The 144,179-nt window shown below is 40.7% G+C and overlaps 2 protein-coding genes across 2 annotated transcripts in view; both read left to right on the forward strand.

Moving 5' to 3' along the window:
- Positions 1 to 40,594: 40,594 nt before the first annotated feature.
- On the forward strand, positions 40,595 to 91,706 carry SLC27A6 (solute carrier family 27 member 6; the record flags this gene model as incomplete). Its single annotated transcript, XM_080920047.1, has 10 exons — positions 40,595 to 41,075; positions 55,202 to 55,405; positions 62,242 to 62,400; positions 64,640 to 64,764; positions 75,733 to 75,927; positions 81,192 to 81,282; positions 84,060 to 84,258; positions 86,790 to 86,887; positions 87,767 to 87,897; positions 91,108 to 91,706. The coding sequence occupies 10 exons, from the start codon at positions 40,595 to 40,597 to the stop codon at positions 91,282 to 91,284; spliced, it is 1,860 nt and encodes a 619-aa protein (XP_080776173.1). The 3' UTR covers positions 91,285 to 91,706.
- A 32,448-nt stretch (positions 91,707 to 124,154) lies between these two features.
- Positions 124,155 to 144,179, forward strand: part of ISOC1 (isochorismatase domain containing 1) — a 20,491-nt gene continuing 466 nt past the window's right edge. The window contains exons 1-5 of the mRNA XM_080919721.1: positions 124,155 to 124,470; positions 135,720 to 135,839; positions 135,963 to 136,166; positions 138,176 to 138,292; positions 142,154 to 144,179. The exon at positions 142,154 to 144,179 is cut by the window's right edge and continues 466 nt beyond it. Of these exons, the coding sequence (XP_080775847.1) occupies positions 124,165 to 124,470; positions 135,720 to 135,839; positions 135,963 to 136,166; positions 138,176 to 138,292; positions 142,154 to 142,300 (894 nt within the window). The 5' untranslated portion in view covers positions 124,155 to 124,164 and the 3' untranslated portion in view covers positions 142,301 to 144,179. The remainder of the gene's footprint in view (positions 124,471 to 135,719; positions 135,840 to 135,962; positions 136,167 to 138,175; positions 138,293 to 142,153) is intronic.

A 144,179-nucleotide genomic window follows, 5' to 3' on the forward strand; every position in this document is an offset into this window, starting at 1 on the left:
AGTGGGTTTTTGTGTTCTCTTTCATCTGAGCTGAGGTGGAGCAGCACTTGTAGCGAAGCCTTGGCTGAGCCATGGTGCAGCTCTGGTTCCTTAAGTCATGTGACTCAGGAGACAGCAGTAGTTTAACTGTGGAGAAGATGTCGTGACACACTCTATGATTAGACTCCAAAATTCACAACTGATATTGCACTCACTTGACTTCTTTAAAGCTATGCCTTATCTAATTGATACATCAGGAGTCCCCTGACTATGTACACTGTCTGGTGAAGCTGGATACTGAACGGTAAGGTATAAGACACTCGGTGTCTTTTCTAAAACACCTCTGGAAGGAATATCTCAGCCTTCTGCTCAATGTTGTGGGCTAGAATTTTGTCATCGGTTATACCACGAGTCCAGGAAGTCACTGTTTATCCTGGTTGTCAGACCATTAGTGAGGATGGTTTTTCCTCTTAGTGGATGCCACATACCCACTAGACATCTGTCATAAACAGTGAGACCGTTAAAATACAACATCACGGATCCACAACCGAGGAGTTGCTGTTTAGAGTTAAGGAAAAACATCATGCATTCTAACATAGTAGAAATACCTAAAAATAGGGGTAAGTCGTGTGGACACGTTGCTTCCTGAGCAGGTGTGAGAGGAGGCTGTGGGTGTTCTCTGTGTTGCGCTATGGTAAGCTGTTGTGAGTTGGAAAGGCTGTCTCTGCAGGACACTCACGATATCATGGAGTCTCATACATTCTCAACATTATAGGCCTCTTTCAGACAGAAAAAAAAAAAAAGTTGACTCTTTGGTGTCCCAAAAGCATGATCTATCACACCTGTTCTCAGAAAAAAATAAGTTAAAATAGTCTACCCTGGTGGAAGTCGTGTTTTTGACTCTCTGGATGGCAGGGTAACTCTTAAGGATGGATTGATGCTCCCCTTCAGACAACTTCCCCACAGGAAGCCAGTTCCTAATCACCCGGCTGTTCAAGTTACAGCTAAGCTGTGCAAAACCTATGAACCGGGGAAGAATGAAAATTACCCTTATATTAACAAATGTGGAGAGTAACTACTCACGGACTGTGAGGTGAGACCTGCATCAGTGTAGCAAGAGATCGCATTGGAGCTTATAGAACAATGAGTGTGTCTGGAAATTGAGTGTGTGGTGTGTTGTGCAAAGTAAAAAACAAAACAAAAACAAAACAAAACAAAAACTCTTGCTTAGTATCAAGTGTACACACACACACACACACACACACACACACAAACTTCTTACACGATTATATTAAAGTCTTGATTCTCCTTTAACTAGTTTTATACAGTAGTAGCTGCATTTAAAGGCATTGATCTTGACTGTTCAGTTAATTAGGAAATGGGCTTTTCTGACACAGGACAAACATTTGCTTGTCTTAGGGAACCCGCGTTACTAGTTAACATTTTCCATAGGCGCCACTAGGTGGCAGCCCAGGCAAGGAGGCTTATTAACCGAGTAGCCTTTCCTTTGAATTAGAAAAATTAAAAACCAGTGATTCAAAGGCAAAACTTTCATATCTAGCGTAGAAGAGATTAGTAATTGTTTCTAAATCCAAGAGTAAAAGATATTTTTACTCTATAATATCAAGTTTTTTCACAAATTAAGCCGATTTAGAAAACATAAACAAACAAAAAAACTGATCCTTTTAAAGTCAATCAGAAAAATAGCTTATTAAAATCTTGTGTGGCTTCTCTGAGACACCACTAAACACATTCATATGATATTGCTAAGGTATCCTAAATCTTAGCTCAGATTTAGCATTGGCTGTCAGCATTTTGATAGGTCTCTGAATTCCTGTATTCCATGACAACTCTGCTTAAAAACAAAGAAATAATATCTAACTTTTCATCTCTCACATTTTCTTTCTAACAATGTTTAGAAGTCGATCCTCTGTACAAATTGATTTTATCCCATAGTAGCAAATACCTCCACACTGCAGGATTAATTCAAAGCAGTCCTAGGAGCTCGGAAGTATTTTCTCTGTAAAAGGGAACACCTGGGGAACTGGGCTCCTTTCCAGGGGTGATAGGAAACTTCACCTGCTGACTAGACCAGTGGGCTGACTCTTGAAGCTTTGGTACTGAGGTGTGTGGGCAGGCGTTGTCGTGGTGAAACTGGACCCTTTTTGTTGTTTGATCTTAGCTGCAGACAGTGTAATTTCTGGTACAGCTGATGAATTTTCTGATCATGCATCTCAGATCAAATAGAGTTACCAGAATTCTAAAGCCATGGTGGTGAAGACTGAACACCAAATGCTAACCATAACATTTACTTTGGTGCAAATTTGGCTTTAGGACATGTGTTGGAAGTTCTTTCCCATACATCAGCTGACAATGTAGGTTGTCCTTACGCTGGCTTCTACACTCCACTTCTTGCTCAAGTTGAGATCTCAGGAAGAAAGGAATTGTCCTTGTTGCGTAGTAGGACAAGGTGACAGTTCTAAATTATTTTTTTATAATTTAGATTTTTAAAAAAATTTTTAGTCATCTCACAAGGCTCTTACTTAGTTTTATTACCTCCACAACTTGATGAAAATACCAATTGACAGTTGAAAGGTCCCCAGTGAATTCTTTAGTGACTTCTCAGGTAGTGAGAAGACAATCTGCTTCCATGACTGCTTTTCACTGGTTGCTGTCACTTTCAACAATCCGTCTGCATGCTCCACCTCCGCGAGGTCCTCGTCTTATTTACAAACGTCTTCCGTTTTAATTTTTAGTTGGATAATGTATTTATTGTGTGTTTGTGTGGGTGTGGGTCAGCTGTAGGATTGCCATTGTGTGGAGGTCAAAGGGCAGCGTCTGGAGGTGGTTGCCCCCCCACCCCCCTTCAGGCAGTATTGTTGGCTTGCAGGTCTTCCAGAGGACTTTTCTGTCTCTGTCTTTTTCAACACAGGAGTCCAGACCTCCTGGCTGTTTGCCACCATAGCTCTTTTCTTGCCTTCTGGGAATTTAACTGGGATTGCCCTCCCTGAGCCTGGCCTCCCCTTTGCAGACATCTTGACCCAGCTGTGTGCAGCGTGTTTACTAACAAAATGTCTTGTTAATGTCTCTAACACTTAAAAACCCATTTTGGATTTGAAAAGATAATCGCTTGAAATTTTCTATCTGTCTAACACTGACTCTATATCATAAAATAAATGTGAAACCAACAGCAGGTGAGACCACATTGGGTTAAAAACTACAAAGTAAAAATTTCACGTGCAAACAATGGGAACCATATTTGTTTTGGAAATGTGTTCCAACATCAAACAGTAGATTTCAACAGTACCAAAACTACAATCACTCTTGCATCAACCTAGCAGTTAATAATTTGTATTGTAGTTCTGTCCCACCCAGATGAAAGGCCACAGGAAAAGCTCTGTCAGATTTCTTCATTGTTGTATGTCTGGTTTTTGCAACAGTCCTTGGATATAGTGGTCGTTCACTGAGCATGTCCTGGTTGTATTGATGTGGAAGCTAGGATGACTACCCCTAGTGAGGTGGTGCTGTATTTAATCAGGACAAGTGGTTCAGAAGGAAAGGCAGAGGGGGTGACATTGCTGCTACCCTTCCCTGCTGAGGACCCCTGCTGCAAATAAGTTTTTGGGGTTCCACTTAGTCCATGTGTGTAATAAGATGGTTTTGCTCATATCTTTGTCTTTATTATGAATCTTTGGTTAGACAAAGTAGACCAAGTTTTAATCATCTGAGCTCACACGGAAGAAAAGTAGCCCCTTCACACCACTGCTGAAGGGTTCACTAAAATCTTCCCCAGAAACTGTTTTAATGAGCGGTCCTCGGGTCCTCCTTCTGTATGGATTTTCCTGAGCTCACTGGTGGTAGGAGGTAGACTGGAGACAATGGAGCAAATGTGGACAGAGGAAAGGGTGACCCAGGGACAAAAATCCCACTGTTTTCCGCCTATGTTATTTATGTAACTGTGGTAGGGAAATACACATTTTGTTGTACTGAGTTGTCACACATTGACTATGTGGCAGTAGGCTTCGGAAGGACATTTTGTTCAAGTGTATGCTGTCCTTGGGCATGATCCCCATCGCATCCTGATCCTTCCCTGTCCCACCCTATACTCCCCTTCCTTCCTACACACGTTTACTTCTGCCTTCATGTCATATAAACACGCATGACTTCATTTCTCCCCATAAAATCCGATGTCCACAAACAAGCGATAGCAACACTTATCTTTCTTACCTTAGTTTGTTTTCATTGGTTACCTCCAGCTGAATCCAGTTTCTCGAAGATGATGTCATTTTGGACTGAAAACTTCCCTTGTCTATACGTTCACTACACGCTCTTATGCAGTCTTCTGTTGATGGATACCTAGCTCGCCTCTTTAACTACGCTATTGTGCAGAGCAAAACAATGAACATTTACATGCGAGCACCTCTGTCTATTTGACTTGTTGGTTTTGCTTACTTTCTTCCATTTCTTTTCTTTTTTCCTTTTTGGGGGGGTTTGGGGGTGGGATGGCACACAGTGCTAAGAGTTGAACTCGCAACCTCACACAGTGCTAAGCAAGCACTCTAGACCAAGCTTATACTCTTTCTTTACAGTCTGCTTCCTTCCTTATGGTAGGTTGTGACCCCCTTGGGGGATCAAGAGACCCTTTTACAAGGGTTGTATATCAGATATTTACACTGAGATTCATAACAGTAGGAAAATAACAGTATGAAGTAGCAATGAAAATAACTTTATGGTTGAGAGTCACCATAACATGAGGGAATGTATTAAAAGGTCACAGCATTAGGGAGGTTGAGAGTCACTGCACTGGTAGAACCTAAAATCCATAAAGGCAAAGTGCTACTTTTGTTTTCTTTTTAAAAATATGAAAGTTGTATTCCAAAGCTTAGATTCACATCTATCAGATCCAATTATTATGGTGTTCCTGAGAGTCAACAGAAGTTGGCTCCCCCACAGAGCTTATGTATATAAGGTATTTAATAATTTGAAAAACACTATTCCTAGGAGCAAACACATTTAATTAATTATATAGCATATACTTGAAAGTAATGTAAATATATGTACAATTAATTATATAATATGATTATATATGGGCTAAATTAATGTAGATATACATGCAATTAATTATATAAAGTATACTTTAAATTAATATAAATATATGTACAATTAATTTTATAATATGGTTTTTCAAGTGTGTGTGGGGGGGTGAAATTTCCCCATAGCCTTGTGTATTTGAACACGTGGTCCCCAAGTAGTGACACTCTTCAAGAAGGTTTCAGAACTTTTATAGGGGGTGGGTCTTGCTGTAGAAAGTAGGTCACTGGGGTTCAGGACTTTTCTAGTGTCTGGGCTGCTGCTGTCATGTGCCTGTAGTCCCTGCCCTGTGGTTTCCCTTTGGGATAGGAGGTATGCCCTGGATTTGTAAACAGAACAAACCCTGCTGCCTTAGATTGGGTTATACAGGCAGTTCATCTCAGCAAGGAGAAAAGGAACTACTTCAGATAGTATGTCTAAGGACTCCTCTACAGAAGTAACCACTGCCGATACATATGTCTAAGGACTTGTCTACAAAAGTAATTACTACAAATAGCATGGCAAAGGACTCCTCTATAGGATTTACATATATTAAAATGTGTCTAATGAAATCACAGCACAAGGGACAAAGAGGAAAACAGAAAGAATGTTCAAAACAGCAAGGAGGTTGGCTGCTGCTGCTGATTTCAGCTCTACTGGGCAGCTTTTTCTCAAAGCTTTGTGTCATATCTTACCGTTGCCATCCACCTTCCTTCCTTGTGGTGGCTTTTGTTCTGTTTTATTTCCTTTTATTTTGTTGTTTTGTTCTGCAGTGCAGCAATAACCTCAGTGAGAGTTGGCTTTCTTGAAACTGTACTATGGCCTGTAAAAAGGTTGATACTCATCTGTGGAGGATAATCACAAATAAAATACTAAGAAATCCTACCTGTGACTGCACTTAACCCATTCAACTTAATTGTAAAATCGCAAATGTGTGTCCTCTGACTAGAGATGAGCGGCCTGCAGTGTCTTATCTGCTGGAAGGTGTTCTTCAGTAAACATTTTAGCTGAAGGACACACTTAAAATAAAATGCATTCATAGCACTTTAGACAATAATCATGATACTTACAAAACTAGGAGAACACAGAGCCTTTGGGGACATGCTAAGGATCGAACCCAGGGCTTCATACACGGTAAGTACATGCTCACCTCTGAGTCACATCTCCAACTCTAAGGGAATTTTATTTATTTTTTGTTGTTTTGGTCTTGATTTGTTTCTCTGCACTTCCAAATCTGTACTGTTTTGTCGTATGATTTATTATGTGAATGATCTCCAATGGGTATCCTTTTCTGAAACCCAGACATGAATTATCTTACAGTGAACATTGTTATTCTAAGGAGGCATAGCTGTGGAGAGGACTGAGAACTCTCCCTGCTGATGTAGGCAGAGGCTGGAGGTAAGCAGAGGTTACCTTCCCAGGAGGATGCAGGTAACCTCTCTGGGAAGGCTTTTCTCGAAGACAGGTGACTGTGGCTGATCTTAAAGTGAGGAAAATGTCAGAGTGTTGTTTTTGCCCCTGAAACATCAAAGAGTTTCTTTTAAAGAAAGAATTTGCTTTTGCGATCCACTAAGACAAATTCAACTTATAATTGCATACAGTGATACTCCCTTTGAAATGCGTACATTTTATTGAGACTGTGTCTGATACTGAGTTCTCGAAAGATCAAATGCTGTTAATTACATTATGGTAACTAAGTTCAAGCTAATATATGTTTAATAGGCAATTAATGTGGCTCATAAGTCACCATGCACAGCTACACACCCTTTGGGGAAAAAAATGACCCAGATTGATAAACATTTCTCGTTCTCTGTGTTGGAAGCAAAACAAAGCATTTCAATTCAGCCAAGGGCTGATTTTTTTTTAATTCCATGTTATCTATTTGGCTTCCCATAATTATCCTGATGTAGAACACTGTATCTGCAAGTATTTTATTTATCACCATATCAAACTTATCTGTGACGAGTATGCATATCAAGATTAAAACTGAACTTTAAAATTAGGACTTTAGAGTTAAAAAGTAGTTTCGATTTTGTGCAACTGCAATGATAAGTATTAATTATTTTTCAGGAATGGGAATTATTATAATTATCGTTAGAGCAGTTACTAAAAATAGCATAGATGGCAATTCAATAAGAACTACTGTGATTAAAAATTATCCTTTCCTGGAAATATTTTTTATAAAATTAATAGCGCTTTAGTTTTTCCCTGAGTTAATACCCACAAGAATGGATGTTACTAATGACCCAGTGTGGTACCCTCTCCGCCTTTTTCACTGTGGATATGAGCTCTGAATGCAAACCATAGATAAAATCAAAGTGGGAATGGAAGTCAGCTGAAGATTTTAATGAATTTAATTTTCCTAAAACTTGGTCAGTGAAAGAGTAATGCCAACCAATGAAATAGACTGTGGACGTTTTATAATCATCCACAGACCTGATGGGCGGTTTGCAGTCTTTTGTTCTACTTAGCTTAGCTCTACCTTCTCTGCTTCTGCTGTTCCCTGCTCCGCCTGCTTCTCTCTCGTATTACTCAGCTGCTTTTCCCTCAACTGTGCAGTTCTCGGCCAGCAGCCTTGGCCCTTCTATAGCCCCATCCACTGACTGGATGTGCCATGTCTGCTGCTTCTTCACCCCTCATCACAAAAGAAGGAATAGAAAAACAAAAGAACATGAACACCACAGAGAGACCATTTACAGGACCTGATATTGCTTACCAGGAAAGACATCCTAGGAGTGGCTCTAACTGACTTACTAAGTCATCCTCAACCGCCTGCTTATGTGGCCAGGGAAGATGTTTTTGTTCTGATAATATATCATATGCAAATGAAGGTTTGTGTTTGGAGCAATCTTAGGAACCCTTTTCCTAAGCCACCATGACAGGTGCTCCCCTATGGCCTACATAGAAAAGCTTGCAGGGTCATCTAGAGTTCAGTGAGAATTGTAATGGTCAAATAGCTGATAAAAACTGTTTGAAACAGCTTGCCTTAGGGAGGTGAAACAATCGGATGTGATTGTACTTGTTGCATAGTTTCCTGTAGGCTCTGGCAGCATCAGAACACCCTGGTGGACTGTTCAACTGATAGATTCCCCTTTGGCTTCAAGGCAGCTAAGGCAGCAGGGAGATCCCAACAGCTGTTAATTAAGGATGCTAGTTGCTCCGGCCCACACCATCTTTACTTATACAGAGGGAATGCACATCAGGAGGCCTTATAACAAGGCTTAATAACTTCTCATTAACACTAGTGATGATTTTAACAGTGTTTCAATGATGCTATGTAGCTGCATATCACAGAGCCCCTTCCTTAGTTTCAACATCACATCCCTAAAATCTTTGCCCACTAAGATACTATTACAATTATGACCTGCCCTCTGGTATCCTAGATGAACAGATACAATAATTATGCCTGTTGCTTGGCCTTTTACACAGGTAAAACTTCTTTTTAAAATTATCAAGTACATGAAAAGTACCTCCAACCTTCACATTACAGGAATTTCATATGGTATTACCTTATGACCAGAAAAACTAAAACAAACAAACAAAAAAAACCCAGCAATATTAACCTGTGTGTCTTATTTTAGCATTTTGTCCATTTTTATATAATACTGTTGTGCACGAATGAACGTAGCCTTTAAGAAACAAGTGTTCAGCTGGTCGGTGATGGTATGAACCTTTGATCCCAGTAACTTGGGAGGCAGACATAGATGGATCACTATGAGGCTAAGGCCAGCCTGGTCTACAGAGTGAGTTCTATGAATGCCAGGGCTACACAGAGAAGCCCTGTCTCAAAACAAATAGACAAAAACCCCAAGACAAAACAATAAAACAATAAACGAAAGCAAATGTGTTCACACCAAAGTAGTGGCTATAGAAAAGTCACCTTGGATCCATGTAACCAGACATGTCGAGAGCAAGCAAGTTCCAGTTCCTCCTAGACAGGAACTCTAACCTAAGTAGACTTTCACAGTCTTGTACTTTTTAAACATGGGCTACATTCTGAGAAATATGTCACCAGGTGATGACTTTTGCACGACCATCACAAAACTTAATCGGCCCAGTTTTACTGGTCTAGATTAATGGCTGTACCTGGTCCCACATATGACTCAGAAATGCAGTTTACATAGTTGTCTGCGGTTGCTGCTGGCACTGGGACGTTCTGTTCTGGGACAAACCCTATAACTAGTAAGAGTATTCTCTAACTAAAGGAAAGACCTTTAGGTAAGACTAGCAGACTCTTGAACAATACCCTGCTGTTCTTGTGCAGAGGCCAATGTGCCTGGATTTTTTTCAGTTGCACAGGATACCAATGAGCCTCAGTTTGCTCAAAGGTCAACTGTAGCAACGGTATAAGCTTGGCATATAGTCATTTGTTGCCTTTATCTAGTTTGCTGTAGTGTACATGATTATATTTGATATACTTTTGCAAGTAGTAAATTTGTTTACATCAGCTTCAGAAAGTCCATGTGCATGTTTTGTTTCACTGTTAAAATAACCATGAAGTCACTGGGCGACAGGAACTTCTTCAGAGAGCACCATGCTGTATGCAGTGAGGGGTAACTGAAACCTCAGAGGAGGTGATAAAACTTTCCCCTCTTGCTTTAACATTTTTAGCTTCCTAGTAACTGTATGAGTGAATTAACTTTCGAGGTGCCTATGTTTGGTTATGTGGACTGTGTGGCCCTGGCTGCTTCTTCCTAGTAGAAAGCTCTGTTAGCCGTGATAATGAAGAGACATTTGAGATTTCCTTACAACACTCTGGCTATGGATGCCTTCGAGTTAGCTGTTCTCTGACCTTGTAATGAGACTTTCTATGACAAGGACAAGGGGCCCGAGGATAGCATGCATCATTCTGCATATCCTGTGGAGTAACTGATCAAACTCCCTCTGATATTTCGTAGAAAGGCATGCCCAAATCTTTTACAACATGTTATTCAATGCATTTTTGCAAACATTTCATGTATAGTTATTGTACCAACTTCTAGTTGACTGATAAAAATAAGAATACAATGTTGCTTTGATTTTGTAGCCTAACGCCTTAACAGAATGGCGATGTATTATGGGGGAGTGAGTGTTGCTGAGTTTCAAACTGAAATTAACTAGAAGGAGCTCTTAATGGTCAGGGCCTTGGAAAATCTCCATTTGTATTTTAGATTGGTTTTCTAAGTTGAATACATTATTAGGAACATTCTAATATTTTACTAAGCTCTGTGCTTCATTTTTTCTTGCGTTTATACTGGCAATTTGCATTAATTCATTTCCAAAGGTAAGTACAGATGTAATTCATGGTGTAAAAGAAGATACTGTGTTTTAAAATTAGTTTCTATATTTACATGTAACATTAGTTCAGCAGAGTCGTCCCCTTCCTGATGAGGCATGGCTACATGTTAATTGCCTAAATAGCCCCAGCCATGCTCACATAGGCGACCCTAACTAAACTTAATATGTCACAGAAAGAAAACAAACAGACAAACAACAACAAAAATAACTTTTGCAATAATGGAAGCAAAACCTAATTTTATAGTTGAGTAAACTACTGTAATATTTGATTTCTGTGTAAACCGCTTAGATTTTTTTTTTTATTTTTTTATTTTTTTTTTGGTAAATCTCTACAGTGAACAAAAAGATTTCAAATTTATCCTCTTGGTGACATTTAACACGTTTGCTTAGGTTGGGCATCCGTGGGTATTTTCAGTGTCTAAGTTTGGTTCTTTCTGACTGACTTACTGCCTATGTTTCTACTTCCTGACCAATTCCTAATACACCAAATAACAGATATTTTCAAAAACTTGTGTTTCTGTGTCATCCATTTAGTTCATTTCACAATGATTCTTTACATCATTCTATCCTTCAATGCCCCTGAACCTGCTGCAGTGAGTTTTGGTTATTGTCACATCCCATTACCCTCTCCACTTCTATAGAAACTATTCTTTCCAACGTGTCTCCCTCCTACTATAATGGCCACTGAACTGTAGTTACACCTTCTTGTGGAAGTACTCTTAAGAAACTTTAAGTGCTAAAACTATCTTGGGTAAACTGGCCTCTAATCACATGGGCCAGCCAGAAACTCACTGGCCACAGAGAACAACCATAAATTTGTCTACAATATGTCCCTGACCTCCAGGTTATGAGAATGGTCTGACCACTTAAGTCACTGCTATCTGTCTGTATCTGTAAATAGCACTTTACACTTTGCCACAGAAGTCCAGGGCCACCTTTCTGTATGCATCACAAGTGCAGTATTTTTGCCTTTTAAAACCTGAATAGATTGAGGGTCATGGGAGCTTCCTGTCACTCTGCCTGGGACAGCCCTACTGGCAGTGAATAAATGTCTATATAACTTGACTTGTTCAGGTCTCTTGGTGATTTCTTTTCCTCAGAGACCCCCATAACACTACTACCATCAATATTTAGGTGTTATCCCACAGAATCAGGAATCAAGTTTGCTTTGTTTTATTTGAGTTGCTTCAAATGTCATGCATATGGTAGATTCTTAATGAATTTTAATCATATTCATTGTTTTCCATTATACTTACTTGTTTCTCTGTGTTTGTCTGTTACTACAGTGCTTGTGTTCAGGTCAGAGTGTGACTTCCATAAACTGATGTTTTCCTCCCACTGTGTGGATTCCAAGGATAGAACTCAGATAGTCAGATTGAAAGTATCTTTTGCTCCTGAGCCTGAATCACATTAAATGGAACAGTCCAGCACTCTTAAAATATTCTTGCTTACTTAATTTTATGTCAAACTATAAACACAAATTAACTAGTCTATAAATGCCTTAGCCCATACCACTTCCATTATGAATCTGCTTGTTTTAAAAAGGAGAACTCTTAGAATATAATATCTTAACTTTCCCAGAATTTTGTTTTGTTTTGTTTTGTTTTGAGATGGGGTTTTTTTGTATAGCTCTGGCTGTCCTGTTACTGCTCTGTAGACCTCATTGGCCTGGAACTCACAGAAATCTGCCTGGCTGAGAGCTAGGATTAAAGACCACACCCCAGCTTCTTTCTAAGTTTAAGGAAAAGAGGAAGAAAAGCATACCTCTGATGATCTGGGTAATGCTCTGATCATAAACATGAAACATTCCCCAGCAACTTCTACTATCTAATCTATGCAGCCATATGTATGTGTATATGATGTGCACATCATATCTTAATGTGTCTTTAAGTAGAACTCAACTGTGGGACTTAAATGAAAATGTTTTGAGCCCCATGAAAAGCATGATTATACCTAAATCCATAACTTGGTAGTTAGAAGTGAGAAAGTATCAAATCATACATACAATGAATTACTTCTTTTAATCTTAGCAGTAGTCAGCAGGAGTTATTTTTATTTTTATCTTTTATTAAAAATAGTTTTTTCTCTTATGGTGTATCCAGATTATTATGGTTTCCCCTCCCTCTACACCTTCCAGTTCCTCCCGACCTCTCCCCCTGTCTAGATCCACTCCCTTTCTGTCCCTAGTTAGAAAAAAAGCCAGGTGGGGCTGGAAAGATGGCTCAGCAGTTAAGAGCACTAGCTGCTTCTCTGCAGGACCTAGGTTCATTTTCTAGCACTCACATGACAACTCACAATAGTCACTCAAGTTCCAGGGTATCTAACACCCTCACACAGATATACCTGTAGGTAAGACACCAGTGCACATAAACTAAAAATAAATTAATTATTTGTAAAAGGAGAAAATAAAACAAACAGGCTTCTAAGGGATGATAATAAAATAAAACAAGATGTGCTCCAGGCAGGGCTAAGGCAAGGTATTGGCTTGGGTTTCAGGTGAAGTTGATACTGCAAAGAGGTTTTATTGAGTCTTATTGGAGCTATTGGAGGAAGGCTCTTGTCAGGCCCATAGACAGCACAGCACCGTAATGCAGGCTGAGAGCCTTGAGTGGTTTAGTTTGGCAGGAATCAGTATGAACTAATGGAAAGAGAAGTTGGGGGAGAGTGGGAAGTCATGACCCTTATGGTTGATTTAATCTTCCTTGCAGAGTAAGTGGCTGGTGTCTCCTGAGTACCCATTCATTTCAATCTTCACCGTACATTCTAGCAGCTAAAGAGCTTCTTTAATTTCTAGAAAACGTTTTAGTTATCTCTTGAGGATGCACCAATAACTCCATTATCATTGAATTTCATCCCTTGAGATGAGCAGACATAAATCTGTTTAATATAAAGTAGTAAAATTTTAACTGCAAGTAGTCTTAAAATGTTCATAACTTATAAATAATGCACCACTTGGCTTCCATAACTACTAGAAATGGATTGAGTGACAAAGAAAAAGAAGAATTAGATGTTACAATTGTCAGTTAATATGGTCTCTGCTTTCTGTTTCAAGAGTTGATTCTGTGGGTGTTCACAGAGATGAGGGAGGGTAGCTGACTCAGAACTGTGGACACAGCAGAAAGATGGGAAAGAAAATTCTATATTTTATCCTGTATTTGACAATGACTCAAATTATCCTATTGAGCTATTAGGGCTCGTACAACAGTGTTATCATGTATACATCATATATATCGAGCCCTGAAGCTTCAATAGGATAATGCCCCAGAGAGGAAACCCATGAAAGAATAAAGTAACGATTGTGCTGAAGTTCAATTTAGTGAGCCAGTGAAACGTGTTGGATTGCTAACAGGAGTGTGAGTGAGCACTTAGTGTGAGCACTTACACAAAGGGACATCGATAACTCGGAAAGCAGCTGTATTACCTGGAAGCACATTCTGAAGGGGGCAATGACTCTTGTAAGCTGCAAGCAGGAAACTCTGCAGATAGTTTGACTCGTCTTTGCCAGTAATATCTCTGAGAGATGGCTAGTTTCTAGAACATACAAAGAACTCAAAAAAACTAAGCATGATAGATAAATATTAATAATGAAATAAACATAAATAAATGGGGTATAAAACTAGAAAGAGTGCTCTCAAAAGATGACTCAGAAAAGACTGAGAAACACTTAAAAATGTTCAGCATCCTTAGCCATCAGTAAGGAGCTTTCACTCACATCAGAAGAGATTGAACAAAGGATAGCCTATGCTGGCAAGGATGGGGAGAAAGAGGAACATTTGTTCCTCTTATTTATTTATTACTTGGTGGGAGTAGAAGCTACTATATCCACTATGACATCAATTTGAAGTTTCCTCAGGAAGGTGAGAAGATCTCGGTAGTGGCATTTCCCCTAACTGATTAGATAATAAAGACAACAAGAAACCAGTCATTGGGCAAGGAGGAGGCAGGACATCTGAGTCAGGGAGAGGAAGAGGGAAAGCAGGAGAAAGGAACTTGCTTTTGGAAGGCAGGAGCAAGGCAACCGACATGTATGCTGGGGCTGTTAGTTCTGGTGGCAGATACCCTCGGATCCATCACAAGACTTCTTCTTTTTTTTTTAAACAACTTTATTTTACAAAACAAAGATAAATGTACAGATTTTAAACATTTTTTGCTTAAAATTATACATTTTTGTCAGTACTGTTTTTTCAGATTTTAAAATAATTTTTACATAAAACTATATGAATATATTTTTTAGTCAGTACTTGATTTTTTCAAAGGCTTGACAGTATGCATTGAAAACCTAATAGTTACAATGAGCGTAAAGTACATGCAAAACAAAACACAACATGGAAATAGTCAAAGTCTTCTTGTTTTGTAAATATTTTTTTTTTGTTTTGTTTTCTTTATTTCTTGGACTTCATACAGTCTGTGAGTTGTTTCTGGGGGAGTGCAAGCCTCTGGGGTTAGCATCCCAATATCAGTAACTGCATATTATGTCTGTTCTTTTGTGACTGGGTTATCTCACTCAGGATGATATTCTCTAGATGCAGCCATTTTCTTAAGAATTTTGGTCACAAGATTTCTAACTTAGAATAGCTGGGAAAATTAGGATGTGCCCAGTGATTGTTATCTGTTGATGTTAACTAGGATTGTCTACTGTTCTCTTTCTTGCGGCGATTCAACTGAGATCCAGGAGAAGGTAACCTCGACAAAGCAGGGCATGGGGTTTGCAAGAAGTGCTCTCCAGCTGTCCGAGGGAATTTGGGAATGCTAAGCGCGTTCAGGGGCACCCAGCTGCAGAGAGGAAGGAGCTATTTCAGAGCTCTGGAGAGGCAGAGACAGCCTTGGTGGGACAGGTTTTGGCAAAAGGGAAAAAAATGTGGTCTTGGCCTATGTGCCTGGCTAAGAACAGACTGAAACCTACTGCCAGTGCCTAGCTAGCATTTTCGTGCATTGATTTTTTAATATTTCGCACTACAGATATCTACCACAAGATCTAGGTATATCATTCTCTGAGCATAGGCCCAAAAAACTCTGTACCTTGCTACAGAGATACTTGAGCATTTATGTTTATTGCAACTCTGTTCACAATAGGCAGAGATTAGAAACAGCCTAGATGCCCAACAACTGCTGATTGGGTAATGGAAATAAGGAATATTTACACAACAAAGTATTATTTAGATGTTACAAAAAAGACTATTGTAAAATTTGCAGGTAAATGGATGGAGCTGGAAACAATCTCTCAGAGAAAACCCAGACCCAGAAAGAGAAACATTGTTATGTTTTATTTTATATGTGGATATTAACTTGTGGTCCTTGGGTACATGTGTTTCATTCAGAATATCCACAGTAGCTAGGTAGTTGCTAAAGGACTAAGGAGTGGGAGGAGGGAAATGTAGGGTTCCAAAGGAACCCAGGAAATTAGAACAGGAGGATTAATTGGGAGGAAGAGTAAAGGGGGTGTGTAAAATAGAAAATGTAGGGAGAGCAACAAACACTAAAGCCCCTTAAAAAGCCACATGGAAGCCTACTACTGTAGAAACTTCCAAAAAAAAATTCATATTTAAAAGAGTTTAAATGGAGCCTCCTTATAACAAGAGAAACAATGCTCCAACTAGACATCCTGTGTCCCCAAATAAAAACCCCAGTGCCAGAAAAGGGGCTACCTATTTTGAGTTATTGGTCAAAGAGGTTCAATAATAAACCTTTCAGACATTCCTGACTATTGCCAATGCTTACCTGAGGATAAGATTCTATCGTTGGAGATATCACTTAATGTACATACATCATTGAACATGGAGACACTGTGCTGGTGCCCAGAAAGAAGGCTTCCCCTTACTGAGTAGCATCCACAGTGTGGGAAAGTATTGTGTACACTACTGAAGGAGAAAACTAATCATCAACAATACCCAGATACAAACTCTGAGAACTACAATAGTGACCTGCCTAAAAAATACGTCCACTGGTACAATACTGGCACAAATGTTATGGGGGTAAACAACCACTTTTTTTGAATTAGATTTGAGGCTTGCTCCATTAGACTGATCCCTGACAGTGTCAGTGAGAACCTTAAGTCTCTGCTCAAAGTTCAGTGTTGTACTCATCCTTGCAAATATATCATTAGGGGTCATTTTATAGCTAGGCTCATGTAACCGGCCTATTCTGTTGAGTACAAGCCTCAACTTTCAACAGAAAAGTTTTTCTTGCAGTGTGGTATCATTAGAGATAACCCCAACTGGGTAGTGGGCAGAGAATGAGAATGTTTGGAATGTCTAACACTATGTGAAATGTCCTTATCGCACCCCTTCTTGCAAGGCCTGGGAATCTATGTTGAAGAGGAAAGGGGGAAAGAGGTAAGGTCAGGAGGCGGTGAAAGATTCCAAAGAAACAATGTTTTGGACACAGCAGGTATTATGTGGAAAAAAATTAAACTTCATTTTTTTAAATATTCCAAGTTTTCACTGCCAGTCAGGTGGACTTTGGTTTGTCTCCTGAGCCTTCCCCTGTGGAAACTGCTGTGTACAAAGGCCCTGCGCATACTGAGACACACTTCACAGTTGTAGACAATTGCTGAGGGAGAGGGAATCCTTTGATTGAGGACCAGAAGCTGGTACATTTCCCATTCTCCAATGGATGGCCCGTATCCATGTGCAGCTCTAAATGGACTTATTGGCTTATTTTTGAAGGCATAAAGTTGAGAAAGGTCATGTTTTGGGAAATATGAAGAAAGTTGGAGAGGAGAATTCTGGGGTAGCCATGTTCATATTTCACTGTATATCTGTATGAAATTCTCAGAAATAAGGGGAAATTTTAAAACAACAAACTAGTATTAGTTATAGGCTCTCAAATAGTATAATTTGTTGAGTAACCTTGTTTTTGATATTTCAGAATGCGTTTTAATATATATTAGTATGTACTTCTTTTATCGCTGCTTTACAAAACAGTGTTTGAAAATAATTTTCAATTTACATGTTTATTGAAAACTTACTTATTGTAATACTATTCCTGTTACCACACAGATCCTAAAGAAGTTTGAGAGTCTCTTCCTGCAGTGGTGTGAGCATCAGTTTTGAAGGGCGAGGAAAGGGTGTAACGTGCTAAAAAATAAATAATAAAAACCTATAATCAGAGTCCTGTGAAGCCAGCTGTGTAACTAAAGAAAAGATTTCATGTCATATGTCATAATAAAATAATCTTTTAGTTTATGTAAACATGTGTTATTCAGTATTATAGTCCACAACCTAAAACATCCAAATCTTCCAGCCCTAGAGGCTTTCACAAGAGAGATATAGGACAATATTCTATTAAATTGGACTTTAGACATCCTCTGGTGACTCATATATCAAAGATTCACCCCTCAGAGATGCTCTACATGGGAGTGGCTGAACCTTGAAGATATGAAGTATGTTGGGAGGTCTTAAGTCACAGGGCAAACTCTCCCTTTTCTTCACATCCAAGCCATGAGGTGACCAGTTTTATCTGGCTTTGAGGCCTCCCAACAGACCCAAAGCAACAGGACTGAAAGATCATTGAGCCAAATGGACCCTGTCTCTCTGCATGTTTATTATCTCAATAATAGAAAGCTGACTGACACAGGGTCATGTACAGTTCACCTTTATTCGTGCTCTGATAATTATTTCCATGACACTCCCTTGCTTTCCCTTTTTCCCAATGATACTTAACTAGCAAGAAATGGAAGGAGGCCCTGCAGCCAAGTCACTGGTGTGAATTCTCAGCTGCCTCCAAACTGTGAGAAATAAGTCTTTATCTTTTCTGTTAGCAAAATCTAGCTGTTCAAAAAAAAAAAAAAAAAAAAAAAACAAAAACAAAAACAAACAAACAAAACAAAACAAAAAAAAACCTACAGAATTTGTGTGATGATTAAAAACTTGGTAAATGATCAAGGGGAAAGTAGCTACCAATTCAGGAGTTTCTGATTAAGCTCTGTCTTGGACACAATGTTTTTTAAAAAGTACATTCTTTACCCTCAGGAAATCTGCAATTTGTTTTTCTGAATGAGGACATGCCTATGAATTTTGGTTAAAGATTTTATAGTAATTCTTTTTTGCTCTGTGAATTATACCAAACAGCAGGATCCCAAGTAACAGAATGACACTTAATTAGTAGATGAATTACAGAATTTAGTAAATTCTTCAACGGTACAAAGAAAAGTCCTAGTGTTGTGTGTTGGAAGATGCTTTGTAAGACATGTTCACCACTGTGAACCAAGATCAGCCTGGCTCTCAAGACCTTCAAATCAATGACACTCAATTATTGAGAGGCTGAGGGATGAGGAGCTGAGACAAAGGGATGATGTCCATCTTTGCTGTGGTCTATAAAACGCTGACTTAACTTTTGGAAGTCCTTTAAAAGACTTTCATTTTTGTTTAGAGAACAAAGGATGAAGCAATCTCTGGATGTCTCTCTACTGCTACTCCATATGTTTATACTTGAGATGTTTCCCCTAGTGCCCATGTGACTTTTCTCCACCCCAGCTTCAGTTTAAGATTATTTGAGGAAGTTGCAAAATTATTGTGAATCAGTTGTTTTGAAACATGTTATGTGTGCAGCCCATTTAACAGTGCTAACATATCAGCCATGACTGTAGATCTTATCAAGGCATGTAAGTTCTTTCTAGAGAAGTTCATAATGAATTCTAATTTGAGATAGTGTCCCACTACCCCATAACTGTACCACTAACCCAGTTGCTTACTTTGATTACTCAAGACTGTTCCTTCTTCTGCTTAGGGAAACAAAAATGGGCAGGAAAACTGCAGTGGGCAACTATGTCATCTGAAGATACCTCTACCAATCAGGAAAAGCAAGCAAAGGAGTGTTGTAAAGGATGTTGGAGGAAAGAGACTTTCCCCTGGCAGGAGTGTACATTAGTAAAATCATTATGAACAGCAGCATGGCAGGTCCTGAAAGTATGAAACCACACAGCTAGCCACTTGTTAAAATAGATGCATACCCTAGGGTTTCTGTATTGCATTTATTTCTGTTTCTGTGATTGGGTGCAGAAATCTGAAAGCAGTAATCTAGTGGAGAAAGGGTTTATTGAACTTACAATTCCAGTTCATAGTCTATCACGGTGCGAAAGTCAAGACTGGAACTTGAAGCAGTTCATCATGTCTGCAGACAAGAGCAGAAAGTGCTTCTGCTTCTACTGTTCATCTTACTGCCTCCACTCTAATACAGTCCAGCGCCCTAACCCAGAGTGCTGGTCACATTAATGGTAGTTTTCATGAGCCCACATTACTGTCCCATGGACATGCCCTCAGGTCAGAGTAATCTAGACAGTATATTGAGGTTCTCTCCTTGGGAGAATCTACATTGTGGAAAGTGGACAATTAGAACTGTTATCACAAAAGGCATGAACTCAGCCTTTGAAAGAGTTAGTTGTGTTCCCCATTTATTGCGCTAGAACTCAGAATGGCAGCTAAGACATGACATCACCCCGCTGCTCATGATATATGGATAAAGAGAATGATTTATGTACACAATATAGAATTCAATCATAAGGAAATATACTATTGTTTGCAGCAAAATGGGTTGAATCAGAAGACATCACTTTATTTTAAGTGAAATATGCCAGACACAGAATGACCAACACCACATACTCTCTTTCATATGTAGAAACTTTTTAAAAAGATGTTGACCTGAAAATACAATAGAAATTACTAGAACCAGTAAGAATGTGAGGACCAGAGAGAACAGAGTAGAAGGGACAAATGCATACTGCATGCATGTATGAAAATGCACATGGATATTGTCAATGTGTAACTAACATGTTAGTAGAAACAGGAGTTAAGTCCCAGCCTTCAGCCTTGGGGAAATGATACCAGGGCTAAAGACTCTTTGGAGGGTTCTCTATCCCATCCTACTTAGATTTCTTACAGAGCCCTGAAAGTAGCTCAGATATGTTCAGTTTTGGTCCCAAGTCAGCTTATTTGTCATCTTGCTCTGTTCCTTCTCCCTGCTATTGCCCTGTGTCAAAGCTGTTCTCTAGACACTAAGCATACGGTTGTCAGCAATAGTAGTGTTTGTTGTTTTACTGTGATTATTAGCAACAAAAGCATTTGCTGTCATACTTAATGAATATTTCTCTCCACATTGATACACTGAAACAACTGTTTGAAATGTACATCGTCTTTGACAATTTTACTTTATTCTACTAAAACCCCACTAATTATAGCTTACTAAACTGATTCTATGTCTGATATATTGTTTCTATACCATACTTTACTGAAACTATGCTCTGTTGGGGCTGAAGAGATGATTCAGTAGTTATGAGCACTTGCAGATCATTAGAGACCCAAAATTTGATCCCCTACCCATGTGCCTAGCTCATAACCACGTACAACTCCAGCACCAGGAGATTTGATTTGATCTTCTGACCTCTGAAGACATGCATTCAAGTAGAGTACACACACACACACACACACACACACACACACACAAACAAACACACCACAAAAATAAAGTAAGTCTTTTAAAGAATATCACAAAGGGTATTTTGTCTTTTATATTGTAAAAAATATGGTAAATATATATTTTAAAAGTAAAACAAAAAATTTTCAAGTCATCCTCTAAATGATCAAAGTGGTTGCTACTATTGAATACTTAGTTTAGTGAATATTGAAGCTTTTTTCTTTTCCTTTTGTTTCTGGTTTTGAGAGGGCAGCTACCTCTATAGCCCTAGCTTTCCCACAAATAAGTGATTCTCCTGTTCTACCTTCCTAAAAGCTGGGATTACAGATGTCTGCCTCTTAGCACGGGAGTATTTTGGCTTTATAAGTCCTTCCCATGAGAACGAAACTTGGAGGAACATGTGCTCTTCAGCCACCAAAGATTTCCACAGTCCACACCCTTTTTCTCTTGTCCCCAGAATAAAGAAGAAACAAAACCCTTTGAAGCTTCTGGCCTGGAATAACAAATCCTTCTGGCAACATAAGGCACTAATGGGTTGTATTGAGAAAGATGCCTAATGTGTGCTGCACACTGCCAAATAAGCTTGAGCTCCAGATGCTGTGCCCTACCTAGCATGCAGGGCGGTAAGGTTTGCATGGAGCAGTTGTAGTGCTGTGGAGTCCACTAGCCTCATCTTGTCCCACCATTCTCATCTTGCCTGGGTCTGAATCTCCAAACTTTGTGATAATCTGCATTGGTTTCTCTTTTTGTAATCAATTGTAATCATTCCCCCTGCCTCAAAAGGAAGGCGAGAGAGCCTGAGAAGTACAAAGTTTGGGGGGTTAATGTGCATTGCTGATAAGACTGGAAGTAAAAGAATCCTTGTTTTTTTTTTCCAGTTTCCTTCTGTTTTTAAAAATTAACTTCTTCATTAATTCAGCTTCTGTCATCAAAATCTCACATTGGGAGAATTGAAACACTGATTTGAATGAGGAGAAAGGGAAGGAGACATTGACAAAGGGAAACGTCACATGATGTGAGCCCTCAGGGAGAGCAGCATTGAAACACGTTCCCTTCTCCTGTTCAATGCTAGCCCAGGGTGGTTTTGCCTGGAGCAGCATTTGCAGTCCTATGAGGCCAGTGAAACCTGTATCTTACCATACATACCAGTAGAATGGAAAATGAGGTCTGGTTGAATTCTTCATCAGCAGATGTGTGTGCAGTTGTAGCCTCCAGGCTGAACTACCCGAGGGTACCTCCGCTCTTCCATCCTTTCTGATGAACAGGATTGGAACAAGGAGAATTTCAAACCAAAAGGTGCAGATTGGAGCCGCCTGATGCCTTTGTCTCTGCAATTCTGTTTTTATATTCAGAACATCAGCTTTGCATAGGATGTTTCAGACCAAATATAAACTCAATGAAGGCATGTTCAAAACTAGCCCTGGAGCAGAACACCACCAGCTTACCAAATCTGCAGTGAATTAACACACATGTGTCAGTGTTGTGACTTCTCAGGCATACCAGGAAGCCAAGTCAGGATAAATGTCTCCAGCAAATAAGCACGTGGGAAACATTTGTTGAAATAAACAGAAAGCACAATAAAATAAGAAAACAAAACAAACAAAAGCCTTGGGCAAGGAGGATGATTTGATGGTTAACGGTGTTTCTTGTGCATCCCTGAGGACCGCTATTTGAATGCAAGGGACCCTTTCTCAAGAAGATATATATGGGTTCCTGCAGATTTATGTTAAGGCAATACATGATTGGACAGGAGAGAGGTAGGTGGGACAAGGTCAAGGAGAGGAGATTCCAGGAGGGCCAAGATGGAGCTGGAGAAGGAGGATCTAGATCCAAGGGGTTGTAATTGGCAATTGGTAAATATAAATATTTTAAGGGTTTCTGTAGGTCATTTTATTTCATATAGAAGGGCAGTTTGTGTCTTTGTGTCATCTTATTGTGTAGAGGGTTTGTAGATTGAGAATTTAATATATAAGCCTGCTTGAAAAGCTACTAGGCTTTGGAGTCATGTTTGTGCTGGGTGGTGGAGAAAAGAAACATGCTGGGGAGGGGTAGTCGTGTCCACCTGGAACAGAAGCAACAGGGTGGGCTGAGTGAATAGCCTGGCCTGGGAAGGGACCCTATGGAGAGGGCGGCTTGCAGACCATGTGACAGAATCTGTGGGCTCGACTCCACACTAGAGCAGCATCCTCAGTGTGAGACTGAGAGGGGGAGTGAGGTGGGCAATAAAAGGTTAAGCCAATTCCTTTTAATATTTACTGCACCAGGTTCCCAATACCCTTCTTTAGCTTCTATACATATATACAGACATGGATGCCTACATAACCTTTACACACACACTCTCACATACACACATATACACACCACACACACACACACACACACACACACACACAACACATCATGCATACACTTAAATTAAAAACAATAAAATACAGAAATTTAGAAACTTTTAAAAATTGCACATGTGTGTTTGCATGTGTATCTAAGTCAGAGGACAGCTTGCAGGAGTCAGTTTTCTCCATCTACCATGTACATTCTACGGTTTTAGCCCAGGTTATCTCACTCTAGTTATTGCATCTAACCTCTATCAACCCCTGTGTTGTCTGGAGGTAGGCATACGGCTTGCCAAGCCCAAGAAACTTCTCTAAGAAATTTGTCCTTTTTGTCAACTTTATTACAATCACAAGAAGCCAGTACAGATCACAGATATTGTTCATATGGTTGTGATGTAGTGGAGATTTCCAGAATATCAGTTAAGAATTCATAGTCATTGCCTGTAGTTTTAGAAGTAAATATGGTCAGGATCGATGTCATAGTGTATCCATTGCTTTGATAAAAAATACCATGACCAAAAGTAACTTGGGGGAACAAGGGTTTGTTTCCTCTTACAGAAGTAGTTCATCATTTAGGGAAGTCAAGGCTGTGATTCAAGGTAGGAACTTGCAAGCAGGAGCAGAGGACATGGAGGTGTACTGCTCACTGGCTTACTCCCCATGGCTTTTTCAGCCTGCTTTCTTATAGCCATAAGGATCACCAGCCTAGAGGCAGTATTGTCTAAGGTGAGCTGGATTGCCCACCCATTCATCAATTAAGAAAATGCCAGACAGTGTGCCTATAGGCCAATCTGATGGAGGCATTTTTTTAACTGAGATTTTTCTATTCCCAAATGACTCTAGCTTGTGTCAAGTAGATGTAAAATGAGCATGCACAGCCAGTGCATCTGAGCTTCCTTTCGGGCTGCGAAAGGGGCAGTGTGAAGAGGAAGCATGGTTTACTAACTTCTGTAGAGCTGGAATCTTAGGGTTTGGAAAGAGCAGTTCTTGTTCATGAATCAAGTATTAACATTAGCACCCATAAACTGAGAACTTGGAAAAAAACTAGAACAGACAGTTTTAATCTTTGATCCAAGTAATGAAAAGAGAATTAAAGTTATGCATGAAAGCACATGCCTATAATCCCAGAATTTGGGAGCCAGATGTGAAAAAGCAAGAGATTCAGGCCAACTGTGACTACATAGTGACACTATTTCTCAAACAAAAATAGCAAATTTGAAGGTTTAGCACACACAACATGAAGGTTTGGAAGTCTTTCTTCTCTAATCAAAAATCCTAAAGTACTTCCCTGGTTAGAAATAGTTACCCCAGGGAATAAGCATGTTTAGACCACAGTGTTGTTTAGACAACAGCTGAGTTAAGATCAGTCTCCATACAGGATGAACCTACATCTGACAACAGTCAACCCAAAGAATGAGAGGGAGCAACAGTCCATACTCACACAACACCTGAAATACTTTTGCTCCTATCCTAGCATTCAGAGTAGAATCCCCAACACTCACAGGATATTGTGTCCATGGCCAGAGAGGTTCTACCTAAGTACTGCAAATTCCATACCAAGCAGCATTGTGGTTTTCTCATTGAAGCTAAAAAATCAGTCTCAAGACAGCTGAAGAGATTGTTTAGCAACATAAAATTTTAAAATTCATGAAGCAAAAAGAAATAAAACAATGAAAGGAAATGTACAGCTATAGTTAAGGATCTTAACAATTCTCCTTCAATTAAATGTATAAAATGTAGCATATTATTATATTATATTTTGTAGGGCAATTAGTCTGAAATGCTTTAATAACACTATTAGGCATATTGACCTAACAGATTTTTATAACTCTCAACCCATTCATAGAGGACCTATTGTTCTTAATGTCCTTGGAACATTTGTTGACCTTAGTTTGGGTCACAAGATGAGTCTTGATGACTTTTAAGTGATTCCGATTATCAAACGTGTATAATTCTATCACAGGGAAACTAAATTAGATATTATTTGAAAAGCTAACATAAAGGAAACTCAGCACATTTGTAGGCCTCAGCAACACTTTAGTAAATAAACCAGGGGTCAAAGGTGCAATCAACAGAGGGTTTTAGAGAATTTTGCATTACAATTTCAAAAGATAAAATTACAAAACACACAGAATAGAATTAAAATATTTTCTGAGGAGAAATTTAAGCAGCTGGAGTTCCTCTTCAAAGAAAAGCCAGGAATAAAGGAGCAAATTAGACCTGACCACAGCTCCCTGTTGTGAGTTCTTCTCCTCATTAGTAACAGAATTAAGAAACTTGGGAGGAATCCTGAGGACAATTCTATTAAGGTTGTGAATGCTTTAGATCATTCTGTATATGCATATTGACTTAAAAAAACCAAAGAGCTTCTCCCTCTCTCCAAGATATGGTCTCACTTTACAGCACAGGCTGGCCTTGGACTTACTAGCTAGGGTGGTCTCAAACTCATGCCTGCCTTGCCTCAGCTTCTCAAATATTAGGATTACTGTGTGCACTGCTATACCCAGAAGAGTATTTTGATCCCAGTTGTTATAAGCAGGAATGAATCTCGTGAAAAGAAATCTTCATAGTTGAAATCTTTATGAGAATCAGTTTGTGATAACCTACAAGAAAATCATCCAGGATGGTCCAAATGAGACAAGCAGCTGCTGTCGCACGCAGAATACATGTCCATAAGTAGCAGCTTCAGCTTGGCATTTTAAAGAAAACCGGAATCAGGGCACTGGAACTAACTCGATGCATTTTCAGTTTATAATCTATCTTCTAAACCACACTGAACTCATCTTCTAAACTCCAAATACATTATAAGTACGTAAGAGGTTCTGAGGAGACCCCTCTGGAGGCTCATCAGTTCGCTCCTCATCCTTCACTAGAGTTTCAGTACACTGTCAGTAACAGCATCCCTCCAACCCCTGCCCACCCCTTGCTGGCCTTTTTTCTCACTTTTGTTTTAATATGTATATTAAATACATAATATACACACACACATACATACATACATATAAAACCTTTGTTGGTGCAAGAATGAGATACCAAATTTGTAATTCCATTCATGACATTGCTACATTGAAAAAAGTTTAGAGCCCTTTGAGAGGCTCTCTGAGTTCAGAAGTTAATTCTGGAAACCAGCAGGTTTGCTCTGGTGTCAAGCATCAAATATCTGCTGCTGCAACTCTATATTTTCATCTGCTGTTATGCTACACAGCTCATATGCATCAACGACTTATTGAGCCAAACTTTCTACATGCCTTCTGTAGCAGATCAGAGACACACTCCCTCTTATAATAGTTCAAAGAACAATACCGCTTTGAAGTATGTAGCCTAGATTTTTAGGTCATGTTACTGCAATATCGCATTTCTGTAACATTAGTTTGTTTACTTTAAGTTTTGTTTTAAATTTGTCTAATTTGGTATAGGAAATTTAGCACTGTGAAAAGAATAAAACATATGGATTTAAATCATGCAATTTCAGGCAAACTAACATTTTTGTTGTATAGTGGAAAACATTTTAGTAATATTATCAGAATCAAACCCTTTGTGTGTATGTGTGCATGTATAACATATTACAATGAATATATATGTATATATAATTAACTTGCACATACATACATATATGTAGGAGATATAATGGATTTGGGTTCAGACTGCTGTAATAAATGCACAATTGGAGTGAAGTGACTCACAGGATTTTTTGTGGTTTCCAATTTAATATAAAAAATTTAAAATTGATTATACTGTTAACTACTGTATAACTATTTTAGTAAAAAACAAACATATCCTAATTAAAATAATTTATTGCTAAACATGCTTAAGTTGTGATGACTGTGGGAGAGAAAGACAGATGTGGTTTTGTTAATCGTTGAGAGAGAGACAGCAATGAAGTTGGCAGCAGTCATTAACTTTTCTTTTCATGGAAAACTTTGCTGTCACAAACAAGCTAGTCAACAGTATTTTCATCATTTCAGAAGCTTAACAATGAACTCAATCCCCTTAGACTCTGATGCTTCACAAACTAAAGCTTATATAATAATGTGACACTTGCCATTTCATCAGCATCTACAACATTGCTGCTTGAAGAAGAACTAATAAAAACAGTGTACATGAGTATGTCTCTCTGTGTGTATGTGTTTGTGTGTCTATATGTGTGTGGTGTCTATTTCTGTTTGTGTGCCTCTGTGTCTGTGTGTATGTGTGTATGTGTCTGTGTTTGTGTGTCTCTGTGTGTATCTGTGTGTATGTGTCTATGTGTTGGTCTGTGCTTGTGTGCATCTGTGTGTGTCTCTATGTCTGTATCTGTGTGTGTGTGTCTGTGTCTCTCTGCGTGTGTTTGTGTGTCGATCTGTGCATGTGTGCATCTTTGTGTGTGTGTCTCTATGTCTGTATCTGTTTGTGTGCATGCATGTACCTGTGTGTGTGTGTGCATGTGTGTGTGTGTCTGTGTCTGTGTTGACAAGAAGCAACTCTTTAGCGCTGGGACTTTGGGCTTTGCAGCATGGCAGAGTGCCAGAAGCCCCACACAAAGATCTCTGGTAGGAGAAGGGAGTGGCTTCTGTTGCCTCATTGCTGGGTCTTGCTGGGCACGTGGGTTCAGAAGAGGGGAAGCCCCGAACAGAGAAGGGAAAACTGATTCCACCACTTTTGCTGCTGAGTCCGGCCTGTTCCTGTTTCTGCTGCTGCTACAAGGTGTGAGGCCCGGCTAAACCAAGCTAGCAGGAGGCTCTGGTGCAGGGTGCAATAAGCTTTGGGAGATGAAATCTCTCTCCAAACATCAGTGTTAACAGCTCTTATGACAGAAGCTCTCAGACAGCAGAGTGTGTGATTCTTGAACAACATTACTCTTGAGCAAATACCATACACACACACACACACACACACACACACACACACACACACACACACACACACAGTTTTTTAAATAGTTCAGAGTCTGACAATAGGCTTTTCCTATTGGCTTGGCCTGGGGGCTTGGAAAGACCTTGTCTACATATTTGGGGGCAGTCTTGCTTCTGCCTGGAGCTTACATGACCTGTATCCATGTCTTCACCTGCACAAGAGGGACTTGGGCATGACAGATGCCACTTTACTGGGGGTGGGCAGTGCAGAGCTTATGGTGGCATAAAAGGGCCTGAGTTTTTGGGAAACCAAGAAGCTTCCTATTGTCCCTTAGGTTCCTCCAGAGCTTTTCAACTGTGAACCAGGGCACTCTTTACCACCTTGGAGCTGCACAAGTAATTCCAGTTTTTCTGTCATTGGGCCACAAGCAGAGTAAATTCTTAAAATGAAGTCATGAGACTTCTCAAGGTTGTTCATAATGTTAAGCCACTTTCATCAAAATTTCTTTTAATATTGATATTTTAACTTCAAGGAGTACTGGATGCTCTTTATGGGACTTGCAAAGGGAGTCTCACTCTGAAAGTTTTCAACTTACTTTTCCAGATCAGTCAAGTGAATCATTGCCCAAAACCTTACAAAATGTAATTCTTAAAGACTTTAAAGTCCATAAAATAGCCTATAAAATGGAAGGTTTGTTAATGGACATCCTTATATTTACAGAAACAAACACCAAAAATATCAGTTAAAAACATGTGCATGTGTTAAGTGTAATGGGTAGAAGGAGTAAGATTAGAGGTAAAATTTTTGAGTATATTTTCTAATTTTAAGGCTGAATAATTTATGAATATAAAGATGTAATATGTAGTTTAGGATTTCTCAATATAACTTGAAAATGGACTACCTTATGACTCAGCTCTACAAAATCCCAGCCATATTTCAAAAGCACTTTAAGTCTTACTATAGAGATGCTTTCCCTGTTCATTACTGCTCTATTGACAATAGCTAGGAAATGGAATCAACTTAGATGTCTATCAGCTGATGAGTGCATAAGGCAACTGTGGTATATGCATGTACTGACTAGTTTTGTGTCAACTTGACACAGCTGGAGTTATCACATCGAAAAAGCTTCAGTTGAAATGCCTCCATAAGATTCAGCTGTAAGGCATTTTCTCAACTAGTGATCAAGGGGAGAGGGCCCAGCCCATTGTGGATGGTGCCATACCTGGGCTGGTAGACCTGGGTTCTATAATAAGCATGCTGAGCAAGCCAGGGGGAAGCAAGCCCATAAGTAACATCCCTCCAGAGCTCTTGCTTCCTGATCTGCCTGGGTTTCAGTCCTGACTTCTTTTGGTGATAAATAGCAACATGGAAGTGTAAGCTGAATAAACCCTTTTCTCTCTAACTTGCTTCTTGGTCATGATGTTTGTGCAGGAATAGAAACCCTGACTAAGACAATGTATAAATGAAATATTATACAGCTGTATAAAAAGTAAAATTATTAATTTTTAGGGTAAAATGGATGGAACTAAAAAAATTATACTGATTTATATTACCCAGGTCAAGAAGGACAAATATTTGTCCCTCTTTCTCTCATATATAGATCTTGGCTTTGGATTAAATGGTTTGTATGATGACTACATGTAGAAGCCAGGAAGTTAGAAACACACCATTATGGATGAATAGATTAAGGTGCTTGAAACAGTAAAGTGTGCATAAAATGAAAGTAGAAATAGCAGATTCTGGGAGGAAAGAGGTTCAAGCATAGAGTGGGATGAAGAGATGGAGATAAAGGAGAATGGAGGGGGGTATTAATCAAAATGTGCAAAAAAAAAAAGCCATATGGAAACCTACTATCTTACAATCTCATTTAAAATCAAGGGGATGAGAGCAACTATGCTCCTCACAGAAAACAATATGAGTTATCAATGAAAAATCTCAGTGTCACTGATAGGATATCTGTCTGTGAGTTATTGGACGTCCCAGGGGCTCCCAAAGATAAATGCAAGACTATTGCTATTGCTCCTGGTTGCCCACTGTAACTAGCTATTAAGATCCTGTTTCTGAAGACACCACTCACTCAGGACGCATGACGTAGGAAGCTCAATCTTGAACTCAGTAAGAAACTCTCTGCCTTCTGCCTAGCCCTCATGGTATTGGACTGCAATATGTAAAGTGTTCTGGGGGATAAATGACATCAGTGATCTCTCAGGGCTGGATCGTGCAAACTATAATAGCATCTGCTAGACAAGATGTGCCAGCTGGAAGAATGGCATGATGGGTATACTGGTAATCTATCAGGTTCTGATTGGATTTGAGGCCTACTCCACAGTGATCAGAACAGGCTCTGATAGCAACTGAGATTTTCCCTCCACCCTACTGATAGTGCCAGATGATTAAAAGGGAGAGGAGGGAGAAGCCAGTGCTGATGGCACCAGCATGGAAGCCTCTACTGGTGGTAGCAGGGGACTGGAGAAATAAAAAGAGGAAGAGACCAGTGCTGGTGGCAACTGGCTTAAGTGCTACTGATAGTAGCCAAACAAAGCTGGGCTGTCACTGATGGTGGTCTGTGATTAGAGGAAAGAAAAAAAGAGAGAAAAATCACACACGAGTTTATGCACACATGCAAACACACACACACACACACACACACACACACACACACAAAGACACACACACTCATACCACTGGATGAAACAAAGCAAACTCCAATCATCTTACCCATGCACATATATATATATATATATATATATATATATATATATATATATATATATATATACATATATACATTTGGTGGATAGAGTAAAACTCTGAAGAGCAAGCTCTAACCATTTCACATATTACATCTATATATAGACACACAGTTGGTGGGTGGAGAAAAACTCCAAAAGCCTTATTTTCCCTTTCGTCTTTTTCTATCCCCTAAGACAAGGTTCTCTATGTAAGCATAAGAATTACCTCACAGATAAAATGTTGTGCAGCAGGGAGCTGCAACAGGATTGTAGATTATAAGCTCAAATCAGTAGTTTTTCGATCTTTCGCTACCTAAGCTCATTGTAAGTTCAAAGCAATAGTATTTTATGTTCATGGCACACGTCTGTGGTCTCATTCCCAAGCCTGACCTAGAATGAAGGCTTTGCTTGGCCATTAATTTGTTTTTCTTCCTAGTGAAATTTATGTGCTTATGGTTTGTGAAAGATCATTGTTCTTCCTCTCACGCAGTCTTTCTTATTTCGTCAGAGGAGGCATGTTCATCTTTTTATTCTAACCTGAAACTTTCTACCAACTATCCTAACTTCTTAAAATTATTTAAATCAAATCAGGAATCCTATAAAATCATTAATTCATCTAAGTAGCATTGTTGTGTGAAAGTTCATCTTCATGTTGATTTATAGGAAATTTGCCCAATAGGGTAGGATAATACCCAAGTATCAATCATAACAGAGTACAGACAAAATGGGCCTTTCTTTGCCCAACCACACCATGTCAGAAAAAATGAGGAATGCAACAATGACAAACATGAGAAGGCACTTCAGCAGCAAGAAGCAATCCTGGAACAATGCTCCTGGGGCTGTGTGCCTGCGAGTACACCTGTGTCTGGGGAGGTTGCACACACTAGAAAGAACCTATTGGTGATGTTATCTTAATAGCCATGTTTTCAAAATGTCCTCTAAATATTTATGTTTATAAACTTAGATTTATGCTGCTTTCAACCTTGGTCAGAGAAGCCATTTTTCATACATGGTAGTGATTAATTCAGAGACTGACAACTGGCCACTGTGCTGAAAACAAATGAATTTAGGTTTTCAGCCATAAAGGACTAGTCTGATTGACCTCCTCCCACCCAAGGACATTATATAAGAACAGCCTCTGGAATACCAAGAGAAGCTGAAAGACAGGAAGCTCAGCTCTGAGAAAGTCTTCTGGATACAACTTGGATATTGAGCAACTCAAAATCTTAGAGTGGATTTGGAAGAGGTTCTTGAGGCCCCAGGCCTAGGATGAGAGCTGTTGGCAGTCAATGAATGCCAAGGCCAGCAAGGCCACTCTTCCTTCAGATGTGGCAACTGGTTGAATGCCATTACCTGGATGATGACCTCATATCCATGTGCATGTGGACATGACTGGTTTGACTCAGTGGGTTATCCTTGATTTTCAAAGAGGAATAAACTGAAAGAGACACTCACTGGTGGGGGCATTGGTGAAGCTTGAGGAAGGTGGTAGGAGATATATATATATATATATAATGGCACATAGCTTTATACAAATGTATGCAATATTCTAAATTTATTTAAACATTATTTTTAAAAGTAATGCACAATTCAAAACAATATATCTATGTTTGACAATAATGAAATTCATTGTTGCATACCTTTCTTTCATCAGCTAGTTACTACAGATAAGGAATTAAGCATTCATCAAACTGTCTTATACAAGCATTCAAAATAGTCATAAAGCCTTCATTATTTTAAAAACTGTTAGCTAACAATGTAGGTGGAATTATAGTTAAGGGCAAGTATTCATTTAGGGAAAGTATCTGCTAATTGGTGATTTAAAAAAAAAGATGTTGGGTGCTTAATGGAAAATTGGACGTCGTCAGAGAAACAAAGGCCACTTGCTAATGTCACTTGAAGTGACACATCACAAAGGGAAGACAAATCAGATATCATCACCTAAAAGCATTAGTCGGTATTGTCATTGCCAATAGTGATTGCTGACTGACTCGCAGTATCCGAATAACTATTGTTGTGATATAATATAAAGTGTATAGTATCACCTATGAAGTATTCTTAATTTATTTTATGTATACCAGTGTTTTGCATGCATGCATATCTGTATGACAGAATCAGGTCTCCTGGATCTGGGGTTATAGATAGCTATAAATATGGATGTACCATTGTCTCTAGTAGAATGTAGTTATTATATGCCCCAGTGTGATGTAACTGGAAGTTCTACTTTTAATTCTTGAGAAATAGTCACATTGATTTCCATATGGCTGTATTAGTCATACTCCCAGCAGCAACAAATAGAAAGTTTTAAATTTTCATTCCTTCTTTATTGCAAGTATTTGTTGTCCTCTTTCTTGATGGTAGCCATTCTGCTGTGTGATATGAAATATCAAAAAAGTTCATCTTTGTGATGGCTTAAGATGCTGGACCCTAAAAATCCTTTTTAGTAACTCTTATATTTTCTTTTGATTGCTTTCTGTTCAACTAATGGCCTCAATTATTGATTGGCAGACTTTGAATAGTATTTTATTTTAGCAGTCATTTATGTTCTAGATATTAACCCTCTAAATGATGTAGCCAATGTAACTGTAATTGGAAAAATGCTACAGGAGATATCACAATACCTGACTTCAAATTATGCTATAGAGCCATAGTGACAAAGTCAACATGATATTGGCATAAAAACATTAATGTTGACCAGTAAACAGAATATGAAGAAACAACACAGCTAAAGCCATCTGACTTTTTATCAGGATGTGTCAAAAACTATACTGGAAATAAAAAGCAGCTTATTAAACAAATGGTGCTGACAAAACTGGATATAATGTAAAAAATGAATCTAGATTTATCTTTCTCATGCTACTGAGAAATTAAAGTGGATCAAAGACTTTCACCTAAAAGCTGAAATCCTGGAACTACTAGAAGAAAATTACTAGAAGAAAATATATATCAAGATGTGTGTATGCAAAAACTTCCTGAACAATGTTCCAACAGCTCAGAGATATCTTCAAGAAATAGCAAATGGCCAAAATTAAATTTAAAAATTTTTACACAGCAAAGTAAATTGTCAGATGCTTCAATAGATAGTCTCCTTAATGAGAGAACATCTTAAACTATTCTTTTTTAAAAAAAATAAATCTTGGGAAAAGTCAAAAGAGGTTGTGACAGGGACTATATAGATTAAATTTTTTTGTAAGCTAGGGCTGATTTTAATTTCTCTAAAGCAACAACAACTACTAAACTGGTTTTAAAGGTATTACATATGGAACATTAGACAAAGCACCAATTTTTAAATTTTTACTAGATGTGATTAATATTGTCAGTGGAAGAATTTAGTAAATAACATTTTACTATTTATTTGTTTATTGTTTGTATTTGCTTAATTTTTAGATGAGTTTCACACTGTAGCCCTGGCTTATCGTAACTAATCTTATTGTCACAGCCTTCCAAGTACCTAATTTATAATTGTGAGCAATTACTCACTGCCACAATTTATCTACTAGTGCCTAGTGTCCATGATAGTGAAATGCTACCGGAGGAGAAAGGAAAACACCAGCACAGCTACAGACGCTTTGGTCTGCAGTGGTTTCCGGCTTGCAAGATATGCTGGTACAACAGAGGCACAAAGGTTGTGAGAACAATCAATAAATACATGACTAGATTTAATGTCCTCTATATGAAATGGAACCCATGCTCAACTCTGTTTGGGTGGCCAAGGACCTGGAACTAGATGGGCCATGAATCTAGGGAAAAACCATATACTTGTGCTCTGCTAAAGGAACATAATAATACAATGACTCCTGGTGGTATCTGCTGGTCTCAGATTCGGTGGTTTCCCCAGTCATCATCAGAGAAGCCCCACCCCCTCTTCTGTGGTAGATGGAAACTAAAACAGAGACCTGAAACTGAGCAATGTGGGGAGAGAGAGAGAGAGAGAGAGAGAGAGAGAGAGAGAGAGAGAGAGAGAGAGAGAGATCTTGGAAGATGTCTCCATCAAATCCTTCCCCTCTGGGATCAGAGAACTCTGCAGAAGAAACAGAAAGACTCTAAGAGCCACAGGGATGGGGGACATCAAGAAAGCAGGCCTTCTAAGCACACTAGGGCTGATCCACACGAAACAGAGGCTATAGCAGCATGCACAGGACCTGCACAGGTCTCAGGCCAGTGTGGTCCAAGTGCTAAGAGAAGAGGACAAAGCTCTCCGATCCTTACCCAAGGACTCTCCAGATTGGCAGCTGTTTGAAAAGGGAAAAAGAGTTTGCCAGTGAACTTTCACTGGGTATAAAAACCACACTTAAAAGGGCAGCTCAAATGTAGTTGGCTAGCACACAGTAAACTCAGTGGTATTTTTCTAGACTTTTTTCCTCACAATGCTTTATCTGGTTTTTTTTTTAACCTTACAGGTTTTTTGCTTATATATTATAATTTTCAATTTTGAGTTTCTATGAAATTTTTATGTATGTAAATGTGTGTTTCTCTACATCACTATGTGTTCCTTGAGCTTTTTTTTTCACTATTTTTTCTGTTTGTTTTGTCCTAATCTAGTTTTATATTTAATTTAATTTTATTTTTAGATGCTTACTTATTTTCTAATGGGGGGCAAGAAGAGGTATGGGTTTGAGTTGGTGGGTAGGAAGAGAGTTAGAGGAGAAGAAGGAGTTAGGGGGAAAGAAGCCACACTCAGAATATATTATATGAGAAAATCAATTTTCGATTTTTTAAAAGGAAGAAACTCTACTTCAACACTTAAGAAAATATATTTTTAAGTTGTAATTATTGAGTTAATGTGTTATTCATTGAATTATTATAAATTACTCCTGAAATTAGTGTTATACAGAACAGGTAAGTGAAACAAATTGAGCATAACCTAGGTTATTAATAGGACAGCGTTTTATATTATTTCTACCATTTTGCATATTTGCTGTTTCTGAAGTAATAAAATCCTAGAAATTTAACACTGAAACTGATAAACTTTAACTGGCATGACTTTTCTTAGTTATTCCCCTTTTCTGATACTCATGAGGATGACACCTGGAGCCCAGAATCTGTGAGTATCTGTGAATGGGAAGTCAGCACAAGCTGACATCGGCAGACTCAAGCCAACCGTGGCCTACTGAATTACCCATGGGAAAACTGCTGTTTCGTAATTAGAAAAACTTTAAAAAGAGCTGTAAAATTCAAAGAGTGGATGAAATGGAACATGCACATTAGATTTTAGAAGTCTCTGATTCTTCTGTACATTAGAAACTATGTCATAGCCCTTATGATACACTTAAAAACAAGGGCCCAGGAAACAACCTCTGTGACATTTGGAAAATTGTTGATGCCTCGTAGAACTTGCCAGAGAGACTCTCTGACTTGCTTTAGTGGGGATCAAAAGACCTACATCTACACAGGCGGCTTATAAACTAGAAGTGAAGCTCCTATGAATTCTCAGTCTGTAATACAACTTTACATAAATATCTTTCCCAGAAAGTCAACTTCACGAATAGCTAGGAAGGAAAAAACATTTATAACCAGCAGTATCTGACTCTAAAAAAATGTCATGCATAAAACACGTGTGTAAAGTATCTTGTGAAATATCTTATTAGGACTTTAATTCACATAAATTTCTAGTTACATTTTCAATTAGTGGTAAAGTGATATTTAAATATTTAATTTGTTTAAGAGTTGCTCTCAGACTATCATTATGGCATGGTTTAGTTGGTACTATTAAGCTTTTTATGTTTTAAGATGTGTTTGATGTGTCTAAGACATGTAGCAACAATAATAGCCCCTAACTCCAATAGCACTCCCTGTCTTTAATACTGTCTCATGAGGCCTTGTGTGTGAGTGGTGGGGGCTGTTCCAGACATCACTTATTCATTAATGCAAATAAACATTAAATTACAGGAAAATTAAACCTTCCACCAAACCCCCACTTGGCATCACACCTTAAAGGCAGTCATTACAAAGTATAAAGGGCTGCTGCTTCTGGAGGGAATGACGAAGTGGGTGAATTCTGCAATCAGAATTTCAGCTCTATTCTTCTCCCCTTTGGAACATCTTCATGAGGGAAGAGATTACCTGTGTCTCCTGCTTCTGTAGAAGGATTGTGAAGACGGAAGACAAGTTACTAGTTAGCCAACATAACTAGCCTTTCCCCTCTGCCTTCCTCAGTAATGGACCTACCATCGCATTCCCCTCACTCAGTCATAGGGGTCTACAAGAAAATGAGACCACGGCTGAAACCTAGCTAGAAAAATTGGTCAGTTAGCCATCATGACTGAAGAGAGATCAGGTGAGCCGAGCAGAACATTGTCATGGTTCCACAGTCCTTAAAGTTTCCTTCTCCAGACATCAGTCAAGATACTCCATCCATGATCAGCCAAGAGCTACAGCTTCTGTAGGACTGCTTTCAGGGGGAGAAACTGAGAAGGTGTAGCCATTCAATGAGAGAGGCATAGATAGCCCTCATATACATGACGCCATCTGTCTTCCCATTTCCTGGTGGTATAAAGTACCCATCCCGTTGGTTCACTGAGAGCATCCATTGCGAAACATTTCGTCAGGCTCTACCCTACGAAATCATTCTCAGTCTCTTGTGTTTTGTCCCAACCTCCCTCAGTCCTGCTGCTGACTTGCTGGAGAGCTGCACTAGAAAGCACGGGAGGGAGATGGACATTGTAGTGGCCGTGTTCTGAGGAAGTGAGCTGCTGCCTGTCCTATAATGCCGTTTGTTCAGGACAACGTTGATCACTTGCTTCAGTTCATCCTCAACAGAACTGAGAGTGCAGAAGGGACTGGAGGGAGGGTAGAAGTGTAGAGAAGAACGTCAAATCAGAAGTGAGGAAAGGGTTAACAAGAGCATATGTGGAAACTGGAAAGACCCTTCTCTTCCTGTGAGGACTTGTATTTAATCATACTGTTTTTTACTTTCAAAAAAAATACATAATATTGATATATATCCCAAAAGGAACCTGCGCAGTATTGCAGTGTGCCTGGTCAAAAGAGGTCACGAGACAGGTGTCTAAATAATTTTCAGAATCTTGTTTCTCTTTCTTTTACTTAAATCATAGATCTGTCCACTTGTAGCTATTGCTGTCTGAAGCCACTGTACAATAACTTCGCGTTGTGGCTTAAGTTATAACCGTCTTTGGCGATTCTGTCTTTGGCAATACTGAAAGTGGATACAAACCGTAGGGATGAGATAACCAATTGACATGCTTATACAGGAACGCACATGCCTCTTAAATGCTGCACGATGTTTACAGTCCCTCTTCCGTGGGGAGGGAGCACATTGGAAATATGCGAATTATTTTAACAACCTGAGCTTCAAGATTTGAATATGTTAGAGTCTAATATCAACAGTCTAACAGAATGCCTCACACTGACAACCCTGAATGTTTCTCTCGTCTTATTTATATTGGCCACTGATGAAAACTAAGTTCTGCCGTTGAAATGCTGTTAGAAGTTCATAAGAAAAAACATCATGTTTCTGTGTGGGAGGAGAGTATGTTCATCAGTGAGCCAACCACCCGAGACACTAACTTCTCTGTGTTCATTTTGTGGTTCCAAGGTGTTCTCCAGGATGTAACTGCGCCACCCAGCCAGGAGAGCAAGCAACGACATTTCAGACATGCTCATCTAAGATGCTCGCTGCTACAGCCTTTCCCTCCTACCCTCGAAGCTCTTTCTGAATTGAAAAGATGAGAGCTTGCATATAAAGTTAGAAAATGTTCTCTTTATCTACCTGGAGGGATCGAAGAGTCTGTGACTTCAAGGATTTTTACTGTGACTTCAAACTACCCAGGGTGACTACAACCTGCATTTGGTTTCATCATCAAGGGTTTTGTTGTCCTTTCCTTTTGTTTTGGGTGGTGTAGAAGCCAACTGACGGAAGAAAAGCCAGACATAACGATAACGAGGCACTGATCATTATTAAAATATACTACTTAAAATCAAAGAGCTGGGCTGATGGTGTCTGCTAGGAAAGACTTTATTAGTAAGAGCTAGGGAGATGAGTTAGCACCTGCCCCGCCAGTGTGAGCAGCAAAGTTTGGATCCTCTGCATTGATGTTGAATGATACCTTAGGTAGCATGAGCCTGCAGTCTCACTGTTGGAGAACCAAAGACCAGAAGGCACTGCAGGCTTGTTGGCCAGCCAATCTTGCCCATTCCACTAGGTTCAATGAGAGATCCTGTATCATCATCATCATCATCATCATCATCATCATCATCAAAAACAGTAACATGGAAAGTGGTTGGAGAGCCTGCCTTATATCAACCTCTGACCTCCATACCAAGTATACAAACCAGTGTGCACACTGACCTGCAAGTGTGCATGCATGAACACGTACATGCTTGGAGATGATTGCTGTGTATGTAAATATGCAAAACCACATCATTTAGCGTGTGTAATGAAATGCTCCTTTGTGTTTTATTTTTAGTAGAATGCTCTTTGTGCACAAAAACCTTATTCTTTTAACGTAGCTGCTACCTAAAGACTTCAAGCCTAACTATGAAATCCTTTGAATTTTGGCAATTTTTTTAATTGGCTGAACTGAAAAAGAACATAATTTTTATTAGGTGATTTCTTGGATGATTTCTCACGTGTATTTAGAGCATTCTGATGACTGCGACCCCACCTGCTCTTGTGCTTTCCCGTCCCTGTTACCCACTCCATCCTTACAAGTTCCTGTTCCAAAATCTCCAGATAGGCATGCTACATTTCATACATTAAAAAAATATGGGCGTGACTTAAAATATTAAATCAATATTTTAAAAAACTGGCACTCTCAGAATACTGTCACAATAGACAAGCTGACACTAATTTAACCACACACTTTCAAAAATGCCTTTTGTAAAAAGAAGAAAATGTAAGTTTTCACGAGCTGGTGCAAACATTCCTCTTTATGGCAGAAAATAATCCTTCCGGGACCTAATTAATTCATAACTGTATGTTCTCTTCCCTTTCTCGGCTGATTTCCCCCATGCTAACTCTATCAAAAACGCCCTGGGACACCATTCATTGACCTCACAAACCTCTCCTAAGGCTCCTCATTACCCCTGATCCAGCGCCAGTAGTTGGTTGCCCCACACCGTGTTTTTCAGCCTCGGGATGTCCAGCCTGAGGTCAGGTTAGAAGTGTGAACTGGCTACTACACTCCCATGAGGAAGGGGAGGATCATTTGCCCAGCAAGAAGCCTGACAGGGAGCCCAAGCAACCACTGTCACACTCGCTCCAGGCTGGGGGTGGCGAGGCGGGAGGTAGGAGGCGACTCTCCCAGCTCCAAGGACACTGGGAGGAAGATCACTGGCCTCGGGTGCCCAGACCGAGCTTGTGTAGGAGAGAAAGGCCGAGCCTTGTCCTGGGCGGGGCGGGGCTGATGGGAGAGGGTGGCGCTGGCTGCATCTGGGGGCTGTGAGGCGTGGCCGACCCGGAGGGAGACAGCAGGAAACCGTGGGTTTCTCTCTGCCCTCCCAGATTCAAAGCAGATCCCAGGTCCTGATCCTCTAAGGAGTCCAACTGAGCAGGGTTCTCAGAGGGAGCAAGGAGTGCCAAAAACATCCCCAGCTTAAAGCCCAGCGGCTCCTGCAAGAAGCCTGTTGGACATCGCTGGAGGGTGGCCGCACTGAGAAGCAGTAGGCTCATTTCCAGCCCTGTGAGTGCAGCGAGTACAAACGCCACCACCCCCTTTTCTTTTGCTTTTTTTTTTTTTTTTTTTTTTTAAATCAAAGAAGACTCGGGGCTCTGCTCCACAGCTGCCTCACCCCTGGCCTTAGCAGCAGCATTCTGTAACTTTCGGGGTGAAAAATCTGATTTCTTTTCACGGGATACACAAAGGAATCCCGAGCCAGAACTGCAGGTGCCAGCCCCTGAGTTTCCAGGACGGGAGTCTCCAGGGCAAAAGAGGCGAAGCTCTTGGGAAGGATAAGAGACACTGGTCGGACCCATCGGGTCAGCTGGAGTTCTGGGCGCCCATGCTTCTGTCGTGGCTCACAGGATTTGGGGCTGGTCTGCTCTCCCTGCACTTCGTGCAGAAACTTCTCTTCCCGTACTTCTGGGATGATTTGTGGTTCTTGCTGAAGGTGGCGCGCTATGGAATTCAGATGAAGATGTTCAGACTGAGGGGGGAGCTGGTCACCGTGCTGGATAAGTTCCTGAGGCACGCCAGGAGGCAACCGCAGAAAGCCTTCATCATCTATGAGGGGGACGTCTATACCTATGAGGACGTGGACAAGAGGAGCAACAGAGTAGCCCATGCCTTCCTGAGCCACTCCTCGCTGAAAAGGGGGGACGTTGTGGCTTTGTTGATGAGCAACGAGCCGGACTTCGTTCATGTGTGGTTTGGCCTGGCTAAGCTGGGCTGCGTGGTGGCCTTCCTCAACTCCAACCTTCGCTTGGATTCCCTCCTACACTGCATCCGCACCTGTGAACCCGCTGCCGTGGTGGTGGGCGGAGGTAGAGTATGCGCTGTGATCTGCTATGCACAAAGCGAACCAACCTATCTTCCTGCCTTCCTCTTTCTAACCGTACTTCCTGTCTAATACTTTGAGGTGGGTGATAAGGTGTGTAAGTTATGCGTATGCAATAATAGTTCCATCCCCATAGCCAGTGGCTTAGCTTCTCCCACACCTTCTCAAATCACTTTGCTGTACATGAGCAAATAAATAGCAATACAACCAAAGAATATATATATATATATGCCATTTGGGGGAAGGGGCAACTGGTACCTTCACTCCCTGCAAGAATTCAAGAGAGATACAGTTGAGTCCATTATTTTATCAGCCATGACAAAATGTCTCATGAACAAAAAAGCTATCGATTTTTTAAGTGGCCCTTACCCCAGAGTAGCTTTATGGAAAATGAGTGCTTTTGGATGACAGAACATTTAAACGTGAGAGTCACACATTCTTTTTTTTTTTTTTTTTTTTTTCTTGGATATTTTATATATTTACATTTCAAATGTTATCCCCTTCCCGGCTCCCCGCCTCTGCCTGCTTCTATGAGGATGCTTTCCCTCCCACCCACCCATTCCCAACTCACAGCCATGGCATTCCTGCACACTGGGGAACTGAGCCTTCACAGGACCAAGGGCTTCTTCTCCTATTGACGCCAGACAATGCCATCCTCTGCTACATGTGCAGCTGGAGCGCTGGGTTGCTCCATGTGTACTTTCGTTTGGTGGTTTAGTCTCTGGGAGCTCTGGGTGGGGGTTGTCTTATATCCATCCCTGCACTTAAACTTTATACTCTGCAGGCTAGGATTTGACAGAGCAAGGCTGGGCTGTCCCTGTCAGTCAGGGGCAGGCTGTTTGCAGACAATAGTTCTTTCCCTTGTTTTACTCCCCCCCATGCTTGACAATAAATATTTTCTGACATGATTAAACCATGAGATAGGCTGGCAGGACACAGAGACATAGGAGTTGAAAACCAATCTTTAGGTGTCCAAAGCCATGTGTGGATATGTGAGAAAAGCAAACTGGAAAGGTCTACATTTTTAGTCATTGATGAAGTGGGTTGACATACAAGAAGTATGGAACTTAAAAGTCATGAGGCTGTCCCTGGTAAGGAGCTTGGTAAAAATACTTCAGTGTTTTAGATTAATTGATACATACCAATTCTTTATATAAGATTTCAGAATCCCATAAAAGTATGGAACATAATCTACCCCCCCCCCATTCGTTTTCTTTCAGATGAATTCTTCTTTCCCCAGTGTGAGTTGAACATGTCAAGCTTGGGTTTCAGCTAGTTTAGGGCCATAGGAATAGAAAAGCCAAAGTGTCCCTTGTGTGCTGTCTGGTGATTCCTTCAGTTCTGTGTCCCATTTCACTTTGTTCATGCACTGAGGTTTTAGGGACCTATGGTTAAGGAGTAGAATCTATAAACATGCAGAATTTTGACAGTGTGGACAAACAGTATTTACCAATTACAACAGCTATGAATGCAGCAGAAAAATAAGCCATATTTATTGTCTGTGGACATACTCTGACATTTTATTCATAGCTTACATCACTACATATCATGTAGCAACTGCAAACTCCAACTCATGTTAGAAAATGTTACCTCCTTCAGAAGAGCAAAGAAGGGTTACAGTGTGAGAAGATCTTTGTGGCCAAGATACTGAAGTGAATGTAAGAAGTTCCTCTAGAGAGAAACGTTAAGGAGTTCTCCTAAGGGATACGGGACAGATCACCTCTCAGGTTGGCACACAGACCTGGCTGTAGCATGAGGTGTTGTTTAATGTTCAGTTAATGGTGTAGTTCATGTGTTCTAGCTTTTACTCAGTTCTCCAGTAATTAATACATCTCAGCATCCTCCCTTGCTTTTTAGTTCATATAAGCTGTGGAGACTGGAGACGTAGCTAAGTCCAACAAAGTACCACCCAAACACAAAGATCTAAGGTTGAGCTCCAGAACCTAAATTTAAAAATAAACAAGTAAGTATGTATGTAAAGCTGTGGGTGGTAACCTCAGAGCTTTGGGACAGAGGTAGGTGGCTCTCTAGTATTCAACTGGCCATTTACATAGCCTATGTGTTGAGCTCCAAGCCAATGAGAGACTATCTCAAAAATTGGGAAGGCAGAACTCATGGAAGAACATTCAAGACTGACTTCTAACCTCCACACAAGCTCATACACATGTACTTTCACATACACACACACACACACACTCATACACAGTCATATGCAAAAATGTACACATACACATGAACACGAATATGTATTCACATATTCACACACACTCATACACAAATAATACATGCACACATGCACACAAGCATGCACACACACACACACACACACACAAACATGCACACAACAGAATACAACTTTGGGCTGCTGGGATTTTAAGTCAATGCTATGCAGTAGATTTTTTTCAGCAAAATAGTTAACTAGAGGAATTAAGCTTAGGTCACATTAACCATTCATCTTAACATATCTCAAAACACAAATGACGTGAATTTTAAAGACTTTATACTTCTGTTTTATTAGTTGCAAGAACAGCCTAGGTCTCAGTGAATAGTGTGCACTTAAAATTTTTACCATGAAATACTGTATTTTAAGCAGCATTTTCAACTGCACTAGTGAACAACATACTCACATCAGTTGGATTTTTAAATTTCAGAATCTGAAAATTCTGACCAGCTGTTCCTAGTGGAGATTCATATAATCCTAGAGCAAGTGTACCGACGTGGAGAGATGAGTGGTCTAGATAGAGGAGCCAGGCAGACCTGAAGTTCAGATATAGTTAACTGCTTAGTAGCTGATGAAATCTGTCCTGAATGTCACTTTACTAAGCTATAAGATGGTGATGATGCCAATGATTTCACCACTCAGTTCTGAGGATTATATTGCTGGCTTTTATGACGTAGGCACGTGCCTCATAGGTAGTAGCTAGATGCTTAGTGATTGAAACTAATTTATGCTGTGCTCATCAAACATCCTACACCCAAAAGTGCAGTTTATTTGAAATGGTATTTTAGAAGAATTACACTTCTAAGTTATGTACAGATTTTAAGGTGTGTGTGTGTGTTTGTATTGTGTAAGAGTGCACTCTCAAGTGTGCATGTGTGTGAATGTATGCATGTATGTGCCTGTGGAGACCATAAGACAACTTGTAGGGCTTATCTTCAGTTGCCATTCATGTTCCTTTTGAGTGTCTCTCACTGGCTGGACCTCATCAAATAGACTAACCTAGCCAGCCAGGAAACACCAGGGTTCTGCCTGTGTCTCTGTCTTCCCAGGGCTAAGACTAGATACGTGAACTAAGACACCGAACTTGTAAGTTAGGATACTAGGTACCAAACTCAGGCTATGTGCTTACTTTACCAAATGAGATGTCTGTAGCTCCCGAAGTTATATACAACTATAGACAATTTTCATGGGTTGGGTCAGATAATGTCCTTGGTGGTAGATATAAATTCTACTTGGCTTAGCTTTCTGACCATCTTCAGGGGGAAGCCAAAGGAAAGGTATCAAATAAACATCATCAAACTTTATTCAGTAACTATGGCACCATTTCTGAAGGCTGGTTCCTGTAAGGTATTCCCAGTGACCCTGAGAGCCTCCTTTGATGTTAGGCACAGAAATGAAGTAATTCAGTTGAGAAACTCACTTTAGTAGGTTGCAGAACCAGGATTCAAATCCCAGCTTCTGGTGTGGGGTTTTGATTTAGTCATAATCCAGCTGTGTGTGGACTGCCAGTTACATCGCATACAGTTATAAAATATATGTATGGCCAGGCTCTGTGAAAACATTACAGAATGGCAACATCAAGATACCAGGCTTTTAATATATGGTAATTAGAAAAATGTGTAGGATATTATTCCAACAGAGCCTGAAGACTCACATGTACTTGGAAAGGTGTCTCTATGTTACAGTCTAGGGTCTGGATCAGGTTTGTGTTCTCTGCTAGCCAATGAATGAGAAGAAAGGAAACATCTCAGGCAGGACAGGTGACAGCCAACAGAAGCTGCTGTTAAAAAGGGTTCATTCCGGAAGAGGAAACACTACTCTTACATTAAGGAAGGCTCAGCATCTGCCAGGAGTCCACAGTGTCCTTGTTACTGAAATGTGTGTGTATGTGTGTGTGTGTGTGTGTGTGTTTGCTTTCTCAGTACACTGCCCTGTAAATCACTACAAACAGGTAACTTCAAAAATTCTCATGTTACCCGGGTCTCCTCTACTTCAAAGATAAGAGTACTTAGTGTGTGAGTTTATTTTTAAAAGGCTTGAGATTTCTCTTCATAGGAAGTAACTACTTCCTTCATTCACAGTAGAGGAGCTAAAGGTTACTTCCCTGCCCTGTTTTTATGAGTAATTATCCCTGGGCTGTATGGAGGAAATGCTCAGGTTAGCAACTGAGCTGTTGCTAACCTGCAATTACCCTTTGGCCATAAAGGCAATTCTTAAAGAACAACAGGAGGAGAGGGGAAAAGTTCCTTTAACTTTTGTAGAAAATGGTTTGTATAGAGGAACAAAAACTAGGGAATCCTTTATTCTGTATTACCTACCTTGTGTTTCATAATAACCTCTCACAGGATACCTGTACTTTTTTTTTTCAGGACGTTGCTAAATTTTCTTGCATTTATTAGAATGTCTGTTACCACATTTTTTTTTTCTCATCTTGGATTTAGCAGGGTCAAGAAAGTTACCTTCCTACAAAAGAAATTAATTTTATTAATTTAAGTGTATAGTGTAATTTTAAAAAGAGAAAAACCTAGACAGAGAACTGAATGAAACAGGATGACTCAGTCCCATCCCTTTTCAGGGGCAGGGGTTGGGGGAAGTGACTTAACACATCATGTGGAGACTACTAAACCAAAAATCATTATAATGAATAGGAAGGTGGGTGGGGGGATGAGGTGGGGGTGGGAGTGAGGAGAATGGGGGGTGAGGTGGGCATGGCAGGTGGGGGTGACTGGGGGAGTTGGAGTGGGGGTGGGGAGAGTGGGGGTTAGACGGGGGTGGGGAGTGGGATAACTATTGAAGTTCAGTACTCCTGGATTAAAGCAAGCGCACTAGCTGGGGCAGCCTATCTCCTTCTAGACTTTCAGTTGCCCTCAGATTCCTTCCATTTCTAAGAAAGAAAACAGCACTCACCGCTGGAGTGTTCTATGATTTATAATAAACTATTCGTGAAAGTATGCATAAATAGCTAATAGATTATACATAAGCAGCATATATATGCATGAAAAGCACACACTTCCTAAGAGTTCTGTGATTTATAATAAACAGTGTTTATAAAAGGAGTCGGCCACTATTTATGCCAGGGTCAGTTTCTGGGCCTCACATAAAACACTGTTATCAGAATATCTGCATAGAACTTTAGGACATGGCTTACTTCAGAATTATTTTCTTAAAAACCAGAGCCTAACCACACCTCTATAACAAGGCTCTTGGGCTGCTCTATACAGGACAGTGAAAAGGTCTATAGTTTCACGCTGACTTCTTTATGAACATTGTTTTGCCCTCTAAAGAGAGCACATCACCTGTTTAGAGTTGATTTTCATGTTGGGTTTATTGATGTAATGTTTTTGGTGCTGGAAATCAAACCATGGACCTTACCATATATGTGTGTGTGTGTGTGTGTGTGTGTGTGTGTGTGTGTGTGTGTGTATTTTACCTTTGCATTTTTATTTTCTAAAAGATTTTATTTATATAAAATACCAATACAATAATTGTTTGTATTAATTTTATATATGTATACATAATCAATTGACACCCTTTTCTCACATCTGACTGTATATATCTGTTAAAGGTAGAACAGGAGAACATCAAAAGGTTTCACAACATTCAAAGCACAGTTCTCATGGCAAGTTGGAGGGACATGTGGGATTTTTGTTATTGACGTTACAGGCTCAGAAATGTGACTAAGAGGTGTAATAATGACGTAAGAAGAAGAAATCCCTTTGTGTTCAGGGTCCTGAAGGCTCACAACCAGGTGTGTCACTTACTCATGCTTTCACTTGGGGTTCTCCCTGATGCTGTGCCTTGAACGTGGGAGACAATTGTGCATGCTTCTTGAAAGAACCTGCTGCAAAAACAATCGAACAAACAAACAAAACCAACTAGCCAAACAAACCAAATGCATTGACCCTTCTGCACTGGACATTATTAAAATCACAGGAGACCTAGCTAAAGGATGTTCTCATATACTTCACTATCGAGTTCTGCATCCAGTGTAGTTTCCTAAGCTTCTTTAACAGATCCCAGCTCCTTTAACTAGAAATCTATGCAGAGCATATGGTGTGTCTGGCAGATGCAGTGAGCAGCAGGCATAGGCATTGATCACTTTGTTAAGGCATCTTCAGTACATCAGGCATCAGTGGCTTGTACAATATATTTAAACAAGGTTATTCTAGAGGCTGCTTGAACGGGTAGGGCTGCTCTTCCAGAGGACTCAAGTTTGATTTCCAGCACATGTATGGACTTGGCACTCAGCCTTGTCTGTAACCCCAGCTCCAGTGGATCTGAAAAGAAGATACTCTTTTGGCCTCCGCAGTCACCAAAGGTGTACATAGTGCAAAGGCATACATGCAGGAAAAGCAGCCATGAAATAAACGTAATTAAACAGCATTATTTTAAGTCATATCAGTGTTCTCAACTTCCTTTCAAAGTCAAGAAAGCTTCTTTCATGTTAAAGTTGATAGGGATTAATAACTAACTTTTTACTTAAAGGTGGGGGTTGGTAAACCCCAAGTGTATGTGGTTGCCCTCAGAGGCCAGAAAGAGGGTTTCAGACATCTTGGAGCTGCAGATGCCAAATGGGTACTGAGTTCTGAATTCTGGTCCTCTTGACCATACCCATAGGAAATCTGTTAACACAGATCCACCCTCCAGTCCCTCTTTCTCTTCACAGGAGGATGCTTCAAACTTTCATTACAATGCCTATTATCATTTTAACCACCATTGAAAGAATTGTACTTGAGAATTCTGCCTCAGCTGAGTCAGCTGAGTTTTTAAGGATGTGAAATCATGTTGCCTCTGAATTTTGCTCACTTCCTTTATTCTTGAAAACATGACTACTCTTTGTAAACCCTCACTATTCCCTAGACTCTAGTCTCAACCAAGATTTAGTTCCCAACCATACTGAAACTCCGTACTTACATCCTAGCTCATTAAGAAGTCACAAATGTTTTGTTGTTGGCTTCTAATTCCAGATGGTCTGATTTGGAATTATGATGACTACAATAAGTAGCTGAAAGAGTCAATAAGTTCAAAATGCCAGAAAAATATAATTTAAACAAAATCTAGAACGATTGTCTTAATAAGCTAGTTGCTTTGTGCAGTCTTTCTGTTTCTGTCTTGTCTCTCCTTCCATCCATCCTTGTGAGTTTTCTCTCCTTGTCAAAAGCAGTCTGCACACAGCAGCGTACGGCATAACTGTGTGCACTAACCAGGACTGAGAATTCTCCTTGGATTCTTATCTCTTGCTTTATTAGAATTCATGATAGAAATAAAGATTAACAAGACACTTTAAGACCTAACCCCCAGCTCCCTGGTGACATGACGCCCTGTAATTTATCTATTTGTTTTGAGTTTCTTACAGATTCAATTTATGAGTTATTTAGTGCCATTTGACTCATTAAGTTTTATTAATTAATTTCATTGAAAAAAATTTTTATAGAATATATTTTGTTCATGTTTTTCTCCCTACCTTGGATTCTCCTGATCTCCCTAACTTTATGTTCCTCATTTTCTCTTTCTCAGAGAACAACAACAAAGAAAACCACAACACACACACACACACACACACACACACACACACACACACACACACACACACACGAGCGGTTGCCAAACACAAAAACGAAAATCAAAACAAACAAGCAAAAGACAAAAGAGGGAAGGAGAGAGAAAAGGCAAAAGGAAAAATTTAAATATCCACAAAATACTATTGAGGTATTTTCTGATGGCCAATCACGCCTGGTTGTGAGGCTCACCATGAAGTGTGGTTGTCACACAACATGAGACTTCATTGGGAAAAAAAGGTCTTCTCTTTGCCTGCAAACATCAACTGGAGGTAGCTTGCTAGTTAGACCTAAGACCCTGCAGCTACTTCCTTGCCTCAGTTCTAGAACCCCTTCTTAGCCGAACCTGTACTAGGTCATGAGAATGCTGTCACTCTATCTGTACGTTCATATGTGCGTCAGTCCTGTTGTGCCTGGAAGACACATTTTGCCTGGAGTCACCCATCACCTCTGGCTTTTATAATCCTTCTACCTCCTCCTCCATATAGATCCCTGGGAGTTGAGGGGAAGGTTGTGAGGAAGACATTTCAGTTAGGATTGAGGGCTCCAAGGTGTTTCACTCTGAACTTTGTGCTGTTGTGGGTCTCTGAGTTAACTCCCACCTACTGTAAGATGCTTCTCTAATGTGGGCTGAGCAAGACACTCATCTAGAAGCACAGAAGAATGTTGTTAAAAGAGTCATTTCATTCTTTTAGCAGAATAATAGTATTAGGTTTTCCCCTATGTCCAAGACCTATCTAGCTTCAGATTTCTGGCTACTTTAGCAATGACAGGTTCTATCTTATGGAGAAGGCCTTAAATTCAATTTAAAAGTGGTTGTTATTCCAATAACAGTTGTACCAGAAATGCACCAGTATATCTTGTAGCCCAGTCACTGTTGTAGGTCATAAGTTTTATAGCTGGATGTTACTGGTGTACCTTTCTCTTTTAGTGGTATTCAGAGTATCTTCCAGTACCACAAATGCTGGTTACTAGGGGTGCAGCTTCTAATTAGGCAGTAGCTTGATGTTTGTGTGTTTTTGACATAAGTATCAATAAGGTTTGACCATCCAATTGTGGATGTCAAACAACAACGTATCAATAGCCTGTGATATTTGGGGATTTGCTCCTATGTACAATGACTCAAATGGGCTTAACAATTCCTGCCACTAGAGGTTTCATCTTGTGCATAAGCTATTAGATGGGGCTTTGGCAACACTTCTCTCTCTCTCTCTCTCTCTCTCTCTCTCTCTCTGTGTGTGTGTGTGTGTGTGTGTGTGTGTGTGTGTGTGTGTGTGTGTGATTCATATATTTCTATCTATATAGATTTCATACTATATATATGAATATATATGTTATATAGATTTCACATTCATATGTACCTATACATATGGAAGCTTCTACAGCAGTAGATTTTCAAAGGGATTTTAGTTTTATTTGCTCCTCCCCATATTCATTTACCCTTCACTCCCATATTCTTTTTTAGTTTTCCTATTCTAATTTCTTCTTGTCTCTTCATAACACTAATTTTATTTTTCCTTCCATGGGAGATTCTCTCCTCTCCTCTGGTTCCTGACTAGCTACCTAACCTCTGTGATTATTTGGTTTAAAATCACACATTTTGAAAGCTTAAAAACTATACATAAAACTTAAAAAATATACACATAAAAGAGAAAAGATAGAATATTTGTTATTTGGGCTCTGGGTTACCTCATTCAGGATAATTTTCCCCCTAGTTTCATCCATTTAAAGATGAATTTTATAATTTTATTTTTTGTGAATAATTTTTTACTGTGTAAATACACCACATTCTTATTAACTATTCATCAGCTGATGGACATCTAGGCCCTTTCCAAGTTTGGGCTGTTAGCAGTAGGCCAGTAATGAACATGGTTGAGCAAGTGTCTCTGTAGTAAGGATATAGAGTTCTTTGGGTATATGCTCAAGGGCGGTATAGCTGGGTCTTGAGGTAAGTCTATCCCCAGCTCCTTAAGAAACTGTGACATGAATTTCCACAGTGGTTACACAAGTTGTCACTACCACTAGCAGTGACTGTTTCCAGCATTTTCACCCGTATGAGCTGCCGCTTGTTTTCTTGATCTTGGCCATTCTGACTAGGATAAGAGTTTTAATCTGCATTTTCCTGATGGCTGAGGATGTTGACTGTTTCCCAAAGGGTTTCTCAGCCATTCATGTTTCGTGTTTTCAGAACTCTCATCTCAGATCTACACTACATTTTAAAATTGTCTTATCTATTTTTGTGATGTTCAAGATGATTTGCTTAAAGTTCTTTATATATTCTAAATACTAACCTTATTGTATGTATAATCGATAAAAAAAAAAAAAAAAAAAAAAAAAAAAAAAAAAAAAAAAAAAAAAAAAAAAACTTTTCCCTTTCTGAAGTCTGCTACTTTGATGGAATGATACTGTTCTTTGCCTGAGCTGGATGAGGTTGTGGTGCTGGTGTTCTGCACTGTCAGTATCCTGATTACAAAATTTCTTCTTGTACCAGCGAGTTCAACCCTATTTTTCACTTTCTCTTTTATCAGGTTCAGGGTATCTGGGTCTATGTGGGAAGTCTTGATTCATTTAGAGTTGATTAGAGTGATAGACATCATTAGAGTGATAGACATGAGTCGGTTTTAGAATTTCTACATGCAGTCCTTCAGTCTGAACAGAATCATTTGTGGAAGATTCTGTCTTTCCCCCACTGTATTTTCATCTTCTTTGAAAAAAAATCGGAAGCCCATAGATTTGGACTTATGCCTGGGTCTTCAGTTCTATTTAGTTGATCAATGTGTCTGTTTCTATGCCAGTGTCATTCTGGTTTTGTTACTACAGCTCTGTAGTACAGCTTGAAATCTAGGCTGGTGATTTCTCCAGGCCTTCCTATATTATTCAGCATTGTTTTAGCTCTTCTGGGTCTTTTGTGTTTCCACATGATGTTGAAGATTGTTTTCTCAATATCCATGAAGAAGTATGTTGCAATTATGTTTTTCTTATGCAAGTTTTTTAATCACTTGATTTATTGCAGGCTAGTACTTTTTTATTTTTATTGAGGCTATTGTGAAAATTACTGTTTCTATGATTTCTTTCTCACTCTGTTATTTGTAATAGAAAGTCTACTGGTTTTGAAGCATTAATTTTGTGTCCTGGTTATTTTTATAAAATTGTTTATCAGTTGTTTGAGGGGTTTCTCGGTATAGATAACTGTTCTAGTATTTATTGGGTGGGTGATCCACTCTTTGGTTGCTGTTCCCCATTCTGGATCCTAGGCATGTGTGGTAAGTGAGGGGTCCCTGGTCAAGAATAAATTTGTTGGTTGGTGAGTGGCATAAAAAATGGAAATGGGCTAGGAGAGAAGGATGAAGTTTGTTGGAATAAGAAGGTTTGTTGGAAAGAACTAAGGAGGTCCTGGGTCAGCACTGATGGGCAAGGTCTCCAGAAAGTGGAGGGAGGCAGGAGAAAAGACTCCTCTGGGCAGGTTACAATAAGACTAAGAGAAAATATGGAGAATCAGAAGTGGAATTTTACTCATTTTTGCTCTAGCTTCTTTATGATTAAAATAAATTATAGAAATCTAACCAGTAGTATTTCCAGACAGGTTACCGTGTGATAAAACTGACCAGAGACTGGCAGCTGTCACCAGATAATTATCCGTGCTCTACATTCTCATTCATGAAAATGGGTCACATAGAACTATGGATTCAGATTCCAAACAAGATGTAGTCTGTGATATGTTTCAAGTTTAATTTTAAGAATCAAATAACATAGTTGTTTTTTTATTTACAGACCAAAAAAGTCATATATTCTAGAGCATCTGACCAGGGTCTATGGTATATCTAATTAGGAGCTAGATCACAGGGCATTGGGAACCTCCTGATGTGGGTGCTAGAAACTGAATGCAGGAACAGTACATACACTTCCCCTCTGAGCCCAGTCTCTATAGCCCAAGTCATTGGTTTATTTATGATGCATGTATAATCTTAAAAGCATTCAATTGCAGTTTAATTACCTGTTGCCCTGGGAATCAAAGATACTGTGATACAGTATCCTTAACTGGGAGTTTAAAATAAGAAAAATGTATTCAGCCCAAATTTAGAGGCTAACAGTCCAAAGCAAAGGAGTTTTCAGGGTCATATTCACAAAAAAAATAAAGAAAGAATATTTCCTCACCTCATCTAGCTCTGGTTGCATCCACTGCAAAAGGCCATAGGTATCACCACATAGCACCACCAAAGACATTGTGGTAGACATTAAATTAAAATAAATACAGCAATAAGGAGCCTCCTACACCTCAGAAAAGAATACCATATCATAGAAATATTGAAAAAAACAATTAAAAATGTAAAACGTCTACTCTTAGAGATCCATGTTAAACTATGATAGAAATACAACAAAAATATTAAAAAATAGTTCTCTCTTTTTTCTCTGGAAAAAAATGGTTTTTAGGAATGAAAAATTTTGTTTCTTTTGTGTACCGTTGGGTCCTGGCTACCTTAATATCGAATGAAATGGTTCCTCATGAGGTGCTCTCTGCCACCTCATCTTTCCTCTCTAGAGGATGACTCTTCATCTTTAACAGCTAAATGAAAGACTTAAAGAACTTAGTTCCTTCTCACTCCAGCCATTGCTTTTTGTAGAAAAAAAAAAGTTATAAGAAAAGAGTTTCTTAAAAACAGTATACTGGTTCCTTTCCAGTCCCCTAACACTCAGACCCTTGGACTCACTGCTCTTCAAAGCTTTCCAGATGTGGAGACGTGAGCTCTCAGGGTCATTTGTTCTTCTGTCCCTTTGACTCTGGTTCTGTCTTTGGCTTTAAACCTTAGGCTGCCGCTGGAGTTTCCGGTCATCACTACACTCCCAGCTATCACATTGTTTCCTGCATGGAGGACCTTGCTCCTTTTTTGGAAGCTAGCCTTTCTCACTCCACCTCCCCCCCCCCACCCAACCCCCTGCTTTAGGGATTTGCAACTTTACTTATCAGTGGTGCCCAGAAGCAGCCTCTTTCTAAATTCACTTAACCTTTGGCTTGAAACTGGCCTTAAAACCACAATGATCTTATGACTTCCAGAGAAGCCAAGGGATTTACCCAAATGGGTTTTTATTAAGTTGAGCAATTAAGCACCCAGATGTACTCCCTGAACAATTAACTACCAAGTTGTATTTAAAAGGAAATGTCTAGGGCAGTATCCTAAATTTAGATTTGAGGAGATTCTGGAATGTAGGATTCATCGAACTGGGTGAGAGTTAGACCACTACCACAATTTGGAGACAAATTTGAAGCAAGTTTAATTAAATACTAGCCAGAATGTTGGACTCTGGACAGATCAATTTCTGGGTTTCCAGAAAATGGCAAAGAGTAATGTTTTATTTAGACTTAAAAAGCAAAACCGTAGGGCCACTGTATTTCTCATCTGATTGTACCAGGGGCAACCATGTATCCTGACCTATTTCTTCCTGCTTACATCCAATCAAGACTAAGCACGTACCCAGATGTGTTTTCTACCCTCTTACCCCGCACCTACACGTAGTGAAGTATATCTGGCTTGCTTGGGTCAGACTAGTTTAGGGAACAAGAGCATGGGCTTGTTATCTCCCTCAAACAGTAGTCTCCAGTATTTCAGGAAGTAACTGTCTTTGGGCAAGTGGAGCTTAGCTTACAGGTTAACTCTGACCCTTACAGTAGTTTTATTTTAAAACTGGAAAATTTATAATTTTAGTAATAAGTCTCTTAGACTGTTTAAGGCAGCTGTAAAATACAGTAGGAAGGAAGAAAGCAAGGCTTGTTCTGACTTGAGGGAGGCAATGTTTTCTCATGATAAAAGGCACTTGTGCAGATAGTCAAAATATCTACAGAAGATAGAATCTGGCTCCTTGTGAGGACAGAAACTACTACCACACCATAGTCCCTCTCTTGCAAATCCGATTGGCCTGGCCAAAGGAACCTGGGAAGTATAATCTTTTAGCAGAAAAACCTATCAAAATGGCCAATATTTATGTGAATTTTCTTTGTGTAGTTCAATCAGATAGTGACCAAATTTTTTTTGTGGTTACTCCTATTGGGATAGAGCCACTAGGCCTGAGGTAGTGGCTCATTCTTATAATCACTGGGTTTTGCAAACTGGGATAGGAGATTGCAAAAATCAAGGACAGACTAGACAGGGGACATGTCACAAACCAAGACAAAATTTCTCAAACCAAATATAAAACAAAATAGCCTTGATGTCACTCAGTCATACAGAGGAGATACTTTGCTTCTACTTTATTCTGTCCTAAACACAGGAAGGGAACCCAACATGAAACATTTGAGATTCTAGTTTGTTGACCTATTTCTAATCTTTTGCTTCTCAGATTTGATTGGAAGCATGGAAGAAATCCTTCCCAGCCTTCCAAAACATGTCAGGGTTTGGGGGATGAAGGATTCTGTTCCAGAAGGTATAGTTTCACTGGAAGAAAAGCTGAGTCTTGCCTCTGATGAGCCATTACCACCAAGCCATCATGTCACCTCAAACCTCCAGTCAACTTGCCTCTACATTTTCACCTCTGGAACAACAGGTATGCTCCCCCCATCTCGTTTTTGTGTTGTGTTGCATGTATGGATGTTTGTGCTAGTGCATACATGTAGAGGCCAGAATAGGATGTTATGTGACCTCCATTGTTCTCTGCCCTGTTGCCTTTAAGTAGGTCTATCATTAGACCATTCTGGCTAGATTTACTGGCTAGCTAGCTTTTGGGTCCACCTGGTAGGTGTGTACATCTGTGTGTGTCCAATGTTCATGTTACAGGCACTCCCTGGACAGGATGCACATACAAATAATTAAAAGCAATAAAATCTTAGATCTAATGTGTTCGATCTCAAGCTCAGGAGAGATGACTAACTGAGGAGCCTATTGAATGCACCAAAATAGACATGCCTGCCAGGTTCTCCCAACATCTCTGAGTACCTACTACAGAGTCATCTGTGAAGTGACTCTGGCAGAACTGAATGTGACAAACATAACTTCGGTAGACCTTGCCCTTTCTCTATCTTCCCTCCCCCACTGAAAACTACTAGATTACATTCCTAAAGCTAGCTACCAAGATCTATTCCATTATTTAGCCACTCCTCCTGAGGCTGACTACCAAGGTCGGCTATCAAAGTATTGAAGTCCAGCAATCAAAAGTCCCTTTTGGCTACCTTATTAACCTGTCCAATCTAAATTAAACACTTCACTCTAACTCAGGGTTCCCCCTTTTGTTTTTATAAACTGCCATTCACTTATGGACCACCCCTGTCTCCTCCCTATCTTGAGGCAGTCCTTTGTCCCTCCCTGGGAAAATATTCCTTCTCACTTCTCACCTTTATTTCTTTCTCCTTCTCCTCAATCTCCTTTCTTTTTCTCTTATTTCCTGCCCTCTCATTCTCTGGGGCAAATAAATCCCCTTTGTGCTGAGAACTTGGTCTTGGGAGTCTTATGCTGGATTCTTTCAATCCTCAACAGCACACCCTGCCCCTTACCCTAAACTCTCCAGCAAAGAAACTGAGTTAGGCCTCTCCCCCAAGCTTCTCTTCCCTGTATAACACAAACACTTGGACTATGCCACTCTCTAGTCTTCCGCTTCTCCTCTCTCTCTCATCTCATCCTATCTTGCCTCCACCCCAATCTAGTCCTGGCAATTCCAGATGCCTCTGGTTATGCTTTCCCTGATTTGTACAATAAACCCCTACATACCTAAAAGCACCATATCTTTCTTTTTATGATTTTATTCATGATATAGTGTATGCCTTTGATGCTAAAACTTGGGAGATGAAGGCAGGCTGCACTCTGTTATCTCAAGGCTAGCCTAGTCTACACAAGAGTTCTAGGCCAAACAGGAAAACAGAATGAAATGCTGTCACAATAACAACATATTTTTCAGCCATATATAACAAATTAACATCTGACAAAACGTGTGCAAGAAGGCCTGAAGTTCTCTTGTCCAGGCACTTTCAAATGCAGATGGAGAAGTTCATTGCTTTGACTTTATAAGGCCAGTTGTTTCCATTTTGGCAAATCCCCATTCTTGTTGGCCTTAATCTCATCTGAGACTTCCTTAGTGTGTAAAATCAAAGGACACTAAAATTTCTGAAAACTTTGACCCAGCCCCAGAACTCTGCCAGTTAAGTCTTGAAGGCCCTCTCTTATCATTGTCTGGAAGCCAAGGTGGTTAACCACAAGAGATTGTCCACTGGAGGGAGGTTTGCTTGTGTGTGGAAGATGAGGCACAGCAAAGGAGGAAAGCAAGAGATAAGAAAAAGAATGAGTTACACATGGGTCTCAGAGAGGTGAGGGCTGCCAACAGGCCAAGGGGCAGCAAGAAAACGTAGCTCAAGTGTTATATGAGACACTTAGGGCAATGGGGCTCTATCCCTTAGATTATGAAGATCAAATATGAACTAGATTATACTCATAAAGAATGGAATTTATGTGTCTCTGGTGTTGATTGTTAGGTTTCTCCTGGTCAATACCTACAGATTGCAAGGGTTTGGCTCAGTGAGATGAGGGACACGTTGGTTACTATAGCACACTGTCTCATAATGATAGAAAGTTCTCCGAAGCTGAAAGGAACATCTGGGTTCCCAACAACATGAATTCTGAGAGAATATTTATAGTGAACTAATTTGTGATACCCCCTCTTCATCAACAAGGACACATAGCTGTAAACATCCTGATCAGGAGTACATAGAAGGGAATACTTTTACAAATTCTTATATATCCCAAAACATCTTTTATTCTATCCTTGCAGATGGAAGACTGTTTGTATAACTGTAAGTTGGAATTTATATGTATTCAAGGTTTTGATTTTGGATTTCTTGCATGATTGAACTAGGCAGCAGGTTTCAACAGCATCACATCATACACGTGGTCTCACGTGGTAGGTTTATTAAGAGGAAGAGGTACAGAGGCTGCTTCTGGTGAGAAGAAAGGGAAGATGGGAGAGGGAAATTAGGCCTTTTATCAGTTTATGGCACATGTATAAGAGAATATGCAAGAGGAGCAGCAGTGTGTTATTTCTGGGCAGCTAGTGATGATGTGTGTTGTTTTCTCTGGGTCCCTGGGAGCTGGCTGTGAAGATGCCTGATTTCTCACATTGTCCCAGAGTCTTTTCTGGTTGTCCCTGGAGGCACCTGATTGCTAACACTGTGTACATGTTGATAAGTCTTTTATCTTTGTGTTCTGTGTCCTTGAATCTCCAAGAGTTCATAGCATCCTGATGATAATATGCAGGAGTGGTTTTGTATTGCCATTTTCTGAGAAGCTAATAACTATTTTTACTATAGAAATTAATGTCTTTCAACTCTATTTTTTTAATTTAAAAATACATTCATTTCTCCTCTTTGTTTCTGTTCCTCCTCTCCTCTCCTTCTCCTATTCTTCCAGGTGCTTTGTTCATTCCTCCATCTTTGAAGCATTTCCATATCTACAGATTGAGCCTCTTGGACTAAGTCATAAATTTCCTATTTTTTTCTATATTCCTTCTCTCTTTTTATTTGTTTTTTGAGAGATTTATTTCCCCATTCTGTGTTTTTTGAATATTCTGTGAGAAACCTACTCTTCCTTGTACTCTTGATAATTTATTATGCCATATCTTTCAAATGTCTTTATCTTGCCTGGTTTGCCCATGACTTTATGTTTTAGTTTATATTGCATTGTTTTATGCTATTGAATTTCCTTAAATATTAGGTTTTTTTTTATTGCCAGTTCATACCAGTTCATACTTAAAAATTTAGGTAATAAAGCCCAAAACTAAGTCTTGAGTAGAAGCCCAGCATGCCCCAGTAGGATTTACTTACTAATTGTTATCCTTGCCTAGGCTTTGGTGTGTGTGTGTGTGTGTGTGTGTGTGTGTGTGTGTGTGTGTGTGTGTGTGTGTTGAGGAGGGTACCCCTAGCTACTTGTTTTTACTTGTGAGCCATCCAAAAAATAATCTCCAACAATAACCAAAATGAATATCAAGTGTTAAAGGGGAAATGAGAAGTTAGGAATGTTTGAACACTTCCTCTTATCTCCCTGTTTTAGCCTCTATTTTTCTTGACATTTCCAGAACTTTTTGTTTGTTTGTTTATTTCCAGGGGAGGGGGGAAAGCCTTAGCTCTCTACAGGGTTGTTGGGACAGCCCATGACTAGAATTGTTTCACAAACAGAACTTCCCACACAGTAGCTTATGGATGCTTATTCCTCTATTGCCTACTCTTTAAGGGGGCTAACTTCCTAATTCATGATCCTTTCTGGGGTTCTACAGAGACAAAATTTCTATTGGCCTCCCCTTATGTTTGGCTTTGTTGAGTAGGTCCTGTGTCTGAGCACAGTCTCATCTCTCTATTGGAACTCTGGGGCTGTTATCTTCTGTCTGTCTCCTTTCTGCTTTGGGTCTCCAGAAGTGTTCAGACTTATCCTTTCATTACAAGTTGCATTTGAAGAAGCTGGATCGGGATTCTCTACAAAGGCCATCTCAGCATAAATAGGGCAACTATATATTCAAATATTTCTGTAACTCTTGGGAAGAAACCAAGTCTTAGCTTGGTTTCTGTGTCTGAAGCCAATTGTCATCACCACAGAAAGAGTTCCCCTTTTACACCTTTTTACACTTATCCTAATTTCCCACTTTCTTCTCAGACCAATGATCTTTTCAACTCAAACAACACTTAAGGAGCTCCGGTGTCAGGTGTTATAAAGGTTTACAAGTGTCAAGAATGTGAACGCCCACATAAGGTCACCTTTCTCAAGAAAATGTTCACTAGGAAAGATGCAAAGAAGGGCTTTTGGACTGTATTGGTTTTAAAAATACCACTGATGTATTTTCTAAAGTTCCTATTCTCCTTAACATATTAAGCTCTTTGGCTTTTTGTTTTCCTTCCTTTCTTCCCTCCCTCCCTTCTTCCCTCCCTCCCTTTCTCTCTCTCTCTCACTCACTCACTTTTTTTCTTTCTTTCTTCCTTTCTTCCTTTCTTTATTTCTTTGTTTCCTTCAAGTCAGGGCTTCTCTGTGTAGCCCTGGCTGTCCTAAAACTCACTATGTAGACCAGGTTGGCCTCAAGCTCAGAGATTCTCCTGCCTCTGCGTCTTGAGTGCTGGGGATGGGGTGGGGCATGTGTTCTCAAGCACAGTGTGTTAACATTTTACTAAGATCCCTAATCTCTATTTGGCTTATTCTTCTTCTCGTCTTCTTCATTCAAACCTAAACCCCATCAACTTTTGACCATTTTCTAAGAAGTTCCTAGCCCTTGCCTTTTTTATAAAACAAATTTTACCATGTACTTTCTGTTGTTTTGGGTAAGTTTATAAGTGTAATGCACATGGAAAAATAACTAAACTATTGACGGGTCAAGAAATTCACTAGAGTGGTTTGAAAGGTGGCAGGAGCATTGGATGTAGTGTTGCTACTTTTGGACTGGCTTCAACCTGAAGTTCATTTAATTTAATTTCTGGTTTGCCTTGAGTTTCAGGACACAGGATGGAGTGGAAGATGTGGTTACTAAGGCATAGAGCTTCTCTGAAACAGAAAACGCATGACTATTTGCTCTCCTGGATGAGGAATAAAACCTATTCTTTACAACCATTGCTAGAGCTAGTCTCACTTGGTCTATTTACATGTAGTTTTGAGGAGGAAATTTGGAGACATTTTCAGTATAGGATGTAAAAGACCAAGCTAATGGGAGTAGATACAAAGATATCTTTTGAAAAAGAACATGCTTTTAAGATAGCGGCAAATATTATCTCAACTTCATAAATAAGGTCAAGTATGATCCCATTAATGAAGGAGAGCATAAAGTCTGTCAGGAATTTCAGAGCTGGTACAGAACAAGGCAGACTTGAAAGTTCCTGGAGGGCATTTGAGGTCTCCATGTACTGAGACTGTCCTTTGACGCTTTCTGTGGTTTCTTAGGCTTGGCTTCCCTGCCTGACTCCAGAAATACTCGCTCCCTGGCCTTGTCCCCTTAACATTACATGAGGCCAAAGAGTTTATTAATGATATAACTTGTTAGTTTTTGTGACTCTGGAGATTGGATTCAGGGCAGCATGTTCATGAATGCTAACAAAGGGAGCTTTCCCACTGAGCCACATTTCGAGCCACATTTCAAGCCACAATGTGGTAGAAGTTAGATAGATTCAAAATGGAAGCCTGTGCAGGAAATCATTTGAGAAACAAAAACACTTTAAATGCCAAGAAGAGTAGGATACAGTCAAATCCAATGAATTACTTAAAGTGATGATATTTATCAACAGAAAGACAAGTTCTGAGTCATGATAGCACATACAGCTTGAAACACATAAAAGTGCTAATGTTCAAACACATTGCAGTATCATATGTGTTAACCTTTCAGATTTTTAGATGGATGAATTTCTCACACTCACATATTCAAACACAGTGACAACAAATTCAAAATTTTCTGGTCTCAGAGCAATCTCTGAGACCACAATAAAGAAAATACCACTCTGTAGATGCCAGTACTTAAAGCACTATGAAAATGCAAACATTTTGGATATTATGTTAAACTATACATTTTCATGAGAAACATTATATGTGGAAGAAGGCTAGAGAGAGGAGAAAACTCCATTTGGCTCATGAAATGTATGGAAGGGTTCTAACATATTTCATGAACCATGAATTTTTAAAGGATCATATGACAATACATGTTCAAACATGACAAAATGAATGGTCCATACTGAGAGTCCTACTTGGAGAAATTGGTCTCTGGAAAACTTCTGCTTTATAACATTCAGATCTTATCATGACCCCTCTCATTTGAGGGCACATGCTTTCAGACGTTAGCCTATTTCTTTCATTATTTTAGCAGATTCTACAAATTTCTGAAATATTCTATAGAATGTGCTATTCTAGATTCTAGAATAATTTGGTGTATTTTTAGCTCAATCTTTTGTGTAGTTTGTATCAGGATAACCTTTCTTTCATAGATTTATATATAATCTTTCTTTCATATTTATTTACATAAAATAACAGCTCCACTTAAAAGAATGAGAAATAGTTTATTCTGAACACAATAAGAGAGACCACTTTCCTACATAACAGATCCAAGGAATTTTTTTTCAATATACTTCAGATATTATTTTAAATCATTCTTAGTTATAGTTTGAGGGAGGCTAGAAGGCTGCTAAACTTAACAATGTTTTCTAAAGGGTTTACCCAATGATCATGAGAAAATAAGCTCATATACAAAGGAAAACACAAATAGCTATTTTCTAAAGCATATAAGCTAGCCAAGATAATTTTTTCTTCCATGCCTACCTTCCATCGTTCCATAATTATGATAATTTACTTTGCTGAGGTCAATTTGCGTGATCTTTAACCTGGATGACAATCCCTCAGAGAATGTATAGGCTAATGACTCTTTTTTTCCTTCTTTCCCAGGTCTACCCAAAGCAGCTGTGATTAGCCAGTTGCAAGTGTTGAAGGGATCTGTTGGGCTATGGGCATTTGGCTGCACAGCAGATGACATCATTTATATAACCCTCCCTTTGTACCATAGCTCAGGGGCTCTCCTTGGAATTGGTGGATGTGTTGAGTTGGGTAAGTGTTTTTTGATAAGTCATCATAGTGTTTAATCAGTGATTATGTTCATTATAACTTGTAAGTATTCATAAAATTTGAAGGGACTGTATACATATTGCACAATTACAATGTACTATTTGTGGAAAGAACACATTTTCAGAATGTACTATATTCTTAAACTGCAAAAAAAAAAAAAAAAAAAAAAAAAAAAAATGTCCTGGGCATTTGACCTTGTGGTATAAACTCTTTTTCCTTGTGGTTGCCTTGGGAACTAGTCCCTTGATTCCCAGACAGTCAGTCACAGTGAGTACATGTGTCAGCTACACAACAGCTTAGAGCAATCTCTGAAACCACAAAGATTACCTTAACAGCATTCTTCTGAGCAAAACAAGTCAAAGTGTACACAAGAGTCTATATATGAACATTGGGAAAATAGACTCCACCTTTTTCAAGAAAAACAAGCTGTATTACACAGATGAGTTGTAAATCGAGTTTCTTTTCTCCCCAGTCTGTCCCAGAAGCCGTGTGATAAAGTTTATGATTCAATAGATTCCATTTGCAGACACACAAGATGATGTTTCATTTGCTAGCTCCAAAATAATAGATCTAGCATTAATGACTGCTAGTGTATGCCTGACTTAAAATTACAAATCAGATTGTAATTGGCATTCACACAAAATAAGTATCAATTGTTCAAAGTATATATAAGAATGTATAGAGATATACATTGCTGGCAAAATTGGGTTGTTCAAGTAAGTGTAGGGCCATGGTCACTTCTCCACAGACACAGCAAAATGATTATCCATTCCTTTACAGATAAATCACTTTGTGAGAGTTAAGGAAACTGGATGACAGACCAGAGCATCTGAATTTAGTATAACAGAAAGAAAGAGGGAGGGAGGAAGGGAGAGAGGGAGAGATGGATGGGGAGGGGATAGAGAGAGGGGGGAAAGAAGGAGGGAGGAAGACAGAGAGAAAAAGAGGGAGGGAGAAAGAGATATATCCATTATGAAAGAAAGGCATTTGATCTAGGTCTGATATTGGAGCCTAGTGCCAGAACTGTGTGGTGAAATCCACTGCAGTTCCAAGAACCCCACTGCCACACCATACCTGTTATGGACAAGAGCTCTGAAATGCCTTTGTCTGGTTTACTAACTGCCCCTAGAATTCCTTTTTGAACAATCAGGGACAGAGCTGGGAGACAGACTTTATCCACTGGGAAGCAGGGCATAAAAACAAGTGTGGATAGCCATTTTAGAACTTGGAAGCAGTAAAACATGGGGTAGTCATAAGACCAAGTGATTCTACTCATGGATACATGTGCAAGAAAACTGAAAACATGAAGTCACACTTGGCTGTGGGTGTGCCTATTATTGGTGATGGCCAAGAGAAGAAGCATCCCAAAGGCACACTACTGATGTGTTAACAAAGAAGATACTCATAGCCATGGATGTATCCAGTCATGAAGAGGATGAAGTATTGATACATGCTACAAGATAAACACACCCAAACCACATTTTGTAGTAAATGAAAAGACCAGACACAAGAAGTCACACTAGTCCAGAGCAGGAAAGTTTAGATGTGGATGTTCATTAATGATCACCAAGGGTAAGGGAGTTGGGTAGAGGGGGTTGTGAATTGGAATGACTGCTAAGGTCATGACGGTCCTTTTGGGGCAATAAAAGCAAATATCCTAGAATTAGATGACGATGACGATGGCACTTTTGTGACTCTGTTAAAAAAGTTAAAATACTTTAAATTGTGAATTACATTCTAATTAAAAATGGACACCATTTTAAAGTATTATTAAAACTAAATTCCATACCCATTTTTGTGTATGGGACTTTAGCACGGCTTATTAAATGTTGACTTCAGGGTAAAATGAAGCTGCTTTAGTCTTCACAGTTAACTGCATGTTTTGTGCAAGGATAGAGAGAGATGAAAGATGGATGACTTCCCAGTGTCCATGACATGTGCTTCCAGTGATGTAGGCATATGCCTGTGCATTCAAATCTGTAGCCGTAAGCATGTAATGACTGACTTTGATTTCCATTCCACAAATCGCAACAAGTACATTTGCCATCAATGTCAAGGAATGACACCAAGACATGGATCTTAAAGGGTCATGTTTCCAAGTGAGTTTACCAGTGACAGGGGATGGGGCATGCAAGCCCGGGAAGTGAGCAGATCTGTTAGGACATCCCTATCAGTTGGGTGTCATGGTAACTTCATACCTGCTTTCGATCCCTTCTCACAGGTGCCACGTGTGTGCTAAAGAAGAAGTTCTCTGCAAGCCAGTTTTGGGATGATTGCAGGAGGTACCATGTGACTGTCTTTCAGTACATTGGAGAACTTTGTCGTTATCTGTGTAAACAACCTCAGGTGAGAGTGTCGCCTGGGATGCTAGGGTCTTCGGACCGAGTTTGCTTTCTCTGCTTTCACTGCACAGTCCTCTAGAAAAGAACTTATCAAACACAACACGGGTGCTTATAGTAGACAAGACAAAAGAAATATAAAAGTCCACGGAAATAAGAGGAGGGGCCACACAAAGAAGTGCGAATAATACGCTTTGTCCTGTACCAGGACCAAGCTGACCCACAATCTAAAGCACATCAGGCTCAGGCTGGAATCATTCCAGTTTGGGTAATTAGATGCATAGATTTACAGAAAAATAATTCCAAGCTGAAAGTAGATAATGCTTAAAAATTCCTAGTTTTCTTTTGAATACATGGTTACACTGGGTATGTTTGGGTATATTACTGTTCCTTTCTTTTAATGTTGAAAGGAAACTTTATTCTGTACTCTTCCTTTGCTCCCTACCCCCACCCCACACCGAGCACTCAAGCTGACATTCTTTTGACAGAGCCTGGGGTCTTTGGGTTTTATTTGATTTTTCTGCCCTTGGCTTTGTTCTGGCCTCATTTATCTTCAGAAATGCTTAAAAAAAAAAAAAAAAATGTAAAACAAACCAACTTTCTGACTTTCTAAATGCTCTTGAAAACTGAGGTGTGTGTGTGTCTGTGTGTGTGTGTGTGTGTGTGTGTGTGTGTGTGCTTCTTTAATCAGATCAATATGAAGAGCTATAGAGCATGCTACCCTTTTCGAGAAGGGGTGGCAGAGCCATGGCTGTGAGCTACATCTCCTGGCCCGAGTTCCCTTTCTCAGCATGTTTGCCAAGTACTGGGTGGATGGTGGACTGGGACAGCTCTTCTCTTTTTCCTGGTGAAAATATTAACACTGCTGTTTCCACTCATTATGTAAAGTCCAGATGAAACTAGACTTGGAGCCCTAAATAAAAATTTAATAAATATGTGGGATTGCACAGGACAAACGGACACAGGAAAGAGTGACTATGGAGAGCCTCGTCTTCATAAGGCTTTTGTTCATGAGCTCGGAGTTCATCGTTAGGAGACTTGCTGTCCACTGGTCTCCTTTTGTCAGAAGCCAACTGTATTTTAATTCTTATCAGCGAAGCTGTATCTATTTAAAGACCATGTGGTTTCATTAACCTTTCTTATCATACATATGCACACATACACACACACACACACACACACACACACACACAAACACTCGGTTTTGCTCCCACACTACCTAACTTGCTGTTTGTATGTCTCAGTACATTACTGCAGTGTTTGCAAGAAGAGCCCACTGTTGGAACACATGGTTTTTCTTAAAGAGGCATAGATGTGTGCTGGGGACATGCATGCATGTTATTGATGGGCTTCAGGACCAAGAGATCTTACTTAGAAGCAGAGTGAAAGGGTCAAAATCCCTACCATCTGCTGCTTATGCTTGTAGATGATGCTTGTGTTCTGCAGTAAGGAGCTCTGCACACTGGGCTGTAGGAAAAAAAAAAAAAAGGTTTTGTTTTCTGAGTGTCTTGCTTCTGTCTCTGTATGTAGCAACAAACATTCTCAGTTCCTCAAAACTTCAAGTTATGCAGAACTCTCTGCATTTCAAGAGAAACTCCGTAGGCGTCTAAAGAGGGTCTTCAGCCCAGTGGTATCAGGGTTTCTGAGTTGGAGGGGCATCTGCGTTCTGGAAGAAGGAGACTGTTTCTGGGAAGGAATTGCTGACCTGGTAGGAGGTAACTGCCCTCCAGTCCTGCTGCACCAGATAGCAGTTTAACAAAGAGGGTTTTGTCTTTTCTGTTTTCGTTGTTTTAAGCAGAAAGAATCAAATTTGTTTAAACACAACATCTACTAAACCTGCCAGATACTATGTCTTCTTACGAAATGTTGTTTTAAGTGAAAATCCTTAGCTTTACTCTGTTAAAGTGGTGGTCAGCTCACATACCATCATAGACAGTAATTTAGTAACAGAGCATTAAAATATTTACCACTGATCTCCTCCAGAAATTTATCTTCATGGAATAGATAACACATGTCATTACGATTATGTTTGTGGTCATTGTGGTTTACGTTTCGCACGGGGGCTCACATTGTAGTCCACATTGGCCTTGGACTATTAAGTAATAGCTTCAGAGTCTTAGCAACCCTCCTGTCTCAGATCCACCCTCTGAGATGTATCCATTCCTGGGATGGCAGGTGTGAAGATCAGTTTAGTAGTATTAATGATGGGGAAGATTTGAAAATAATGTGGTAATCAGAAAATAAATAAGAAATAAATTATGGCATAATTATCTGGTAGTTGTATAATCGTGGGAATGACAGATGACATCTGTCATAGTTGGGGTTAATGGATAATACGGTAGCATCTGGAATCACCCGAGACAGTCACACCTGTGAGGGATTGTCATAACAAGGCCAGAAGTGGGGTCCTGTGAGGAGAATATTGAGTGCTTATGAGAAAATTCTGAGAAAACAAGAAAAGAGTCTTGTGACCTCAGTTTCTTTAAATACATAGAATTGTTCTTGGTTTGGGTTTTTTTGTTCCTTCCAGGCGTAGCAGGCAGGAGTGGGTTTACTTCAGGTTATTCATTACAACTAACTACTGTTATCTGTTTATATGCCCCCATGTGGCTTGTCCTTGTGATTACAAACAAGAATTCATGAGAATTTACTCAGGTGACCTTTTTGAATCCTCTGAGTATGAATTTCCTGTTGCTCAGAATAGAGTTGTCTATTGCATTAGAGTTTAGTCTGCCTCATTTCTAGGTGCGACTCTCTCAGGTCTAGCTGCCCATTGGAGCAGTAAAAAAAAAAAAAAAAAAAAAAAAAGAAAGAAAAAGGATTATTTAGCTTCTGGACATCCATTAGAATAACTGATGTAGAAAGACCTGTCTAACTGTTGCCTGGACTATCCCTGGGTGGAGATTCTGAACCATACAAGATGGAGTAAGCTGAGAATTGATGTATAGTCCCCATACATTCTGATTTGAGGTGCTGTGTGGCCAGGTGCTTCAAGCTCCTACTGCCTTGGGTTGCTGTCATACTGACTGTAACCTTGAATGTGAGCCAAAATAAACTCTTTTTTCCTTAGGTTTCTTTCAACAGGGTATTTAATCAGAGCAACAGGAAAAGTGATTAAAACAAGCTAACAGTTTAGAACAATATTTAGAACACAGCAACAAAGCAGGATATATAACTACATGACAGTGTAATTTTATCAGTGCACATATGCACATCTGTAAAACAATATATTATGGCAAGATTTAGGTTTTCTTTCCCTTTTTCTTGTTAACAGATCTCCTGTAGCATCTGTAATTTTCTTTCTTTTTTTTTTTCTGCAACATTACACATCAGGTCAGTTGATTTTTCTTTATACTAAGGACAGTCATCTGCTTTCTTCTTTCCTTCCTTTCTTTTTTCCTTTTGCTTGCTTTCTTTTTAAATTTATTTTAATGGATACGGGGATACAGGTAGCTTGCTTGTATGTGCAAATCTGTGTCGCTTACATACCTGATGCTCATGGGGGCCAGAAGAGGGTGTCAGGTTTCTTGAAGCTGGATCACCAACAGCTATCAGCTACCACACGGTACTAGTTATCAAACCCAGGTCCCCTACAAAAGCAGCTGACGCTCTTCACTGCTGAATCATCCCTCCATCCTCTGATTTTCCTTTTAAAGGAAACACAAGCAGAATAAAGAAGGCTTGAGCATCAGAGGAACAAAGTTGATATTTTGGACCAAGAGGTTCTGCCGATTCTTTTGATTCATTTGGCTTTCTGTATGGGCTGGAGTGTTGAGATGATCATCTCTCTCACTTAAAGATACAAGTTCAAGTCTGTGGAATCTGATTTATAGACGTTTTTTATTGGCTTCCATACCGTGCCAACACATTTCCCAATGATTCTTGACAAAACCCATCTCTAACTTGAAAAGCATCCAAGGGTGATGCCAGATAAAAGATTGCTGTCTGCCCAAGCAAAACAAGCCAGGCCTGCAGTATAACCATCCTATTCAGAAAAAAAAAATGATTGTGCAAAGTCCAAGAATTAGTTCCATTCCAGATAAGCAGTATCTACAGGCTCTGGAGGCATAACCAGGATAGTTGCTCTGGGCTGTGTAAAAAGGAGCTACTGTCACCAAGTGAGCTTCTTTCTCCCTCTGCAGAAGTCACCTGAAGCTCCTTTGATCAATGAATCAACTGCTCAGTGAGCTCATTTCAAAGGATTCTGTGATCTTTGGTCTCATGATATTTATTCCCATTGTTTTAAAAATCAAAGTTGTCATTTTACACAGAGTTAAAAGATTGAAAGAGGAGCTGGACAGATGGCTCAGTTCCCAAGAGTGGTGCTATAATCACACAGGACCAGAGTTCAGGTCCCAGCACACAGGTCAAGAGGCTCAAACCACTGATACCCCCAGCTCCAAGGGATATACCCACATACACAGAACCAATTTTAAAAGAAGATGAAAGAGATTTGAAGAGGTGTCTCTGTAGGTAACATTGCTGAGGCTGGAAACAATGGGGCCTGAGATCAAATTCTTAACACCCTCCTACAAAGCTCAGTAGAGACTTCACTTGCCTATAACCACAGCATTTGAGACAAAGACATGGGGATGCTGGAACTTCACTCATCAGCCAGCTTAGCCAAATGTTGAGCTTTTGGTCCAGGGAGAAACCCTGCATCGAGAAATGAAGTGGAAAGTGATAGAGAAAGATGCTCAGCATCCTCTTCTGTTCACATATCCACATGCATCCATTGTCTGCGACTACAAAGAAGAAAAGCAATTTGCGGAGGAAAGAATTCGTTTCAGCTTACAGTCGTCTGTCCATCATAAAGAAAAGTCAGGACAGAAACTCAAGTCAGGAAGTGAAGCAAAGGCCATGAAGCATGAACCAATGCTGCTGTCTGGCTTGCTCTCCCTGGCTTACTCAGTTTGCTTTTTTATATGACTGACGACCATCTTCCCTGGCACCATCCATGTGGGCTGGGCCTTTACATCAGTCATCAACCAAGACAATGACCCAGACTTGTCTGCAGGCCAGTCTTGTGGGACAGTTTCTCAGTTGAAGTTTTCTCTCCTCAGATGATTCCTGTTTGTGTCAAACAGACAGAAAAGTTACAATCTTAGTATAAGACCAGTACACTCAGAGTAGTCTTAAAATAATAGTGTTTAAAATTATTTAAAATACACTAATTTTATAGCCAAGACACATAAAATTTAAACTTGACTCAATGATCTGTTCCTCATGTAATAGCTATAATTTCATTTTAAGCTTAGCATTATTAAAATGGCCACTAAGTCTTCTTGTACTCTTTGCTGCAGTTGAAATGCCTCAAAAGGATGCCTTAACCCTTTAACTGTCTTGATGGAATTTACTTACTCGTTTAAGACACTCCCCATGGAGGGATTTTTTTTTAGGCATTGTCTCAACAAACATAAATATAATTCTGATTTCTGGCAGCAAGAGCTAGTTTGCCCTGTTCTCCAGAGCTGAAGCTAAAGGGAGGCCAGGCCCGCATTCTGCTGGCGCCCTCTTCTCAGCATTGTGTCATGACGTGTAGTTTTGGATTCGTTCATAACCACAGTTCATTCGACTCATTGCTCTGCTTCAACTTGCCATGTGTGTTTTGCAGGAATATTGGCAAAGGAGACCTTATAGATGTTACAGTTATGCAACTCAGAGGCTGTGAAAGCAGAGGCTTCTGTTTAGCTGCAAGCACGAAAGGTTTTCGCATGGGGACATTAGATATTTCGCAAGTAGGATTTGGGGAGCAATGAGTAATTTCTGGACCCTATATATAGAGACCTATACAAGACTAAAGAGAGGCTCCTGTGACCCGAGACAGCCCCCCACCCAGTCCTCAGCACAGAAAAGAGTGCTACAACCTCAAGGAGCTAGATTACTGAGAACTTGAATGGATTTGGGAGTGAATTCCTCGAACACCTCCAGACAAGAGGCCAACAGTCAGCACCTTCATTTCAGCCAGTGTCAGCTTTGGCCTCCATGAATTAAGAGATAATGCATCTGGAAGGGTTTAAATGGCTACATCTGAGACATGTGTGGCACTGATAGGAAGCTAATGAGAGGTTATTATGTTAGTGTAAAAGAATACCATAAAGAAATATAATCTACTGCTGTTGGGTTTTGGTCGCTTACATTTAAGACCTGATTTGATTCATGGTGCTCTGTGTACTGACGTATTCATGCTGGTCTTTTGGCAAGTTATGTACATATTTCTGATTCCGTATAATGAGACGTGGAGTTGATAGGCTGTGTTGCATACATGTGTCTAACACCTGTCACTAAATGCTTGATCACAGTTGTGGTACTAATAATCTGTGAATCTTCACACAGCCTGTGGAGAATCCCACTCGCCCTGAATCCCTGCCAATGTTAAGTGGAAATTTTGTCCTACCAAATTATAAAAAAAAAGTCAATATTTTTCTATATTTATTATCAACAATGTCATTTTGCTTTTTGTGTTTCTGGTGACTAATGATGGTCTCACATACTTATTAGGTGCTTGTTTGGAAAGATAGTTTCCATTTAACATTTTGACAAACACCTAAGCAATCACAAGCATGTGGAAATTTCATAAACCTGCAAAAGGGGCACTGAACTTAAACCAATGTCTACAGCTTGTATAGCCCAGGACAGAGCAGGTCATTCACTTCAGTCCATATGACATGTCTACACCAAATCTCAATCCTTATAGGGTCCACATGGGCCATACAGAGGGGGACCCAGAAAGATGCTGTCTATATCTGTGACATGACAGGGATTAAGAATGATACCCTTAGAGTAGAAAGTTTTAGGTCACTTTGGTAGGCTACTGATAGATCAACTCTTATTTTACATCTCAAATTTCTCCTAGAAGAGAAATGAGGCTTTCTTGGTGTGGGATGTAAATTCATTTTTTCTGGCACCTAAAAGGTTCTATAGTCTTTAGGCTGTTTTCTACATACACTTGAAAGAGTAGTCTGACATCTTATTGTTATTCTATTAATAATCACATAATTTTATGGCATTTATATTCATAGGCATAAAACATGTACGTCTACATCATAATCTATTTGTATCAGACTCTTTGTAGAAATATGTCATTTAGCTAATATATGTCATGTTATGTGTAATGTCCTTGAATGAATATACATATGTGTGTGTATGTGTACACACACATCTGCCTATGCATGAATATATTTATTGATATCATGAAAAAAAGAGCTTTTGACATTTTTTCTTTATTTCTGAGTTTAAAATGCTTCTAATTTCCATGGTACCTTTTTTCTTCTCCTCACTGGGTGTTTAAATATGTGTTATTATTTGTAAATTTTCTAGATTTGTGTAATCAGTGTCAGAAAGTGCTTTGAACCAGATTAGGACTTGCTACGGGCTAGATATGTGATTGATATATTTTGGCACATGTTTTATGGACACCGGAAGAGGGTGTGCATTGCTTACTAACATCTCCTAATGTTGTATACACATAGATCCGGTCAGGCTGACTCATTTTCCCATGCTTCTTTGTTGCTGTGATTCGTTTCCCACCTACCCAACCAGCACCTAAGAGAGGCGCAATGGAGACCCCCCATTGCTTCTCTTTTTCTGCAAATATATATAGCTTTACATATTTTGACTGTTACTTGACGAAAAGGAATTTAATGTTGCCATCCTTCCAGTGAATTATCAAATGCTCCTCTTCATTTGCCAAAACATTTCTGCAGTTATAGCCAACCCACAGGATATTCTAGCTTCCCCTTAAGTGAGAGCTGCTTGGCATTCTTTGCCCATCTGGCTACTCTCCAGTTTTGCAACTGCTGACATTGCAGTTGGTTACCCTCTGGTTGTGATAAAATACTGGGACAAAAGCAGCTTAAAGGGGAAGGTTTTGTTTTAGCTCAGTTCAAGGTCAGACTATCAAAGCAGAGGACTCAGCAGCAGTGAGTGTTGGTCACACTATGTTCATCCTCAAAAAAAAAAAAGAGGGCAATGGACATCTTTATTTCTTAGCAAAGGTCTCATTGCTTTTTAGTGGGTTCCACTCACAGTTCAGGATCCCTTGCCCCAGGAACGGTCCTGCCCATTGTTAATGTGGACCTTCTGCTTCAATTAGTAAAGGGATACATTTCCTCTCAGTCAGGCTAGGAGGCTTGTGTGACAGGTGAGTCTACATCCTACCAAACTGACAGCACTAAGTATGTGTCTGGCACTTAAGACCCATTTCTTATACATAATATATAGTGTGGCTTCCTCTGTTATGTGTTAAGGAAGTGTTTCCTATGCAGAATTTATAATTTTATTTACTATATTTTTGGACACATTTGAGTTTTAGTCTTTTATTGAGTTTTAGTTTTCATAGTTTTTGTTTGCTCATTTCGTCTGTGGCTTGTTCCATTCTTCCCTTTTTTATCTTAACGTGAAATTTTATTTTTATTATGCATTCATTGACTGTCTCCTTAGATATAAAGTCTTTCTTTTTGTTGTCTTTAAGTGTTTTCCTCTGGGCTATTGAAAGTTGGCCCAGTTGGTGAAGTTGCTATCTGCCAAGGCTGAGGGCCTGAGTTTAATACCTGGAGGAGCTGGTACCCGTAAGCTGTCCTCCGACCTACACACGCAGGCTGCGGCACGCACACATGCCACACACACTCACACACTTACTTTAGAAACATAAGGCTTCCCTCGAGTCCCTTGAGTACTCTAATCACTTTAAATAGTACAGCATTAATCCTTAATTTGTCACAAGCTGTGCTTTTCCACTTTAGCGAAAATGCAGTGATTTTATAAAATTAATTCAGTCTTGGACGTTGAATGTTTGTGTCCCAGCTATTGTGTCTAACTGTGTACATTAAAACCCTATCAGCATTATAGACATGGAAGGGTAAATGTTTACTTACATGTACAGGTGTGCACTCCGCCTTGTAGACCTGTTCTTCCCTTTCTGCTATTTGTTTGCTTGCTGCTGTATCCATAATACTGTATTGCTTATGCTGAGAGCATCCTTTGTGTTCTACACAGCATCACTGCACTAAATACACATGTTTACTTTTACAAATCTCTGTAGGCATATTTTTTTAAACATGTGTGAATGAGTATGTTTCTGTGTGAGTATCCCCCATGTGTGTAGTGTCCTCAGAACCTCTGGCATGGAAGTTACAGATGGTTGTGAACTGGCGGAGGTGCTGGGAACTGAGCTCAGTTCGTCTGCACCTGAACTCAGGGGCCCTGCCAGAGCAGCAAGTGCCTTTAACCGCTGAGCCATCTCTCTGACTCCAGCCCCTGTTTGGTTTGTAGTTTTATGAAGGTATGATTTGTTGTAAGGTTTCCAACAATGCTTTCATAGGATATAAACTAGCCAGCCATAAATAGCCTCCCTGCCTCTATGAGAATAATCTTCCTCCCCTTTTCTCATTTTCCACATCTCCCTTTCCCTCTTTTTTTTCTTACCACTTACTTTGCCAGAAAATGTTCAAGCACCATACTGATATTTATTATTTTTGTTATTTTTAACCTGAAGTACGTACCCTGATAGTCTCCCGGCCCTTTCAGAAATTGTCCAGGTAGATTTATTCATTTTTCAGGTTCTTACTGTTCTGCGGGAATATATTTATTTTTCTCAGGGACAGTTTTCACATGACCCATATGTTAGATTTTTTCTCACATGTTCCAACATTTAAAACTTTGTGTTTTAATAGCAGCTTAGAACACTATTAAAATCTAATTACCGATACCTGGTATTTGGCACCCAAGGGTTCATCATAGGATTTAGCATAACTGAGATCCAATCATTTCATGGAGACACTTCCAAAGTTGATATATTTTCTCTTAACTATTCTTTCTGATTACTTCCTGCTCCTGTCCAATGTCACAGTGTTATAGCTTGTCACTGTCATCGGCGCAAGGGGATTTCTCAATCTGAAATGCACTTTCATTACGTTCCTTTGTTTCAGAGACTTCTCAACCCAAACTGGTTTCCTTATACCAGTTTTTTTCCCCGAGTAATTTCCCTCGCATTTGACAATGAGGAGCAAGTAGCTAAAGACCCCCAGCAGGCTTCAGAGCTCCCTCAGTCTTTCTCATAATTTCTCATGCTGAGGAGCATTTCTTGGGTCCCTTGCCTATGGGCTTAAGTCTCTGCCTCAACCGCTTCTAGTCACATCTTTTATGTGTTCACTCTTTAGTTCGCCAAATAGCTTCACATTCATTTCTGTTTATCCTTGAGCATTTAAAGACTAAAATGTTTTGTTTTAAACCATCTTGGTGGTGCTTAGAGAAACAGACTCAGATCAACTGATCAAGGCCCTTGGTTTCTCTACTTTATCCTTATTATTGTTTTTACCTGTTATGCCCAAGTAGTTCTGAGCAAATTATCAGTACCAATAGTACAATGAGAGCGCAGTCTCACTTGAACTTAAGTGTGCATTATCTCCATTAATTGACCTTACGTTTGTTGAACGTAGAACGAAATCCACTTCTTCCTTAATTCAAATGCAAATAAAACTTGAGAAGGCCATGCATTTATAAATATGAATTACGTCGAGGTGTCTCATTTTTCAGTCAAATTGTCTCTAAGGACGTAATTGTTATTGTTACTTCCTCTGCTGGGAATTGGAGGTTACTCATTGGCTGCCAAATTATACGGGTAATAAATGAAAATAAATATTTCATAATCCTTCAAAAGTTCCGTTCATTCTAAAACACAATTTCTCCATTCCTAGAATGTCTGCCCCCATCAAAGGGGTCTTTGTGATTTGTAATTTGGAAGTTTTTTCTTTCAGATATGGATAAAAACCACATATACACCCCCCCCCCCAGCATTAGCTGCTGGACACGATTCTCCCGCAGAACTCTGGCTTCCTTACGGCGCTTCCCTCTCTCTTCTGCCACTGCGCATGCCCCGTTTACTTTTAGGAAAGTTCAGTTGCCGTATCCATAACAGCAAAAGGGAGACCGGGGAACTAGCATGACTTACAAATGAAATCCTTCCTCCGAACAGAGAGAAGGGGACAAGGAGCATCGGGTGCGTTTGGCAGTTGGAAACGGCATGAGCAGTGACGTGTGGAGACAATTTCTAGACAGATTTGGAAATATTAAAATGTGTGAATTTTACGGAGCTACCGAAGGGAACATATGCTTCATGAACCACACTGGGAAGATTGGATCTGTCGGGAGAACAAACTTCTTCTACAGTGTGAGTACGGCACTTTCTCTATAGATAAGATGTTGAGGTCCACACTGTTGTCTAAAGCTCATACTTCTACACTGTGCAGAGTCTTATGCTTTGGAAGCTGAGACTATTTACAAAGGTAACGGTGGCTGTGGGTGATTGTGATGCTGTGGGTTCTGCAAACCCCAGCCCTCTGCCATGTGTTCTTTCTACAGGATGAGGATGACTACAGAGTGGGATGACTGACTGCAGTGTGGGATGACTGACTGCAGTGTGGGATGACTGACTGCAGTGTGGGATGACTGCAGTGTGGGATGACTCACTGAAGTGTGGGATGACTGACTGCAGTGTGGGATGACTGCAGTGTGGGATGACTGACTGAAGTGTGGGATGACTGACTGCAGTGTGGGATGACTGCAGTGTGGGATGACTGCAGTGTGGGATGACTGACTGCAGTGTGGGATGACTGACTGCAGTGTGGGATGACTGACTGCAGTGTGGGATGACTGACTTCAGTGTGGGATGACTGACTGAAGTGTGGGATGCCTGCAGTGTGGGATGACTGACTGCAGTGTGGGGATGACTTTGTTTTAGTTTTGTTCAGTTTTCAGCTTTAATGTTTAATAGTAAAGTATAAGTCCCGAATGAGTCTCTCCATTCCTCTTGAGTATTTTCTCCCCACTGCTCCTTATCTTTTTAATCATTCACGTCACAGAAGCCATATCTCTCCCAGTACACAACAGTAATGGTATTTTAAGAATGAAAGAACCAAAGCAAGGTCTGGAGAGCTGGATCCATGGATAGGATGCACTACAGCTGGTCCAGAAAACCCTAGCACAACGTCTGGTAGCTCAGTCCTCCAACTCCAGCTCCGTGGGATCTGATGCCCTCTGCTGGCCTCTTATGTACCTGCAGACCCAGGACATTTATTCCCAAACCCATGTGCACATAAAGATAATACACATAAATACAGAAAATACACATTTAGATATTTTTTTAAAGTATTAAGGCAAAATTATATTAAAACAACATCAACTTGTAAAAATAAATGTTTTAAAATATCTTGAGGAGAAATCAACAAAATATCAGTAATGTAGGATATTTGAATAATGAAATAAAAAGAACTGCTTATACTAAGTGACGTATGTGGAACCTGTATCTATTAAATGTATAACACCCATTAGTTTAAAGTTCTGGGGAAACATTATCAGATATTGCCACATCACTTAGGAAATTGAAAAGACAATTGGATTTCTATGAAGACATTTTGTGACCCCCAAGTCATTGCAGAATCTTCCAAGGAGAGCGTACTAGGATGCCTCGCGTGTTCACTGCTGGCCCGAATTCACTGAAGTTTCCTCCTGGAAGGCTGTTGTCATGTTGGTGATATACAACATCACAATGGTCTCCAACTGGAAAAATATTGGTTTTCAATTCATTTTAGTTTACTTGCTTATAGCTTGAAAAAAAATTAAAGTTGTACCTAACACCATATAAATTCTACTCTTTCTCTCTCTCTCTCTCTCTCTCTCTCTCTCTCTCTCTCTCTATCTATCTCTCTCTCTCTCTCTCTCTTTCTCTCTCTGTAATCATTTCAGCTGCCTGCAATCAGGTATCATTTAAAAAAATCAATGGTCATTCCATAATTAAGTAAAGGAGGTGTAAGTATGTCTTTTAAAACTTGAAAGATTGCTGCTCAGAGAGGAATCCACTTCCAGCTAGAGAGATGATGTTATGAGTGGAGAAGAAAGTGCAGTGTGGGCTTCCTGTGACCCTGTTTGGTTACAGCTGAAATCCCTGCCACCTCCTGCAGAAACTAAAGACATGGCTTCCTGCTGATGTGACTGGCGTAATAAAATAGAAATCAGAAAACAATATTCAAGAAAGACAAATCAAAGTTAGTAGTAGTGACTGATTATCCTTTCTATGGTAATTTCGCCTGGGGAAATAATTCAGAAAGGTTAAAAATAAAACCTAGTGAAGGCAGAAGCCTTGGAACAAAGGAAACTACAGGTACACACAAAAGGCAGATAGTGAGATTGCACAAAAATAGTAAGTCCTTCAAAATGGCCAAGACATGCTTTCAAAATGATTTTTTCCATTGGTTCAGAAAAAAATATCATAATTTCTTCAAAAGAAATATGAGCTCAATTGAGAGTGGTTTTCAAGGAAAATATAGATCAATGAAGGAATTTGAAACTAAGCATGTTCATCCCAAAAGGGGAGGGTGGATGAAGAAAAATGAATTTAAGGTGGAAAAAATAGAACATCGAAAATTAAAAAAATAAAACAGATTGTAAACATCATTACGGAGAAAATGACTAAGATTAGGAGTTGTTCAAATTTCTGGCATGTACTTAACTCTTCTTGCAGAAAGGAACTGGTCACAGGGAAAAGAAACTCCTTTAACTATACTAGAATAAAATACTCAAAGAACATACTATGATCCAGAGAATAAAAGTATGGTGCAGAAGTACAAACAGGAGAGAATATTCCAGTGAAGTGAATGAGCAATGTAAAGCTCTAAATCATACTAAGGCGAGAGGGGGAGAGGGAGGGAGAGGGAGGGGGAGAGAGAGAAAGTGGAGAGGAAAAGTGAGGGAGAGGGGGGAGAGAGGGGGGAAGGGGAGAGAGGGAGAGAGAGGGAAATGGGGAGAGAAGGGGAGAGGGAGAGAGGTAAAGAAAGAGGGGGGAAGGGGGAGAGGGAATGGAGGAGAGGGAAAAGGAGAGAGGAGAGGGAGGAGATGGAGAGAGGAAGGAGAGAAGGGGAGGGAGATGGAGGAAGAGAGGGGGGAGGGAGATGGAATATAAAACATTGCTTTTTTGACAGTGGAGCCAGGTGCAGGCCTCTCTCAAAAGCAAACAAAATGCCAGACAAAAAGAAACAGAAATATCTTCATCCTTCATCCAGAAATTTTAGTAATGGTTAAATTGCTCTCCCAGTATAAGAACAACAAAGGACTGATCTAAAAGTTTGACAGGTAAAGAGAAAAGATACATATGTATTGTAAAAATGCATTAAATGAACACATCTACTCAATCTGAAGATTAAATAAAACTTAGAAGCAGTCACCTTCAATATAAAGTTAGATGGTCAGCATTCAATTCAGTTAAATGCAGGAAATTAAATAGACCCACTTTATGCCTCCAAGTGGAATGGAAAGAAAATCTGAAAATGCAAAATATGTTTTATTACTAACATATATAGGAGAGACCGGAGAGGAAGTCCAGGTGGTATTTCTTCCATAGCAGTAAAATCCAAGGATATAATATAAAGATAAAATACAGGATGGTCACAAAGCTTATTTCCCAACATTTTTTTACGAGCTGCTTAATCATCTTAAATGTAAGCCTCTCTTTGCCAAGAGCACAATGTTCATTAATGCAAAGTTGGAGCACATTCAACATAAGACCACCTACATTAGGGTTGACGCTTGACAAGGACTCGGCTCACTTGTCAAGCAGGCTGTTCCACTCAAGGTTACAGCTGAAGGACAGTCTAAAAGCAGCCAAGGGAAGAGCTCCCAGGCAGAATCCAGAAGAGCATCAAGGGCAAGGCTCTGTCTTCTCTAGAATCAGAACAGCTCAGCTGTCCACAAGGCTGACCTCCATTCCCTCCTGTTCTTCAAATGCCGCTGTGGTAGCTCAGCTACACCACTGTCGGTGTGGCGTAGAGATCACAATGTAAAGTCTCAGTGTTGCTATGTAGTTGCCCGAAGCATCTTGGGCGAATGAGTACATTCCTAAATAGAACAGCATAGGGAGGCCTTAGAGACAGCCAGTAAGACATTGCGGGTGAAAGCCAGGCATCATTTTCAAGGCAAAATTCTCAGACACAGATAGTCCAGCTCCAGGATCAACTCTGCTGCTATTGGACTCCACTACCTGAGCAAGTTGCTTTTCTTCAGGTTAAAATTTCCTCATGTATTAATCAAGGAAGTGACTTTCGAGTTCCTTAGCAATATAAATATCTGTGAAAGGCATGTAGCTGGAGCTGGAGAGATGGCTTGGTGGTTAAAGGCTGCTCTCCCAGAGGACCTGGGTTCAATACCCAGCACCCTCATAGTAACTCACAAGTATCTTAAATGCCACCTCTGGCCTTTGTGAGCACTGTGTGCACATGACACACAGACACATATGCAGACACGACACATAGGTATGCCCAAACAAACAAACAAACAAAAAAGAAAGGTATATAAGTAGAGAGCCATTGTACAGCCATGCCACTGTAAACAGAACAGTTCAGAGGAAAATACTTACCAATATTCTTATGAACAAGACTTTATACAGCTATGCTGTGGATAAGCACTGACATGTGCATATGACTTAATTTGGATTTAAATGTGGTGCTTGTTCTTATTTGTGATACTCTAGGGTAGCCATTGCTGCAACTTCATGGTAATTTCTTAAAGATAATGGAAAAGATAGATGCCTCAAGTTAAACGTTTATGCTTTGATCCAGACTGCTTTTCAAAGATGCTATGATGTCTAACTTCCAGTGGAGTTAAAATTGCCTCTGCCCAGTTTTCTTATAGATAAAAGAAGGAGGTTAAACTGACAAATTTTTAGTCCATGCTCAGATCAGACTTGATGGAATGTTGGACCAGTGTACACAGCATCAGCATGATACTGTGATGTGGCCACCCCAGGGCAAGGCAGCTGGGACACAGGGACAGACATCTAGTGGTACCCTCTGAAGATGAGGAGATGGGCATCCAGTTAGCCTGGCTTCTGAACTGAGAAGGAAATTCTGCCCAAATCATCTTCTCATACCCACAGTGATAGACAGACTACTACATGTTAGTTTGAAGGCGATCACTTGACAGGCCTACGGTACAGACAAACAGTTGTCAAGTCACTTTAGCTGTTAGGCAGTTGGTCATGTTTCTGGAGGCTATGAGGAAAACAGCAGTAACAGAAATCCTGATAGTCAGACCTTATTTCTTCATTCTGTTTAAAACTTTAGAGAAAATGTCTTCAAGGAAGGAAATGGTTCCTCCTTCCCCTGGTTAGAATAATGAAACATCAGAGCCAGGTACCCTCTGTAACTTGCTCCTTGGAGAGTAAAGCCTAACAGTGTTGAGGTGAAGCTAAGCTAAAGGGGATGAAAATGAGTGCCAGTTAGGGAGGCTTAAGCATGCCTCCCACTCCAATGTTCAAATCTTTGTGTAATGTTTTTGTCAGTAAAAAAGATTCCTTGTTTAAATTAAACATAGATTCTGTCAGCAGATCCTGTTCTTGCACCAATAACCAGACACTCAATTTTATTCTTCCCTCTGGGTTTGCAGCTTTTTTTCTCCTTTGAGTTGATAAAGTATGACTTTCAGAAAGATGAACCATTAAGAAATGGACAAGGCTGGTGCTACTGTGTGAAAAAAGGTAAGATGGGTTTTGAAGTCATTGTCTTACGCAAAGAACCCGAGTCCACGTGTGTTGAGTTGAGGAGAGAATGACTGTTCCGAACGTGCTTTACCTTGAATGGTAATGCAGGTAGGCTGGCTTGACTGTTGGATGTTGAATCCTAGTTAGGTTTTAAAATGGTAATGTGCATCTCTTTAACTTTTATTTCTTACTACATCACATATCACCAATAATACTTAATTAAAATTTCATCCTAGGCACAATGAGCAGTCAGGCCACCTTTGCTTTACATTTTGGTTTTGAGACTTAGAAAGCAGACAGCTGTGGACAGACTGGCTGTTCTAAGACTCATTTCCTTCCTATGTAAATCAGTGGTGACATTATTTATTCCATGGGGCTCCTGTTGACAACTAAAGGGTGTGTACAAATCTTTGGGGCTTCTTCCTTCCTCTCTTCTTCTTTCTATTCCTCTCTAGGTAGGCTATCTAAAAATTTTAGTTTAGGGCTTTTGATGAAAACCAAGGCCTCAGTTACCTGCAGATCATCACTGAAAATAGAATGTATAGAAATATGCACTTAGAAATGAGTAGACACTATATTTGTCGATGTAAGCCAAGTTGCAGAGAGGGAATATCTCATACTGCCTCACTCTGCATCAGACATGGCTTCCTAGATCTTTGCTTCAACATTATAGTAGAAGTTATAAACATGCTTTGATTTTACTCTTCTTATGTTTGCCTTACTGCTACTAGGAAGACTGTAAAAGAAAGTATTAATAATCTCCCAAGCTTCAGAATATAATATGTTCTTGATGGCTGGGAAAATGACACAGAGGTATTGCTCTTGCAGAGGACCAGAGTTCACTTCCCAGTACCCCTGTCACAACTGTTCACAACTGCCTGTCACTTCAGCACCAGGAGATCTGAGCCTGTCTGTGAGGGCACCTGCACTCAACTGCACTGGTACACACACACACACACACACACACACACTAAAAGTAATATGATTAACATGTTCAAATGTTTCTTAATTCAACTCCACACACACTGTCCAAGAGGAAAAAGATGAGGGCTGGAGAGATGGCTCAGAGGATAAGAGCACTGGCTGCCATTCCAGAAGACCTGGGTTCAATTCCTAACACTCACACGGTAGCTCACAACTATCTGTAACTCCATCTCCGGGAGATACAACATACATGCATACATGCAGGCAAAACATCAGTGCACAGCAAATAAAAATAGACAACAAATAATTTAATAAGAATAGGAAAAAGTAACCCTTTGGAGGATTAGGGGAACTTGAGGTCTTTCTTAGCATGTTGTTCAGAACCAACCATCATAAGATCTGAAACTGGAACTTACACCTCGGGACTGTGCATATGTAATTTCAGCAATTCTAATAGTGCTGACTTGAGCTCACTTTAGAGTCCTCTTGAGGAGCTCTCACATTTAGTTTTGTGTTACGGCATTGGTCCTTCCTTGAGTCAATCATGACTCATCGGGAAAGATACGAACACACTGTGGCCTGTGAAGTATTTACAATAATTTGTCAGGGGAAAAACCAGTATGTACACTCTGAGAAGCAGAGGCAGACAGTATAATCTGTGAGGAAGAAAAGAGTCCGTAAGCATTCTGCAATATTAAATGCAGCCTGACCAGCTTCACAGAGTATGTGAGGCTTTGAGGGCATGTGGACCTTGTTCTGAAACGTGAGCTCCAGCTTCTACTGTGATGGAGGTATGGTACTGGGAAAATTACTTTGTCTTCCTCCCTTTCTGCATTGGTAAGATGGAGCTATCACCACGACCTGTCTTAGATGCTTTTTCTGACCATGAGAGGATGCATGTGCAGGGATCTAAGGACAGGGCCACTATGATGATGTGTGTAGCGTAACTGTGGTGATGATGCCAGGGCAGTAAGGGGACAGAAGCGACTGACTGTACAGTGGCTGAGGAGCAGCCCTTACTAAGAGCCCTGTGACTACTTCATCCCACTGCTGCAGCAAATTCAGAAGGAGGAAAAAACACACACCGTCAAGGCAGCTGCTGTGATCTCTGCTCTCCTCTGCCTGAAATGTAACCTTGGCTTGCAGGTCGCCAAGCACAGCTTTGATGAAATAGACATGATTGGAATAATGATTTCAGATAAATGTCTAAGCGTGGGTGCTGAGACAGTATTAGTAAGTATCCTGAGGTGGGAGCTCTTTCTCATGCTCTCCCCTCCCGTCACCGAATTAGAGAATTAATCATTAACTGGGTCAGACTACTTCACGGTCCCTTCGCTCCAAAGTCTTCGTTTTGAGTTCTGCATCTATTTCTTCTTCCGACGTTGACGGCTGCTATCACCCTTCTGCTCATTGGTTCTTCCCTTAATAAAATTAGCATTGCAACTCGAGTTTCAAACAATCGCTCATCGAGAGAAGTACAATTGCAGGGGCAGAGCAGGCACGGCCACTAATATGTAGTGCTATATCCAGCTTATTAAAATTGTGATTTGCTCTCAGAATTACCTGAGTCAAAATCTGTGCAATGTCCTTCGTCGGTCAACCCAGATTACGAGAGAAATTTACATTTCCTTTCCATGCCATTCTTTCGCCGTTAATTTCTGCAAAGTTGTTTGTGAAAGGATGAGCTAGATGCAGGCACTAAGAAGAAATGCCATTCCGTAGAGCGGAAATTATATAAAGGAAAATGGGACGCTGCAATAGCTGGGCTTCTCTGCTATACCTTAGATGTGTGTGGTGTCTGCACTGAGCATTAGAGCAGATGCCTCCGAACACGGCCCTTTCTCTTGCAGGAGAACCTGGTCTCCTCGTTTCCCTTGTGAATAAGAAGAATCCCTTCTTTGGCTATGCTGGCTCGTACAAGCACACGAAAAGCAAGCTGCTTTTCGATGTTTTTAAAAAGGGAGATGTTTACTTCAACACAGGAGACCTAATGTTCCAAGATCACGAGGACTTCCTTTATTTTTGGGACCGTATTGGAGACACTTTCAGGTAGGAACGGCACCACTGGATGCCCAGTTGGCCCTCTGCCTGTGATTCCCTCCTCTGTGGACAGCACAGGCTCCTGCTTCTGGTGACTCAGGACACCCAGAATCCTTTCAGCTCCACGGTGATTCTTCGCACAAAGATGGCCTTTCCATCTGTTTTCAGATGTACTATAAGCTTAGTTCTGATGTCAAACTCCATACTTTTTTTTAAATTGTTGTTGTTTGTTTGTTAAATGAAGTAGTCTATTCACAATCAATAAACTTTACTTTTAGGATAAAAAAAAAAAATAGAAACAGCACATGAAACTAGAGTTAGGGATATACAGAAAAGCCATAGAGTCTAAAGTAATTTCTTTTGTTTTTTATTTTATTTTATTTTGTAGTTGTTGTTTTCTTCTTTTTCCTCATTATTTTATTTATTCACTTTACATCATGATTAGAACCCCCCTCCTCCTCCCAGCCCTCCCCCTTCAAATGGCTCCTCTTCATAAGCTCCCTTCCTCTTCTCTGAGAAGGGTGAGGTCCCTCATTGGTACCACCCCACCCTGGCACTTCAAGTCACTGCAGAACTAGGCACATCCTTTCCCACTGAGGCCAGACAAGACAGCCCAATTAGGGGACCAGGGTCCACAAGCAAGCACAAAGTAAGAAAATGTGCCTGCTCTAGTTGTTAGGGACCCCCTCTCCCTGCACAAAGACCAAGTTTCATATCTGCTACATATGTGGGGGTGGGGGAGTTGGTCCAGCCCTTGCATGCTCTTTGGTTGGTAGTTCAGTCTTTGGGAACCCCCAAGGGTCCAGGTTAGTTGATACAGTTAGTCTGCCTGTGAATCCCTATCCCCTCTGGGCTCCTCAGTTTTTTCCCCAACTTTTCCACAAAACTTCCTGAGCTCTGTCTAATGTTTGGCTGTGGGTTTCTACCTCTGTTTCTGTCAGCTGCTGGGTGGAGCCTCTCAGATTTCTTTCATGTTAGGTTCTTATCTGCAAGCCTAACAGAGCACCATTAATACCGTCAGGGATTGCTTCTTGCCTGTAGGATAGAGCTCAAGTTAGGCCAGTCATTGGGTGGCCATTCTTTCGGTCTCTGCTCCATTTTTGTCCTTGCACTTCTTGTAGGCAGGACACATTTTGGGTTGGAAGTTTTGTGGGTGAGTTGGTGTCCTTATCTCTCCTCTAGACGCCCTGCCTGGCTTGAGGAGGTGACCATGTCATGCTACATATTCCTCATTGTTAGAGTCATTCTCATAGACTTCACGGATCTCTCCCAATCCCAGGTCTCTGGCACATCCTAGAGATCCCTCCTCATCTCTGCCAACTCCCGGTCTCTCTTCTGGCCCTCTCTCCTCAGCTCCCCCCTACACCTGAACTCCCCCCTTACCCTTCCCATCACCTTTGCCACCCAGTTCCCTCCCTCTGTCCACTTCCGGAGACAATTTTATTTCTCCTTCTGTGTGATCTTTAAGCATCACCCTCCCTTGTTTTCTTCTTGTTGTTGAACTTCTTTCGGTCGGTAGCATGGGTGTCCTGTACCTTATGGTTCACATCCACTTATAAGTGGGTACGTACCATGCACGTCCTTTTGGGTCTGGCTTTTCTCACGTGGGATGATATTTTTCTAGTCCATTTGCCTGCAAATTTCATGAAGTCCTTGTTTTTAATAGCTGACTAGTATTCAGTTGTGTAAATGAGCCACATTTTTTTCTTTCTTCCTTATCACTTATTTCTCTATTGGGAGTGAGGGTAGAAATGTCACACTGTGGATGTGAGTTTTGGGAGCTGGTTCTCTCCTAACTGTGTCTGTTTCAGGGATTAAACTCTGATTCAGTGGCAAGCACCTCACTACTCACCAACATGTCTCACCAGTCCTGAGATGATTCTTGATGTAATGAAAAAAATTACAGAAACTGAGACTGTACCCTCCTGTTTCTTTTAACATTTTATTTTCTAATTTCTCAAGCTTGTCTTAGTCTACATAAAATTTTATTTTATTTTGCTATTCAATGGCTGTAAAACAGTCAGGAGTAGAGTAAGTATGTCTCAAGGGCTTGCATGATTAGACCAATAGGAGATCAACAGGAAGTATGTCAAGTTCTCACTGTACAGAATTGTCTTCTTTCAAAGAACAGAAGTGGATGCATTGATACCCAGAAAGTAAGGTGGGTTAACACGCCCATGTGATTATGGTATTTGCTTTAATTCCTACCTTCAAGATAAAGCTTTAAACTTAATTTTTATTATTGCACACAGTAATGACTTTGTACTGATATATTCCTCATCGTTATTTCAGTTTGCAACCCCCTAAAATATTTTTTCAGTGAACAATTTATACCCATAAAACTCTTAAGTTATTTTACCCAAACCACAGCTGCTGGTTTTATTGAACTCTGAACAAAATACTTTTGTAGATGTGGCTTTTGCTTGGAAACTCATTACTTTTGGCCACTAAGTGCTTCACAGAGCCAAATACAAGTCACTAAAACTGAAGGAGCTGGCTCTTCAAATACATGTGCTCTTAAGGACTTGTCTGTCATTTAGGTGGAAAGGAGAAAATGTCGCAACTACAGAGGTTGCTGATGTGCTTGGGAGGCTGGAGTTCATACAGGAAGCAAATGTGTATGGTGTACCAGTGCCAGGTATGTGGCTGTGGGTGACTTTGAGATTTGTAGAAGAGAATGTTCCTGCATGTCCTCTTGAGCTTTTATCACTTTCCAAAACAACATTTACAATTTTGCATATTAAAGTTAGTATTTTAAAATATTTTCATCTTGGCTTGACAAGCAATGCCCTTGAACATTCTAACATATGTCATGGACACATCAGGGAAATAGTTACGGATAAATTTTAATGGTTTTGTGTGTTTTGAAAATAGTTAAAAGATGATCTTCCTGACTGTCTCGATTTTCCTGTTATGACAGGTGTTCGCTCAATTCTACTACATAGGAACGTGTTGTAGTTTAAATGTGTAATAATAGACCTTGTGCCTGAAGTGTTTCCTTTTATGCAAATGACAGCATTTACTGCTAATGCTGTGGGAAGGAGGGGAGGCCAAGGATTGAAGTGTGCTCTTAGCAGTAGAGGAAGAAGATAAGAGACTGAGAAACTGTCCCAGAGGACTGGAGAAATGGACCAGCCCTCTCAGCAGATCACATAATGGGCAGTAAGCAATTAATTTTCATTAATAACAAGAAAATGCCCATTTCTACTTTTTTAATTTCAAATATTCCCTGTGATTTTTTTCCCATTCATGGTTAAAATGTGTATTTCTGCTGGACTATAGTTAATGAAGCATAAGTTTTCTTTCTTAGTATTTCTGTTGATAGGATCAAAATTACATAGAGCTTATTGTCGGCCTGTTTCGTTTCTGTAGGACAGACAATTAAAGACAAGCTGTGCTCATCCCTACTGATCAGTTCAGTAGAATGTAGAGTGAGCGTCTCTCTGGCCGTGTCTGACACGACCGATTTGGAAAACTCACCTAGTAATGCACGGGTTTTATTTCAACTTTTCCCCAGGTTATGAAGGAAAAGCAGGAATGGCTTCTGTTATTCTAAAACCAAACAAGGCTTTAGACTTAAAAAAACTGTACGACCGAGTAGTGACATCTCTGCCAGCTTATGCCTGCCCGAGGTTCTTAAGAATTCAGGTAATTTTATGACCTCACAATTTCTTGTCAAAGGTAGGAGCCAGAACCAAGAGGTGGGTCAGTAGCCAACTACTCTTCTTTCCTTTATATAATATGTTTATTTGTATTAGATAACTTTAAGAATAAAAATCAAGGAAGTGTAGAGTTGATGCGCTTGGGCGTCATGTTTGAAGCTGCATGTGAAGGAAGCATGATGAAGGACTAGGATTTTCGTCCCAAGGGTAGAGCTGTTTCTTTCTCTTCACACAGGACCTTAGAGCAAAGTGATACTCTCAGTGAGGGTGGCAAGTCAAAGACTGTGTCTTGCACATATCTTCTTCGGAAGTCAGTTGTAGCTATTTGCCTAAAAGTGGGTTTCACCTCGTTAACGCTAAAGAGTTTGCACACAGACATCCTATGTGTCTTCTACCTACATGAACACAGGCACATCTGACTTATCAGGATAGTACAATCCAAGTCTACTATCAATTTTCCCATATTACTTATGTACTTACATGTTATCACCATTTGTTTCATATATATCCTCTTCTGTATAGCTTCTATATAGCCTCTTTTTCTTTAATTTTTAGTATATTTATATAGCACATATATATATAATATCCCTAAATACATAAATAAAAATATATGTATCACACATTATCTATATTCTTAAATATATAATTACAACCTGCTTAGTTAATATAATATTATCTATATGCACATTATTTTGGGGCTGACCATTTGGTGTTGGTTAACCAATTAGGGGACACCTTCTTGGGAAAGCCTATTTCATCCTGTCCTCAGCATTCCTTAGTTACCCATAGTTCTTAGTCGAGGGTTGGGACCCTATGAAATTTCTTCTTTCTGTATTAGCATGCCTGTCAATATCAGCCCTGTTCAGGTCTTGTTTAGGCAGCCATGTTGTTAAGGCTTCATAAGTATAACTTCCCTGCTATTTCTAGGAGATCTAATCTGATAGCATACAGACATCTTGTTCGTACATTCTTTTATTTATTAATGTTGGTCTTAGGTGCCGCAGTAGAGAAGCTCACCAAGATGCTAAACCTTCATTTCCAGGGGTTCTTTCTTCTTGAAAAAGACTGACACCTAGCTACCTCACTCCAGTTACTTTATTCAAATATTATACAAGGTTAATTTGGGCTGGAAAAGGTCCCAATCTACCAAAGTTATCTTGCCCTGGCTGCGCATGAGAGCAAACAACCCATACAAATCTTAGTCCCTTTTAACCATGACTATGCACAGTTGAAAGTAAGAAGTCCAGGTTTGCCAGAGTGTCTTAGGACCACGGTTTGTACAGCTGCATGCTCTCACATAGCACCAAGTAAAGATTCTCTAAAGAGACATCTCTTCAAGGTTCAGTCTCAAGACAATTTCTCAGCCTCTTCTGATTGGTCCAAACATAGCAAAAGCTTTGCTCAAACATTTCACTCAAGGCCAGACAAAGGTTTTTACTATACATTTCACTTAAAGACAGACATAAAGATTTTCTTATACATATCACTGCAACCTTTCTACATCCTCTTTGAAAAATGTTTCTGAGCCTTATGTGTAGGAGTTGTGCTGTAGATGGGTCAGTTGAAGCTGGGTACCACATGACCACTGTTTCTGCAATATGATCAATTAGAGCTGTGATGGCCTTCATCTCTTGCAAAAGATGTTTCTTTGTTGAAGGAGTGAGAGCTACACCTATCTGTGGGTATATATAAATGTTTAGAATGCAGTTAAGAATTATACTGGATTAATAAGATGGGGATTGATATCAACTTTAGAAGATTACATCTGGGTTGTTAGATACAAGGCATGGATTTTCTCTTTATGAGATGTTCTTAAATCCAATGATTAAGCCTTTGGTTGCAACTAAAATGTGAGTGTTCTTTTTGCACTCTTGGGGTTAGATGCCATGCTGTTCCTTGTTTAAGTTCATGGGCCCCTTACCAGTTGATGGTCAGAAAAGCTAAGAGTCCTAAAATCTAATAAACTCTTGCTGTTGCCCTTGGTTACTTCTCAGAGGTTGTAGATAGGTCCTTATTACTAAGAGACTATATATTGTAGACACAAAAGCCAGAGCAAAGAACCTTCTTCCTGAGGATTGCTTTTATGCAACCAGAAGGTGTCCTGCAAGTTTCCAAGGGAGGGAAGAAGCCAAGAGCCATACCACACCCATTTGCCTTGTTCTTGTCAAAACTACCCTCCCCATCCTTCCTTGCATTATCCCATGAGAAATATATCTTTATGAAATAGAACACAGATTTAAAAGGTAATATTTTAAATCTTTAATCTCATCATAATTTACAATTCACCCTCAGAAGCAGAATATTTTGACATTGGACTATTCTAAAAGACTTATACACATTTAGACATTTATACTTTTAGAACATACTTTAATATCATTAATTTTCCAAACAGAGCATTGGTCACTACAGGTAATGGTCATTATTCATTTGGTACAATTAACAGAAAGCCTAACATTCTCAGACCTCAAAATATTTATGTAGCAGGACTTATACTATATGCCTTTAATCCTAGCATTCAAGGGGCAGAGACAAATACAGGTGGAGCTCTTTTGAGTTTGAGGCTAGCCTGGTCTACATAGTGAGTCAAGGCTAGACAGGGCTACACAGTAGTACTGTACCTCAAAAAAATTTATAACAAATGAATTATAGTTCTGAGAAAATTCATATCTAAAATTTCTGACCATTTGCATAAAACAACTATTCTGTGAATTTTAAACCACATTCCTAACAAGGTAGTTTTGCTCATCACAAAAAAAATTTTAACTGTGATAACACTCGATATTGATGAAGTTAATCTAACCCTGTCCTTTTGTTCTGCTTTAGAGATACAAATTACTAGAACCTCCTGAGAAGATTTGTATCATAGATTTTGTCTTTTATAACTTTAACTCCTGTTATAGTATCTTATATTCCCAATTTTGTTTTAGTATGGCCATGAGATAAAATATGTATTTCAAGCATGCTTAATGTGTCAGTCACATTAATAATTATTATTTATGCAACAAGATAACATTTCAGTAAAGTTTACAGGTAAATAAATGCTTTCTGTTTCTGATGTTAAATTAATACTAAATATATAAAAGTTAGATATAAAATATAATAAGGATATATGGCCATTTGCTTAAACATCTTGCTCCATGATAGCTACCATGAATACCAATAACTTGTTCTTGTCATATCTGCAATTACTTCCTAGGACAAAATGGAAACAACAGGGACATTCAAGCTAAAGAAGTTACAGTTGGTAGAAGAAGGATTTAATCCACTGAAGATTTCTGACCCACTTTACTTTATGGATAACTCGAAAAAATCTTATGTCCCATTGACCAAAGAGATTTATGATCAGATAATGTCAGAGGAGCTTAAACTTTAAGGCTATACTTATGGGACTTTGATGGCTTCCTGGGAAAGATGAAGGAAGATTCATGAGCTTTGTGAGACAGTCAGGGAGGCGTTCCTTTCATAAATCAATCATAAAATGAGAAAACTTATACATGAAAGATGCATTTTGTATGCCCAAGATTTCAAGACCCACACTTGCCAGCACAGTGAGCTATGAAGTAGGAGCTGTTTATTTTATAGTCTTGAGGCTAACCTGAGGATGCTGCTCACAGCCGCTGTCCAGAATCACCAGAAAGTAGCATACTCCATAGCATAAGCCCAGAAGTAGACTACAGTTCAAAATACAGTGATTTCTGAATGCATTTGGGAAGTAAAGCAAAACAAGCTGTAGTATTGACACCTGACTCTGGCAGTATAGGAAATGTGATGGTTCACTGTGAGCTGGAGATAGGGAAGCCGTGTTCAGCAGATGCTGCATTTCCTTCGCAAGCAGAAGTCTTTGAGTTTCATAAGGCTTAAATTTGCTTTGATTGATATAAACTTTAGCTGATTTTTTAAAATAATTTTACGATTCAGTAAGTAGCTAAACACTTGCCTTAATGTTAAAGATTTTTAAATAATCTGCAAGTTTAATAATAAATAGTTAATAGTTTAATCATTTAAAATACTTTCCGTTATGTCAAGATTCTAGTTTTCAGTGAATATTAAAATTTTTACTGAGTTTATTTTTATGTGATTTATCTTGTAACTCAATAAAACAATCTATATTAATATTCGATTTGGTTGCTTTACATTTTTTTATTATTTATTTTGTGTGTGTGGCTGTTTTGCCTTCATGTATGTCTGTGCAGCACGTTTGTGCCTGCTGCTCACCGAGCCCAGAAGAGGGCATCAGGTTCCCCAGAACAGAAGTTATACAGTTGTGAGACGCCAGCGGTGGGTGCTGGGAATCAAACCCCAGATCCTCTGGAAGAGCAGCCAGTGCTCCTACCCACTGAGGATCTCTCCAGCCCAGCAACGTTTGTTGTACTCTTTTTAAGTAAACTCCAACCAAAGGAACCTGACTGAAAATAAATGTATTAATATTTTCTTCCTCTCAAAAATACATTAAGGGGCAAGCAAATGTCAACCTATAAGAGGCCAGGGCAGGGAAACGGGTGCTCCCGCATCCTTAGAACGGTTGGGCAGCTGTAGAAACGGAAGATTAGCAATAAATTCCGCAGAGCTACGGGAACCAAGAGTGATGCTCAACAGCTGGACTCCGGCAGAGCAATGGAGTTACCATTGCGATCAAAGGCAAAAAGCGCTTCCGGTCTGAACAGGAATATGAGAAGGTACCTGAAACGCAGGGCACAAGGACGATGCAAAGAACAGTGTGCTGGAAGTTGGGGCATTGGGACGCTACTCGACTGCCCAGCTGATGTGCAGGGCCCGTTCTCCGCAATGTTGCAGCTGGTGAGGGACTGGGACAGTTCTCCCACTCTCATGACCCAGGGTCCAGCCTTCCTGCCTGCCATAAATGGCAAAGGACAAAGGACAGGAAGAGAGCATCTCTCCCTTGTCCTTGCCACCACCCAGCAGATGAGAGGCAGGGCCAGCTCTCCTGCACTCACATCCTTGGGTCCCGCACACCACAACCCCTACATTTAAGACCAGCGCTACCGTACTGCTCAGGTAAAGTGCAGGGCCTGCTCTCCCAAGTGCTACAACTGGTGAAGGGCAGGACAGTTCTCTGCCTGTCACAACTCCAGGGCCAGGTGTCGCACCCATCATAGATGGTAAAGAGGGAGGGGCGTATCTTTCTTGTGCATGCCATTTCATCTCTTACAGACTCACATCAGCAGGGCTGACTCACCTACAACTCCCTCAGTGTGTGGGGTCTACTCTACCTTAACCATAACCCTAACCCAAACCCTGAGTACTTCAGCTAGCTAGGAGTGGGGTCAGCTTTTCTGCTCTAGAATTCCAGCTTTCCCATAATGCCCTGATGAGGAATGGGACCAGTTCTGCACAACCTTCAGACATTGACATGTTCCTAGGAGGCAGCTTCAGACCTGGCTTTTGGTGCTGCTGCAGGGCCAGGGAATAGATGTGGACCCCCAGTGGCAGCATGAGCCAGAACCTCACTATCGTCCCAGGTGACATCACTGACTATCCACGTCAGCCTGCTCCTAACCACAGTTCTGCCTCTCTATACCCACAAGCTTTTGTCTCTCCACCTCATCTCCCTCCTCATCGTGGTGCCTGAGGTCTCTTGAGTGGGTCATCTCAGGAGTGGCCTATATCCTGCTCATGTACTGTGGCACCAAGCATGGTTTGTTGCACCCTCCACCCTCCACCGTCCACCCTCCACCCTCCACCCCCCGCCGCTAAGGTCTCCAAGGCGTCAGACTGATGGCTGTCTCTGGCAGATGGGCTTTTTTCAGGGAATGTTCGGCTGATCATTCAGATGTTCCCAGTTCAGAACACTGAGCACAAACACAGGCTTTCTCCTCTCTGCCATCTACTGGCGCACATGTGACACAGCAACCACACCTGCAACACCTCTAGGAGCAAGGAGGATTGACATTTTTAAAGTGCTGGCAGGAGCCTGATATGGATGTCTCCTGAGAGGCTTTATCAGAGCCTTACTGATACAGATGAGGATGCTTACAGCTAACCAAAGGACTGAGCATGGGGACCCCAATGGAAGAGTTAGAAAAAGAACTGAGGAACAGAAGGGGTTTGCAACCCCATGGGAAGAACAATATCAACCAACCAGACTCCCTAGAGCACCCAGGAACTAAACTACCAACCAAAGAGTACACGTGGAGGGACCCATGGCTCCAGCTGCATATGTAGCAGAGGATGACATTATCTGGCATCAATAGGAGGAGAAGCCCTTGGTTCTGTGAAGGCTCGTTTCCCCAGTGTAGAGGAATGCCAGGGTGTTGAGGTGGGAGTGGGTGGGTGGAAGGGGGAGCATCCTCCTAGAAGGAGGGGAGGGGAGATGGGAGAGGGAGGAACCAGGAAAGGGAATAATGTTTGAAATGTAAATAAAGAAAATATCCAATAATATGAAAAAAAAGTGCTAGGCACTTGAAAAAAATAAACAGAACCATCTTTATAGTATATAAATGAATAATTTGCATTAAAATTAATAACAGCTATGCTGTACAAACACAAAGTTTCCCAAAAATGTTTCTGAAGACTTCCAATGTGAATGTAAATACAAATCTGAATGTATGTGTATAGAGATGGGTAGGTGTTTATGAGAGAAGACAGAGGTGGAGGAGGAGTAATTTTTGTATCTAGTGATTACTAAAATTTGATGACTAGAGTATTAGTTACCAAATTACTGGATTTTGGACAAAAATAAAGTATCTCAACAAATTAAGTATACTGGCCACATAAAATAATAACAACCACAATATGTCTGATTTATCAAAACTAAGAAGCACAGATGAAGATGGAAAAATACTGTATTTAAACAGTCTATGCCAATGGTTCTCAACCTGTGGGTCACGATCTCTTTGGAGGAAAGTCAAAAATTCTTTACTAGGGGTCACATAAAGCCATCCTGAATACCAGAATTATGACTAATAACAATAACACAATTACAGTTATGAAGTAGCAACATCAATCATTTTATGGTTGGGTTCACCATAACATGTGGGCTGTATTAAAGAGCTGCAGTGTTAAGAAGGTGAAGAACCATTGATCCAAGAGTCAAACCAGAACTCTACACCCAATAAGAATGTTTTCTAGGAATGAATGCTAAGTAAGTCCTGTGGCCTCGGTTATGGCACCTGTACTGGCTGGTTTTGTGTCAACTTGACAGAAGCTGGAGTTATCACAGAGAAAGGAGCCTCAGTTGAGGAAATTACTCTATGAGATTCAGCTGTAAGGCCTTTTCTCAAGGAGTGATCATAGGGAGAGGCCCAGCCCATTGTGGGTGGTGCCATCCCTGGGCTAGTAGACCTGGGTTCTATAAGAAAGCAGGCTGAGCAAGCCAGGGGAAGCAAGTCAGTAAGTAACATCCCTCCATGGCCTCTGCATGAGCTCCTGCTTCCTGCACAGCCTGAGTTCCAGTCCTGACTTCCTTTGGTGATGAACAGCAATATGGAAGTGTAAGCTGTATAAACCCTTTCCTCCCCAACTTGCTTCTTGGTCCTGATGTTTGTGCAGGAATAGAAACCCTGACTAAGACAGCACCTTTAAAACAGCCAGGATGCTTTGTCCTGGCTCTAGTATTTATGGAATGCTAAAGTGGGTTCTTTTAAGACCCAAGTAAAATATTGCTAAAAGAAAACTCCTATCTTCAGGAAGGAAGAAATGAAGGCACATATTTGGGTAGAATTTTTAAAAAATCATTTCTTCTTTCAGTGCAAATTAATCAGTTCAGTAGGATCAGGCCTTTTAAGGATAAGTTAGGACCCTAACCTATCTCTCTCTCTCTCTCTCTTTGATTTCCAGCTGCCATGAAGTAAGAACCTTTTTACTCAAGGGCATGTTCCCAGCCTGGGGTTCTGCCTAGCAACTGGCCCTAAAGCAAGATTCAGTTTACCATAGTTCTAATAAACTAAAACCTTAGAAACAATTAGCCCAAACACACCTTTCCTTCTTCCAGTTGACTTGTCTCAAGTATTTTGTTACAGCAGCAAAACCTGACTGGCACAAATGCTTATTGATGTACAATTAAATAATAATACGAAGGCTGTGACATTTATTTTTAAAAATACTTGACAAATGCAAACATTTGGAGAGAAATTTAAAAATAATTTTAGTTAAGTAAATAGCAAGTATAATATTAGATGTGAACAGATGAAGTTTTATTTTATACTTTATTATTTTAAAAGCCTTGCAAAGAAATGAAAATATCTCACGGAAAAATTAACTAGACCCAAAGTCTATACATCGTGAACTTCTATGCAGTTAGAATAGAAATTAAGAAAAGAGCTGTGTTGCTTTGTATTAAGTTAACTGACATATAGATGATATAAATAGTTATAGATATAGATATAATTTAATTTGAGAAATAAATTTTACTCTCATACCTCAAGCCTTTTTTAGATTGCCATTAATTTCTTCATTATATTATACTTGCCCAATAAATTAATCAGATTTTTACTTTTTCAAAAATGAAGAGCACCAAAGAGAGCTTCAAAAATCTGATTTTTAAAACAAATATTAAGTACCAGTCTTAACTTCTTGAGGAAAGCCAGCCTGCTTGCTTAATTCTCCTTACATTTTAGTAGAACTTTAAGTGACTTAATCAAATTCATGATGCTGCTTCTAGACCTGTGAGCTTGCTCGGTGAGGTGCTTGCCCATTAACAGCAAGCTCTGTTCCCACAACACATGTCTAAACCTAGGTGTGGTGACAATGTTTACAGTCCCAGTTCTGGAAAGGTGGAAGGGCGGCAGATTCCCAGGGTCCCTGGGTAGCCAGCCTAGAGCCTCTAGGCCACTGACAAATCCTACATCCAAAGCCAAGAGTGGAATGTAGGGTAAAAGATCCTAACCCACTTCCAGGTTTGAAAATGCAACCAAAATCCACCAGTCCCTGAGCACAACACCCCACACATCCCTGAGCCCGAAATCCCACCAATCCTTGAATTCAAAATCTGAGCAATCTAGGCTTGGCTCAAAAATCTCACCAATCCCCAACCTAGAAATTTCTACCCTGGAAAACTCCTCCCCCAAGAAACCCTACAGTCTCCTTCTCCTGCTCATTTCCCGGCTGAGCAGAGGCAGCTACCCTCTCCTACCCTCTTGTGTCTCTCCCAATAAATCACATGTATGGATTTTGTTGTATGGTATGACTTTATGGAGTTCCTTGACTCCTGACTGCCAGGATCGCTCCCGTCAGAGCTGTAAACGGTTACTACATCTCTTAAGTTGCAACACCCAAGGTTGTCTTCAGACCTCCACTGACATGTGCATACATATACACCCTTGATGAATACATACACACGCATATATATACACACACACACACACACCCACATACATACCCATACACACATATGTACACATATACACTTACACATGCATACTCATATACACACACACACATATACACATACATACCCATACACACATATGTACACATATACACTTACACATGCATACTCATACACACACACACACAAACACACACACACATACACACACACTACAGTTTCTTTGAAAGCTTGGGGTTTTAGTGCCATGCCTGCAGCTCCATACTAAGGAGCCCTGGCAAACATCATCACTGACAGATTAAAGAGCAACATTAAAATTCGGCACTAAAACTGTCTGCGGAGTTTATGTTATGAACTTGTAATGCTTTCCTTCCTCAGAACACTGGCTGCTTGGTTTAAAGTAACTGCCACCTCTCTGTGTAAACTGTAGCAGTCTAACACTTTTATAGGTCAGACACAGCTTTGCACTTGCTAACAACACCCATGCCACACATTAGCCATGTGCTGAAAAGGGCCCAAGTCTTAAAAGACTTGAGTAACACACCTGACCTTGTGAACAGCAACAGGTCTTGCTGCTCTGTGGAATCATTGTAGTTTTAACAATAACTGAAATCTGCATAAGCGTAAGACCCTGCCTTCAACAAATACCAGATGCTTTTCCAACTTACAGTGTATAACAAGTATGTTTGCAACGTTTTAAGTGTGTTTATGGGTTTAACCAGATTTAGTAAATACAGAACACAGTGTCTTGTAAATATTAATTTGTGACAATACTGCTTGTACTGGCTGGTTTTGTGTCAACTTGACACAAGCTGGAATTATCACAGAGGAAGGAGCCTCAGTTGAGGAAATGCCTCCATGAGAACCAGCTGTAAGGCATTTTCTCCACTAGTGATCAAGGGGGAAGAACCTGGCCCATTGTGGGTGGGGCCATCCCTGGGCTGGTAGATCTGGGTTTTATAAGAAAGCAAACTGAGCAAGCCAGGGGAAGCAAGCCAGTAAGTGACATCCCTCCATGGCCTCTGCATCAGCTCCTGCCTCCTAACCTGCTTGAGTTCCAGTCCTGACTTCCTTTGGTGATGAACAGTAATGTGGAAGTGTAAGCTGAATAAACCCTTTCCTCCCCAACTTGCTTCTTGGTCATGATGTTTTGTGCAGGCATAGAAACCCTGAGTAAGACACCACTAGAACTTTAAATTGTGGTTAGTGTGTATTCTGTTTCTTTATTTGAACCACATTTTCACCTGCCTCTCAAACTTTCTGGCTTGTCTCAATGAGGAAGGAAGCTTACAGCCTCTCTCTAGAAAGACATGGGACACCAATTCAGGTTGTTCTGCTTTCTTGCTGAAATCTGGGGTGTTCTCTTGCCATTTCCCTGTTTCTGTGAATGGGTAGGGCTCAGTTTCTGGGTCCCATTGGAATTCCAGAGAACAAAGCATTGGTTAAATGGGTGTGACAGCACCCTTAGCAGCAGACAACAAAATCAACTAGAAAAAGTTTTTGTGAACTCCAAAACATGATTTAAGGTCATCCAAAGGACCAATAGGAGAGGCTTCCTTCAAGAATACTGTAAAACCAGCTATCTGTGTTATGGGCCTTCTGTAAGAAGAAGGAAAAAGAAGAGAACCTAGTTAAGTAAATGGTGTCTAAAAACCAGCCAAACTCAGAGAACAATATCAGCATCCAGAGCCAAGAAACCCTAAGGACATAAAAGGGATGCACTGGTCATGGGATCATTAAATTGTCAAAGGTTAAACAACTTTGGAAACATCATCAGTAAAATGACTTACTAGGTACATGGGAACCTACCTAAGATTGTAAGGAAACTTAAGGTTTTGTTTTGTCTTTAGCAAAAAATTTGGCCTTTTGGGATGATATACTGAAAAGTCTGAAAGAAAACTACTTATCAAGAACAGCCCACTTGGCAGACATGTTCTTCTGACATGAAAGTGGGATACTTGTTTTTAGTCAAACAGTATCTAAGGAACTCCATCACTATTGGATCCTCGTTCTAGGAGAATTTCATTCAGTTAAAATGAAGGGCACTAGGCAGTGCCTCAGGATATCCAAAAGCACAAGATTCAGTGGTAAAGACAACTCTATAGGCAGCGTGATAAAATTTATGGTGATAGGCAAGTTACCTTCAGTTCTAGTATAGACTTAAAAAAAAATCCATAAGCATTCAAAATAGCCATTGTTAATCCGTATTAATGGAGCCCAAATTTAAGTAGGTTTGCATCATACTATTGAAAGCATATCATGTGGGAGAAAAGTGGGGGAAAACTGGGGTCCAAACACAAGAAGTTAAAGCAGGCACTACAATTACAATATACTTTCATAGGCCACACTACCTACAGAGATAAGATCTGTAGATGTTACACAAAAGAAAAAAGAAAAAGGTATTAACAAAGACAGCAAAACACAGAGCCAGGGAGAGAGTAAGAAAGTGGGCTCTGACACTAGTGCAAAGAAATGTAAAATACAACACGTGTGTACTTGTCAATAATCCAAATATAAATATGTTAAACTCCCCAGGGGAAGACACATAAAGATTCAAGATCCTATTGTACATCAGTCATTCACAATGAACCCTTCTTATATTCAAGTACATGCATAAGCTGGAAGTTAAGAGACTGAAAACGAGATGCTGTTCCAAACAGACAAAGGAGAGTAGCAGGACTATGCTTCCCTAATGTGAAACAGCCTCACATTACAAACTGCTGCTGGAGAGACAAAGTGAATAAACAATAAATATAAACAAACTGCATCGACAGAAAGATGTAACTATTGTGAACACCTACTATCTGACAAGAGGCCCTTCAAGTCAACGGATACTGACAAGTTTAAAGAAGAAATTGGCAGTCATACAATAATAGAGACTTCAATACTCCACTGTCAACAAAGCATAGAATGCCCAGCCTGAGTGGCCTCATGCTCATTATGTGGCCCAGGTTGACCTTGAACTCTTGGCAATTCCTTCCCCTCAGTTTCTAAGGTGCCAGAGTTACGGACCTACTGCTCCACACCTGGGGTAACTTTTTAAACAATGGATTTTCACATTTAATTAAGCAATATGTTAAAAATATAAAATAAAATGAGCATAAGACATAGACACATAAAATTGAAGGAAAATAATTTCTAAAATGTATAAAAAGATTGAGCTATAAAAATATATAGAGTATTGAGGATAGAAATATTTCAGTTACAGGCACTCAGGAAGCATTCTTGACTTCAACTCTTATTAGACTGAGAAAAATAATTCAGTGACAGTTGGAAAGAAGGTGGAGAAACTGGCCTTTTATACTTTGCTTGTGAGTCATCGCACTTTAAGATGCAATGAAAGTCAGTTTATCCATTTCTGTTGTATTGGTTCTTTTTTTGATGCTCTGATAAATCACCATGAGTATGGCGACGTTAGGAAGGAGAAGTGTATGTTGGCTTATAGTTCTAGAGAGATGAGAATCAATCATGACAGGAAGGCACAGCAGCAAGAGGCAGGCATGCTGCCAGGAGCAGGGAACTGAAAGCTCACATCTGCAGACGCAGGCACAAAACAGAAGCCAACTGGAAGTGGCAGGAAGCCCCCAGCAATGTGCTTTTCCCAGCAAGCCTTCATCACTACCTTAGGGTTTCAATTGACTTGAATCACAGGGTGTGTTTAAGGAACTTCCCTACTGGATAGAATGCTTCAATCTTGGAGGAAATTTATACAACACTCCACTCCCTTTTCCAGCCCTTATGTTTGTTTATTTTTGTCCTCTATTTTTAAGTGATTTCGAGGCCCTGAAGCAAGTGAGTATAGCATCTATATGTGACCACGATGAGTCGCTTGTTCTCTAGAGCATTACCAGTGGTCATGAGTTGAGGCTGACAACACTGGCGGGTGACCTATGAGTGTAAACACATAGATTTAGAAAGTATATTGACAGGCACATCATAGTCTTCTAGTAAAACAATAGGGTTACAGCAAATGTAAGGTGAGCCCAATGGTCACAGCTCAAAGACACCAAAAGATATGAACGAGCTCTAACACAGCATGTAAACGGTCCATTTATTTTTATTCTTTTCCCCACAGGTCAAGACTGGCTGGTTACAAAGCATGGATAGGATATACTCCCTATCACCCTGAGTCATTTCTGTCTCTGAGCCATTCCATCTTTATATCTTGGAGCTGTTTTATGGAGCCTTGCCTACATTTTTCCATCCAGGATCAACTCAGTGGACCTTCCTTAATCTGTTCAGACTTATTCAGTTGCTGTAGCCCTGCTCTTTCCTACTGTGTCTGCTGGATCTCTGGGTCAGAGTAACCCTTGGTTGGTCCAGTGGCTGCAGCAATTGCCTTTCTTTTCATCATTCTCTGGATTGGCGAACCATCTCTACACTTAGAATAACATTTTGCTGGAGAATAATATACCGTCTTTAGTCTTGGCGAATAATTACCATACCTGGGACAGGCATAGTTGTCTTTGCCTGCACTGTTTTATCATGGCTTTCTTTTTGATGCCTTCTGGCAGCTCCTTAGCATACATTTTAGCTTTTTATCAATTTTTCCTTAGGCCTTATAGCTCAACACAAGTCTTGCCACATTTTTCATCGTATAACCCAAGTAGGTCTCTTTCTCTGTTTTATCTAAAAAAAAAAGTCTTCACTAAGTGGTTCTCTCACTTTATGAATACTATTTACATGCTATCTAAGTTACTGAGATCAGATAAAGACTTTTCTACTTTGTAAAGACCTTGCCCCATCAACGGGCTTGGCAAAGCTAGTAAATTTTCATGACAGTCTCCAGGTTTCTGATGAGTCAACCATTTCTAAATCTCTTCTGTGAACACAGGTCTATCTGGCCCTGGAACTGAGTTCAAGCACAGCTTGTCTTATCCCATGGAATCTGATAGAGAAGGAACTGTGACTCATATATCATCAGCATCTATTCTTTGTGACAAATATACCACACTAATTTAAGATGTTACAATAGTGGAATAATGAACAACATCTGAATTTTTGAATTGCTTGTATTTGGAATCTAATATTATGGCTTACTAACTCTAGTCTGACTTCAACTTAAATTTCAAAAGTGAAGAGAAACTGAAGTTAGAATCTTTGTGTTTTATTGGTTTTCCCATTAAATGAGTTGGGCAGCTTGAGTAGCTCAACTCTAAAGTCTTATTGTCTTAATTTGTAAAATAGAGATTTATCATAAATTTGCTTCGAAAACATGTTTTAAAGGCTGAGAAAACTGACACATCTGAACGTTTTGAATACATTCAAAAGAGTTGTATCTTCTTACACATTATATAAAAGTGTATGTAGCCTCTATTTTACAAAAAAATAAATAAATAAATACTTGTGATGGTTTTTTTTTTTTCCAACAACTTGGTTAAATTTGAGAAATCTAGTAGGTCAGTAAAGCATACCTCTGGGTATGTCTGTGAGGGCATGTCTAGACATGATTATACCCTGAAGAATCTGACCTGAATGGTGGCTAATCCACTGCTTGATTCAAATTTAAGTATCCTATTGAGAGTTGGCAGAACTGTAGAAGGCGGGATCTGGCTAGAGGAAGATAGTCATCCTAGTTCTGGGTACATCCTGGGAAGCATGTGCTGATTTAACCTGTTACCCTTTTCTGTATGCTGGCTGTCATGGCGTGAGAATCATTGCTTTGTCAGCAACGTTGCTGCACCTTACCATAGGCCGAGAGACAATATAGCTGGCCAACTATGGACCATCAATCCTAAAACTGTATGCCCATCTAAAACTTTCCTTCTTTAAGTTGATTCTCTCAGGCACCTTGTCAGAGTGACAAACTTCTCACTAACACAGTACCTGTTTTCCAAAACACAGGAAAAACTCAATGCAATGCTTTTGCTTGGATGAGTAGATACATTAATCAAAACAAAATAGTATTAAGATTCATAGCCACTCACTGATGAGTTTATGGTAGTGGGATTGACGAACACAATTGTATTTTTTATAGAAACAACTTCAGTAGAGAATCATTCTCACTTGGGTTCCTGTCAAGGTTTAGCTAAGTAGGAGTCCTTTGCTCTTCTCCCCATCATTCCATCCACCAAAGACAATCACATCAATCAGCTCCAAGAGAGTACAGCGCAATCTGGAAAAATACACTTGGTCTGTGACTCTCCAGGTCTTCTTTGGCAAAATTGCTGATGAAGACCATGGTTCCTCTTCTTTGGAGAATATATTTGAGTCTTCAGGGAGACACAAGGAAGCTCAGTAATGCTACATTCAGAGGTGCTCTGTGCTCCATCTGATGGTGCTGCTTAGAACCCTGGAAGAAACAATTAATAAAGCTTAATTATTAATTGGCAGGTACAAGCCAGGGAAGCAAGAAAATCCAAAGAGCCCTTGAATTTTACATGATAGAATATGGGCATGAGGGGAATTGCCTTTGGGGGCATCTAGACAAAATGGGTCTGAGTTAGATGAGGAAATTCTTGTGCCAGTAGAGTTTGGAAATAGAACTAAGTGTTTCTCAATCTCTCTACAGGGATGCAATAGCAGTGGAAAAACACAAACAAAAACTTTAGCATCAGCTGCAGTGACACAGATTGATGCTTACATACCAGATGGAGAAACGGTCTTTAACCCAACAGATGAAAGAATCAAGATATCACAGTGATCTGGATCTCAGTCCAACTTCCATGAGCTTGGGTGTAGCTTGATGCAATTCCCAGCTTTGCTTAGGTTTCAACTCTCACACATATGATTGAGGAAAAGAACTAGTTATTTCTTCATTAAAATTACTTACCATAAATGCAACCTGTCTCATCACTTTAGAAGGTTTAGAATATGTATATAACTGAAATATGTAGAGAAAAGGGGGATTTGAGCTAGATTCTTAAAAATAGGTTAAATCAACATAGAGTACTGGCTATCTATGTATAGGTATAAAATACACATCTGTGTATTCAAAGGCAATAATTCAGCTGTCCTCAGTTCTAACCTTGGCATTTACCAGTCTTCGGTCATTTTCTGTAAAAGAGAAGAAAAGAAGGAAGGAAGGAAGAAAGAAGGAAGGAAGGAAGGAAGGAAGGAAGGAAGGAAGAAAGGAAGGAAGGAAGGAAGGAAGAATTTGCTTTACTAAAAGTTCCATTTTATTTCTTACATACCAGAATCTTCCAGGAGTTCAGCTGTCCACATTTCTGATCCCAGTGGCTACCATATTTTTTATTCTACTAAAGTACTCAAATCAAAGCAGTGACGTAATTTTTTATCTGATTGAACCTTAAAACTCTCCTTCTTAGCTATGTTTCCCCAACATCCCTTGATGCCTTAAAATCCCATACTTAATATTCAACACTCATAGACTTTTATCCCACACATTAAGTAGATTCTGCACAGAACCAGGTCACACAAAGCTAGAGGTGTTAAAAGTGATTCCATCCATCTCTCGCCTTTGAACTTCACATTTTTCATTCAAAGAGAAGCAATCCTTTGAGTCACTTAAGAGGAAACCTACTTAATTTCTGTGAGCTGTTTCTGTGTGCAAAGCCATATGGCTCTTTTTTTATTATCAAGAATAACCAAGTACAACTGAGATGGGAGGAATATTCACATTAGCTTCCTAACATCAACATTATCTGCATACTAGGATAGCTGCCAGCTACTTCATAAGAGACCCAAAAAGCCAGAGTGGTTCCTAAGACGCTTTTAAGGGAGAGATTTGTTTTCTGCATATCCACAGTCATTTCTCCTCTTTCCTTTCAGCCACATGATGCCCTTATACCTTGCTTCTGGCTTCAGGGTCTATCTGGAATGCACATGCAAAATGCTTCTATTACTGTACTTTCTGTAGCCTTAACTTTGCTAAGGAGATTGGTGCTAAACACTACTGTACAATAAATTCATATGCTCATGTTCATGGGGTTGGGCTTTGTTTCAATTCATAGAATGAACCGATTGAACCTAAAAGAAGAATATGATCCAACTGTTTGAACTAAGAGGTTCAGTGGCTTTTAATGTTTTTTTTAACTGTTTATTAAAATTGATTTAAAAACTTTAATAATTGGCAAAATATATTTACCAGTAATAGAAAAGGGGCAAAATAATCATACTTATGTATGTTTTAAAAAGAAATTGACTTCGCTGTGGCAGTAAACTAAGTATTTAAACCAGTCACCCCACTAGGAAGATTTGAGAGCCTACATTAAGCATGTTGTAAATTTTATTTTTATATGAAATTTTATCCAGGCATGCCACTAGTAAAAAAATAAATTAATTAATACATTAACCAAAGCAAGTCATTCTCACAAACATAAATAATTTTTGTTTTCCTCACATATAAAACAGCTGAAGGGGAGATGGGGACAAGAATGGGAAATAATGAATATGATCGAATTTCTTTATAAATGTATATAAATGTCATATGAAGCACATTACAACTGTATGTTAACTGAAATGTAGTAAGTAGATTTGAAGAGACTAAGATTTATTGGATGAAGTGAAAGAAATGCAAAGAGCTAAATCAAGCTGTTGAGGCTCTTTGGCCCTGGGATCTTTGATAACACAAACGTGGTGGCAGGGATACTAAGGAGCATTTGCTAAAATAATTCATTCTTATGGTCCAAGAGCTGAGCTGCAGAGCCAGCCTATTATGAAGATACTTATGTGCAGTTGATCCAATTTAAATTTATCCCTGTCTAGCTAACGAATGAATGAAGCTCAGACTATCGTTATTTCATTTGGGTTTGACAATTCCTAGGGGGTAAACTAAGCTACTTTTTAAAAATTATTGTTATAGAATAGAGTTTATTCAAGGCATAGGGAGGAAAGTTAAGAGTGTGTAGTAGGGGCAGAGAAAATAAGAGGGAGAAGGAGAGGGGGAGGGAGAAGGGAGGGAGAGGGAGAGGTGGGCCATGAGAACTTAATGAGAGAGGGGAGAAGGAATGGGCAGAGAAGGGACAAAAGGGGGGAGAAGGGAAGAGAGTAAGAAAGCAATGGCCTACGCTACTTTTTTAACTGCTGGCCTGGCTACTTGCCAGCAGCGCACTCCAAATACGTGCAGTTTCTCCAGGCCATGTATTCAGGGTCCATCTCCTCTCATGGTGGTCCCCTCTTCTTTATGTGTCCTTTCTCCATCCTCCTTTACCTATGATGCCCAACCAGGTCACTGAAACTCTGCCTACCTCTATTTACTCTGGTAATTGGCTATAGCCATTTTTATTCAACCAGTAGTTTTAAATTAAGGAGCAAGGCTTTTACAACAAAAGCTGGTATATATGAGAATCCACTCATCTTGAGGCAACTAGAAGATGGTATACAAAATTTAACATTACAATACATAACAAGAGACCAAACCTTAACATTTATGAACTCACATTGCTTTAGATTATGTCTCAGAAAGCAGTGGTTCTTAACCTGTGGGATATGAACCCTTTGAGGGGTCAGAGGACCCTTTCACAAGGGTCTCTTAGGATCTTAGGATCATTGGAAAATATCGATATTTATATTATGATTCACAACAGTAGCAAGAAGAATAATTTTATGGTCGGAGGTCACAGATGAGGAACTGTATTAAAGGGTCACACATTAGGAATGGTGAGAACCACTAGCTTATAGTTAACTGAAGTTGTAGCAGTTTTGCAGAGCCTGTAGGGAAACCCCAACTCTACTACAAAATGCATTTATAATCAACATATAATTAGTATTATTAGTACTTTATTCAGAATCTATACCTTGACACTTGTTTTAATTTGTTTTGTGCCATTCCTGTCCCTTGTAGATGTATGTTAAGTTGATGCATGATTGAACAGTGGAGATGTAGGTGGAAAAAGGGAGGAAAATGGAAGAGGAACAGAAATTGAGAAAGTGAAATCAAGATGGAGTTGTGGAAAGCAGACTTAGATCCTGGTGGCTGTAATTGCACATAGGTAGATATAAATATTTTAAGGGTTTTTGTAGGTCATCTAATCTCATATAGAAGGGCAGATTGTGTCTTTGTCTATTGGATGTGGTCTTATTGTGTAGAGGGTTTGTGGATTGGGAATCTGTTATATAAACCCGATAGAAAAGTTTCTGGGCTTTGAAGTGATGTTTGTGACGGGCAGTGGAGGAAAGAGGATGCTAGGGCAGTAACCACCACCCCCCTGGGACAGAAGCAGGAGGACAGGCAGAGTGAACTGCCTGGGAAGGGCATCCTGTCAGATCGAGTGACACAGTCTGTGTGCATGGCTCCATGCTAACAGCAGCGTCCACAGAGTGAGACAGCAGGGGGCCGATAAAGAGGTAGCCAGTCCCTTCCCTACTTTTGCCATTTGTTTTGCCCTCTTCTTCTTATCTTTTGTTTGTTTTGTTTTAAATAGCTCATTGATGTACACTAGACACCCAAATGCACTTATACATTTAAAACGTATAATGTGGTGTCTTAAAGGTTTAAGTTAAGGCTGAGAGATGGGTTGGCAATTAAGAGAAACTGCTAGTCAACCACAAGAGCCAGGGTTTGAAAATCATGAACCATGATTTGCACCTCAGAATCCATGGCAGCAGCGCACCTGTAACTCCTGTGAGAAGGAATCCAGCACCTTCCTCTGGAAGTTCAGGCATACTCCCACACATACATGGGGCCACACACACACACATGAGGACACACACACACACACATGAGGACACACACACACAGACACACGTCACAAATGAAATAAATCTCACCTAAAATCTGTTTTTAATTAGCAAATAATTACTCAGACTTGTGAGATGTGATGTATTGTGTAATGTTCTAATCCATATCCACAATATAGATTTAATTGAGGCAATGAACATGTATAACCTTAACAATGTACAATATTTTATAGTGAGACTGTTAGAACATTTGTAACTTTAGCAATGCTGAAATAGGCAATTCTTCATTATGATCGCCTTTGGTAATTCTAGAGTGCAATAGTCACTAAAGCATAGTCCACCAGTCTGATGACACTCCACAAGTCACATTTTCCCTGTCCCAATTTCTCCTCATCTCCTTTACTCTTTTGTGACCTCGTTTCCACTCTCAACTTCTGTGATGTTGGTTATTTTCATTCCATGGATATGTGGAATCCTGCAGCATTTGTGAGTATGCCCTCAGTCTTCCTATTGTTCACGGTACTGATTTACTTTCCCACCAGCAACGGTGCAGAGGAGTCCTTTTTCTCCACCCTGTCTAACACTTGCTGTCTATGCTTCTGATGATTTCTATTCTAACAGCTAGGAGAGAGCTTCTCATTGTTTTAGTGGGAACTGTTCTGATGGTTAAATTCACTGTACTGTGTATTATATTTCTGTGTATGTCTTCTTCTGGGGATAATCTGTATCAATCCTTTGGCTGTTTCTTGCTCTTGAGTAGTATGAGTTAATTTCATATGTAAGTTGCTAAAATTCCTTCTCAATCAAAGCATACTTCCACCAAAATTCACGCTCGAAAACCAATGAGTTGGTTGGGCTTCCTACAGAGCACAGGTGAGGGGTATGTACTGAGGTGTGGGTGCTGCTTCCCTAGCAGGTCAAATCTGGAAAGCCTTCCCCAGCAGGGATGAGGGCTTCCCATAGCCATATAGATGGAGCCTCCCTCCCACAGCCTTCCCCAGCTCTGCTCTAGCCCCTCCCTCATGCTATCTGCAATTAAGACAGTTGCATGTAACTGTAATTGGTTCTTTATCAATTTAAAGATCAATACTGTAATTGAACTTTTAAAAAAATCCAATTCTCAATGCTATTAAATATGACATTGGGTTGTGATCAGAAAAGCTAAATCCTATTTTCTATTATAGTACTTAATAAGATTTATAAGCTTGGATCAAATGTCCCAGTACCTTTTATTATACAAAGGTTTTTACATGACAAAATTTTAAAATTACATTTTGTATTTTTTTTGCTTAAAATTTGACTTCCGTTCATGTTAGAGCCATGGAAGTGACAGGCAACTCTCTTATTTTTTTCATGTTTTTGTTTATCTTTTGTCGTGTCATATAAATTTTATGACAGCAATAGTATTCCACCCTCTAGTTAATATCTCTCCCCTGGCTGCCCCTCTGCCAGCTGGAAACTCCGCTCACATTCCCTACTGCCAGCCCTTGTGGCGGGTGAGTGGGCTGCAGGACTCCTAAGTAATCAACACATAAATTAGCCGCTGCTACTATCTATTCTTAAGGTTCACTCTGGTAGATGTCAGGCTGCTCAAAGGGAATTCATACTGACAATATGAATCATCTCTGTGTCATTTCGGAATGACTCATATTAGCTAATGACCGGCCTTCCCCGGACTGGCCATATGTTTTTGTGGTGAATACTATTAACTGATGGACTGCAGCCATTATCTAAATTATCAGATATTTAAGCCTAGATGAGCAGCATGAAAGAGGAGCAGTTGGCAGCATGTTGTCTTTGGCTGCAGGGAAGGTGAACTGTCAGAGGCTCAGTGGCTTGTCATTCTTTGATCTGTGGAATACACATTTTCTCTAGGACAGCCCTTTGGCGTGGGGGGAGTCACATGTACAACTCACAACAAAACTGTGTAGGAAAACATTAGTATTTCCCATCAGAATTACAAAGCGTTGGTTTGGTTTTCTTTACTTCCAAAGCAATATATTAAAATAGACAACTGCAGTTGAAATACTAATATTTTAAAGTGAAATAAATTTTGACAATATATAATGCCATACAGGATATTGCTTTAGCAATGAACAAGGTTATATGCAGTTGATGTAAAATTAAATTTGGACATTCAACAAATATGAACAATGCTTACTCTCATAATTTGTTATTGAGAAGAAAATTTAAACCATCGGGAAAAATCATTCAATGTCACACAGCTGGCCAAAAATACAAAGGTTTTAAAGAGTAGCAAAAACATTCATACATTTTAACTGAAATAATCCCAGCAGGAGACTTATTTGGCAACATTTTAGCAGCTTCAGAACCAGAAATTTTACTTCTGTTAATGAAATCTAGAGATGCTGTCACAAGTCACTGGAAATCATAGAAAGATCACTGAAGCATTTTCTAGACTATGAGGCAGCTGCAAACCCATTGATACTCATATGCCGAATGAATGAATTGAATTCCATTCATTCCATTAAATGTTAAAGAAATGTTGAAATAAGCAGACGGTATCAGTGTTTCTCAACCTTCCTAATACTGGGGCTCTTTAACACAGTTCCTCATTTTGGGTGACCCCAACAACAGAATTATTTTTCTTGCTACTTCACAACTGTAATGTTGCTGCTGTTATAAATTGTAATGCAAGTATCTGATATGCAGGACATCTGATATGTGACCCCTGTGAAAGAGTCATTTGGTTCTAAAGGGGTTGAGACCCACAGGTTAAGAACCACTGGACTAAATAGATCTATAGACTCAATGTGTACATATTGAGTTAAGAAACTTTAAGTAACAGAATGCCAATGAGGTGAAAACAGCAAAATAGTTTGTTTCGAAAACAGAAATAAAAATAGAAAAAAGCCACAAATGGTTGCTCAAATGTTTGTATAGAACAAATTGAATTTGTATTTTTTTTGTCATTTTTTTTTGTATTATACATTTTATTGGCTATTTTATGTATTTACATTTCAGATATTATTATCCCCTTTCCCCTTCCCATCCCCCTTCCCCTCCCCCTGCTTATATGAAGGTGCTCCCACTCCCACCCACCTGCTCCTACCTCACCACCCTGGCATTTCCCTACACTGGAGAAACAAGCAATCACAGGACTAAAGGCTTCTCCTCCTATTGATGGCAGACAATGCATCCTCTGCTACATATGTGGCTGGAGCCATGGGACACTTCATGTGTGCTCTTTGGCTCAGCAGTGAGGAGCACTGACAGCTCTTCCAGAGGTCCTGAGTTCAATTCCCAGCAACCACATGGTAGCTCACAACCAACTGTCATGGGATTTGATGCCCTCTTCTGCTGTGTCTGAAGACAGCTACAGTGTACTCACATACATAAAACAATAAATAAATCTTTTAAAAAAGAAATTGCATTTAAAAAAGAATGTGTGTTCTTTATAGGTTCCTTGTGTTTTAAGTTCACACTTTAGAAATGTTTCCTGAGGTATTGTGCAAATTTAGCTCCTCAATGGCTCTAGTGTAGTCTATTATATGAATGTATTTTTATCAAATCCCTTGACAGATTCAAACTATAGGTGAAATAATTAGCAACACTTCAAGTACACCAGTCTATAAAGGCCAGACAGAACTTAATTCCAAATCAAGCTGGCTTTTCCTGAAGCCTATTTTCTCTTGGTAGTGGGTCTATATGTTTTTCGGTATAATATTTTATATATTAAAATATAGTTTTAAGGCTCATTTTCTTTGAAGACTCTCCAGCACAGACTGCTAGTCAGTAAGTCAAAGACCAGCTCTTATTTCAATATATAGTTAGACCAAATGCTGAGGCTCCTTCTTTAGTTATGTATATGATGCCATGTGTCCCCACGAGTGGATGGTGGGGGAGGGGAAGCGATGGGTGTCACTTGTGGACAAAGGTGTTGAGCGTTGCTTCCTCTGTGTTCTTTCCCTCTCGCTTTACCAGAAGCAATCCAAGATGAGGACACGGGATGACACAGCATTACAAGGATAAATCCTGGTCTCTGAATCATTACAACAGAAAATCCACTTTAGTGTCCCTGTTTTGCAGTGATAAATAAGCCTATTGTGTTTAGATCAATTTATATACCTGGGTCAGTGATTTACAACCCTTTAGACAAGCCTGACCTACATCATAATTAAATATTACATAATTAAATGTTGCAGATGTTTTAAAGAGTCCCGATATATTTATATTTGTTTACACACTCACAAGAAACATATGAGAGAGTATCTCTTTCACCCACTAACACATAATGTTTTTAACTGGCTTATTACTTGATATAGTGTTTCCATCTGAACATATCTGCATGCTATTTTTTTTTCAATACTAACAGTACTTGTATCTCAGCACTGGTGAGCTGTCATTAGGTTATATACAGAGATACATACAAGATACTATACTTGTCTGACTTCATAAGTGAGAGTCATATTCAGAGCAGCATATGTGGCAACTGCAAAAAGTCACAAAACAAATGATTGTGAAAATCATTTGAGGCAATTCTGAGAAACATAGAGAATGACTTTGGGGGAAACAACTGAGAACATGAATCAGCACAAATAACATCAACTTCAACCCAGGGGAAGCATCGCAGGGCTGTAACAGCCCCCAGCACATGCTGACAGACACAGGCTGTTTGGGGAAATAGCCTTAGCAAGAAGCTGGATGCACAGACCAAAAGCTGGAAGAAACCGATGGCTTAAGGCTTCTTAGCTTAAAAGATTTGGGCTTTCTGGCAGGAAGTTTAGAAGTTCAGAACTATGGACGAACAGTTTAGAAAACCCCTTTTAGGACCCAGGGTTGGCTAAAAAGGCTTTAAGAAGGTTGACTATTGGAGTACTATCAACGTCTTCTGGAAGGATTTGTGTTTATAAGTAAAAGCCGATCGGAATAGCCGTGGAGGCTTATTCACTGCTTGGTGCTGGCTCAAACATGGCACATTTGATGGATTGCTTAAAAGTGCATTACTTCAGCAAACACCTCAAGTGCACACAGTTTATACAACACACTTTCCCCGTATTACTCTAAAAGCTCTGCACTTAAAGTGATTCTGTGTACAAGGGAGTGACCGGACAAGAAGTCCTGCCAATGAGAAGAAAGTAATGGAATTAACTCCATGCCCTCAGAGGACTGGTTTAAAGAAGAAATTCTTTTCCTTTGGCTTTTATCCTGGTGCACTATATGGGAGCTCTTCTATATAAATGACTGGTTTTTGTTTTGTTTTGGTTTTGTGTACCCCCAGTGACAGGTAGCTTTGAAGGTCACAGACTTTCTGAGCTCAAAAACAGACACTGCTGTATACCAGCCATCTGTTCCTGAGTGATATGCGACCCTACTCTGGACCACTTTCCTTTTTGCCAGATAGGAACAGGCACAATACAAATCAAGTGGCCTTTTGACTAATTGAGTTATAGTTCTGTGTCTTAGCTAGGGTTTCTATTTCTGTGAAAAGACACCGTGACCAAGGCAACTCTCCTAAAGAAAAACATTTCATTGGGGCTGGCTTACAGTTTCAGAGGTTTAGTCCATTATCATCATGACAGGAAGCATGGTGGCATGCAGGCAGACATGGTGCTAGAGAAGGAGCTGGCAGTTGTACGTTTTGATCCAAGGCAGCAGCAGGAGACTGCCATATTAGGCTTAGCTTGAGCATAGGAGACCTCAAAACCTACCTCCACAACAATACACTCCCTCCAACATGGCCACACCTTCTAATAGTGCCACTCCCTGAGTCTGTGGTAGGCCATTCCTAGTCATACCACCAAGTATGGAACACTGAATGAAGGAGGGTGACTCAGCTCCCCAGGCTGGCTGACTCTATGTGTAACTTCTGAGGGCAAAACAGGTCTTTATGGAAGTGGTCACTTTCTGGATCTTCAGATTAAGTTGCCCAGATAGTAGTAATGTATTACAACTGTAGAAAACTATTTCTGACTGCAGGACCCATGCCCGAAAACTCATGCTTGTTTCTTATTTCATGGAAGTGACCAGAATTTTATACTCTTCAGTACCAAGAACTAGGAAAGCTCATGGAGTGTGGGCCTGTGTGTTGGAGGCCCTCCACGGAGATCACTGGTCTAGCTAGACGAGCAGGTTCAGGCAAAGGGTAGAGGTTGAACTGTTTCCACTGCCTCCACCGCTGGTGCTACCAGGCCTCTGTTTCTGCAGCTGCCTCAGGTAGAGACTGACTGAGCTGGCAGGAGACTGACTAACCTTTAAGGGGTGCAGGAAAGCTTCTGACTATGATTTCAGGAGAGTAGATCTCTTCCCCATGTGGCAGTGTTACAGGTCTTATGACAGAAGCTCTCAGATGAAGGAGTGATTCCTGCACGCCTTTTATCCTTCTGGATACGATTCTTATATACAGTTTTGGGATGGATCAGGGTCTGATAGCAGGTACTTCCTATTGGCTTAGCCTGAGAGCTTAGGAATACCTCATCTACATATTTGGGGACATGGTCCTGCTTCTACATGACTGATCTGTCTCAAACCTCTCTATAGAGGACTGTGGGTGGCTGTAGCTACTGTGAGAGGGGCTTGATCTCCTGGGAGATTAGGAAGCACCCACTGTCCCTTAGGGTCCCTGTACCGTCCCACCTATCTCAACTAGGAGTTAGGATACCTTCCACAGCCTGCAGACCCACAATGGACCATTGACTACATTTTCAGGGGATTAACCACTAAAACACTGGCAGATGTCACACATAGACGCAAACTCTGATGAGGGTCATGAAGAACACATGGATGCCAATTTGATATTCCATCTTGCATGAGTAGATGTTTTCATTAGATCAAGCAAGGTCCAAAGGACCAATGCAGTGTTAGAGGGACACAGCATCCTTTGAGTCCTTCTCCTCTTTCTTAATTAAAGTATATGATTTATATGTCAAGTAATATACTGTCTGGCAGGGTTGTGTTAGCATTCCTGAAAACCTCGAAAACAACAGCCTTAAACAGTGTCTAGAGCTAACGTGCACAGAAGGGAAAGTATTCTACAACAATGACCCACAGCCCTTGAAATCAAGTGATTTAAAAAGCATGTCAAGTTCTATAACTCCAAGTAGGCCATGGCCGTTCTTAGCTTCAATCTATGGCCCATTCCCTCTCCCTTTCTCCACGCCTTGTGTGTATACATGTAGATGTATTTAAGATGTCATCATTGCCTCAGATTACTATATGAATCAAATTAAATCATCCATGAAGGAACTTAGACTTGGGCCTCTTTATTAGTAAATAGTCAATAAAGAACAAATTTTTAAAAAGATGAAGCCAAAGTGTTAAGCCAGGTCGAATCCTAGAAGCCTAGAATACTCAGTAGGACACTGGTTTTAAGGCCAACAAATGCACGGATTTTGTGCACACTGTGTTCTCTTAGATTTTCTGTTTTCCCCAGCTCCTGAGACTATTTGCTCTTTAACGATTAAAAATCCAGCAGCACAAGGTTTGGGGCATCATGTGATCAGTGTGACTGGGTTGGGGTGAGGGCTGAAAGAATACAGAAGCAGGTGTTTCCATCAATTTTTAATAAACTTCAGTTTGAATTTAAAAAATCTCGCCTATTTTATTCCTCCTTCTAAGTGAGATTCAAGCATTCTCTATTCTCGCTTGGACCTTCCTTCTTGTTTGGCTTCTTTAGGTCTGTGGAGTGTAACGTGGATATTCTGTATTTTATGCCTAATATCCACTTTTAAGCAAGTACATACCATGCATGACTTTTTGGGACTGGGTTGTTTCACTCAAGATGGTATTCTCAAGTTCCATCCATTTGCCTACAAAATTCATGATGTCTTTGTTTTCAATAGCCGAATAGTATTCCATTGTATAAATGAACCATGTTTTCTATATCCATTCTTCAGTTGAGGGACATCTAGGCTGTTTCTAGTTTATGTCTATTACAAATAAATCTGCTAAAAATAGCCCTAAAAGGAAGACAGAGGGAGGGAACTTGGTGTGAGAGGGGAATAGGGAGGGGGATCAGGTTCAGGTGTGGGAAGGGATGGGAGAAATGTCCAGATGCCCTCTATGAATGGAAATCTACAACTGATTGGGGGTTGGTGTACATCTTGAGGACATGCCACAGACCTGGGATGTAGGGGCCACCCAAGAACTGGTGGGAGTGACCTGAGCTAAGACTCAGAATATTGGGGATATGAAGCCTGAAGAGCCACTTCCTGTTCATGCAGGAACCCTACTGGAGTGACAGGGACACTGACCCATCCACAAAACTTTTGACCCAAAATTTATCCTGTTTACAGGAGATTCAGGGATAGAAGATGGGATAGAGACCGAGAGAACGGCCAACCAATAACTAGCCCAACTTGAGACCCATCCCATGGGCAAGCACCAATCTATGACACTATTAATGATGGTACTCTGTTTGCTAACATGGCTGTCATCAGAGAATCTCACCCAGAATCTCACTCAGACAGATGCAGACACCCCCAGTGAAGCAATGGATGGGGTTTGAGGACTCTTGTGGAAGTACAGGGAGAAAGATCACAGACCCAAAGGGGACAGGAACTTGACAGGAAGACCAACCAAGTCAACTAACCCAGACCCATGGGGCTCTCAGAGACTGAACCATGAAAGAACATTCACAAACTGGACCTAGACCTCCCTGCACATATGTAGCAGATGTGCTACACTTTGTCTTCATGTGAGTTCCAAACAACTGGAGCAGGGGCTGTCCCAAAAGCTGTTTCCTGTCTGTGGGATATGTTCTTCTACGTGGGCTGCCCTGTCTGGCTCAGTGGGAGAGGCGCCTAGCCCCGCTGAGAGTTCATATATCCAGGTGGAAGGATAACTAGGGGATCCACACCTGCTAGAAGGAGAAAGGGGGGAAGTGGGGAAAAGGATCTGGGGGGGTGACCAGGAGGAGACAGTGAGCGGAATGTAAAGTGAATGAAAATATTTTTACCTATAAAAGCCAATGTTGGCATCAAGGACATAGTAATACTGAAACTTTGTTTTGTCAAGTTTAAACCTAGAAAGGAAATTATCAGAAATCATTTAAACTCTGTATGGCTAAATTTAAGTATTCAAAGGTGTTTAATTTCAAATTCTTAAGATAAATTTTATAGGCAATAAAAATTTTCCAGTTTCGAAAAGAGTTTATAAGTTAGATTTTTTTTCTTCCCATTCCAGGAGTCTATTTATTGAAAAATGAGGCAGACTCCACGCTGGACAGAAACATCCTGATGCAATACATAGAAATGTCAAAATTCAAAAGACAATGAATTATAAACTCTTTCTATTCTCAAAGGATGATCAAGACTTAATGCATGTGATAGAATTAGCTATAAAGAGCACCCACAGAGACCATGTAGACACCCATCCTCCAGAGCCTGTGAGCACCAGCATGAGCATGCAACCTGCTTTTGGCTAATGATACATTAGGAAAAGTTGGCAAAGTTGCTTGTGAAAAATATACTCTCAGTTCAGTAATAATGACGAAAGGGAGTCCCCCTTTGTGTTTCCCTGCCTTCAGACATAGAGTATCATTGTGTGATACATGGAGCTTAGTTGGATACTGGGGATCAGAGAAACAATCAGATGTACTAGAGAGTTACTGACCCAGGGTTATGACAATGCTGAACTACTGTCACCCACACACTGAGGTCACCTGTTTGCACCGGGCTTCTAATTAGAATCAAAAGACAAAATTTCTATCAGCAGAAACTCTGTTTCTTGCAAAGAAATACATGGGTAATTGATTTAAAACCAAACAAACAAACAGATTGTTAATAATGTATGTTTACTTGGAGGATAGTAAGATATAACTATATTACAATATATTATAGAACTAGATATTATTTCAAATTATTCAGACCAGACACTAAAAATTTTTGAACTTGAAAGAAAGATGAACTTTACATATGAACTCCTTGGCTCAGTGAGTATTTGTTAGGTTCATACTGGTTAACAGGCATGGTGCTGCCAGAAATACTTGGATGCAAGAGTTGGTCCAGTTTTCCAACATGGCCTGCATACACATAAACTAAACTCAGGAAAAAGTTGAGGAATGAGTAAGACGTGCTAAAAGAACATAAATGCAATAATTTTCAGTGAAAAAAAAAATCTACTCCAAACAAACCTGAAGGCTGCAGAGGGGCCTAGCATAAGAAAGTCTTGGGAGATGCCTTACTGAAAGAATAAATTTGGGGCGTTGGAATAGGACCTTTCTTCAGAAATCCACTGTGGCTCAGCACTAGAGCAATGGCAGGAAAGAGGGAGTGTAGATTGTCCTGAAGCTGTTTGTATTTTAATGTGAATTCCACTTCCGCAAGAAGGGCTGCCTAGTTGGATGAATCCAACTGAACCTTTCCATTTTAATTAGTAAAATAAAGGAAAGCCAGTGACTGGGTGGAGGGAGGGAGGCTGAGAGGTCAGATGATGGAGGGGGAAGTTCATGTCAACATGGAGCTTCCCAAGGACCAGCTAGACCCAGGTGATATTGATTGGTGTTAAATAGCTATGAACATTAAAGATTTTATAGGTCTAATATCTCATATAAAAGGACAGTTTGTAACTTTGTCTATTTGATGCAAACCCTCTATTTGTGTAGAGGGTTTGTGGATTGAGAGTTAAATATATAAACCTGTATAAAAAAACTATTGGGCTGTAGAGTTGTGTTTATGGGATTTTGGGGTACAGAAACACCCCGGGATAGAGGCAGAGAATAGGTGGTAGCAAACCACCAGGGAAGGGAGCTGCACCGTCAGGCTTGGGCCGTGAGGGCTCTCAGACCGGGCAACAGAGGTGCTTGCGGCTCTGAACTAAAACTGGGCCTGAGGAGTGAGACCTTGGGGCTGGGAGAGAGATAAACCAATGATTATTTTTTAATATTTACTGCAACAAAGGAGAGGTGGGGAACGTGCGCTGGACCTTATACCGTATCGCAGGGCCAAGACAAGCCTGCATACTGCTTCTGGTTGTAAACACAAGAAGAAGCGAAGAAGGGACTAGAGACATGGGATGTTTTCAACAGCGCTTTCTGTGTGTTGAGTGTGAATTAAAAGCCAGGGGTTCAAAGAGAAAACCACTTGGCAGTAATCCAGAGAGGACAGAAAAGCCTTGAAGACAGTGGCTTTGAGGGATTAAAGCAATACCATGGGACTGGTGGGAAAAACAGCACAGCAGAGCTGGCAGATGTTAAGGATGTGAGAGACATATAGCAAGGCCGACTGACCATCTTCTAGCATCTGTGTTACGTGTTATGGATGGTACTACCTTCTAATGTAGGGGAAGATGTTGATAAACAGTCACAGCACTACTCTGAACATAGCGCATCTGGGAAGTTCTAGAGAGATCCAAGGGAAGGGGAAGTATAAAGTCGGGCTTAGGAGTCAGCAGTTCCAAAGGAGGTGATGTGGGTGTGTCTTGGAATGCTAGTGAGTGACAAAAGAAGAAAAGACTCATGGGTGCTGCCAATCTAAGGCAGAAAATGGAAAACCTGTGAAGTAAAGAAGACAGGAAAGATGGGTGAAAACAGTGGGGTGGGGACCCAGAAGGCTTCAGTGCACTGGGAGCTGTGGCATACCTGTTTGCAAAGTATGTAAGAGCCGCCATCGATGTGCTGAATTCAAATGAGAACCCTAGGAGGCTGGGCATAGAGCTAATGATCAACATGGGCTTGACCGCGAGATCTGCAACTAAGCTGACCACCTTTTACTGACATGGGTGGTGCAAGTGAACCATGGAAGCCAGTTGTATGAGACTGAGGTAAGCTGCAAACAGAAGAAGAAACTGAGTCACCTTTTAAAACCATGTTCCCCGAGGAGCACAGAAATATGTTGAAACTTGTAGAAAAAGAAGGCAAGATGCACAACCACCTCCTGTAATCTAGCACAAAGACTTCATTTGAAAAGAGGGTGCCTCCTAAGGAAAATCCAGTAGACAATGAGCACTGTGTGAAAAGGTGGGCTGAATGTAGAACAAAGGCTGAGGAGGTGGGGGTACTGGGGAGGTGGGGGTGATGGGGGTGTTTGTGGCAGTGGTGGTGATGATGTTGATGTTGGTGGTGATGATGATGGGAATGCTGGTGGTGGTAGAAGTGTGTGGTGGTTGGTGGGAGTGATGGTGGTGATAGAGGTGGTAGGGATTATGGTGGTAGTGGTGGTGGGTGGTAGATGGTGGATGGTGGTGGTTGTTGTTTGTGGTACTGGTGGTGGTGGTAGTGTTAGTTGTGGGTGTTTGTGAGTGTTGGTGATATTGGTAGATATGGTACGGTTTTGGGGGGTTGTTTATGGTATTAGTGGTGGCGCTGGTACTGCTGGTGATAAAGGTTTGTGGTGGTAGGGCAGGATGGTGGTAGTGAATCCACAGTCCAGATGGACTCTCTGATAGCACCAAGATTGTTCCTGTCAACTTCTCAGGAGTGGAGACATGGGTACTGAGTGCTGGGCTGACTTCAAAGGCTCTGACAATCTTCTGTCAAATCACAAGTAGCATTTGTCAAAGGTGGACGTGCCCACCTACAGTTGAGCAACAACACAATGACTAAGAACTGCATGAAAGTAACAACTGAAGTAGCAAAAGAAAGCCAGAATAATGATTGAATGGAGCTGCGGCCAAGCTGCCTGAAGGTGGGCAACTTCAAGACCTTAAGATAAATTTTGTAGACAACAGGATTTTCCAGTTTAGGAAAGAATTTATTAGATGAATTTTTTCCTTCCCATTCCAGGAGTCTATTTATTGAAAAATGAAGCAGACTCCACGCTGGACAGAAACATCCTGATGCAATACATAGAAATGTCGAAATTCAAAACACAATAAATTATAAACTCTTTCTATTCTCAAAGGATGATTGTGGAGAAGTGAATGTACTAAAATAGAAATGTGTCTCTGAAAGCAAATTCTTTGAAAATATGACAGCTAGGAACAACAGACCAGGTCAGAATTACAGCTGCCTTGGACACCGTGACAGATAACAATACTACAGAGACAAGAGGACAGGAGACATTTAAAAAGAGTCTCCGGGTATGTGTCACAGAAAGATATGAACACTCAGTCAACTCTTTTATCTTCTGATTTTAAACCAGTCACGAACTTGTATCTTTATGCACATATATTAATTACTTTTCTGTCGCTGTGACAAAATGGCACAGAGAAATTGCTCACGTGCAGACCTCCTGTGGAAAACAGCCGCCACCTCCCCTATCGCTGTGCCCAACAAACACAAACACAGAGGTTCTAGGCTCTGTGTTCTAGGTGGCAGTGGTAGGTCAGAGACCCCATCTTATTCTAGCTTCACTGAACATGTGTCTGTGTGTCTGTCCCTTTTCATCCCCTCTCTGCGCTTAGCCAGGGTTCCAGGATCCAAAAGAAGCAGGAGTCTGCACCTACTGTTGGGTCTTTTAACTGTTTTAATGACTCGAAGTAGAACACTGTATACATTTCATTGTGCCTTCCCGAATTCTTGAGGCACACAAATTTGTGTGCTTTTTGGGCATTTCTCTTTCTTCTGACAAGTAATCTTTCATCCCCTTTCAACGTGATCATTTGTCTCTTACTGCCGAATTGCAGGTGTTGGTGGTCATATACTCTGATTTCCTATGTGAGTGGCATGCTTTCTGCTGAGGTGTGTTTTGTAGCAACGTACTGTAATGCTAAATTCTGCACCTGACTGAAGGTCTAAGGCCGATGGGAGAATTCTCATATTTTATAACGTTTTTGTTGTGCAAGCCTTGTTCCATAATTTAAAACTACTGGTTAAATAAAAATGGCTACAGCCAATTACTGAAGGGATTAGAGGTAGGTGGGTTTTGAGGGGTGGAGAAGCCAGAGGAGTCAGAGAGACCACAGGGAGAGGGGAGAAGGCACAGAGAAGACTGAGACAGGATGACTCTATGACAGGCTTCAAATGCTCGGGTCAGGAGACTACGCTTAAATTTCTTTTTCCCAGAACTGGACAAATCAAGGCAAGTCAGTTACTGGGGAAAAAAAAACCACACACACACACACACACACACACACACACAGGTGCAGGCAACCAATCAGAAGCTGCCATGCTACCCGGCCTGAGACAAGAGCAGTGAGTCAGCAACAGTTTCCAGCCCCTCACCCATCAGCCCCCAGCAAAGGTTCTGGAATGTCCCCAGAGCCCTAGGCAATCCCAAAGATCCCCACACCCCTAAAGATGAAGCCAACCAATCAAGATAAAGGCCACCTGCCTCTCCCTAGGATTCCCCTAATGTGCTTTAAACTGGGCCTGCAAGCTCACCTGCGTGTCTCCATCTTGGTAAGTGGTTGACCCCAGCATGCTGGACTTCTGCAGAATAAAACACTCTTTGCTTTTGCATATTATTTGAGTCTGGGGTATCATTCGTCATCGAATCACCAACTCTTACAGCAGCACCAGGAAAGGAGAGGTACCATGAACACATGGGCAGGTGAAACAGCAAGAATTTGGGGTACACTGCTGGGGAGGTGGTAACCAGGCCAATACTTAGAAAAGTAAGTTAGGGGTTACCCCTCAGCAATTGTCAAAGCCCAGTAAAATAGCCACAGTCTGAGGCTCACTTATTTGTAAGCTTGAATAGGCTTTAGCACATTTTCTGTAGCAGTTTCTCCTTGGGGAACGTGACCACAACTCTCTGGTCCCAATGTACCAGGTCTGACTCGTTGGCCAGGCCATTCATCGGGGACTTTAATGTGTATTTCATAATCTCAGCGCAGGAATCTTTTCTTTCCACATAAACTGTATGACCAGGTCATGCCCCTGAAGCCTTGCATACTTGGTGGTGGGGGTGGGGGGATACCTGCCGTTCATCTTTCTACTGAGCCAATACATTACAAAATAAAGTCACATGTTTCCCATCAACTGGTAATAATGCATCCCTTTGGGACCTTAGAAAGGAGTACTTTGGGACAGTAGCGGGTGACATGAATGTCCAGGATACCTACTCAGAGGCAACACGTGTTGTCTATTTTTTCCTGTGCTTGGTGTCAAGTGTATTTAATGGACTTCATATCTTCTTGGTGTGTCTGATGGAATCCTCTCAGGATATGATTCATAGCTGCAAAACTACAATTATTAAGTGGTAATAAAATAGTTTTATGGTTGGGGTCAGCACAACATGAGGAACTGTATTAAACGGTTGCAGCTCTAGGAAGGTTGGGAAGCGCTGGGTTAGAGTTTGGGGCAATAAAGGGAACATACACAAAGAAACTAAAACTAAGTCCAAGTGGGCAGTAGGAAGAGTGTGGTACCTAAGAGAAGTCGAGATTATGACTCTAAAGAAAAGAGTGATCACAGTTGTCAGTGTTGCTGATTAAGAGGAAAAGCAAGAATCAATTATTCAATGTGTTAATCCACTGAGAGGTTTGTTCTGAAGCATATTAACATATTAATCAACGCCGAATCATCACGTTTCTTGAGTGGCTCAGAATTTGAATTCTGAAAGTGCTTAGCTGCTAATTAGCTATGTTCCTGAGAATCCTATCTAAGACCAATTCGAGCATTTATCTGTAATAGTGATTTTGTCAGTTAGGAGAATTGTATGTCATGTGTAACTTTAATGTCCACTTAGGGGTTCCTATTCATTATCATTTATTTAAGCAGATCCAATTACTGCTCTAAAGGTAGATGGTTGAGAATAATTCCTGTTCTTCTACTATAGTGAGGTACTGCTTGCCACAGACCAGTGAGAATATGCCCAGCAGGTATCATGTTATTTATGCCATTTGATATGTTATCACAGGGACAGGATGACTATATGAAGTTGCCAAAAGCTAGTGTCAGCACACAGATACGAAAATCACTTTCTCTACCAAAAAATTATACATTTTATAAATGCATTTTAAAAATACATGTACTTCAGTTTCTTGAAAAAATACAAACCATCAGTTCCAAATAGCAGCTGTAGCTGAAAAACGTTATTTAACAAAAACAAAAACATGATTCTATAAGACTATGTCTACTATTTCATATTTAATTTCATGCTTATATTCATGAGCCCGTCACCCCTGGAATCTGACGTCAAGGGTCTTGCTCTAATTATTGTGAACTGCTACATCTCATAGCGCCCACGAGGGTCGTTTTATTACGGAGGTGATGCTTTGTGCCTACTTTAAAAAGGGAAATCCTTAAGTTTCCCTAAGTTCCGATCTGGCTCTCCAGTTCCCACAGCAAGCCTTCTCAGAAAACTAGCGCGAGATCAGGAAGGACCGGGTCTCGATCCTGCGTCGCCAGATGGTGACTTGCAGCTTGGTCTGGTCCTCCGCCGAGGCCTGCGACTGCCGTCCGGTCCACATCGCCCTACGCGCCACAGGTGACCGTGTCGCCGGTGGCAGGCGCCGAGCCCCGGGGCGGCGCGGGCGGGTCTCCGGCATCCGGGGCCCGCCCCTCGGCCTGGCGCGCGGAGGCGGCGCGCACGCGCGGGGAACATGGCGGCGGCGGAGCCCTCGGTGGCCGCGCTGGCTGGCGGCGGTGTGGGCGCGGGGGCGCCGTCGGGCGGCGTGCCGGTGCTCTTCTGCTTCTCGGTGTTCGCGCGGCCCGCGTCGGTGCCCCACGGCGCGGGCTACGACGTGCTCATCCAGAAGTTCCTGAGCCTGTACGGCGACCAGCTCGACATGCACCGCAAATTCGTGGTGCAGCTCTTCGCCGAGGAGTGGGGCCAGTACGTGGACCTGCCCAAGGGCTTCGCGGTGAGCGAGCGCTGCAAGCTGCGCCTGGTGCCGCTGCAGATCCAGGTGGGTCCCGCCCCCCGGCGAGCGGGGTCACCCTCCCACCCCACGTCCTCCCCCCGCGCCGGCCGCCCACGCCCCCACGCGTGTGGTCCCCAGTGCCCCGCGCCTTTGTGCCGCAGCCGGCTGCGTGGCCCCGCGGTCACCCCTGCTCTTGTTTTCACGGGCGCTGCAGAATCGTGGGCAGTGTGAGCCTTAGGGCTTGTTCCCAGGGAGTTGGGCTAACCAGTTGCAGAAATGCAAACTTCACTGGGGTGGCTCCCTTATCCTTTCGTTTTGGTGACAGTCCTGGTGCCAACCTAGGAAGGGAACTGCAGCCGCCACTTAAATATCCAGCGTGAATACCTGTGAATTCTAGGCTGAGGAAGTTGGACCTAAGGATTGGAGTTTATTAATTATTATATTGCTTAAAAAGCCGGGCTGTAATGCGGGGCAATCGCCTCCTCTTAAAATCTGAGAATTCCCTGGCGAATGCATGGTTTTGAAAGGAAAGGAGATAGGTGTTAACTTTGGCATATATAGTTTTTTTTTCTTCTTCTCTGTGTGCAGAACTGCTAAGTATTTTCTCTGGAAAACAAACTGAAATGTGGCATTTGAGGGTAGAGGGAATTTTCATATCTGAGTGCCATTTTGAGAGGCTTTCCCCCTAGTTTTTATTGTTGTTTTTTTTTTTTTTTTTTTTTATCATCTGTACTCAAAAGACGACTGGATTGTGCTGCCCCTCCCCCAGCATCTATGGCTCCAAAGGGAGTACTTTAACTTGATTAAAGTTGATAAGTTCGGAGGACAGAGTTCATGGGCTACCTGCCAGAGAGGCTGCAGGAGGTGGAGTGATCTGTCCTGCTGCCCAGACGGAGAGCTGCGTTCTGTAGTGTCTAAGATTCTCCGTTTTTATCTCTTTAAGAGTTCTAGCTTTTGCCTCTCTGCAGCCTTCCAAAGGTCCGTTTAGATTACCGCTGCCAAATATCCAATATGTTGGATTCACCTTTGACAAATCCATTAGAAGGCCAGGCTCAAAATACCGAAGAAAGTCTGGAGCTGTGTTGAAGACACAGACTTCTTTGTCAACCATATCCTGGTATCCTTGGGAGGGAGAGGGGCACCTACCTGCGACATGCTTTAGATTTGCTTTTCTGTGTGCTAGGGTAGGAATTTTGTATTTTGATGATTTCAAGATGTGATTCAACTCTTAAAGAGTCTAAATATCAATGTGTGTGTGTGTGTGTGTGTGTGTGTGTGTGTGTGTGTGTGTATGTGTGTGTGTGTGGTATGCATGTGTAAAACAATGCTTGAAGAAAAGCAACGTATAATTTCAGGTCATTCTGGCTTTTGAAATACTTTATGTATAATCGATTTTTTTTGTAATCATGTCTAAAAGAATCACTGTAACAGTAGAAATACTCTTTTCTATCTCAACAAATAGTACTTTTTTCTCGTTAAGTAACCCAAGAATCCTTACACTTATTGGTTATATATATCTGTATTTTGAAATACTTACACTTTCATATTCACATTTTACTAATTGTTACTTTCCCTCAATAAAATAATCATAATAATAGCAATACTCTTTGTATTCATTAACATGATTTTTTGCACTAAGTAAGCCAAGAATTCATATGCTCACCAGTTACATATGTCTATATTTTGAAGTATTTACAGAAACTTTCATAATCTCACTTTAGTAACTGAAATACTTTCAGTCATGTGCCTCTCCCGGCATAGTTGGAAGTAATACGAAAGAATATTTTACATAGCACATGAAATAATGTACATGTATTTATGTGTGGGGATGTATTTTTCAGAAAAGGTAACTTTCTGTCATTGCTACCATATTTCCTGGAACATGTCTGTATAACTCTACTTACTAACATGGGTGATTTCCGTCCCGGAGAGTTCATTCCACATAGAAGTGGCATCTGTGAGTGCATTGCTCTGTAGATGCAGGCCTGGCCTGGATTCGGTTCTTGGTGGAGATGGTAATGCCATCTCTCTGAGGAGCAGAGCGTAGAGGTAGGAAGGTTGGGAGACTGCCCTGGATTCTGACTATCATGGCTGAGCCTGACAAAGCATGAACAAGTCCTCAGTGTGTGTCTGAGCATCTCCAGTAACATGACTGCTTTCTTTTCCTGTTGGATGAAAAGAACATTGAGTAGTCTGGAGAGCAAGCCAGACTTAAGCTTCTGCTGGTTCATTTCTGTCCCTGTTCCCTGCTGTTTTTCCAAGGGACACCTGTCACTTAGTAAGACTCACAGTGGCTTCTAGGGAGGTGGGAGTGGTGGAGGTGGTAGGCCCCTTGCCCTTTGCCCCAGGAGCAGAGAAGGCACATTCTGTGCAGTCCTTTGCTTGTGTTCTGTCCCCGCCTCTCTCCAAATGCAGGCCCTGGAGCCTCTGTGGCCCTGGCTCACAGACTCTCACTCTAGAATGAACTCTTAATTTGCCTCCCTGTTGCTGTGACCTTGTGGAATAGTGGGTGGTTGTGCCACATTGCCCCTGTGGCTGGCAGAGTGGATTTTGAAGACATCTATTGTCAGTCCTATGTATGTAAACTTTTTAGGGACTCCTTCTGTTATACATATACATATACATATACACTGTCAGAGTGACTAAATGTCTGCTGATGTCTCAGGTAGCTGAAGACAGACATAGCTCATGTTTCATTCATGGTTTTGTGTGTCTGGAGTCTGACAGATTTAGAGGTGAATGAAGAGGTCGAGGAGTAGAAGTTTAGGTCTCTTTATGACGCTTGTACTTTTTTCATATGGTGTTTTCCATGTCTGCGCGACAGAGACATGTATTGCTGGAGACTCGGGTAAAGGCAGGCCATTGTCACAGGCCTTGCCCAGGATAGGTAGAGCCCAAGCAGAAGGCAGGAGGAAAGGGATGCAGGCCAGACAAGACAGAAGGCTTTGGCATTTCCAGGGCAGGAAGTGTGAGCTCCCCTAGGCAGGTTATTTTGACCTGTTCCAGGGGTGGATAAGTGGGAGAAGGTTTGGACCCAGTTTTTGTGGTCTAGTAAGTTTTTTATTTTATGAGGATGACGTGCAGACATTTTACTAGAAGAGACAGTCAAGTTCACGATCAGAAAGGAGGAAAGAAGAGAAAAAGGAATATGGTCTGCTTGTGGCTTGCTGGCTGTAAAGTAGAACTTGGGGTTGCTCGACATTTCCTTTAGGGGTGTCACAGGAAAACTCCATGGATAAGCTCAGGCTCAGACTGAGTGGAGATCCTGGCAGGGTGTATGGCAGTATCTGGGGGTATCTGGGGTGCCGAGTGCTTTAGGGGCCACTGAGAAGAGATGCCTAGATCTGGAGTTCAAGGTGTTGTCTCCAGACTCTTGGTTTGATAGACAGAGGGTGTTGTGGGATGATACAATTATGGAGGTATATGGACCACTTACAAAGTCTGAGTATTGCAGAGCAATTCCCAAAACAATGTATCTGTTTGTTCCTCGGGTGTAAATTAGCTGCTACCTATAAATAAACTGTATTTGAGAGAGGGAGCTATGACCTGCATTTGATTTATTTTTTCCTCCTTAGGTTTAGTTAGCCATGGGGAATCTTAATGTAGATTTAAATGTCATTATGCTCTTGGCTCAGCCCAGTTTCACCTTTATCCTTTCATCCCTGAGGCCTCGTAAGAGATTCTTTAGGTCTCAGCTCTCAGGTAGGCACATCTGGTCTTCCTTGGGAGTCAGAGAGCTCAGACTCTGGGTTGCAGGGTTAATGTTATACCAGGGACATCGATGTCCAAGGAAGGTACTCATGCTATAAAAGAAAAAGTGAGATATTCTCTTGCCATCTAAAGGAAAAGACTCAGAATCTGTTTTGCCAAAAAATAAATCATACAGCGATGAGCCCTTCGGTGGTGTCTGGAAATGCGCTCTGCTTTATGAATGGGTTTCTGAATTCTGCAGACTAAATTAGCGCACTGATGTTTCTACAGGGATCTTAATGGTAAATTGTCTTTAACCTCGTTAGCGATTCCCAGCCTGTGCTGACTCTAGTGTTTGTTTTGCTGGATAACACCACAGCTGAAGAAAAATACTGTTTTTCTTACTGTTCAAAAGATAAGGAAATTATATTGGAAGATGTCAGTGGCTTACCTACATTTATGTAATTGCATGCAGGGAAACCGATTTTTTTATTCAGCTTCTAATACCCACAAGCTTCGGTGGGCTGTGTCTAGAAGCCTTGAAGGTCGAGTATGTGGGGTGGGGAATCAGTCTGTTTTAAATGAGTTGATACTTCTGAAGCTATGTAATTGGATCGGAAACACTTAAAACTTAAAAACTGGATGAAAATAAGAGATGAAAAGATAGGACACAAATTTCCCTAGATGTGGTGGGGGAGAAGGTTTCTTGTAGACAAAGAGGCAGAGTCCAGAGTGAAAGTTCTGAGCTGTCCTGTGGTTTGGAGGGGGAGGGTTGGGGGGGAGGGAGGAACCACAAGCAGGCACAAAGAGGAGAACAGGTTAAAAAAAGAAAGGGCTGGGGCTGGAGGGATGGCTCAGTGGTTAAGAGCACTGTCTGCTCTTCCAGAGGTTCTGAGTTCAAATCTTAGCAACCACATGGTAGCTCACAACCTTCTGATGATGGTGACAGTATAGACAGTATTCTCATAAACATACATACACACAACATACGTACATACATACATACATAAAATAAATAAATCTTTAAAAGAAAAAAACAAAAAGAAAGGGCTGGTAACCAAAATGGCTGGATTGTACAGGGAAGAGCCTCTGAAGGAAGAGCAACCTGGACCCTGGACAAGAAAGTTTGGAGAGTAGAAGGCAGGGCATTCTGGCAATGCCTTGGGACTGAGGGATGCTGGGAGAAGCTGGATGCCAGATCCACTTTGATGTGTTAAGTGGGTGCTTCATTCTAAGGGTACCCAGATCCCCTTTGGGTAGATCCTGTTTATCTTAACTGTAATAGGCTACCCATTTTAAAAGGAAAAAAAAAATCACCCATTTTAAAAGTTCCCCACTCCTAAACAGATTTCTTACTCTGGCACAGGGGCTATCATTGGCTCTGCTGACTGAGGAGCTGAAACAACACAGACATTCTTACATTTCCAGAGGCTAGACTGAAGGGCATGGGCAGGGATGGCTCCCTCTAGGAGCTGTGAGGAAGAGTCTTTTCATGCTTCTCTCTACCCCATGTTTGTGGAAGATTGTGGTTTATAGATGCAGTCACTCCATTCTCTGCTTTCATGGTCAAGGCATTCTTGTACATCAGTGAATTAATTAATCTGCTCTGTGCTCCTGGCAGGGGGTGCTTGAAGCCACCCAAGAATGAAACACACACACACACACACACACACACACACACACACACACACACACCAGTTTAATTTTGATATGCCTCGACTAGCTCAATGGTCAGGCACTTCTAAAACTCCCCACAGCCAGCAAACACTCCCCTCTGGCATCCTGACTTAACTCCTCCTAAATCTGAATTTTCTCTTTGCTGCCCTGACTTCTTCTGGGCCGGTCCCTATCTTTGCTGCTTAAGACAATTCTAGGCAGACCTTCTAGGGGCTGCTTTCCTTCTTGAACCTCCATTTCTGCTTTACTCCCTCCCGTTCTTTCCCAGGGTAGTCCTTCCTACACCTTCTTATAGTTGACCCTTCTTCCTCTGGGAACCTACAAGTCCCACCTCTTTTATCCTGCCCAGCCATTGGCCATTGGCTCTTAATTGATCAATCAAAAACCAGTTGGGGACAGGGACCTTTAGTGTTTAGACAGACAGATTCCTGATTTGGGGAGCCGAATTAAGGCAAAGCATTAGAACCAATTCCCAATATCCTTCTATGTATGTCTGTCCATCTCTCTGTATAAGTATCTCCTTCCCATAGGGACGCCAGCCATCTTCGGTTACTTATGGACCTTACTTAGTGGGTGTCTTTATTGTAAGTCAGGTTATCTGCAGTGACTCCAGCTCCATTGAAGGAATTTGAAGTTTGACTTTATAAGGGGGAATGGGACGCTGTTCCGCAGTGTGCTACCATATCCTACTTCTGTTTCAGGAACTGGTAGGAATCATTAACCTAGGCTAGCCATTGTTTTGTTTTCCCCAGTGGCCAGCCAGTGGGCATTTTGTTAAATGATCAGACAGCACATGGCCAGGGAATGGGAATATCAATTTTTTTTTCTGTGAAGAATCTGTAGCTATTCTATTCAGTATGGCATCTCAGGTCAGTGCCACACTGTGGCTGATTTAAGGGAAGTGGGCAAAGTTTTATACTTAAATTCTGTCTCCGAAACTTTCGTTTCAGGAAGTCACTGATTATAATGATCCTTTATATTTAAATGTGTATATTCATGCATATGTATAAATAACTTGTGTTTCTTGTGTCTGTGCTGATCTGCAAATGATACATTTTCTGCTTCTGAAACTATTTAGTCACATCCACTCTTGGTATGGCTGTGCTGGTCAGACTGAAGTTATAACTTGTATATTTTGGGCAGTTGACAATAATCTCTGGGAACTTACAATTTAATTTGAACTAAAATTTGTAAGTCATGATAAAAAATTCCTGAATTATAATCAAATTAAATTGTTATGGCATCTTGTTGGAATCTATGGGATAGACAGGATTAGGCAGATAACAGGATTAGAATTTTTTGTTTGTTTTTCCCATTTTCTCTCGAAGCTTTCTTTTCTAGCTTGTTCAGTCTGACTACAGTCACAAAAAAATCTCCAACTACTCTATCCCAGGGATGCCATTATTTTTACTTTGAGTAAGACTTGCATTTTATAAAAGTTAAAACTTTTAATGCTGCAGTTGCATATATGATACAGATTTTCTGTTCCTCTGCCTCGAGGGCTCCTCTGTTGTTAATGTTGTACTTTATTGTGGTTTATCACTACTGACCACCAGCATGGTGCACTACTATTAACTGAGCTGCACACTGGACTTTCTCTAATTGTTTTATTATTTTTCATTTTTTTAGTATATATGTGTATGCATGTGTGTACAGTTCAGAAGAGGGCATCAGGTCACCTGGATCTGGAGTTATAGGCAATTATGGGCCACTCACTGCATGCTGGCACTAAACCTGGGTCCTCTGGAAGAGCAGTGCAGGCTTTTAACCACCGAGCCATCTCTCCAGCCTCTCTGCACACTGGTTTTTACAAGTTTTCCCCTCCTGTCTTTTCTCTGTTTGGTTTTTCAGGATGACTTTATCCAGGATCCAGTCCAGGATACAGTTAAAACCATTTTCCATGCTTACCTTGGTTCCTCTGTGCTGTGGCATTGTCTTTGGTTTTATTACAAATGACCTTGGCAGCATTGAGAAGCCCCAGTCAGGTGTTTTGGTGGGATGCCCCAAGTTTTCACATGTGGGGTGTTTTTCTTATGGGTAGACTGAGGCTGTGGGACTCTGAAGTACCTACACTGTTTATCAGTGTGAATTATTGATTGCCTGCATAAGAACCCCGTAGCTGATTTGGTTGTCAGCTTTCCCTGTGTCAGGTACTCCCGCCTTCACACTACCCCGGGCAGATGTTGCCAGTTGCAGCCGATTTCAAGGGTACAGGGAAGTGTCTGAGTCTCACATAATCAGGAATCCCACCTCTACAAGAGAAGGAGTCACTATTCACTTTAACATCTTTGTTTACTGAAAAGGGTTCTGGTGGGGGGGGGACTTGAAGGCTGTTTCTCTTCTGCCCTCAGAACATATATATATATATATATATATATATATATATATATATATATATATATATATATATCTCCAGATTTCTGGCTAGGTAAGGATTTATTCTTTTACATTTGGTTACTTAATATTTTGACCATTTTGATCTCGTGGTTCCTGTAAAATAGTATATTATTTGATATATTCTTGTATTTTTTGCCTATTCTTTATGAATACTAGAACTTAATTTTTCTAATTTAGAATAAATTACTACCTCACTCGATGCCGGTGGGTCTGAGTTTGGCTTGCTTTTTCATATTTTAGATCTTTGTTTTTTCCATCTCCCCTGTCAGTTCCTGTTGTCCCTAATTTGTCTGCCCCTAGCACTGTTTCTAGTTGTTGGAAACTCTCTAACTTAACTTTCTGTGAATTTAGAATGCAGACTACCAGTCTGGTGTGGGGCCTACAGGGTTAGGCCATGTAGACTGAGTTAGTATGTGAGAGTTGGGGCTGTGAGCATATGTGAACTAGGAGCCTGTGTGAACTGGGAGCCTGTGTGAACTGGGAGCCTGTGTGAACTGGGAGCCTGTGTGAACAACTGGGAGCCTGTGTGAACTGGGAGCCTGTGTGAACTGGGAGCCTGTGTGAACTGGGCACATTTCAGGGCCTATTAGCTCATTAATAATACTTGTCAGGTTTCCTGTGAAAATTTGCTGCTTAGTGGAATGGCCAGTCTGGCTGAGTTCTATGACTGTAATTTCAAATAGTCGGCCCGTAGGCAAAGTGTTTTTCTATCATTTACTGTAATCACAATAGCACTGTGATACTCACTGTTTAAAATTATGAAAGAAAAACATAGATTTTTTTTAAGCATAGGTAACTAAGACTTAATGGTTACTGGGATTTTAAAATGCAAAATCACAAGTAGTGATTGCTTTCAGAAACAATCTCCTGAATACACAAAATGGTCTTCCCAGCTTCTGTGTGCAGATCACATTCACTTTGAAAATGACTACAGTGCAGGTCTTGGGCAGATACACTGGCTCTGCTGATTAAGGCTCTTGTTGCCAAGCACAATGACCTGTTATCTAATCCCAAAGGCCATGTCTTGGAAGGAGAGACCAGTCTCCCAGGACTTGTCCTCTGATCTCCTAGTATAAATCCTTAAGCTCGAACAGACACGGACACACATACACTAAATAAACAAATGTGAAATAAAAAGGGTATCATTTAAAAACAGAGTGAGGAGACAGCCAGAGCGCAGAGCCCTCATTTTAACCATGTTTTGTTGGTGAAGTTAGAATCTGTAGTGTTAATTGGTAGGTAGGTGGCTCTCACACTCTGGTGCAGTATGCTACGGATTGCCCGTGATGAGAGAGTGCACGTTGTACCCTCAGCTGCAATGGGAGATGAAAGCAGTCGAGGCCCCAAGGAACACAGACAAAAGCCATCCTAGAGCAGGCTGCACTGGGGATAAAAGATTTCTTTCAGTGGCTCCTTTAATCCAGGTAGGAATTGTCTCCTCTGGAGTCCTCCACCTGCAGAGATGGTGAGGCTGCTGCTAGGGCGGAGCTGCTACAGAGGCTACAACCATGTAATTGGGACACAGACTTCTCCAGGATATTATTAATAATTGATACCTGTGGGTGGTTTTAGGGGATGCAAAACAGGGCAACTAGAGGGGGCTTAGTGGGTGACTAGGAAGAGTAATGACACAGGTTTCTTCCGGAACAACCAAGTCCTTTGCAGAGCTTTCTTTAATTTGCAAGTGGAAAATAAAGGGCTCTGGGCTTTTAAGTATCCAGTGAGGTTAAATTTCTGTCCTCAGTGTGAAGTAGTTCACACTGGGCCCAGAATGTTGGCTTATGCTACTTACCTGTTATGCTTTGTGGTATAACTCAGTGTGTAGCTGCAGCAGAAGGATTACCTTGGTGGGCCCTTGCTGAGGGTTCCCCTGAACAATCACAGAGTGCCATAAGCACAGTATAAAGGAAGTTTATTGGGAAAGGGAGGGGTGTGGGGAAGGGTTAGAGGCAGAGAAAGAGGGAAAGACAGGAGGGGGAGAGAGAGGGAGTGTGTGAGTGTGAGAGTGTGTGTGTGAGAGAGAGTGTGTGTGTGTGAGAGAGAGAGAGTGTGTGAGTGTGTGTGTGTGTGAGAGAGTGTGTGTGTGAGTGTGAGAGTGTGTGTGAGTGTGTGTGTGTGTGTGAGAGAGAGAATGTGTGTGTGTGAGTGTGTGTGTGTGAGAGAGTGTGTATGTGTGTGTGTGTGAGAGAGAGTGTGTGTGAGTGTGAGAGTGTGTGTGAGTGTGTGTGAGTGTGTGTGTGTGAGTGTGTGTGTGAGAGAGAGAATGTGTGTGTGTGTGTGAGAGAGAGAGTGTGTATGTGTGTGTGTGTGTGTGTGTGTGTATGTGTGTGTGAGAGAGAGAGAGAGAGAGAGAGAGAGAGTGTGTGTGTGTGTGTGTGTGTAGCCAAGCAGTCTTGCACCTGGCAGCTGCTACACCAGCTGTTGCTGTTGCAGATGTGGATCGTGGGAATGTGACACTCTGTTTTCCTACCAATTCGTTAGTTTCTCCTCTCCTGATGATGTTTTGGGATTCCCTCTTGGTGTGTCCCTTCCCAGCATCCTTCCCTTTCCCCTTTCCCAGTTTGCAGGTGTCATTTACACCACTCCAGAAGTCACCTTGCAAATGACATCTTCAGACTTTTATGTTTTTTTTCCCTTTTTTAAATGAAAGATTTATTTACTTTATGTGAATACACTGTCGCTGTCTTCAGACACACCAGAAGAGGGCATCAGATCCCATTACAGATGGTTGTGAGCCACCATGTGGTTGCTGGGAATTGAATTCAAAACCTTCGGAAGAGCAGACAGTGCTCTTAACCCGTGAGCCATCTCTCCAGCCCTACACTTTATAGTAGTGACTTTGTATTTGCTATGAATCAGCCTGCTTTTAGACTTTGTTTCTATGTTTCAGAGTCTCTGCTACAGATTTTTTTTTCAGTTGTGACTCTCATTACATGAGTCACTTTAAAATTTAATTTCTGTCTGTAATACCATTGTCATATTTACATTTTAATGTAAATATTTTTTTCTGATTTGAAGGTGACATATTCACAATGATATTAAGAAAATACTTTTAAAGCTACCACAAAGGAACATAAAAATATTCAAGTCACATAACTGCCTAACTTTTTAGGAATGTTCTTTGTGTTTATATTTTTATACTGAAATGCTATTCAAGTGTGTTGTTGTAAAAATTAACATCTTATGTTAAGTATTTCTCCTTAGATGAAAGAAATTTTTGAAACATAGATACATATTTTTAATTGACTAAAATGTTTTCTCTCTGAATGCATTAAAACTTGTTTAAGCATTATGTATTGTTGGCCTTTGTGTAATGTTCCCCCCTTTGTACCAAACGCTGTTTGGAGAACTCTTTGTGGAGAGCACCGTCTTTTGGGGGATGGTAATTCAGACCGTTTCTGCAAGTTGTATTAGTTGTTTAAGCTACTGAGGCAAACAATAGGGACATTTTTCTGTTTGCAGTGACATCACTGGAAATAAATGTCAGTGTAATACAGACACCAGATCATTTTTGTCTTCTTTATTTCCAGCTTACAACCCTGGGAAATCTCACGCCTCCGAGCACTGTGTTTTTCTGCTGTGACATGCAGGAAAGGTTCCGTCCAGCCATCAAGTACTTTGGAGACATCATTAGCGTGGGGCAGAGACTGGTATGCTCCTGCATCTGCTTGTTCCATATTGTCTGACGCATTCATATTTGTATTCAACACAATGTGCATTTATATCTCTGCTCAGCACAGCTTTTTCTTACACTTTTGTTTGGTGCTTTTCAGTTGCAGGGAGCTCGGATATTAGGGATTCCAGTTATCATAACAGAACAGTATCCCAAAGGACTTGGCAGCACTGTTCAAGAAATTGACTTAACAGGTGTAAAACTGGTTCTTCCGAAGACCAAGTTTTCTATGGTGTTACCCGAAGTCGAAGCTGCATTAGCTGAGATCCCGGGCGTCCGGAGTGTTGTGTTGTTCGGAGTAGAAGTAAGTTCCCTTTTGGGTTCGGAGTGCACCATTTGTGGGCAAACTCAGCGTTCCCAGAATGCAGTATTGGTTTTAGGATGCTGGTGAATGGTACTGAGGGAAGATGGCCACCGCCTGTTGTGTGTTCTCCACCTGCAGGGCACTGGTTAAATGCTCTGTAGCTGTTAACACCTTGAGTCCTCACAGCAACCCTGTGAGTTACGGACCCTGTGTCCCCTGTACCACAGATAAGAAACTAAGGCATAGAGGTATCATACCCTGCCCGAAGTCAGACAGCCTGTGAGCAGAGCTGTATTTGAATCTCAGCCAGTGTGATCTTTGGCTGCTCTGAGAACTGCCTGTTGCCTGCTTCGGAAGACGTTTTTCCCAAAGGCATTACTTTTATCCATGTGTGTCTGGACTTTATTGGAGGCACATTTTTTGTGCTGTACCCCACCTCATGCATCCCCAAAGTTGTATAGTTCATTGTCCTTCAAATAGGTGTGTGTGTGTATGTGTCCTTATAAAGGGAAAACATATTCATGGGTTCCCAGTGCCAATTTCAGTTGGTTTATTCCATTTTCTTTCATGTATTTTTTTTGAGATATGACCTGTCTGTGTAGCACGGGGCTTACAGTGTAGCCTCGGCTGACATGGAATTTACAGCAATCCTCCTGCCGTCTGCCTCCTGAGTGCAGAAACAGCAGCACCATGCCACCATACTCAGCTTTCTTCTGACTTCTAAACAGCTCTTAGACTGAAATCACAAACATCGTGCACAAAATGACCCACTCAGTGCAATAAAGTAGCTTTCATTTAATATGGTTGTATTCCCATAATAAGGTTTTTATCACAATAGGTTTTTGTAACAGAAAGATTTAGTCTTAACTTCAGTCATCTTTACTTCAGTCATGGTAGCAGGGAGGAACTCTTGTTTGTGTAGCTCTGTATCTTAGTTAGGGTTTTACTGCTGTGAACAGACACCATGACCAATGCAAGTCTTATAAGGACACCATTTAATTGGGGCAGGATTACAGGTTCAGAGATTCAGTCCAGTATCATCAAGGAAGGGACATGGCAGCATCCAGACAGGCATGGAGCAGGAGAAGCTGAGAGCTCTACATCTTCATCTGAAGGCAGCTAGTGGAAGACTGACCTCAGGTGGCTAGGAGGCGGGTCTTATAGCTCACACCCACAGGGACACACCTACTCCAGCAGGGCCACACCTTCTAATTGTGCCACTCCCTCGGCCAAGCGTACACAAGCCATCACACGCTGTCACACAAAAGCACTGGCTTTTGCTTATGCTTTTTACTCATCATAATCTTGGCTTTGTGTCCTCTGCTGAGGCAGTGCTACAAGCCCGTGCCTGCAGTGATGGGATCTGTACAGTACAGTTGTTGGTAATGGACACTGGATAATCCCTGATCTTTAAATGAATAAGCCAAAGCTAGGATTGCTGACTTATGCTTAAAACTATCTGGCTAACTAGAGCCTAAGCTAACTCTGAAAAGGATGATTGGGTTCCCAGTCCTTCCTGTTCTGCCCTGGTGTATTGTAAGCTGTTTTCTTTGTTTGTTTGGTTTGGTTTTCTGGCCTGCATTGTAAATTGCTGTGGCCTGTCTTCACTTCGGTATGACTCACTTGCGCCAGTGCTTTCTCAGCACTGAAGCCTCATCTTCAGACGTAAACCCAAGTGCAAGGGGTCCTACGCCTGAGTGCTGAGAGAGAGCATTCTCAAGGTCATTCAGAGGGCGTAGGTGAAGGTCATTAGACATTCAACAGTATTCTGAGAGTATGTTCAATGTGGCCGTAAGAAACACTGATAAAAGCCAGTCTTTTTTTTTTTTTTTTTTTAACTCTGCTGCCTGTAGAGATGCTGAGGTATGCTTTAGCTCTCACCTGACTCTGGAGAACAAGAGCGATGCTGTTAAACTTCACAGAGGCCCCTCTCACCCCTTTAAGACACACGCAGAGCACCAGCAACCATTTACTGTGTTCTTACACGCGATGCTTTCCTTTTCTCCAAGACACACGTATGTATCCAGCAGACCGCGCTGGAGCTGGTCGGCCGCGGCATTGAGGTTCACATCGTTGCTGATGCCACGTCCTCGAGAAGCATGATGGACAGGATGTTTGCCCTCGAGGTACTTGTTCTGCTTGCGAGTAACGTCTTCATTGGGTTTTCTGAAGAGTAGGAGCCTTGAACATTTAACAGTGCCTTTTAAATCTGAGCTCGGCTCAGCATCACCTCAGCACACACACGGAGAGTATATAAAAATACACATTTAACACGACTGTTCCAGAACATGGTAGGCTTCTCTTGGATTTTCCTGAAAGATTAAATCTCTCTTGGGACCATAGGTAGAAGTTTTCTGTTTGTTTATTTATTGTAATATTTCTATTAATTCCCTGAGAATTTCATGCAATGTCTCTTAGGCATTTCAGCCCCTTCCAACCTCTCCCGATATACAACCCTCACCATCTACGTTTGGGATTACTTTTTTAAGTCCCTTCCCGTCAAGTCGAGTTTTTGCTGCCTGTCTGGTCTCAGGCTTGGGCCCAAGCCCCGCAGTGTTCCTGGTTAGCCTGTCAGGTCTCATATCTTTAAAAGAAACCCACTCACCTTTCTCCCAGTCGCTACTAAATACCAACGGCTCCTCAGCTACACATGGAATTGTGTGTCCACCTTCCACCCTCTGTGCTGGGCTTTTGTCTGTCTGGAGCTTGCAGAGGTCTTGTGTGGTGTTGAAATTGCTGGATTCACAGGGGCATTTTCCCTCGTGTGTCTAGAAAATACTGCTTCCTGCAAACTCGGCGCCACTTTCCACCTAACAGTCTTTCTGTCCTGTTTCCCTCAAAGACCCTGGAGCCCTGGGGTGAAGAGCTTAAAATGATTGTCATGATGGGTAGAAAAGTATTCATATTTTAAATGTCCTCATGCCCATTGAAAACATTTTGGAGGGTGTCTAATAAGTGTCCCCTGCCTCATCTCAGCAAGGCTCTGAAAGCTATCCGTAAGTCCTGAGTTCTTCGGAATCCACTTTCCAAGCTTCCTTATTCACCAATGCTCTCCAGCTGTCAGGTCAGCCTCAGTGGGCAGCTGTCTTCACAACATCTTGATCAGAGTTTTCTCTCCCTCCACACCTCTCAGTTCCACCTCCCCACTTCCCCTCTTCCCCAGACTCGCTGCTCCTTCATTTCCCTTCAGAAAAGAGCAGGTTTCTCAATATCAGCTGAACACAGAATAGCAAGTTACAAAAAGACTAGACACAAACTCTCATGTAAAGGGTGGATGAGGCAATCCAGTAGGGAAAGGGGTCCCAGTCCCCCACTCCCATTGTTAGGACTCCCACAAAAACACCCAACTGCACAGCCAGAACGTATATGCAGAGAACCTAGCTCTGATCCATACAGGCTCCACGGTAGTCCCTTCAGTCTCTGTGAGCCTGCTCAGTTAATTCTGTGGGCCCCGAGATGTTCTAGGAAGGGACAGAAAGCCTGTTCTTTTGCCTGGACACAGAAGAGCCTGTGTAGATGAAAGCATCAAGCTTGAGTGTGGGAAAGTAACCACAGCATGTTAGATAGTGGTGTGCAGTGTCTGCAGCTGAGGTCAGGTGATGGTGAGCAGTGTCTGCAGCTGAGGTCAGGTGACGGTGTGCAGTGTCTGCAGCTGAGGTCAGGTGATGGTGTGCAGTGTCTGCAGCTGAGGTCAGGCGATGGTGAGCAGTCTGCCAGGTTGTAGGCTGCTCCTCTGTGTTGTATCTTTCTAGAGAGATCATTCAGTTTGTCTCTGAAGCTTTTGCAGAAGAGCTTTTTTAAATATATGAACTGAAAGTTAAGGCGAGCTCCCTTTCTTCTCTATTCTCAGAGCAGAACTACTTCAGATAATCCTTATCCATATTGACTGTTAAATTTATTTCACTTGCAAGAAGTATAGTTAGTTATCCAGCATCCGGTGTGTGGCATGGACTTATTGACTGGATATGTTCTTGTGTGTATTTGTTATCCATTGGGCCAAGCCACCTTGAGGTAATAATTGTCCAAAATTGTATAATAAACTGCTGAGGTAACTTGTACCTGCCTGTCTTTTGTCTGCTCTCAGAAGAGTTGTAGAGTAGAAGTAGATCCTCTCTTGAACTTGATGCCCCTATACTGATGCCCCTGTATTGATGGGCAGTTTTACTCAGATATCAAGTGGGTTAGGTACTTCATCACTGACTTACAGTCTTAGATTGAACATCAAGGAACCAACCTTCCATTTTCATTGGCCCAGCTGGAATGACTGAAAGTGTAAGGAAGAATCTTCCAATGCTCCATTTGAATTCTGGTGGAAAGTGGGCTGCAGACTGGATGATCAGGAAGTGCACAGAGCAGCAGAAGCTGTTACTATTGTCTGTCCAGTTTCCTCTCTGTCAGGAGGGTGGGCTCTATGCAAACACCTTGGAGCCTGTCCTAAAGGCTTTGCATTTTCTATACCACACCTTTCTTCTCACACACGTTCTTTGCTCAGTTATTTATAACCCCGATCTTGAGGTAAGTGGCCCTGTACACCCCAGTGTCAACCAGCTTCCAGCATCACTGAAGATCATTAGGGTAGATGGACAAGATTCTGATCCATACAGCAGTAGGAAAAGTCCCCACTGTTGGATTCTCTCCCTGCCCCCTCCTGACCTCCTCCTCTCTGCTTTTCTCTTTGCTACCCCCCCCCCCCCCGCCATCTCTACCTCCTCAAGATATCTGTTGTGGTTCCTGTGGTTCTGGGACAGTTGGCAAAGTCTCTCTGGTAGGAGCAGTCCTGTTAGGGAGCTTTACAGTTTTCCATCCTATAACCCTTGTCTAGTTGTTCTGTAGAGTTCATTATTGCAGAAGATGTGGTGGTTCCGTTTTTTCCAGGGGCAGATTCCCAAACCTCACTCGAGGCCCTTTGCTTCTGCCAATCATTCCCAGACCAGAGAGCTCTAATTGTGAGAAGTCCTCAGGTGCTGTTTTGGAGTCAGAAAAAAAAAAAAGTATTTAAGAACCCTATTTTCTTAATGCGATTAATCATCTATTTTATATTATCGCAAAGCGAACTAATAATAAAATAGTCTGGATAGCTATAATTATATCCGTAGTAGAGATTATTTTAAATAAATAGGTACCCAGTGGCAGTTTCGCCAGTCAAGAGTATTAATATTCCCCATGATCTCCTGTTTTGATTACACTGTACAAGGTAAATTCCAGTGGGGTGCTTCTTTTGCTTTTTGTGTTATAAATAAAACAGTACAGTCCTGAGAAGAATGCACCCCACCCATGGAGGGCTAGTGCCCTAGTTTGGTTTCTATCGCTGTGATAAACACCAGGGCCAAAAGCGACTTGAGGAGGAGAGGGTTTATTTCATCTGAACTCCTATGTCACGGTTGATCACTGAGTGAATTCAGGCTAAGAACTCAAAGCAGAAAACTGAAGCAGAGGCCACCAAGGAATACTGCTGTCTGACCTGCTCGGCTTGCTTTTTACATAATTTAGGATCACCTTATCAGGGTGGTTGCACCACCCGAAGTGGGCTGGCCCTCCAACATCAATCTTTAATCATGAGAATGCCTAGCAGACTAGTGGTCCGTCAGATGGAGGCACTTCCTGAGCTTTTCCTCTTCCCAGAAGACCCAAACTTGAGTGACAATTAGACAAAAACTGATTGGCACAGAAGGCGATATGATTTACATCACTCTCTTGTCTTTGGTCTTTTTACTGTGCTTAGCTTGGTACCCTACCACCTATGGATTATGATTCTGGCTTCCTGTTTCCCTTACTTGTTTCTAGCCCATTAATAATACCGAAAGTACTCAAGATACGGGTGTGGTACAGCTTGTTTTGAAACCTTTCTCTATTCCTGAATTTATTTCTATGGCCGAGAACCGCTGCTGTAGATGAAGACCCTAATTGTTGTGCTGGCCCATTTCTAATGTTCTTAATGTAATCTTCATTTTCAAGCTCACTTCTTATCTTCCTTTCTCTTCTTCTAGCGTCTTGCTCGAACTGGGATCATCGTGACCACTAGTGAGGCTGTCCTCCTGCAGCTGGTGGCTGACAAAGACCACCCGAAGTTCAAAGAAATCCAGAACCTAATTAAGGCGAGTGCCCCGGAGTCTGGTCTGCTTTCCAAAGTATAGGAGACAAGAAAGATCCGGATCCTCCTTCCCTCCAGGGACAGGACTGCTAGACAAGCCCTCGTCTCTGCTAGAACTAATATGTTAAGTCAACAGCAGCTCCTTCTTTGCAGCTTAGTAACACCTAACTGGCTAGACCGTTGGGTGCGTGTGTTTAGTTTCGATGCTGAGGCTTCAGGTGCTGCTTATCTTTGTTTCCTAACGAGCTTTTAGTCATTAAGACAAATTACCATGGAGGTGCCTGTCTTGTCTACACTGTATACTCTATATCTTTCCAAAGTGCATCCTCTGGTGAAGTTTTCTTAAACTGTGCACTTTAATGGGAAAACAAAAAGCGAACAAAATCAGCCCACCTCCCACAATGATTTGACTTTTCTGTTGTGAGTCACCCTTTGTGATGTCAGTGTATGCCCAGTAGTTCCGATTCCCAGGCTGACTGGCCAGTGATTCCTGGATGAGCATTGACAGACAGGACTCTGGATGGTGTATCTAGTCCTCTCAGACTGCTGGACTTACTGAGTGAGGGGCATCAACTTAACCACAGCAAATGATCTTAGACCTTGTGTATCTGTCTTGACTGCAATAATTTCCTTATTCCTGTTGCCATCTTTGTGGATTTTCTTCCTCTGGCTAACGGTCTGTGTTAACTTTTTTCCCCCACTGAATATTTTACTTCCTCCTCGGATATTTCAAAGTTGTCAACAGATGGGAGTGGTTTGCAGTGCTGGATGATTGACAGAAGTATGCCCTAATGTCTTTCCGGTCTTTTTGAGTGCGTCTTTACTCTACACAGGAGTTGGTGGAGAAAGAAACACTAGGTAAAATGTAGTTTAAAATGCCCATATTCCCCTTCAAACATTGTTATGGCTGACATCATCAACAGGACTCTTAGGGGTAATACTGTGGTCATTGTCAACCTGTCAATAAACTTACTTTCATTTCCTACTTTCATTCATAGTCCTCAAAAAAACTTTTCATGTATGTTGTGATATGTGGAACATTACTCTCCTTGTATAAAATTAAAGAGAATATATTATGTGGGAGAAATTGTTTCGGTTCCCATTACTCTATGAATATTAGTGAACAAATCATAATGAGTTTTCAAAGGTAACAAATTTGATATTTATAATCTTAGAGTTCATTGGAACTTACAAAGGAGGAGAATCTTCTGCAGGTCCAGACCATTGGAGTTCCTGCATGGTTTTCCTGTCAGCACTGTAGAAATGTGTTTTCTTATTTGAGCCTTGATAAGGCACCACAGCCTAGTGTTCTTGGTGTGCTCCATTGTTCTCAGCCTCTGGGCAGTGACCACAGGGGTTGCATGTCATATATTTACATTGAATTTCATGACAGTAGCAAAGTCAGGTCACCACAACTTGAGGAACTGTATTAAAGGGTTGCAGCATTAGGAAGGCTGAGAGCTACTGCTTAGAAGATGAGTCTAGAAAGAAGCATCATATAATTATCCATGTTTAAAAATAATTTCTAATAAATGTAATCAAGTGTTTTTCAAACTTTTATTATCTGGAGTGCTTGTTAAGATACTGATTCTAGCTTTTTTCTCCTCCTTCATTAAAAACAAAAGGCATTGCCACTGGCAAAGCAAGGCTCTAATGGAGGAAGATTTCCCTCCCTTGTACCCATGGCTCTTCCACAGCGGAAGCAGCTCTGGGACCCTGGACTAGTATCCTGTAGCTGCACTGACAGAACGCTATAAACGCCCTGTCTCCAAACAACAACTGTTTCATCTCAATTCTGCAGAACTCTGGGGCTTACTGGGCTGAGAGCAAAGTTTGTATTGAAGGATGGGATCTTTACTGGGGCCTGTAGAAGGGATGACTTATATCCTACAGTTCCGTGATTCTTGAATCTGCTCATGTGG

Source organism: Micromys minutus (genome assembly GCF_963924665.1).
Source record: "Micromys minutus genome assembly, chromosome: 8".
NCBI lineage: Eukaryota > Metazoa > Chordata > Mammalia > Rodentia > Muridae > Micromys > Micromys minutus.